The following is a 142,790-nucleotide window of genomic DNA, read 5'->3' as shown; positions in this document are numbered from 1 at the left end:
AGGTCTCAGTTTCCCTTTCTGAATTGTAGAACTTTAGGCTCTCTACTCACACACCCAGCTTTAATTAAGGTCTGTTTGGTGCTTTGAAGATGAAAAGTGCTAAGAATCATTACCACTCAATTAACGGGGTTCCTGTCACTTTTGCTTGCTTTTGATTAATTCCCTCCCACCCCACCCCACCCCAGCACCTGGTTGCTTTACACAATTTGGCTGGTCCTCTTCCTTCTTAGCTGGGACACTGATCTGGAAATCTGTAGCCAGATAGGACCCTGTGGTGGGAAAATAGCCGTAATTGATCCCTCTGGATGACATATATGATCATGGGTCAAGAAACGGAAGGGTCCTCAAAGAAAATCTAGTTCAATCCCCCTTATTTTTACAAAATTAAAAAAAAGAGGCCCAAAGAGGTTATGACTTTCCTGAGATCACACTGGGAATGGCTGTCAGAAACAGGATTTGAACTGAGGTTCTCTGATTCCAGAGGCTGTGGTCCTTCTACTACACCAAGGATTCCAGAGGAAGAAGGGCAGCTAGGTGGGTACAATGGTTAGAGCACCAGGCCTGGAGAAAGGAGGACCCGAGTTCAAATATGACCTCAGACTCTGACTAGCTATGTGACCCTGGGTAAGTCACTTTAATCCCATTTCCTTCCATTTCCTTACCTATGAAATGAACTGGAAAAAGAAAAGCAAACCACTCCAATATACTTGCCAAGAAAACCCCTGAGTCAGGCACAGTGAAATGACAAATGAAGAAATGTGAAAACTTAAAGGGAAGGGAATCCAGAAAGAAAATTATTCCTCCCTGCCCAGAATTGTGCCATATAGGATTCATCCCTCTTTTTCTGGAGAGAGAATTTCGACAAGACAGAAAGCATCTTCTTTTGGGGGGAAATGAGGAGAGGAAACAATATCCAGCCTCTTGTCTACCCAGTACCATGTCTCAGAAACAGCTGCCAGGGTCTATTTTCTACTCCATCATTAATGTGTTGGGTTATCTTGGTCCCTTGAGCAAGCTCTATCTGTTTTTCTCTGTCTCTCTACATGAATATTACATATATACATATATTAACATATTTGTTGTTGAGTCGTTTCAGTCGTGTCTGACTCTTCGTGACCCCATTTGGGGTTTTCTTGACAAAGATACTGTAATGGTTTGCCATTTCCTTCTCCAGCTCATTTTACAGATGAGGAAACTGAGGCAAACAGGGTCAATGGACTTGCTAGGGGTCACATAGCCACTGGTCTTCCTAACAGCAAGGCTGGCGTTCTATCCACTTCAACACTTAGCTACTCCATCTTATATCCGCACAGGATGTGCCAAAAGTCTTAGTGAAGGTTTAACCATACACATACACACGTTTATAGATGTGTAAGTGGATACAGGTATACATATATCTATAGAGAAAGATGGATAGGCCTTTATGGGTCTCTGTGTCTCCTTCTGTCCCTCCACCTCTTTCTCTCTCCCCACCACCCAGGGAAAATCAATCTTTCTCTCTCGTCCTCCCTCTCCTTGGGCTGCTCCTATAGAGAGGCAGGGGATCTAGTGATGAGTGAGTAAGGCATAGCCTGGCCCATTCTTCAGTTCCCAGATCTCTGACTTTGTTGATCCGCACCCAAGAAACCAAATGGACAGCCTTGGATGCCTCACCTAGTGAGAGAAAGGGTCAGAGATTTTTCTCAGTCAGGGGAGGGCCCTGTAACTGGAAGCTGATAAGAGTGCAAGGTTTACAGAAGGCTGCAATCCCCAGGTTTCCCAATTGTTTTCCCTACGGGGTGGGGAGGAGACTGATCAACCAGTAATGTGGAATTCAGGCACCTGTCCCATGGGTGGGGCCAGAGCAGCTCCTCCTCACACCTAGGAGAGGAAACTTTGCTACCAGAATGATGAGAATGAGTAGCTGAGCTCTCTGACTGTCTTATTGCCTTTTATCTCTGTGTTTCTCCAGCTTCCTCTGTATCTGTCTTCCTCTCTAGCCCCTTCTATTTTCTGTCTCCCCTCTCGGTATCTGTCTGTTTCTCACCTTTTTCTGTCTCTCTCCCCTTCCTCTTTCTGTCTCCTTTCTATCTCTGTTTCTCAGCTCCTTCTGTCTCTGCCTCCCCTTCCTCTTTCTGTCTCCTCTCTGTTTCTCCATCTCTCTCCTTTCTTTCTCTATCTCTTCTATCTCTCTTTCTCCAGTTCCCACTCTGTCTCTGGCTCTCTCTCCCCTTCCTCTGTCTCCTCTATCTCTTTCCCAACTCCTTCTCTTTCTCTCTCCCCTTCCTTTCTGTCTCCTATTTCTCCAGCTCCTTCTCTCTCTTCCTCTCTCTCTCTCTCTCTCTCTCTCTCTCTCTCTCTCTCTCTCTCTCTCTCTCTCTCTCTCTGTCTTGTCTCTCTCCCCCTTCCTTTCTCTATCTCTTCTCTATCTCTCTCCAGCTCCCTCTCTCTGCCTCTATCTCCCCCTTCCTCTTTCTCTGTCTCCTCTCTATCTCTCTGTATATCACTGACTGTCTATTTGTGTCTGCATCTCTCCTCTCTTCTCCCCACTTCCCTCCCTCCAAACTAAACACTTGGTTTAGAATCTGCAGTGCCTTTTGGCATTGAGCTTTTTTGCTGTTTTCCTCTTTGGGTCCTTGCCCCCTCTCCTCCTTTTTCTCTTTCCAATGTTCTCTGTTTCTCTGTCTCCTTTCTCAGTGTCTGCATGTGTCACACTTGTTCACTTTTCTCTTTTCTGCTTGACTTACAACCACAAAGTTCCTCTTTCCAAAAGTCCCATCCCCTGGAGGTCCCATTCACATAGATGTCTATCCCTCTTTACACTGAAGAGGGGCTTCCCCACCTTGACCCCCCCAGGGAGGATGACACCCACCTGAACACATGACTCAATATAATATTTCCATGCACCCTCTGCACTAATACAGCAAGTCCTCAGGTCATGAGATGTGATCCCCTGAGCCTTCACTTCCCCACCTGAGTACCCTAGAAGTCAGGCACGACTTTAGATTTGCACTGGAAAACCACACTTCTATCATCCCTCAGCTTTCAGCCTTCTATTGAACATACAATAACGCCAGCCCTGCCCTCCTATTGATCCTTTCCTAGTTCCTTCCTCTTCCTCTTCCAACATTAGCCTTCAAGTCAGAAGATCTGGGTTGAGTCCTGGCTCTGTACCTTACTAGCCCTGTGACTTCCGATGAGTCATTTAACTTTTCTCTGGGCCTCCGTATTCTTGTTTGTAAAGTCAGGGGACCATTTGCTGATCTGTAAGGTCCTTCCTGCTCTGAAGTGGTATGCAGCTGCACCACCTGGACCCTCCTCTGATGATCTAAATCCTGCCCATCCATCAGCACCCATCTTCATTGCAGCTTTCTCTGACTAGCCCACGCCCATCAAAGACCCCCCTTTTTCTCCTCTGAGCTCCTGCAACATGTATTTCTTTGCCATTCCTTTGGTGCTGGGCATAGACACTGAACAAACATTATCGAGTATTTGCTAAGTTCTGAGTGCCCCATGGGGTACTTGGAGGTATACAAGTAAATAAGATAGTCTCAGCCAGTCCTCAGGGAACAAATAGAATAATTATGCCCATAGACTTTACCTTACAGTTTGAAGTTCACAACAACTCAATGAAGTAGGTGAAAAAACAAACCCAAGGCTCAGAAAATGATTGACCCCAAGTCACCCAACTAAATGGCAGAACCCAGAAGGTCTTCTCGGTCTTACTCAAGTGGTCAGTGCCCTATTCTTGACGGACTATTCAATTCAATTTAAAAAATATTAATTGAAGGGTACCTACATGGCACAGTGGATAGAACGTCAGGCCTGGAGTCCGGACAACCTGGGTTTGAATCTAGCCACAGACACTTCCTAGCTGTGTGACCCTTGGTGAGTCATTTAACCCCATTTGCCCAGCCCTTGCCCTTCTGTCTTAGAGTTGTTAATAAGGGAGAAATTAAGTTTTTTTTAATGAAAAAAAAAACCATTAACTGAACACATAATATGTGCAAGGCACTGTGTTCAACACTGGATATAAAGAGATGAAAAATGGCCTATTCCCTTCCCCCAAGGAGCTTACACCCTAGTGGGGAGGGTGATGGGGAAAGTAGTAGAAGATCAGACATACAAACAGATATTTATCTTGCAAGATTAGAAAATGATGAAGTGCAGAGAAGGGGGTCAGTAGAATGGCCAGAGAGATTAAAAGAAGGGTTGCTTCTGGCCCTCGGGGATCAGGGAGGGCCCCAAGGAAGAGGTGGTTGGGAAGCTGGACCCTAAAAAGGGACTTCAATAAGTGAAGAAAAGGAGGGAGCCCATTCTAAGAAGGAGGGACAGTGCATGAAGGCAGGAGAAGGCTAGGAGAGACAGAGAAGCAGCCAGTGAGTGGCAGCAGGCAAAGGAAGTAGATAGCACATCCTGCCTTGAAGAGTTACACATTTTTATTTGTGTGTCCTTTGGGTCAGAGGCCATGGCATGGGTCCTTCTATTCTCAGTAAGCAACAGAGCATCTTCCACATGGCAAATACCAGATGATGGTGGTGATGGAGGTGGGGCAGAAGTGGACATTCATCCTGGGGTCAGAAGACCCAAGTGTGAAAATCTGAGATTCAAGAGTTCAGTTTCTTCATCTGTAAAATGGGGAAAATGACACTTAGACTACCTACCTCAGTATTACCATAAGGAAAACTCTGTGGCTTCAAATTTTTATTGTGATTGCTTTAATGGCGGAGTTGATGGGTGAGCATGAGCATGGGTCAGCTAACACCTCTTCTGAAGGATTATTGTGAGGCTCAAATGAGCCCACAGACATGTAAGATGCTTTGCAAGCCTGAAAGTGTCATTTAAGCGGCAGTTATTATGATTGTTGTGATCTGAGCAAGAATGAGAATGTGAATTCTCTTACCCCTTTTCTTTAATTTTCTTTCACTATCTTTTCCTCCTTTCTTAGACCTGGGTGTCCACCTGGCCCTCTGAGGGAGGCAGGAATTGCTTCAATCTCTGGCCAACTCACCAAGATAAGCAGACTGCTTGTAGCCAATAAATATTAGCCACAGGAATCACCTACCTTGTAAGACCACATAGTTAGAGCTGGAAAAGACCTTAAAGGTCATCTAGTCCAACACCTACCTTCATTTCATTATTTTTTCAATATCTTCATTTTTACAGATGAAGAAACAAACAGGAGGGAGCTTGATTAGCTCTAAGTTCACATAACTAGTAAAGGTCAGAATTTGAATCAAGGTCCACAGACTCCAAATCCAGTGTTCTGTTGCACCAAGCTCTCTCCCTCTTTTTTTTTAAGCCCTTACTTTCTGTTTTAGTAATAATTAGAAGACAGAAAGGCAAAAGGTTAGGCGAACATGATTAAGTGACCTCCCAGGGTCACTCAACCATCTAAGGTCATATTTTAACCCCCCCCCCCAACTCCAGCTCTGGTTCTCTATCCACTGTGCCACCTAATTATTCCAACCCTCTTTAAAAAAAAAAAAAAGGCGTCCATAGGGGTAGCTGGGTGGCTCAGTGGATGGACAGCCAGGCCTAGAGACAGGAGGTTCTAGGTTCAAATCTGATCTCAGATACTTCCTAGCTGTGTGACCCTGGGCAAGTCACTTAACCCCCATTGCCTAGCCCTTACAGCTCTTCTCCCTTAGAACCACTACACAGTATTTGATTCGAAGACAGAAGGTAAGAGTTTTTTTTAAAAAAAGGAAAAAGAATCAGGTCTGGAGTCAGGAGGACTTGGGTTCAAATTTAACATCACTTAACCCCCATTGCCCTTCTTCTTGGAACCAATACACAGTATTGATGCTGAGACAGAAGGTAAGGGTTTAAAAAAAAAAAAAAAGCATCCAGATAAGAGGCCATCTACCAAAGGACTTCTTTTCTTTTTTTTTTTTTAAACCCTTACCTTCCGTCTTGGAGTCAATACTGTGTATTGGCTCCAAGGCAGAAGAGTGGTAAGGGCTAGGCAATGGGGGTCAAGTGACTTGCCCAGGGTCACACAGCTGGGAAGTGTCTGGGACCAGATTTGAACCTAGGACCTCCCATCTCTAGGCCTGGCTCTCAATCCACTGAGCTACCCAGCTGCCCCCCAAAGGACTTCTTTTCTAAAGGTCTGCAAAAAATTATTTTAGCTTGTTATAGATAGCACCCTGTGTGACCCTGAGCAAGTCACAACCCCCATTGCCTAGCCTTTACCACTTTTCTACCTTGGAATCAATACACAGTATTGATTCTAAGATGGAAGGTAAGGGTTTGTTAATAAATATTTTTAAATTAAATAATGTAATAATAAAATAAATTTAATAAAATTTATTAAATACCACCAAGAATTAGTATCGAGTAGAGGCCTACTGGGGAACTTTCAATCCTCCTTAGAGCTCTGGGGATACTCTGAGAGGCTGAGGGAGCAGAAGGGAAAATGAAAACATGGCAGGAGCCCACCAGTTGGGGTCTTTAGGGGTAGTATCTCAACCATGAGACCCTCCCATACAAGAGCCATCTTCCCCATTGGGGACTGTAAGGTAAGGAGCTTGGAAAGTTCCCTTCCCCAATCTTCTGCCCAAAATATCCTGCAGGCCTCAGATGCTACCATACCAAGCCTCTCCTTTCTGGTGAAGTAACCAGGCTCTCTTCTCACTGGTGCTCTTTTAAAATGCAAATCCCACTGAAAAACCAACACATTGTCTACACTCTTCAGTGTGAATAAATGTATCTGAACACTTCTGGGAGAGAGGAGGGACCCCCTGAACGCCACCCCAAAACCTTGAGGAAAAGAAAAGGTGGTGAGTGAAAAGGAGATTCTGAAGGGAGATAACTGTCACACCTTCTTCGTGGAGCTCTTATTCCACTAGAACACTGAAAGGCCGAAGGAAGCTGCTTTCTTTGCATTTGGCCGCTGGGGCACTGCTCCCCCTAGCCCTTATCCAAGGGTCTTTGTTGGATTCAGCACGAGCTCCTGGGTGCCCAGAGCCTACAGCCATCCAGGCCACCTCCAAGGTACACCAGCTAGTGGGGCTGGCTGTTATCCTGGAAGAGGCAGAGGAGCCAGGGGTTGGGTTCTCTTGGCACCTGGTGCCAAAGGGGCAGGGCTTGCCTTTCACCATCTTCCAGGGTGAGGACACTCTAAGCCAGTGCCTACTTGCTCTGCTACACGTTTCAGGACTTCAAGCTCAGGTAATTAGGCCCTTAGCAATCTCACCTGGGCCTGCCAATGAAACCAAGACAAACATCCTTGGCCCCTCCGCCGGGAGAGAGGGGATGAGCAGCTTTTTTCCATGAGGAATTCAGGACTTGGCACCAGAGGAAACTGAGTTGCCAGGGTCCACAGGAGCAGCCACTATCACCCCTACTGGGGGGAGCGGGGCTGGGAATGGCCTTCTCAGCAGACCACCCCTAGAAGTGGCATCGGTGACGAGTCCTGGCTCTGAAGACTTGGACAAAGTGAATTATGGCAGCTCTGTAGCCGCCTAGGAGGGAACGTGCAGCTGGTGAATTTACAATCATTGACTCAAAGGATCCTAAAATTGGATGGTCATCTAATCCAGGGGTTCTTGAACTTTTATGTCATGGACTCCTGACAGTCCCTTGCAGCCTAAGTATACATTCTCAAAATCGCTTTTTAAAGTAATTGATGGAAATGCTAAGTTTCCATTAGAGCTAGGGAAAATAAAAATGTAATTCATTTTGGCCATCCAGGTCCACTTGACCTCATGAAATCTATCCAGGAGGGTCCATGACTCCTCATGGAACCTAGACTCTTTATGAAAAAGAAAAGTACAGCCCTGAATTGTGAATCTTTAAGTTAAAAGAGAAGGGCTGTGTGACCCTGGGCAAGTCACTTAACCCCCATGGCCTAGCCCTTACCACTCTTCTGCCTTGGAACCAATACATAGTATTGATTCCAAGATGGAAAGTAAGGGTTTAAAAACAAAAATGAAGGGGAGGGGGTCAGCTAGGTGGCTAGATTAGCTAAGCCAGTCGAAGGGAAGTCCTGGGTCCAAATCTAGCCTCAAACACTTTCTAGCTGTGACCCTGAGTGAGTCTTTTAACCCCCCATTGCCTAACACTTATCTCCTCTGCCTTAGAACTAATAAACAGTATAGATTCAAGACAAAAGGTAAAGGTTTGGTTGGTCGGTTGTTTTTTTAGTGAACTGCATAAAATCCAGGACATTTAACTCCGAGGATATGGCCATTTCCACAGTACTGAAAGGCCCGGAAAGCAGGACCCCTCCCTCTTTTCGGATCCATCTCCCCGGTTCCAAAGGCTTATTCAAGAAGGATCCACAGGGGGTGCTGAGTAGATAAATTCCATTTCTGCTCCCCCTTAAAAGCCCCACTGTCCCCTCCTCCAGCATTCTTCTCCCGGCCCGTTGGCCCTTAGAGAACCCTTGGCCCTTTCGATGGAAGAGCCCTTTCCGCTAGTTATTTTGTTACTTTAGTCATGGCCCGGGAAGGAGGGAAATTGTATCTTATACCCGAACTAGACTAAGCTCGAGGTCAAAAGTAGAGCGTTTTACCCAACTTTGTATCTTCGCCCTTCCCCCGGCTGTCTCCAAAGGGGCCTGAAAGGGCGACTTCTGGGTTGGTGGTTTAATGTCGAAGTGTTTTTAAACGGCATCTTACTCCCCCCTCTCCCCGCCCTCACCCCTGCCCGCAAAAAATAAATAAATAAATACAATTTTAAAAAGCATTTCAGAAGCTCCTGAAGGAGGTCTCAGCCTTCTTCCAGATACCCACACAGTAGGCACTCCACAGGTGCATCTATGGAATTTACCCGAAGATTCCCCCAGGAGCCAGTCGGAGCTAATGGGAGGAGAATGGCTCTCCCCCTCCCCAGCCCACCCCCCGCCCCTCGTTTGACCCCATCCCTTTCCCACTCCCTCCAAAATTCAGTGTGTCGGGGAGCAAACCTAGACTAGCCCGGCTCTCCAGATACTTTCTGAAGGGGGCAAGGGCATTCTCTAAGGGAGGAAGTAGCAGCTGGCCCTCGCCAGCCAATCTGACTTGCTCGTCGCTTTGTAGTCCCTGGGTACTGGGTCCTGGGACAGGAAAGTGGGAGTGTAGAGGACGCGGGGGGGAGGGGGGGAGGGGTCGGACTGCAGACTCCTCTCATCCCGGTTCGGGGCGGCCGGAGCCCTCCCACTTCCTCTCTCCCTCCCCCGGGGGTTGGGGGGAGAGGGGACATCCCTGTGCGCCGTCCGGTCGAGACCGTGCCCCTCGTGGGAGGCTCAGCTTCCGAAGATACAGAGACTCAATACCAAGACCCCAAGGGCTGGTTAGGGTGCAGAGGGAAGGCGCAGCTGGCGGCTGCCATTCCTCCTCCTCCTCTTCTTCCTCCCCAACCCTCCCCCAGCCCCAGCCCCCAGTCCTGGCCCTCTTCTCCACCCCGAGGCTAAGAGCCAGGGCTAATTCTTCCCTCCCTTCAGACCGCCTCCTTGGGTGACGCGACCGGCTATGCGGTTCCTTTAAAGGCTGCGGGTTCCGCTCTCTTCCCTTTTCCACTTGTAGCCAAAATATGCAAATCAAGAGACCGGAATTGGCAGCCAAATCGAGCCCGAGAAGGGGCGCGACCGCCGCGTCACCGGATCCTTTCCTTCTATGGAGCTTCCCCGTTTGGCCCGCCGCCCCGCGACCCTCCTTGCAGCCGCCCGGGCCTCCTCCCCCGTCCCCACGCGCGCCGCGCACACACACACACATTTACACACCCCACACGCCCACGGCCAGGGGCTCAGCTGGGAGAGCGCAAGCCCTCGGGGGCGAAGTTGCTGCGGGAAGGCCCTTTTCGGGCCTGCGCCCTGGGCTGCTGCGTCCCGCTCTCTCGGGGGTGGAAAGGGGGAGCCTCGGATAGTCTGCTTTTTTTGGAAGGGGTATTTGAAGCCTGGGGTTGGTGAGGTGGGAATCCCTGCTCCTCCCCAGGACACCAGAGGGTATGGGGAGAGAAGGGCTGGCTCTGCCAACCCTAGTCTGTCCCCATAGCGGAGGAGGGAGAAGAGGCTGCTGGCATCCATCCGCCCTCTCAAAATGTGAGGCTTGGGAGTTCCTCCCACTCACTTGTCCCCGACTTCAGGCCCTGCGCAGAGGGGACCCGGGGATTCTCTCTTGTTTTCCCACCCCCACGGCGGGGATTAAGCCTGTGCGTCCTTCTCCGAGCATGCCCCTGCGCCCTCGGGGGTTATGGGACTCTCCCATCCCCCAAAACTGCCTTGGAAGGAATCCTCCCATGGAAAACCGGTAGAAAACCACGGTCGTCCCCGAGCTCAGCTCACGCCAAGCGGCCCCAAGGGGAGCGTGTCGGCAGAGCAGGCCCCGGGGAGGTATCTGCCGCCCCAGAGACCCACCGTAACGCAACTAAAGGCCGATGTTTGAGATTTCATTTGGCATCCACAAGCCCGACCCCCTGCTGTGTGGCTTCGGGAAATAACGGGAACCCCAACCTTGATGAAGGCCCCTGGAGGCCAAAGCAATCGTCCCTTCTCCCACATTTCCGCAGACTACCAGGCTGGTGGGGCTCGGGCTCGAGAGAGGAGGGTGGTTTTTGAGAGGGGATGAATTTAGGTGGTGGTCCCCTCAGAAGCACCCCCTGCCTACCTGTCCAGGGGCTTTCATTGGCTTTCTGAATTAGAGGCGGTCGCTGGGGGATGGGATTTAGGAAGTGAGGGGAGGATATCTATAACTAAATAGCAATTTGATGCCCCGAGGCTCAACTCTAACCCTACTATGCCTTTCTACCCTTCCTGACCCTTGCACCCACCAGGGGCCGGTCCGATTCCCAGGCAGAGCGCGGCTTCCCTCTAGGAGCCCAGAGAGCCCGGGAGTACATAAATTGGAGGCTCAGGGGGGCGTGTTGAGGTTATAGGACGGTCATTAGGAAGACCCTGGAATGCTGGAAAGAAGATCCTCGTCGGGCTCTGTCGCTGCAAATGGACGCCCCCACCCACAAGTTGCTTCTGCAGAGACAGGGGACACACCAAGGGGGCGGGGGTTGGGGCTCAGAAGCGGTTTTCACTAGTCACGAGGGATACAAAAAATCAGCATGTTTACTTTAGGGTTTCTTCCTCCTCGTGCAATTTAAGGAACCTCTTCGGACAAACTTTACCTCCTTCCTGAGCCCCAATCCCATTAAACCGACCCTCCCCTCACCGACCTGAAATAACACCGCGCGGTGGGAGCGCCTGCGCGGCACATAACACACACACATACACACACACACACACACACACACGTGGCCCCAGCTTTTTCAAACATGCAGCGCCTTTGCATCTCCCCTCCTTTCTCCTTCCCCTTCTCCCTTTCTCTCCTGGTCCCATCCTACAAACTCAACCCGGACTCTTGAGAGAAAAGGTTTCGTGCACCCTGGGACATATCCCAGGTTTGGGGCAACTGCAAAGGCCTACTGTCTTCTTTCTTTCCACTTCTGGCTTCTCCACACCTCTTTTCTCCTCTCCCCTCTCTCCTAACCCCACTCTTCTTCTTCCTTGCCCCTCCCCACTTCCCCTCCTTTCTGTCTTCCTTTCCTTTCTCCTCTCCTTATTCCTTCATTTTCCCTCTTACTCCGCTCCTTTGCATTCAATTAAATTCAGCACATTTAGTGAGCACCTACTATGTGCAAGGCACTACGTAGTTACAAAAGCAAAACATGGTACTTGCTTTCCTTTCCCCTAAAATTCTCCTCTTCTTATACTTATCTACCCTTCTCTCTAATACCCTCCTTTTCCCGCCGCCTTCTCTGCCTCCCCCCTCTCCTCCTCTCCATTCTCTCTTTCTCTTTCTTTTTTCTTTTCTTTTCTTTTTCTAGCTAACTGGAACCGCGAGCGATGCGAGCGCTGCAACACTGGCTGCAGCGGCTTCCTGCTTTCTAATGTTCCATTGTGAGGAGCTTCCATTGTGACGTCGCGCCCCTTCGGCTGGGCTTTGTCTGTCCATATATGGGCAGCTACGTCACGGAGCTTTCCCGGGGCTCGGATAAATAGGCTGGTGGAGTTCCCTGGCTGGGAGCATTTGGGCAGCAGTGAGCTTGCTAAGAAGCGGTGTGGCTGCTGGTGCTGGTGGCGGCGGCGGCTGTGGCGGCGGTGGCGGCGGCGCTGGTGGAGTGTGGGGGGGGTCCCAGGAAAGCAGGCACGCGTGTGTGTGTGTGAGATCAGTAAAGGGGCAGCCTCCAACACCTGCAAGCCAGGGCCCCCCTTCCCGCCCCCCCCCACGGCACACACCCCCACCCCCACCCCACACAAGAGCCTAGCCTCATACAACAGCGCCCAAGGGCGCGCAGAGGGCTGCACCCCCTTCCCCCCTCCCCCCTCTTCCACCCACACCCCCCAAAAAGGGTTCTCCTCCCTCAGCCCGCCCCCCTCCCCCTTTCCCTCCCCCCCCTTCCGAACTTTCCCTCTCGCATGCTTTTCCCCCGCACCACGGATCGCCTCTCTGATGCCGCTTCCCGGGGAGCTGTGCTAAGAGCGATCAGCGGCGGTGGCGGTGGCGGCGGCAGCTCGGGAGTGCTATGACCGGCAAACTCGCCGAGAAGCTGCCGGTGACCATGAGCAGTTTGCTAAACCAACTGCCTGACAATCTGTACCCCGAGGAGATCCCCAGCTCTCTCAACCTCTTCTCCGGCAGCAGCGACGCGGTGGCTCATTACAACCAGATGGCTACAGGTAAGGAGGAAGGAAGAAGGGGAGAGGAGAGGAGGGAGGGAGGGAGGGAGGGGGGCGCGCTGGGAATTTTCCGAGGGGCGAGTTGCTTTTCCCACCCATCCCTCCCGCCTCCCGGGCTGCGGGGAGGCTCCCTTGGAGACGCCGCGGTAAAGGCTCCGGTTATCCCGGGTGGGTGCAGCCGCTGATGGGAGGTAGGTGCTAGTGGCTCCAGAGCTCTTTCCCCGTGCAGGTGGACAGATCTTCAGGCTCAACATTAGGCGTGGCGATCTCCCCCTTCCTCTTTCCTCGGGTGCAAGTGGGAGGGGGTCTTGCTTTTTTCTGTGTAAGATCGGTCCTTCCGCCCTCCCCCCGGGAATGGAGCCATGTGCGATGAGTCCCCGCGGTAGGGAGAGGCACTGCGACGCTGCCTTTCCTGGGCATTTACCGGAGAGAAACTGGGTGTGGGTACGGCCGGGGGTGGGGGTTGGGGTGGGGGGGTTAGGGATCGACCGATCCCGTGCTCGGGGACCCTGAAAGGGACAAGGAAGGTAAAGGAGAGATGACTGCAGCCAAAGGGGGAATGCTGGCCAAGTTGCCCTTATCCTTTCTCCCCAGCTCGTTCTCGTTTCCCACCCCACCCCCTCCACTGAGAGCCCGGAGCCTCTCCAGGCCCCAAGGAGGAGTGGGGGCGGGGGAGAAGGAACAGTAAGGGGAGCTAGCTCTCGGTACTCAATGTCCCTCTATACCCACGGTGCCCCCCCCCCTTTGCTTTAGGGACAAAGCATCTGATAGTACTGGCGTTTGCTTCTTGCCTCTTTCCATCGATCCTAGGGCATTAAGGGAGGGGTCTCGCAGGGGTAAGGGCTTGGGAGAATCGGCTGAGTTTGTTGGGGTTGAGGCAGAGAGACCACTGCGCTCCGCTTCTGAATCTACCTGTAGCTACTGCCTAGCTACCTGCCTGCCCCTCCTCGGGGGAAACAATAAACCTGTATGTGTGTGTGCGCGTTATGCGCGAGTGTGCGCGCGCGTGTTATACGCGGGTGTGTGTGTGTGTGTGTGTGTTGCATATACTCCACACCCCGAGCCATAGTACGTATTTTGCTGTATCCCAGGTTGCGCCCGATAGATCGGCACCGCCCGGTTCGCGCCGGGGCGCGCGTTGCTTCTTGCCCTATTAGCTTGCTCGCTCACTCGCTCGCTCTCCTTGGCACCCCACCCTTGCTCGGCACCTGGGCACGGGTCTGGGCCCCTGGGCCCGCTTAGCGCGGCTCTGGCGCTCGGGTTCACTCACCCCTCCCCTCTCTCCCTCCCCCCTCTCCACAGAGAATGTGATGGACATCGGTCTGGCGAACGAGAAGCCCAACCAGGAACTCTCTTACTCCGGCTCCTTCCAGCCCGCTCCGGGCAACAAGACGGTGACCTACTTGGGGAAGTTCGCCTTCGACTCCCCCTCCAACTGGTGTCAGGACAACATCATCAGCCTCATGAGCGCCGGCATCCTGGGGGTGCCCCCGGCCTCCGGGGCGCTCAGTACACAGACCTCTACCGCCAGCATGGTGCAGCCGCAGGGAGAGGTGGAACCTATGTACCCGGCGTTGCCCCCTTACTCCAATTGCAGCGACCTCTATTCTGAGCCCGTGTCTTTCCATGACCCTCAGGGCAACCCCGGGCTCGCCTATTCCCCCCAGGATTACCAGTCGGCCAAGCCCAGTTTGGACAGTAACCTTTTCCCCATGATCCCCGACTACAACCTGTACCACCACCCAAATGAGATGGGATCTGTCACGGAGCACAAGCCTTTCCAGAGCATGGATCCCATCCGGGTCAACCCACCCCCCATCACTCCCCTGGAGACCATCAAGGCTTTCAAGGACAAACAGATCCACCCCGGCTTCGGCAGCTTGCCCCAGCCGCCGCTCACTCTCAAGCCCATCCGGCCCCGCAAGTACCCCAACCGCCCCAGCAAGACCCCGCTCCACGAACGACCCCACGCGTGTCCGGCCGAAGGCTGCGACCGCCGCTTCAGCCGCTCCGACGAGCTGACCCGGCACCTGCGTATCCACACTGGCCACAAGCCCTTCCAGTGCCGGATCTGCATGCGCAGTTTCAGCCGCAGCGACCACCTCACCACCCACATCCGCACTCACACGGGCGAGAAGCCTTTCGCCTGCGAGTTCTGCGGGCGCAAGTTCGCGCGCAGCGACGAGCGCAAGCGCCACGCCAAAATCCACCTCAAACAGAAGGAGAAGAAGGCAGAGAAGGGGGGAGCGGCCTCCGCCTCCTCGGCGCCCCCTGTATCTCTGGCTCCCGTGGTCACCACCTGCGCCTGAGGACCTGGCTCCGGCTCCAGACCCCACTTTTCCCCTCCAGTGCCTCCCCGTTGCTGTCTTGAAAGCAATGGGGCACCCCGCCGCGGAGGCGCAGGGGCCGCGCCCTGGCCTCTCCCTGGACGCACGGCTCCCAACTCCCCTGTGATGCTTCTTACCCACCCCCTCGGCACTAGCCTAGGAGTCGGGGTCCAGATGGGGGAACCTTCCCCCTCGCCGCCGCCCTTCACTGGGTAGGGGGGGTGTGGAAAGGTGGCGTCTAGCCCGCTTTGTTCAACTCGGATCGCCTTGATCCACAGGGGGCAGGTGGGACTCACCAGGGACCTTACGAAGACTTGTGGGTGGGGTGAGGAGCTTAGTCCGACCCTTGCACACCCCACTGCCCTCCGTCTCCACCTCCCCTGCCCCCCATCTTGGAGACGGGGGGTGGGAGGGGGGGAGACGAGGAGCGCACCAAAGCGCAGTGCTTGCTGCCCGCCGTGTGCGCGCCTGCGTGCGCGTGTATGTATGTGTGTGTATGTGTGCGCGTTTGTGTGTGTATGTATGTATGTTTGTGACTGAGCTCTCAACTGGGCTGTTTTACCACCCTCACCCCAAAAAAACTCCCCTTCCCACACCCAGTCCCCTGGCCTCTTGGAGGAGAATCTGAGCGAATAGATGGCTTTGGGGGTCGGTCCGCAGGGCGGGACGAGGTGGTCTTTCGTCTGATGAGAAATCTTCTCTCTTAGAGAAACATCTCGGATGCTGCCGCCTCGGGGTCCCTTTTGGCCCCTGGGTCCTCTAACCTCTTCCCTCCATGACCCTCGGGGCGCTTATTCCCACCTGCCTGGAGAAGGGTGGGCGGCCATGACTGAGCCTGCTTTTTTCCCCTTTCTTCTTGTATCTTTTATTTAAGCTTTCCGAGTATTTTCCCCTCCTTCCTTTTCTTCCTTTTTTTTTTTGAAACTGACTCTTCATCAGACTCTGCTTCCCTTCCTTTTTTCCTCAGCCCTCTCACCGTTTACCCCCCCCCCCTTTCCTCTTCCCGAACCACCTTTCTCCAGAAAAAGCAAGGCCCATCCAACTTCCAATTTAGTTGGCCTAGCGACCTTCTCCCTGCCCCAGTGCGGTTGTGTTTTTGTTTCTCACATACAGAGAAAAGTCACATATTCCACCTCTCCCCAAGAAAGAGAGAGATGGCCCTTTTTTTTGTCCTAGTCATCACACACACAAAAAAATGGTACAACAAATTGAACTTAAATATCTGTGTGTATGTGTGAAAACACACACAAATAGAGTATTCCCTTAGCCGGATAATATCACTACGGTACTTGGTTATCTGGTGCAGTGCACATAGATAATCTTTAAATATACAGCTTTAAATGTTTTATTTTTGGAAGAAATGCTAACTGTGGAGGAGAATTATATATACATATATATAATATATATATACATAACTAGTATGTATATGTGTGTGTTTATATCCAAACTTTCCTCAAAGGAAGATGGGGATTTTTGCATTGACCTCTATTGCTGGATGATCTTCCCATACCCAAACCTTAATCTCTATCCCCCCCCCCAACTCTTTCTTCTTGCCCTAATTTAACCCCAACCCCAAAGCAGCTCTGAATGTGTTATGGTGGCTCATTTGAAGTGGAAATAGAGGGGAAGTTGCTCTCCCCAGCAGCTTTCAGCACAGGTCTGATTGAATGTACCTATTAGATTTATTTCTCCTGTGGTTAGGAAGCTGCTGAGAGAGGGTGTATAGGTCTGGAGTTTACAGCGTGGGTCTGCTTTTAAAGTCACTTTAACATTTCCCACCTCTTTTTTTTCTTTAAGAAGAAAAAAGCACCTTTTCGGTGGTGGATAAAATAATACTAAAGGACTTGAGACAGAAGGAATTGGAAAGGCAAAGGGTTGTGAAATTTCAGGGGAGTTTTTAACCTTTTCCTAGCTCCTGAGAGAAGGGGAAAAGGTCTGGGAAAGGCCCACATTTTTTTTTCAGCTGAAGGGTAAAATCTTTCTTTGCAGAGACAGTATTTTGCTGAATACTTTTTATAATGTGATAATTATTAAAAAACAAAAACCAAAATTTTTGGTCACTTCAAAGCTGGAAGGAGGAATCAGATATCTCTTAATATTTTTTTCTTGCTCCTTCTGGTATATGCATGTCACTGCATGACAGCTCTGAGTTTTCTTTTGTTTTAATAAAACTGTGCTCAGACATTTAAGCTAAACTAAGAGGAAAAAAAAAACTTTGTTGCCAAAAGGTTGTGCTATCCAGGTTTTTATGTCTGCATGTAAAAACAAAACAAAACTAGAAAATGCACTCTTAACTTATGTGAACTGAGAGGAACAAAACAAAATCAGGTTTTAAACAGGAAAACCTAAGGGGAATGATATTTTTTGAAAGACTTTTGTATAAAGTTGAGTACTTAGAAAAAGACAAACCAGATGTAATATATTTTGTGGATGTTTTTATTTCTTGGATTTATAGTACCTTATACTAAGGTAACCAAAAGTATGCTTGATATTGTGAAAAGGTGAAATTCTTCACCAGCATTTCATTTGCTCATTTGTCACATTGTAATGCCAATATGATATAGTTAATGCAAACAGCATTTTTAAAAACCGGAATATTGAAATGGTGTAATGTCGTACCATTTGCACTGTGAGCAAATGCTAATACAGTAAATATATTGTGTTTGCTGACAATCAACTGGGCTATAAATTTCATTTCGTGTTTGGGTCTTTTAATTTTGTATGAAGCATGCTTATTTTTGTTTCTTGGTCTGTTTCGGTTGGTTTGGTTTCTGGTCTTACTTCTCATGTTCAAAAAACCTTCAGAGGGAAAACGTGGAGTGGGAAGAGGGCAAATTAAGTCTGGGTTCTGGGGCCATTTGGAATCTGAGTTTAGGAGGTTTTGGTGGTTCTTTGTTTTATTGGTTGGCTGATTGGTTGGTTTTGGCTTTAGTTGCTTTGGGTGCTTCTCTGCCAGGACCCCTCAGTCTGTCCAGAGGTGGTCATCACAAAGAAACAATCATGGATACATTCATGGGAAAGAGTTGACATCTGGGGCCTTGGGATATACCAGGAATTTGTACTGCCCTCATCCCTGCTGCTGCCCGGCTGGGCTTCTAACTAATCAGTTACCCTGGTGAAAACCCCTCTTGGTTTCTGAAATCTTGCTGAGATGACTAGGGGAGATGGAGAAAAGAGAACAGAACCTTGAAGGTTTTCTGCAGCCATGTTGAGACTCTTTCCTTTTGCTGGAAGCTTTGTGAATACAGAAAATGGGGAAAGGATTGCATTGCCTACAGCTTGGCTGAAGACTTGGGAGAGCTTGGTGCCCAAGGCTGTCAAGTGTGCTGCTGGATAGTTTGGAAACCCGCTTTGGCAGTTCCAAAAGGTGAGGGTGGGTACGGGTGGGAAGAAGAGGTCTAAATGCTGCGGCCCTAATCCTATTGGGACAGGATTTCAGGAGCTTTGTTTCATTCTCATTTTGGAGCTGACTGCCTGGTTTGAAGGTGGCTTTGGCTTTTGGAAAAATTTCATATGGACGAACCAAGGAAGTAGGACACAGAAGGGGTTCTTTTTTTATGTTTGGCCTTTGCTTTCCACTGAAATACAAGTCCGACATCTTTTTTCCCCCGTGGGAAAGTAAGGATGGTGGGGTTGCAGGGAGGCAGGGGAGAAGAGGGGAAGACAGACTAAGGGGGTTGACTTCAGGTCTGTCTTTGCATATCGCTTCCCTTGTTTCCTCACTTTTGTCTTCCCCACAATACACACACACACACTTCTCTCACTTAAAGAAATCTCTTTACCAAGTGCCCCCACCTGCTTCTTAATCAGCATATTTGCTAGGTTGGATGATTTTCCCTTACCTACAGCTGAGCCAATCCAGAAATATGCTCCCCACACGCACCCACCCAACTCCTCTCCCCACATTAGCTGTCTTCATATCTCCCATTCTTTTCTTTATCCTTTTTTGCACTTGCAGTAATCTGAGGATTATTGCTAGAGGGTCCTATTGGGGTTCTAGATGATAACCAGTCCTCTCCCCTCCTCTCTCTCTAGTGGACGGGAAAAAAATTCTGAGCACCTTTGCCGAGAGCCGTCCATAGCTTCCACCTCACTGAGGGCAATATGTTAGCATGGTGTTATCAGGGCCAAACAACAGACAAGACTAGTAGGGGGAATGGTGGGGTGGGCAAAGGGGTCTCAGCCACTAAGACCAAAATCAGATGAAAATAATCAGCAGGGAAAATATCGGATAGCCTCTCTTTAAAGGGACAATTCTTCTCACTGTCTCCCTCCCCCCACTTCCCCACTCAATGAGGAGGTGGTGGGTGGTATTTTTTGTTGGCAAGCCACCAAGAAGCTCCGTCCAGGCCTGGGTGGAGCAGGTGCATTAGGGCCTTGGAGCAGAATGACTTTGAAGTGAGAGACACACAAGGAGAATGAAGTATGGAATCTTGTAAAGTTTCCCACCCACACAATTCTAGGTCAGTATTGGCCGCCATCTTGAATTTCTTCCCTCACCTTAGGAAACTCTTAAAAATCTCAACTCTAGTTTTCTATACTGCCAAGTGGGCAAAGAGGTTAGCTTCTTATTATTAGTACCCATGGCTGGCAGAGCCCATGAACAAACCATATAAACTCCCCAAATAGAGTATTTATCTCGAAGGCTTGATTTCAGCCCTATTGTCTTGTTTTCCTACAGGCTAGATTCCTGCTTAGTACTCAGTGCCCACAGACTTCATTAAGACCTACTCTTTGCTAATCATTATTTTCTACACTATTACAGGCAAATGTTTGCCCTTAGCATACTGCCTTAGGGTAGCTATCATTTCCAATCAAATTGGGTTTTCAAATTTGAATTTTTGTTTAGGACTATACTATATGATATATGTTCTATAGCTTCCCATTATACATATTACTCAACATCATTTGACCAATGGGTTACTTGGCAATATGGCAGCCTGCTTGACTGGCACCAGCCCTGTGTGGTGTAATCACTGATTCACACTTTGTAAACAGATAAAGTTGCCCTAGATAGGATCACACCTGCATCCCAACCTGCCAAGTTTGGGGTAGAAATGAGATAGGAGTGAAGGTTCAACACTGAAAATTGGGACTTAAGTAAGTGGATTGAAGATTAGCTTAAATAGAAGCCCTTTGAGAATGTAATTATGGACACCTAAATGTCTTTTCCTTGCTTGTGATTGATTTTCCCCTATTTTAAAATGATAATTTTACATTCAAGTAGGAGGTTTCCATGTATCTTGAAGATTAGAAACTATATTGCAAATATCTTAAAAACTAAAAGGAAATAGTTCTCTAAAAGGTAACATGAGGTTTAAAAATAAGTTTATAATCCCTCATCCAAAGGATCCTCTTTTGGAAATTCATCACTAGGGGTTGAGGAAAAAGAAATGGAGTCAGAGAAGGAAGGAGGAAGAGGCCTTTCCAAAACCCTTGAGCTAATGCCAGAAGCATGTGAGTTGATTGGTCACTGGAGGCAGTTCAAAGATACCTCTAAACCGCTTCAATTAAAAGCCATTCATTTCCACCATCCAGCCCTCATTTGTAGAGCAAGAACTTATTCGACATAGGGTCAGGTTCAACAAAATCAGGCCATTTTTAAAAAAGATGTTTTTTTTTTTTTTTTACTGTAACAGGACATAAAAATCTAAGGGGGAAAATAAAAAATAAAGGAAGGGGGGGAGCATAAGGTGTTAAGTCTGAGTCTAGAAAAGAGAAAGAAAAAAACTGGAAGGTATATTTCTGTACAAAACATTCTAAGGGCAGCTTCTGTTTACATTAGGGCTGGAGTAGGAATCTAACTATGGATCCAATTCATATAAATAAGCAATAGTCTAGGTTCAGATGGACACTGACTACTGCATAGCAATCTTTTCTTTCCTGACTAATTATCACAAGTCTCCTACACCATTTCCCCCCTTCCCTACTTTCTTGGCAGAAAGAATTTTCTATTTACTGACAACACAGAGACCATCTAGTGTGAGTTGCCTCTTCCCCCTCCTGGTACTTACCTGTACTTCAAAATCCCTCAGTATCATTCCTCACCTTTTCCTACCCTTCCTCCAGTATCTGACAAAGAGGGCATCCTCCTCCTGGCCAAAGCTGGTCCCTGTCCTTATGCCCTGGTCTTTCCTTCGCTGGGAATTTGTGCCATCACATACACTCTTTTTAATCACTCCCTCCTTTCTGGCTCTTTCTCTACTGCCTAAAACTGGGCCCAAATGCCCCATTCTTGGAAAAACCTTCACATGACTTCCATTTCTTCTAGCTATCCTCTTAGATATCTCCATTGTTTCACAACCAAGCTTTTAGAAACTGCCATCCATACTCCTTTATCCCTACTTCCTCTCCTCCCACTCACTTCTCAACCCTTTGCAATCTGGCTTCTGACCTCACCACTCAACTGAAACTACTCAAAATTAACATGGAACTCTTAATTGCCAAATAAGCCTTCTCAGTCTCTCCGAAGCCTTTGCCATTGTTGACTATACTCTCCTCTGCATTTTCATGAAATTGCTTTTTTTGGTTCTCCTCCTACCTGTTCGACCTCTCCTCAGTCTCTTTTACTGAGGAGTCCCTGTCATGGTCTCTAACTGTGGTTGTATCTACCCCAACGTATTGTCCTATTCCCTCTTCTCTATATTCCCTCCTTTGGCTACCCGATTAGTTCCTAGGCTTTTCAGTTACCTTCTCCCAAATCTCTATAATACCTGCCTAATCTCTCTCCTAAAATCTAGTCTTTTTTTCCAACAACCTGTTGGATATTTCCAATTCAAAATGTCAGAAACAAAACTCATTAACTTCTCTTTCCCTCTACTCTTCAAATCCACACTTCCTTCTGACTTTCTTATTTTCATTAAGGGCACAACTATACTTCCAACTGCCTACGCCCGCCATCTTGGATTCTTCCCTCTCCCTTATACCCTCTATTTATTCAGTTGCCAAGTCTTGACAATCCTACCTTCAGAATTTATCTCACATATGTGTATATGTGTATGGTTCTATGCCTAGCACCCTAATTCGGGCCCTTCTCACCTGTTCCCTAGACTAACTACTATAGTAGCATCCTAATTGGATTCCCTGGCTCAAGTTTCTTGGCTCCCCAACCCAATCTCCAAGCAACGGCCAAAATAACATCCCTGAAGAACATATAGCCTTGTCACTCCTTTGCTAAAGAACTTTATTGACTTTTGGGCGAAATACAAACTTTTCAGATTGGTATTTATAGCCTTTCCTAATCTGGTCCCCTCTTTCCCTTCCATACTTCTTTTTCATCATTCCCTTTCATGTATTCTATGCTTTGGCTAATTGGTTTACTTGCTGTTCTCCAGACTGAACATTCCATCTCTCCTGCCTTTGTACCTTTCGTAACCTGACCCCCTAACCCAGAATACACCAAGATTCACCACTACCTCTTAGAATTCCTTTCCTTGAGAAATCAGTCCATTGCAGGCACAGGGAGCAGCCAGAGAAAATGCATTAGAGTTGAATGAGGAGATGACATGTCATGTGTGAGGAACAACCTATAGGCTAGTGTCCTGGTTTATAGAGTTTGTGTAAGTGGTGAAGGTAAAGTATAAGAAGCCTGGGATGAGTTGTTCCATTATTACAGCCAAATAGCATTACTTGGAGAATACCCATATTAAAAAAGATGGGTTTGAGCAACAGCGAGCAGCTTGAGGTCACTGGAAGAACTTTGCAATTACCAAATGCAATCTAGCCCAGTCTTCTTCCTGTTCAATTCTGGACCTAGTTCTTTATCCACCTACAGTTCAAGATGTAAGTACTGATTGGCTAATTTAGTAAATTACCTATCCAATTGCATTGCATAATCAGGCCTTCTGTATTGGCTTAGTTGTTTTCTTTCTTGTGTGATTTGCTAGCCCCGCCTCCTTTGAATAACTGGAGTTTGCCATGAGGGGACCCTGTAGTTTTCCAGGACCCAATAGAGTCATCAAAAAGAAACATTTAAAGAAATCCATCATCTTTAAGGATTCCCTCTTTCACTTAAGCTTTGCTTAAGAGTCTCCATGGTCAAGAGTCTTACGCGAGAGGTGTCGAACCCAGATCCATAGGCTTTAGTTGGTCTGCAAAAACTACTGAATGCAGCCAACCAGATAAAATGTGATTGAAAAATGTTTAATGTAATAAATAAAAATACAACATAGAAAATGTTAATTTGTGGTTTTCTAAGTCAATATACACCAGCAGGGATCAACTTCTATTTGAGTTTGACACCACTGATTTATACTTCCGGTGAATGTTTATTCCTGAATAATATTGGTACTCAAATACCATTGAAGGTAGCTCTATGGTTACATCTATCATCGAATCTTGTTTTTCCCCCTTAAACCCTTACCTTCCATTTTAGAATCAGTACTGTATATTGGCTCCAAGGCAGAAGAGCAGTAAGAGTCAGGCAGTGAGGGTTAAGTGACTTGCCCAGGGTCACACAGCTAGGAAGTATCTGAGGTCTGGTCTGGTGCTCTGTCCACTGAACCATCTAGCTGCCTCCCATAGAATCTTATTACATAGGAGACATCTTGATGGTCACTGCTCCGAGGAAAGTGTAGTCAAAAAGCACGATGGAATCTTATATTCACTATACTTCTCAAGCAAATATGTAACTGGGAAAATCTGGCCTGCCGTGGAAAATTGCCTTCAAAAGCTTACCTATACCCTCACGATGCTTTCATTGTAGATATATGTGTTGTAAGAGCTTAGACCATTTGTGTAAAGATTTTATAGAGATAAGAGAGTAGATTCAAGCAAGGACTTGCTCATATCTCCGATGCCTTCTGTTGGTGTGTGTACATATATATATATATATATATATATATATATATATATATATATATATATATATATATATATATATATATATATAATTATATAAATAACATATACACAATATTATATATACATTGATATATTATATACTACATATAATTAATATCATATATCATATATACACATAACTATAACATACAATATATATAAACATATTAGAATATATACAAAATATATTCTCTATGCACATAAATATACACATATAAACATATATTACATACATTAATATATTATCTATATGTATATGTTATATATACATTAATATATTCTATCATACATATATAGAAATATATGCTATACATGTAAATATAATTTATTATATACTATATTATATATCATATGTAACATGATATTATATGTGCATAAACATGTGCACATAAACATATCTATATATGTTATATTATATATGTACATAAATATAAAACATATCCACATAAATGTTTTCTATATTATACACATTAATATAGTATATATTGTTGATACATTTATATATTATCTGTATTGTTACTATATTGTTGTATTAATTGTGATATACTATACATACACATACACATATGCACTATATATGTATATATCTCTCTTGCATGATTTCTCATTTCTTTTGCATGTTTGCTGGAGACAGCTTAAAAATCAGTCTCTAGTTGCCTTTAAAATTGTGTCAATTCTGGCATATATATGTTGTCCCACAAATCTTAGCTCAATTTTGAACTACCGCTTAAAATTGCATCAAGCCTGTACAGATTGGGGGGAGGGAGGGAGGGACACCATATATTTCTTCTGTGTGCAGCCAGTCTTGCAGACAGCTTCAGATTCAGCCCTTTCTCTCTCCTTGTGGAAGAGTCAAAAAGAGAAATACAATTTCTGCAAAGGGTTAATGAAGCCATTAGGACTAAAGAAACTGTCCTCTCCCCTGAATGTGCCTTTTCCCCAATTTGGAATCCAATTGGCATGCCCAAGCAGGTGTGGGAATCTTGTTAGCTCCAGGAGGCTGGTACCTTTGCCTGTGCACTGGGCTCTCTTTCTTTACCTCACCATAAACCCTAGAGAGCCCACCCCAAGTTGGTGGCAGCCTGGACCAAGGTGTAAGGGGGCCTGGATGGCAGTTCGGTGCAGCTGCATCTCTCCACACCAGGCTGGAGAAGGGACACCTTGAAAAGGCAGTCAGGCAGGTGCACACCTCTTGTATCCTTTTTGTGTGCATGTTATGCTCACAGTTCTATTCATTAGATCAACTAATGATATCAACAATAGATCTACTGTGCATTAGATCCACCTGAAGTGAGATTTTTTTGTCTCTATGTTGCTTGAAATTCCAGTCCTGCCTAGCACAGCGAGACCCAGACACTCTTCCTGATTTCATCTTCTTCAGATCATTTCTGTGCCCTCCCAGGCTCTATCAGGGACTGAGGTGCTAAAGCCCAAATGTGGCGGTTCCAGAGTCAGCAATGGCAAGACTAGATCATGACAGCCGTGGGCAGACCTATTCTATTTCACCTGTTTGTCCTGTTCCCTTCATTTCATCGACACATATTCTCAAGATGATCTATCGGGCTTAATTCTCCATCAGTCACTGCCATTGATGATAGGATAGCTTGCTAAAAATGCAGGCAGACCTTTTCCATTTTATATCTATTTGTTCTTCTTCTAGTTTCATCAGTGGTCCGGCTTAGAGAGGTTAATACCAAGGGTTTGTTTGTTTTTTCATATTGTTTTCCCCTCTATTGGCTTAGGGTTTTGTTATTTGTTTTACGACTTCACCCCCCCCCCTTACCCAGACAGAAACGTACCAGCCACTCATGGTTCCCAGTGCCAATCCTGGTTGGCATAGAAGTTGGAACCTGCTCTCTTTTTCCAGTGCGGTCAATGAACCCTTATGTTGGCAACCCGGTGACTCTGCACCTGGAGATATTGTCATTGAAGGTGGTAGCGTCTTGTCTTTTTTTTTCTTCTGATTATGTGTTGATTTTTGAAATTTGATAGAATGAGTAGATGAGCTAACTCTACAATCCGTGGATTCCAAAACAACGAACACGTTGGAAACGAGGAATTCCCTCTCTGTAAGATGTATTCAATTTCCTTTTTTTGAGATGTTCAATTCTTGCCATATTGATTCTGAAAAAAGTAATCATGATATGAAAATTTTTCTGTATTCTGTATTTGTAAGCCTTTGGCCACTTCTCATTTTCAAACATCTTTTCCTCTTTCTCACCTGTTCCTATCTTTACATGGAAGTCACCAAGTATTAGATATGCATACACACATACACATATACACTGACTTCATGGATAGAACTTGACAAGTTTTCTGTGACATTCCTTTATCTCTTCATCCTCAGCCATAGATACTGGTACATAAACGGTTCCAGTCTTCGTGGTGGTTAGTTTGCCTAAACTCATCACGAGCACTGTAAACTGAGATGGACCAGGTATCCTATGAAAGGATTTTTTGTTATTGTTGTTGCCTTTGAATAGATAATGAAAGCTACTCCTCCAAGTTTATTATTTTTCTTTGAGGAGAGCCCTTGAGCCCACCTTCCACTTAACCACAAATTTCTTCTTATTTATAGCCAAGAAAGTCAAGTCAACAGTGATTCCATTCCTCTAGTTACATATATATATATATATATATATATATATATATATATATATATATATATATATATATATATATATATATATATATATATATATATATATATATATATAGAGAGAGAGAGAGAGAGAGAGAGAGAGAGAGAGAGAGAGAGAGAGTCATTGGACTGAGACTTCACATCTAAAGAAGAAAGAGTTGAATTCATGTTTAAGGAAGATCCAAAAACTTATTCTTAGAACCTTCCAGTCCCTGCTCTGCAATTCTGGTATTTGTTTTTTATTTTTATTTCTTTCATGGGCCACCAAAACCTACAAATAAAACACCTCATGATGAGCTTCACCATCCTAGGCTAGGCTGGTTCTTAGATCACCAATACATCTATCTCCAAGATTGTACTTGGAACTTTTGGTAGAATCTACCAGTTTGAACTTTGCTGACCCAGTTTTCAGTAACTTAGGGTTATCTCCATGTCAGAATGAGGAAATGGAGTAGGACATTTGTGGAGGATCTACAACAAAGGAAAAATTCTAACAGTGTAGAGGATCAGTAATTTGTAGCAGGGTGATATTAAAGAAGATATATAGCAATAAAATAAATGAGTACAGATGGCTAAAAAAAAGACAGAATGAGTAATTAATAGGGTAAACTCAAGCTCTTAATGAAAGAAGACATAATTGACCTGATGTTTTATTGAAGTTTAGTAGCATGTAACTCAACTGGAACATGGCTAAGGCCAGTGAAGGTGATTGGACTAGATGATTCCTGAGGTATCTTTCTATGGTCCTATGACCTTCCCTAATCCAAATAGAGCAGACTAAAGGGAGTAACAAAGTACCATTGCCTAGTAAGAACATATATTAATGTGGGGACCAGAAGCACAGTTGAAGATGGTTTGGGGGGGATCAATAGAGAAAGGAGAAAGAGTGTGGTAGGAGGAGAATGTAGACCATCAAGAAGAAAAAAACAAATGGATGGTAAGTTTGGGAAACTGACTACAAATCTAGCCTGGAAGCATGATACAGAAATGATGGTGGTTTTCCACTATCAAAACATTTGCTCATATTCTGTCTTGATCAAAAGCAGAACAACTAACATGTTCTTGATTTGAGTTAATTTTTATTCTTCATATTTATTCTTCATAAGGCAGAGATATTGATAAAGGGAATTTCTATTTCTGGATGTGATCCAAACCAACGTGAAAAAAATGTGGAATGGAATAGAAAGAATAGAAAACTTAGGAAGGAATTATAACACCATCTTAGAGTTGATGAGACATTGAGTATGAAAGAGACAGTTTGACAAACATCCTAGACATTGGAAGGTAAGATTTCAAGAAGTTGAGGAAAAGGCTCAAAGATTCTTGTGAATTAAAATTATAAAAGAAAGTTAGTGCAAGAGAAGCAGAAAATTCTCAAGAATAAAATTCTGATGACACAAACACAAATGATTCTGAGAAGGAAGAAAAGAAGTGGCTCTCTAAAAGGGCTGGTGTATCTATGCACAGGAAATTCATCAACCAATTTAGATATTTAAGATGCTAAAATCAAGAAGCAGGTAAACTGATATTGAATACAAAAGAGGATACTATCAGAAACAGAAATGCTTAGAACAAATTGAGACTGGTGATATATGCTAACAACAAAAAAGGGCTTTTAAAAGCTATATTGGAAGCAAAAGAAGTGATACCTGCTACATGGAATGAATCAGTCAGTATAATAATAGATGACAGAGAAAAATGGAACTATTGAACTCTTGCTTTACATTTGTCTTCTGTGACAAGGAGAGCAATCTACCCTGGAAATGAATAAAATTAGTTAACAGAGAATTAAAACAGAAGATGTTAGAAATGAGAAGATGATAAAAGATTATTGACCACCTTCAAAGAGTTGCAGTCACCGGATTTGAATGAACTGTATCCCTTGATATTGAGAATGCGATTATTGGTGATATTTGAAAAATCTTATCTTGGGGAATAGGATTGTGGCTGCAGTACTAGAGAGAGAGAAATGTCTTGATTTTCAACAAGAGGAAGAAAATGTGTTCTTTGGATTTTGTATCACTGAGCTTTACTTAGAATACTAAAAATATGCAATATCCAATTATTTATATTATAATTTGTAAGCATTTAGAAAGAGTAATAATCACTCTGAGATACCACAGGTTCACCAAAAACAAGCTGTGCCATACTTAGCTTAATTTACAGGATCCCTAGACTAATAGATCATGAAAATATTGTCGAAATAGTAGATCTGGATTCTTTGATGTATTGTATACACTTCTCATAGTGTCTTTGGGGACAAGATGGAGAGATGTGACCCAGAGCATTCTGAACCAGATGAATGACTGCCCCCTAAAGGGTAATGATTACTGGATCAATATCAGCCTAGAGGAAATCTCTAGGACAGTGTCTCAGGGATCTGTCCTTGGTCTTGCTCTCTTCGGCGTTTTAAACACTGATTTGGGTGAAAGCACAGATGGTAAGCTTATCAAATGTGTAGATGACACAAAGCTGAGAGAGATAGACAATACACATTGTAGGACAGTGAGAAAGCAAAAAGATCTCAAAATGCTAGAATAATGGTTTGACCTATTAAGAAGAAATATAATAGGGATTAATGTAAAAAGTCCTACACTTGGGCTATAAATGTTCATTTTGCTTGAATTGGGTTCAGAAAAATCAACCTCATGCATATGAGATGAGGAAGAGAGGGCCAGACAGATAGTTCATGTTAAAATGATCTAGAATTTTCAATGAACTGCCAACTCAATGTGAGTCAACAGTGTGACACGTCTGTCAAAAAGAAAACAAAAACCTAACAATCTTGGGCTGAATTTAATCACATATAATGCCTGCAAGGAATGGAGCAGAAATCCTGCTGTCCTTTACTCTGGTCAGACCACATCTAAAATGTTGTATTCAGCTCCCAGCATAACATTTTAGGGAAAACACTGACAAAGTAGAGCATGTGCAGAAAAAAAGCAAATGGGATTGTGAAAGAACTGAAAACCATGCCAACATGAGGATTGGTTGAAGGATTTAAAAAAAATAATATTTTGTTGTATACCAATTATATGTAAAAACAATTTTAACATTCCTTTTCTAAAATTTCAAGTTCCTACTTCTCTTCCTCCTTACTTTCCTTCTCCCCTCCCTGAGATAGTAAACAATTTGATAGAGGTTATACATGTGCAATCATGCAAAACATATTTCCATATTAGTCATGTTGTAAAGATACATCAATTTCAAAAAAGATAGAAAATAAAATAAAAACAGTATGATTGGACCTTCATTCAGATTCCATCCTTTCTTTCTTTGAAGATGAATAACATTTTTCGTCATGAGTCCTTTGAAGTCATTTTAGATCATTGTATTATTGAAAACAGAGAAGTCATTCACAGCTGATCATTGTACAATATTGCAGTCATTGTGTACGATGTTCTCCTGATTCTGCTAATTTCACTTTGCATCAATTCATGCAAGTCTTTCCAAGTTTTTCTGAAATCGTCCTACTTTTCATTTCATATAGCACAATAGTATTCCATTACAATCATATACCACAACTTGTTCAGCCATTCCCCAGTTGATGGACAACCCCTCAATTTCTGATTCTTTGCCATCACAAAAAGAGATGCTATAAATATTTTTGTCCTTTTCCCTTTTCTGATCTCTTTAGGATACAGACTTAGTAGTGGGTCAAAGGGAATGCATAGTTTTATGGCCCTTTGGGCATAATCCCAAATTGCTCTCTCAAATGATTGGATGAGGTCACAACCTCACCAACAGAGCATCAGTATTTCAATTTTCCCACAACCCTTCCAACAATTATCATTTTCTTTTTCTGTCAGGTTAATCATTCTGAGAGGTAGTACCTCTGAGTAATTTTAATTTGACTTTCTCTAATTAATAGTGATCTAGAGTATTTTTTCATGTGACTGATTTCTTTGTCTGAAAACTGTCTCTTTGATCATTTATCAGTTGGGGAATGTCTTGTATTTTTATAAATTTGACTGTTATTTTTTATCAGAGATGCTTGCTATAAAATCCCCCCACGCCAGTTTTCTGCTTTCCTTCTAATCATGATTGTATTGGTTTTGTTTATGCAAAACCTCTTAAATTTAATATAATCAGAATTCTCCATTTTGCATCTCATAATGCTCTCTATTTCTCATTTGGTCATAAATTCTTCCCTTATCCATAAATCTGATAGGTAAACTATTCTCTGGTCCCCTAAGGTGCTTATGGTAATGCCCTTTATTGTCTAAGACACATGTAAGAAGTTGGTCTATGCCTAGTTTCTGCCATTCTGCCAGTTAGGAATTGAGAGCTGTGACCCGAGGATGCAAAGACTTGCAGAGAATGAGAGCCCAAACACCTGAAAGACTGTCATGTAGAAGAGGGATTAAAATTGTTCTATATGGCCCTACAGGTCAGAATTAGGAGCAATAGATAGAAAGTACAGGAGACATTTTTAGGCTTAATTTAAGGAAACCGTTCCATAACAACTAAAGCTGTCCAAAGGTGGAATGATGTATTTATTACCAGAGAAGTGGATTTCTCTAACTGAAGGTCTTTGAGGGAAGGCTAGACGTCTGCCAGGGATATAATAGAGGAGATTCCTATTTCCGACATGAGCCAGACTAGGTGACATCTGAGGTCCCTCACAACTTGAGATTCTATAATTCCATGATCTATCCAAGTCTTATTTTATGTTTGTCACTTTTCAGCTTTGGAGTTCACCTCTTAGGGAGGGAAAGATTCTTATTAATTAGCAAAAACAACTTTTGTTTATTTGAGCTAAAATATTTTAAAATCATTATTTTTCAGCAGAAAGGTATAGAGAGACTTTTTAGACAACTAAAGAGAAAGAAAATTTAGACCTTGCTTCATTAACCTACAATGTAAATCCGAAAGGGCTGGTGTCCCCTGCTGGCACAGGTTCTGCCCTCACTCTCTGTCCCTCCTTCTAATGACTCTCCCCAGGGTTTGGAGCGGAGATGATGACTGCCATCATCACACTTGGACACCAGGAGAGTACTCCTACCCTTTCTATGTAGACCTTATGGAGAAACACCAGCTGCTTTCCCTTCATAAAACTCGCAAGTGGCTTGAATCTGGAACAATTAATTTTATAAAGGATCTTACTTCAAATGCTTTTTTTTAAAGACACAATTTTATTGTTGCAGATGATCATTACACCAGCAAAGATTGCAAATCCCCCTCCCCACCATGCCTTAAGTAGACAGTTTCATGAGTGGCTCTGGCCAAAAAATATTCATCATCTGATGGCCGACCTTCTGGTGAGGAGCCTCTCTGAACTCAGCTAAGCTGGTTCTTGGATAACAGACAGAAAGTCTGTTGCCAGCCCATATTTAAAGCCTTTCCAACTTGCTAGGACCTGCCAGAGCTTGCTATCCATTGGCATCGTCTTCAAGAACCCAGGGTCACAAGATCATAGATTTAGAGCTATGAGGGATGTTTAACACAATGCCTCCACTTTCTATAGGGGAAGCCCTGAGAAGGCCCCGGCACACAGGTAGCAAGCGAGAAAGATGGGATTGGAAACTGAGTTCTTTGGCTCCACATCCAAATCCACAGCCCCAAACTGAATTCTTGATACTGAAACAAGGCAATCGAGGACAAGCTTAGCAGAGATACCAAGGAATGAAAACACCCAACTCCTCGGGGAAGTTGGATTCCAAGGGTCTCATTTGGTCTGGATGCTAAATAAAGATAGCCCGAGTCTAGCCTGAGACGCAATTGGGTTGTCAAGGCTTCCAGAAATGAATGGGATCCTTGGTTTTTCTCAAGACCTTCTTCCTCATAGTCATTTTGGGTCAGGTCCTTGATCACGCTTTTGGTTCTGGGCTGGACAACTCTTACATACCTCAGGAGCCCATGTTCCTGGGAGATCCCAGAATCCAGTCATTACATTTTGACAAAGTCAGGACAGCGTAAACATCATTTAAAAATTGCACAAGGGGGCAGCTAGGTGGTTCAGTGGATAGAGAGACAAGCTTAGAGAAGGGAAGTCTTGGGTTCAAATCTGGCCTCAGACACTTCCCAGCTGTGTGACACCAGGCAAGTCACTTAACCCCCATTGCCTAGCCCTTACTGTTCTTCTGCTTCTAAGGTGGAAGGTAAAGGGAGGGTTTTTTGTTTGTTTTTATGTAGCACAAAAATCCTTTTTGCCCAGTGAGGAGGAGATTCTGGTTCATCACACAAAATCAATGCTAATGGTTATCTCCCTTCTCCTCTTCACCTCCTGGAAGCTGCCTTCCCTCTTCCTATTTTCTAGACAGTTTCTTGTTTAGCCTCATCCCATTTGCCCTGATATATATTTTACTTAGAAACATCACTGAATCTAAGCTTAGGAAACCTCAGATTTTCATGGGGCCAATTTGACTCCTGGGTTCCATTCTGATACCGCTCTTCTTCTGAACATTTGTTACTCCAGCTGGTCTCCTGGTGCCTATCTCCCTCCTATCAGAAACAGCAACAATAAATAGAAGGCAGGCAAGCATTTATTAATCACTTACTAGGTTCCAAGCCCTGTGATAAATAGTATAGATAATAGTTTCCATTTATGTTGCCCTTTCCAATGCTATGAGATAGAGAGCACAAGTATAGCCCCATTTTATCAATAAATTAATTAATTTTTTGAACCCCTTACTTTCCAGCTTAGAATCCAAACTGTGTATCGGTTCTAAGGCAGAAGAGTGGTAGGGGCTAGGCCATGGGGGTTAAGTGACTTGACCAGGGTCACATAGCTAAGAAGGGTCTGAAATCAGATTTGAACCCAGGATCTCACATCTCCAGGTTGGCTGCCCCTCCCAAAACCCCATTTTAGGAGACATAAACAAAAGGCTAACAGAAGTAACAGAACTTGCTCTATCACACAATAGGAGGGCCCAGATGACCCCAGGCCAAGTCTAGTGCACAGTGTGCTCTTCTTGGTCATTTTACAGTATCTTTCTCAGGACCCAAGGTTTTGAGCAATCTGTGCCTTAGGGGAGAAAAGGAACATGTAGGAGACGCAAGGCTAATTCCATTGATATTCAGAATTTGACTCAATTCTTATGAAACATCAATCCATGTCCCACCAGTCCCAGTGGGCTCCTCTTTTTACCCATCACCTGGAAAAAAAAAAAGAGTCCTGTTCCAAATCGGATTGAGTTGGGTCCAAATCTGGCCAGTACTCCTTTATACCCAGAACTTCCCATTGACTCATTCTAGATTGAAATTAACACCTCCATCACTATCAGCATCACTGCACACACACACACACACACACACACGCACACGCACACGCACATGCATGCATGCATCAAGAACATGAATCTCCATCCATAATACCATTGTGTTGACCATGTGTCTATGAGTGTCCATGGAGAGTGTGTCGTTAGCCAGCCCATCTACAAAGTTAAAAATATATGGGCAACTGGGTGGCTCAGGGGATTGAGAGCCAGGCCTAGAGTTGGGAGGTCCTGGGTTCAAATGTGACCGCAGACACTTCCTAGCTGTGTGGCCCTGGGCAAGTTATAACCCCCATTGCCTAGCCCTTACTGCTTTTCTGCCTTGGAAACAATGCTTATTATTGATTCTAAGATGGAAAGGTATGGGTTTAATATATATTTTAATTTAATATATTTATACATGATTATTAATTTAAATTATAATTTAATATATTAATTTAATTATATATATATTAAACCCATATCATGTATATGTATGTGTATGTATATATATATATATATATATATATATATATATATATATATATATATATATATATATATCCTGAGACTATTTCTGGTGCCATAGAAACAGTCCTAGATTGGTGGGGAGGCAGGTGAGACCTGGAATAAAATCCTGCCTCTGGCATTCAGTAGTTTTGTAATCTCTGGTTAAACCCTTTATCCCCTAGGAACCTCAGTCTCCTCATTTGTAAAATGGGGGTAGTAATAACACTGATCTCAGAGTGACTCAGACTGATGATCATTGAAATAATGTATTTAAAGCACTCTGTGAATTTTAAAGTCTTCTGTGAATGCCAGTCATTATTACTAATCACTAATTACTTGGTACTTAGTGCTAATCACTAAGTACTTAGAGGTAAGGATTAAGTCATTGCACATCCTGATATCTGCCCCAGAACTCAGCATAGTGTCCTACCCAGAGTAGGTAATTACAATTTATTCAGTTGAATTAAAGTGCATTATCTCCGTGCTTAGGCCTCATGCTCTCCTGTGTCTAAAAGGTATTCCTTCTTCATCTCTGCCTCAGACAATCTTTTTTTTTAAACTCTTATCTGTCTTAACAACAAGTCTAAGACAGAAATGCACTGCCTTTCTAGGCAGAAAGGGTTAAGTGATTTATCCAGGGTCACATAGGCTAGGAAGTATCTGAGGTCAAATTTGAACCCAGAACCTCTCATCTCTAGGTCAGGCTTTATCTACTGGGCTGCTTAGCTGCCCCTAGCCCTCTTTCTTGCTTCCTTCCTTCTTTTCTCATTCTTCCTGTCTTCCTTTCATTCATCCATCCTTTCTTTCTCTGTCTTTCTTTCTCTTCCTTCCTTCTTTTTACCTTCCTTCCTTTCATTCTTCCTTTTATTTCCTCCTTCCTTTCCTCCTATGATTCTAAAATCCTGTCTCTGCAATCTCAGATCAATCTTCCCTAGTTCTTTGAACTATAGGACTTCTCCTATTTCATATATATATAATAGTGGTTTGAGTTGTCTGTGCATTTGGTGGGTGTCCCAGGTGGCACTTAAGGTGTTCCCGTAGCAATAGCAGCCCACAAACCTGACTTGTCCTCTGCTTTCCACAAGCCTACAGAAATCAAATTGTCATTTTTAATTGAGTGATTAGGCACTAAAGGCATGGAGTTTATAATTGGGGCGTTGTGGGTTTATCAGGAGGTATCCAGTGTTTATGTGCTTGTTTTCCTAAAGGCTGTAATAGTTTCTTTGCTCAAAAGAGGGAAGAAGCTTATGAACTCTTAGAAAAGTCCCCCTTCCCCCACCAGGGCCTCTCATGGCTCTTGGTGCAAGCAGCAGGAAATACTGGCACTGGCCCCATTTGGCCCAGATCTAGGGGCCCAGATAAAGTAAGTGGACTGAGAAACAGGAGCATTGTGGACATCTCTATTTGGTTCTAATGTCCATTCCTGTTTGCCTCAGAAATTTCCTTCAAAGCAACTAAGGCTTTCTAAAATATACAAGCAGGGGGCAGCTAGGTAACTCAGTGGACTGAGAGCCAGGTGTAGAGATGGGAGATCCTGGATTCAAATGCAGCTTTGGACACTTCCTGGCTCTGTGACTCTGGGCTAGTCATCAACTCACTTGACCCCCATTGCCTCGCCCTTACTACTCTTCTGCCTTAGAGCCTATACCCAGTATTGATCCTAAAAGAGAAGGTAAGGTTTTTTTAAAAAATAAAATACACTATCAATCCACCCTGGGTCCTTATACATTTCAGCATCCAAGAAAATCTGTAAGATGCTTGTTAAGAATGCTCTGAGACAGCAGAGATAATTGTCTCCTGCCGTTGGGGGAATGGACTGTCTAAGACTTTTCCTTCTCCCAATTGGGTCCTTAAGAAACCAAAGAAAGCACAAAGAGTGCCAGCCAGATCTCGGCAGCTACTGAGTTGTAATTGCCCCAAGCAGGCCATCTTGACCTCTTTTGCAGTCCCAGTGCCCCAACTCTTCCTGCTTCGTTTATCCTTACTACCTATGACCTTGGGCAAGTTCCTTAAGCTCCTCTGGACCTCAGTTTTGTCCTCGGTGAAATGAGAAAGTTGGGCTAAGACCTCTAAGGGCTTTTGAAGCGCTACATCCTGCTTTTGTGTTCTAGAGGATAAATGTGCTCTTTCAGGGAAAAAGGGGTGATATTCTTCCAGGAGGAGGAGAAACAGCAAACCTAGAACCTGTCATCATATGAGTTTGTCCAGCTTCCTTTTTTAAATTTAAATTTTGTAGAAATTTAATGTAGAAACAATTTTTAACAATTATTTTTTGACATTTTGAAATCTGATTTTCTCCCTCCCTTCCTTCTTTCCCTTCTCCCTGTCCCTCCAATCCCTTGAGGTGGTGAATCATCTGATTTAGGTGATACCCATACTTTCATGTAATACATATTTCCGGATGGCTCATGTCGTGATAGAAGACATATGTCACACACATACAATAGAAATCTCACGAAGGCAGCATAGTGGAAGATGGCATGCTTTGATCAGTTCCTCTTCAACTGGGATTAGCATTTTCTTCATGAGTCTCTTGTGGTTATCTTGGAGCCTTGCTTTGTGGATAATGGTTTAGTCCTTACCATTGATCATTGCATAGCGTTTCTGTTACTGTATACAGTGTCCTCCTGGTTCTGCTCACTTCTCTGCACATCAGTTCATAGAAGTCTTTTCAGGTTTTTCCAAACGCATCCTGTTCATCATCCCTTATGATACAATAATATTCCATTACAACCATACACCACAACTTGTTCATACAGTCCCCAAGGGATGGATAACCCCTCACTTTCCAATTATTTGCCACTATTTTAAAAAGCTGCTAAAATATTTTGATGCAGGAAGGCTCTTTTCCCTTATGTCTGATCTCTTTGGGATACAGACTCAGCCGTGGTATTGCTGGCCAAAGGGGAGGCATAGTTTTGTGGCCCTTGGAGCCTGGTTCCATATTGCTCTCCAGAATGGTTGGATCAGTTCAGTTTCACCAGCAGGGTATTGGTGTCCCCATTGTCCCACACACCCTCCAACATTTATCTTGTCCAGCTTTCATTTTTTAAAGTTAAGAATATTTAACAGTCTATATTCAAATTCAGCCGTCATACCAATCAAACAGCATCATTTTGAAATAGATTGACAAGGGTTTGTGAAGTCATCAGTACTCAGTATTTTCCAATAAATGTATGTTACATCTCCATTGAGAAAGCAGGGTGAACAGTGAACTGGTCTAGAGTGATAACAGTAGGAGGGGATATGAAGGGATGAATGCAAAAGAGACTGATGGAGTAGAATTAACCAAACTTGGATGAAGTTGGTGAGGAACAGCAGAGACTGAAAAAGAACTCAAGTTTTCAAAGTAACTGGGAGAATGGTGATGCCATAAACAGAAATGGGAATGCCAATGGGAGGTCTGAGTATCCCTGGTCAGTGCTGATTCTCTGCCATATTGCCACCTCCTCAATGATGCCTTCCCTGATCACTCAGCTAGAAATAATCCTTTCTTCTTTTAATCATAGTATTATCTGATCTCTTCTGTACATTTTTTTAAACCCTTACCTTCCATCTTAGAATCAATACTGTGTATTGGTTCTAAGGCAGAAGAGTGGTAAAGGCTGGGCAATGGGGGTCAAGTGACTTGCCCAGGGTCACACAGCTGGGAAGTGTCTGAGGTCAGATTTGGATGTACATTTATTTTCTACTGGCTTTGAATTATATTGGTTATTCCTTTACTCATTCAATTGCAGTCGTTCCTTATTGCCTCTAGAATGAAATATAAACCCTTCTGTTTAGTTTTTAAAGACCATCACAACTTGGCTCCAATCTATCTTTCTACCTTATTATATATTGCCCTTCTTACTGAATTCTGCAGTCCAGCCAAATTGGCCCTTTCTCTTTTCTCCCTTGCCTGATATAAACTCCTTTCTCACTTCTGCCTAATAGACTCCTCCACTTCCTCCAAGATACAGTTTAAGCACCATCTTCAGCATAATTCTTTTCCTTTCCCGCCTTCCAACTATTATTTATTCTGGAAATATTTATTCTTATTCTGAATGTAATTACATATATAGGTTTTGTCCCCCTGATAGAACAGATGCTCCTCAAGAGACATCATTTCTTTTTTTTCTTTCTCTTTGAATCCTGGATGCTTCACACTGCCTGATCTACAGTAGGTACTTAATAAATGCTTATTGGCTGATTGATTCTCCCTGCTAGACTGTAAGCCTCAGAGTTGGCAACGCATTCTACACAGTAGATGCTTAGGAGCTTTGAGGCTTGGGCAGATTTAACAGGAAACGCCATGAGTCTGGTTTACCCACTGAGTTCAAAATGCCTGTGATGGATCCAGGTCGAGACATCGTCTGAGTAGCTGGAGACTCAAGCCAAGAGCTCTGGAGGCACGAAGACCAAAATGATGACGAGGTGGACGTTGAAGCAGTAGAGTGAATGAGACCAGCAAGGGGCTAAGGGAGAGAGGAGGAGGAAACTAAGGACAGAACTTTGGGGAACTGACTACTTTTAAGAAAATGAGGATCCAGGGAAAGAGACAAAAAATCAGGTAAGAGCAAATCAGGTGTCACGAGAAGCCACAAAGTCGGAGTTTTGAGAATGAAAAGAACATTCATGGTCTTTAGCTTTATGTATAGGTTCAGCAGGCTGGAAGCCATTAGAAGGTAGCTGGTCGCTTTGGAGAAAGTTTATTCAAGTGGCGAGTCTAGAAATCAGATTTTGAGGGCTAAGGAAAATAACTGGGAAGTTAAAGCATCGAGTAGTGACTTTCTGAGAAAGAAAAGCTATATAGTGTGAACACCAGAGGGAAGAACAGTGTCAGATGGAGAGCCTTTTTAAGGCTAGAGGAGAGCTGAGAACATGTGTGAGCACAGGAAGAGAAGCCAGGGGACAGGGAGAGATTAAAGATGTGACAGAGAGGGATGTGCGGAGGAGCAAGGTCCTGGAAAGACGCACGGCATCCGAGGCACAAGTCTAGTGGCTCACCTGGGCGAGGAGGGGGAAAGGGGATGATGAATCAAGCTACCGAGACGTTGTGATGTGAAAAGAAGAGAAGGTGACGGAGTTCATGCGTGTCTCGGAGAATGAGAAGGCTGGGAATGAGTTTTGATGAGAGCGGACATTTGCAGTGATTGCTATAGGGAATGTGATGGGGGTCCGTAAGAGATGAGTTAAAGGAACTGTTTGACCTGCCTTGAGAGTTCTGCTGACATTCGATGGCCTGAATTTGTAGTGGAGCCAATGTGTGATTTTTCTTTATCAATGGTAGAGAGGAGAGACTAAACACAAGGAGAATGGTCTCAGATCTAGGCGAGTGGGTGATCGCGGGTGCCAGCCGTAGCATCATAAAGGCCAACCATTCGGTCCAGGTTGGATAGGGGGACCAATGAAACCTATATAATGAGGAATAGCATTTGAGCAGTTGTAATTTGGTTCCTCTTTATTCAAAGCACATAGAAAACCTCTGCAGGGTCCAACTTTCAATCCTTTCTTCTTCTCCTTGCTCTCAAAAAGCCAAACCAATCCTGGGAGTGAGAAGCACTACTATTCAGGTTCCTTTATTGCCTACATAAAAATAATCTCATTAGGGGCAGCTAGGTGGCACAGTGGTTAGAATGCCAGGCCTGGAGCTGGGAGACCTGGGTTCAAATGTGGCCTCAGACACTTCCTAGTTTTGTGATCCTGGGCAAGTCACTTAACTCCAATTGCCTAGCCCTTGCTGCCCTTCTGTCTTAGAACTGATAATAAGGTAAAATATGAATTGCTCATGAGTAGGCTGAGGTTAATATAATAAAAATGACAATTCCACCTAAATTGATTTACTTATTCAGTGCCATACCAATCAGACTTCCAAATAATTATTTTATAGAACTGGAAAAATAATAACAAAATTCATCTTGAAGAACAAAAGGTTAAATATCAAGGGAATTAATGAAGAAAAGTGTGAAGGAAGGTGGCCTAACAGTACCAGATCTCAAACTGTACTATAAAGCAGTAACCATTAAAGCAGTCTAATACTGGCTAAGAAATAGAATGGTGCATCAATGGAATAGATTGGATACATAGTGTACAGGGGGTAAATGACCTTAGCAATCTAATGTCTGATAAACCTAAAGACCTCAGCTTTTGGGATAAGAACTCCCTATTTATCAAAAACTGCTGGAAAAATTGGAAAACAGTATGGCAAAAACTAGGAATAGAACAATATCTCACACCCTATGCCAAGATAAGGTCAAAATGGGTATATGATTTAGATATAAAGAGTGATGCCATAACTAAATTAGGGGAACACGGAAGAAATAGTTTACCTGTCAGATCTATGGAGAAGGGAAGAGTTTAAGACCAAACAAGGAATAGAAAGTATTATAAGATGTAAAATGAATATTTTTGATTCTATTAAATTAAAAAGCCCTTGTATAAACAAAGCCAATATAACCAAGATTAGAAGGGAAGTAACAAACTGGGAAAAAATTTTTATAAGAAACTTATCTGATAAAAGTCTCATTACTCAAATCAAATTTATAAGAATACAAGTCATTCTCCAATTCACAAATGGGCAAAGGATATGAATAAGCAATTTTCAGAAGAAATCAAAGCTACCAGAATTCATATGAAAAAAATGTTCTAAATCCCCTTTGATTAGAGAAATGCAAATTAAAACAATGCTGACGTACCACTACATACCTATCAGATTGGCCAATATGAAAGGAAAGGAAAGTGATAAATGTTGGAGGGGATTTGGCAAAATTGGGACACTAATTCATTGTTGGTCAAGTTGTGAACTCATCCAACCATTCTGGAGGGCAATTTGGAACTATGTCCAAAGGACCATAAAATTGTGCATGCCCTTTGATCCTATAATACTACTACTGGGTCTATATCCCAAAAATATCATAAAAAAAGGAAAGGACCTACTTGTACAAAAATATTTACAGCAGCTCTTTTTGTGGTGGCGAAGAATTGGAAACTGAGGAATCCATCCATTGGGGAATGGCTGAACAAATTATATATGCTGGTGATGGAATACTATTGTGCTTTAAGAAATAATAAGCAGGATGATTTCAGAAAAAGCTGGAAAGACTTTGATGAACTGAAGCAGAACAAAATAAGCAGAATCAGGAGAACATTGTACACAGGAACAACAATATTATGGGGTGGTCAATTGTGATAGATTTCGCTACTATCAGCAATGCAATGATCTGAGACAGTTCTGAAGGATTTATGAAAAAGAATACTACCCACTTCTAGAGAAAGAACTATTGAAGTCAGATGAAGATCAAAGTGCACTATCTTTCACATCAGTTTATTTAGGGTTTTATTTTAGGGTTTCGATTTTGTATGAGTGACCTCTTACAACCATGACCAATATGGAAGCATGTTTTGCATGATAATACATGTACCGCCCAGATCAAATTGCTTACCATCTCTGAGTGGGGGGAAGAGAAGGGAGGGAGAGAGATGGTTTGGATCTTATAATTTTGGAAAACGTGTTAAAAATTATTGTTATGTGTAATTGGGAAAATCAAATATCTTTGAACAAAAAAAATTTTAAGAATGATACTTAGACAGAAGGTAAGGGTTAAAAAAAAACATATCATGCATGATAATCGTGCCTCAGTTCTTCTGGAAAGGGCATTGGAAAGAAGCCATGATTTCTGAGCAATATCATCTCCAAATTAAATTATTAGACTTGATCACAAAGAACATTTAGGGTACACCTTGCCCATTGTAGGTACCTAGTTCATGTTTGCAGAAATGTAGAATTTGTTGATTCCAGTGGATTTGAGACTAACAAGATCCAAGATAATCAATCCCAATCAGGCCCTGCAATCTATCCATCTGAAGGCACATCCCATTGGCTGGTCCTGGGGAGAATTCACATTGTCCCAAAACCTCTATCCACAGTCCGGACCATCATGTACTACATACAATGAGAATCATTTGTACTAATTCATAGATAGTAGAACTGTAGCCCCAAACTGGGAGAGTAGAATTGGGAAGAGGACCTGGGGTTTTGACTCTTGGGGAGGGGAGGAAATTTATTCATTCTAACCTAGCAATGATCATCAAATATCACATTCAAATAAAAAAAACGCATTATAATGGGTATACATAAAACTCCAAACTCCAAATTATTTATAATTATAATTCCTTAAAATAATAATCATAGCTGACATTCCTTCACACAGTAAACTGAAAGGTACACAGAATACAAAGTCTCATTGTGCTCATTGTTTATTGACTTAAAAAAAATTACTTCAATAGAGTAAAATGCGATCTTAAAGGTTTTCCTCCAACATGATGTCTCCCATGCATTTGTCAGAATCATACCTATTTGTGAAAGATGTTTTGAAAGACGTAACAACGGAGCTAACTTTGGCCACTGACCCTCTCATTATCAATGTCAAATAAGTCATAAAAAAGTGCCATCCAAAGGTGCATACGATGCCACTGTTTGTGAAGACTGTCCAGCACAGAGTCCAAATGGAAGAAGAATTCTCTGTAGATGGTAAGGTCCACTAGATGTTCTTATTTGTGGATGACATTTGACTGACTGTGCCAGGTCCCAGAATATTGCAGAGTCTCCTGAATTTCTAAGCAAGATGACATTTACATAATTCTTTAAGCTTTATAAAGGTCTTAATTTTTTTTATCTATTTGATTCTCCATTCCCTTCTGATCACTTTTTCTTCCATGTGTATTTTTTTAGATTTCATTGCTCATATCATTATTATTTTGTGTAGTCATAGTGTATATATTATTGAAATCCTTCTTTCTTCACTCTACATCACTTTATATATGTCTTCCCATATTTCTCTACATTCCTATTTGTCATTTTTATGAGGAAATAATATCCCATTGTGTTAATATATCACAGTTTGTTCAGCCATTCTCCAATTGTTGGACATATGGGAAGCTTTTTGCTATTAAAAATAAAGCTGCTATGAATATTTTTGTACAGATAAATAAGTCCTTTTTTCTTTTATATTATATTTAGGGCATTGGTCCAGTAGTAGGACCTCTGGGAAGCAATCATTTTGTAGCTTTTTTTAAATTGCCATATTGCTTTCTAATCAGTCTAATTTACCGTCCTCCCTGCAGTGTGGTAATGTGTCTATTCTTCCATAACCACTCCCACATTGAATTTTGTAAGTTTTAACTATCTTTGCCAGTTTAATGGGTTTATGAGATGGTATCTCAGAGTTAGGATTTGGTGAATTTATAGGGGAGGGATTGCATTCTTTCATTGTTCTTTCTAAATAAATTTTTTCAAGTGGCTCTTAATCATTTGTTTCTTCCTCTGAGAACTGCCTGTTCATATCCTTTGACCATTTATTCATTGAGGAATGGAGCTTACTCTTAAGAATTTGTGTTTTGATTCCTTTTGCTGAAACTCAAGATAATGTTTCCTCTCAGCTGTGCTGAGATAGAAGACTTCCTCCTTCTCCCTCCTTGTTTATTGCTTAAAACTCCCTTGACTTTTTTTGGGTTAGTGTTTCCCAGACTTTACATTACGTGAATGAATAAAGGTCAATGATGAAATGTAAATAGGGATATCTTCTTCTTTGAAGTATTAAATACTAATTTATGAATACATCAAAAATATGTGTGTTGTTCTCTGTAAAAAAAAAAAATTGGCTTAATTTCCATCTACTTTTTTCAAAATGTCCTTGAACTTGGGAGCAGCTGGGTAGCTCAGTAGATTGAAAGCCAGGCCTAGAGATGGGAGGTCCTAGGTTCAAATCTGGCCTCAGACACTTCCCAGCTGTGTAACCCTGGGCAAGTCACTTGACCCCCATTGCCTAGCCCTTACCACTCTTCTGTCTTGGAACCAATACACAGTATTGAGTCCAAGATGGAAGGTAAGAGTTTAAAATTTTTTTTCCTTGAATGTTATCATCTTTATTATTTATCTATTTACTTCCTTTATCTCTAGGAAATTCCAGACTCTTGCACCCCCTGACTAGCATTTATGGAGCTCACCAATATAATTCAAGTCTTGTTTGGAAAGTACAATGCTATGCTATGAACCTTTGTGGGCTCTTTTTGTCTGATCCCCTAATTGTTTAATGATGAAAAAATAAGAACAGAATTCTATTCTCCTCCATAATAGTAGAAGACGAGTTGCTCAGGCAATTAGTATGTATACCCTCCAAACTATCCAGGGTCTAAGTTCTATGAGATTCCCTCTAGATTTCAATATAGTTCATCTTCTCAAACATTCCTTTTCTCTTTTGCTGACTGTTTCCCAGTTCCAGTGCCAACTAACATCACTGGAATAGCTAAGAACAGCCCCATTTCCCTTTAGATTTCAGGCAGAAGTCATTAGGTTATTCCAGAAGACACCCAAGCAATTACTCCCAGTGATGGGTAAGTCATGGTGGTTCTACCTAATGGCCTGGCAGCCCAGAAATTTGTCCTGCCTATTCTGCGGAGAGTTAATCCAGAGGAGACCTCTGCAGCCTGAGTCAAGGTGTCTCCCGAGAGCTGGATCTTAACTCCACTGGCCAACCCACCATTTTCTTTTGTGTCTTCCCCTCCTTTATGTCAAAGTCTGGATTCATCTTGGAAAATGACTTTCTCCTTCTTCTGAGCCCCTGCTCAGAGATAAAAAATATCCTTCTCACCACTTACTTACCCTCCCTTCCCTTCACCCAAGGCCAAGGTCCTGGGAACAAATTCTCCACCCCCTTTCTCCCTTGTCTTTTAGATCACCCATTTATTCCATCCCTCATTCAACTCCAGCTTCAAATTACCCAATCTATCCTCTGTGAGGGTGTGGCTCCCCCTCCCTCCTTGAGGACCTGCTTGATATGTTGAGTCATCAGCTCCATCTCCTTCCCATACCCTCCCAGATCTCCAGGGCTTGGCCAGGTTTAACAGGAAAAGAGGACTTCCCTCACTTCATTTTTGGATAATGGAAGGGGGAATGTGGGTTCACTCTGCCCCATGGCCCTCATCAGTATCAGAATTTTCCTGGCTTCAGCCCAATTTTTTTTTCTCACTTAAATTGTCTGTTCTCCCCAACCCTACTACAGACTCCCAGATTCCTTATTTTTATTTTCCCTTGGGGAGAACTACAGTAAGAAACAAAAATCTGCATTCTAGGACACCCCACAGCCACCACCATCATCACTTAGTAGCTGTGTGACCCTGAGCAAGTCACACAGCTAGTAACGGGGGTGGTTTGTGTGGAAAAAAAAAAACTTGAAGGTTTTAGTGGACTGAAATCTCAAGATGAGTCAGAAGTGTGATGTGCAGCCAAAAAAAGTTTATGTGATCTTGGGTTGCATTAATAAAAGCAATAGTGTCCAGAGGAAAGGAGGCGATAGTCTATCTGTGCTGGGTAGCCCATTTCTAGAGTATTGAGTCCATTTCTGGGTAAAATATGTTAGAAAAGGCCTTGATGAACTGTGCCCAAGAAGGGGATGAAGATGGAGAGAAGAGTGGAAACGAAGAAATGCTCCTTTGAAATAATTGTGGATACTTAGCTAGGTAAGTTGGTATTGGCCTAGATAAGAAAACTTGGGAGGTTATGATAGGCATCTTGAAATATTTAAAGTGTTACCATGGGGAAGAGGAATTTGATTTGTTCTTTTTGGTCCCAAAATGCGGGACTAAGAACAATGGGTGGAGGTTACAGGGATGAAAATTTCAGCTCAATAAAAAAATTAGAACTGTGCAAAGAGGAAACGAGTCCTGTAGAGGTTGAGTGGAGGCAGTTAATTCCTGTCACTGGAAGCCTTTAACTGAAAGGTTAAGGTAGCAGAACAAGGCATCTTTTGAAAGAAGCTATAGAAGCGATTCTTGCTTTGGAAGAATTTGGAATGGATGACTCCAATTTGGATATTCTGATTCTCTAGGATTCATTCGTTCTGCCCTTAAAATGGATGTGATATTGGAGACTAAATACAGTGACCTTTTGAGGATCCTCCAACTACCAGAACTATGATTCTATCAGCTGTGACATAAAGGAGGTTCCCAAAAGAGAATGAGCTTTCACAGACTTGGGTTAATTCTGAGGGCCCCGGCCCCAGGGGAACATCTGATTCTCTCTGGAACTCTGCCCTCCACCTGAACTAAAACTCTAGATAAATCTCCAAAATGCAGTTTAGGTCTGAGTTGTGTCCGCCTCTTCCCAAAAGTAAGCAACAGGGTTCCCTCCTACAAAAGTGCTCAGGTATGGAAGGACATTTTTATTTCTTCCACCACAAAATGTATATAAAATACAAAGAACTCAAAGGTTCACATGAAGAAATAAAATTTTGTTCTCATAAAATACTCAACTGGTCCATTATGTCCTACCCCCCACCCCCTGGAAAGGTAGAGATAATTTTGTGGGACCAATGAATAGATATTTTGCATTCACCCTGGGCCTGCACTGCCTGAGCAACCCAAGGTTGAACTCTCCTGGATGGCATGGCTTTCCTTGGTCTTTCAGATGCAGAATGATCCTGGCAGTGATCCTGGCACTTCTAGATGCACGTTCTTATAGAAATCTCATCTGGTTGGCCTGAATCCACAACTCGGGAACTCTTGACTCGTGAGATAGTTGCCAAGGTTAAAAAAAATCCATTTCTTTCAGGAGTTCCAGCCAATACCATGTGTTTCTGCTGAAATCCACCATTGCAGTTAGAGGAGAAAAGAGAAGTCCTCGCTCATCCCATTAGAACTACAAGGCTAGAAAGTAGCAGAAAAGAGTCCCAAGGGCAAAGCCAGTCTTTTATAATCCAGTCCATCTTCCTGCGCCTTAGTTATCAATTCTCTCTGACACAGCTCCAGTCTCTGGGAACCAACAGGAGTTCAGTGTGTCCTTCCAGCAAGGGACCCACATGCCCGCCTCCATGGGAGATTCCTCTTTCTGGCAAAGGTCTGTGCTCTGAAATCTCATCAGATGAATTGGAGGGATTCATCAAATCGAGGTCCTCCTTGTCGCCCTGGTCACAATTCTCATTCCCTTCTCTTTCTTTCTTCTTCATCTTTCTTTTACTTGAAACCACTTACTACCCAACTGTTCTAAAAGTGACAAGTAAGACAAGGAAAGTGACCCAGATCTTTTCCAGCTCTCGTCCTTCTCTCTTGAGTCCTGCCCACCACAGCTTCTTTCTCCTTTCCTCATCCCGGCTCTCCTCCCTTCCTCCCTCCGCATCCCACCCCCACCCCGATTCCTCTTCATACCTTCTCAGTTAGGAAGATCTAAGCAAATCCTGCGGATCTCAGCAGCCTATTCCATCATATCCCCAAGCAGGGCTAAAGGTCATTGCCACTGTCTTCTTCCATGGAAATACAAAATATTCTAGGAGTCCCAGAAGTTACCTAACCAATGCCGTCCTAGGAAGGGGAGCCTGGATCTGTGTAGTAGGGAAGGGAGCTGGATTTTTGGTAGAGGACTTTGGGTCCATCCTGCCTCTGCTGGTTGCTCTTGGGCCCGTGGTTTCCTGTCTCTGGGCCTCAGACTCCTCATCCAGAAAATGAGAGGGTGCAGAGTCTCAGGGATGGTCATTAAGGTCCCTTTCAGCTGTAAATCAATGAGCCTGTAGTCTGATTTCCTAGAATTGCAGAGAGAATCCACTTTAGCTATCTCTTCAAAACATAGCCCTGGTTACTCATATACTCATCTTTCCACACAATCATATTTAGCAACCCTACACATTTCTCCTACAAGCAGGCGCACACACACGAACATTCTCTCTCCTTCTCTCCTTCCCTCCCCCTCTCCTCTCTAGCTGTGTTCCTCTCCTTGCACACACCCTCCCATCCTGCCAATCCTACACAGGCTATGCATGAAAGCAACAACTCAAGAATTCCATGGTTTTCCCACTCAATTCCTCTGCCCCATCTCCTCTGACCCCTCCACACCGCCAAAGGGAGGAACCAGCAAGCAAAGACATCACAGATTTTCCAGACCTGGGTGCAGCTGCCTTTTGTGGGAAGGGTCCTGGAAGGTTTTCCAGCTTTCTTTCTAACCCCCTCCTGCCACTGAGGAGCAAAGAAACCACCGCCTCCACTAGGGGGGTCAGTCCCTTAGTGGTGTCTGATAAGGAGGGGAGGAAAGGGAAAGATTTCAGGTGCTTTTCCTCAAACTTCCCAGATTTTGTACCAAAACACAGGACAGTCACCCTTTAAAAAAATTTTCTGTTTCCTTTCTGAAAATAACTCTGAAACTATCATTTCCTCCCACTGCCTTTTCTCTATAAGCAAACTTACTGGGTAGGGTGGCAGGGAGCCACCGTACCACTGACTGGAGGAGTCATTCTCTGTCCCTGTACTGGCTGACTAATAGGGGGCCTGGAACCATCTGTTGCCAGCTTGGAAGGGGGGAGAAGGGGGAGGGAGAGAAGGGGGGGAAGAAGGAGTAGAGAAGGAGAAGAGAGAGTGAGAAAGAGAAAGTGAGAGAGAAAGAGAAAGAGAAAAAGAGAAAGTGAGAGAAAGAGAAAGAGAGAAAAAGAGAAAGTGAGAGAGAGAAAGAGAAAGAGAGAAAAAGAGAAAGTGAGAGAGAGAAAGAGAAAAAGAGAAAGTGAGAAAGAGAGAGAGAAAGAGAGAGAGAGAGAGAGAGAGAGAGAGAGAGAGAGAGAGAGATAAAATAGAGAAGGAGAGAGAAGAGGGGAGAGACAGAGAGAGAGAGAGGGAGAGCTCAACACTCCTTTGTCCAGCTTCTTGCTCATCAATGACTTCTCATTTCAGGGAGAAGGCCAATGGCACTCCTTCCCTTAGCGCTTATTCAGAAATATTCCCCTGCTTTCTGACATATAGGGGAAATTACAGTAACAAACTAGAAGGGGAGAAATATAGACGCATTTTTGCTTGTAGAAATGGGTTAAGGGAGAAATGTTTCCCCCTGGTTTTAAAACCCAATGACGCCTTCTGTTCCATATAATTTCTCAGATATTCCTCCAAAGAGCAAGTTTCTAAGGGAATCTAATGGCGATCAAGAAGCAGAAGAATTGGAAAATTACCAGGAAAGGAAGAAACCCTTCCTTCTGCTACCCTAACTGGGACCTTATGCCAACCTCAGATGTGACTCCTCAATCCCACCCTGATCTCACCTTGCAGAGTCTGAAATGCTGAGCTGGAAGGACCTAAAAGATCATCTAGTCCATGGACCTTCTTGTGGGTGGGTATCTGATAAATTTCAGGAAAGTTCATGAATTTGGACTTTTTTGGGGTAAAAAATGTAGTCTATAACTATAAGTTTCCTTGTAGTCTCATGTATTTTGTACATTTAAAAACATAAATGAAACCATGGGCTTCACCAAGACTGTCAAAGGAATCTACACCACCAAAAAAGTTAAGGACCCCTGTTCTATTCTAAGCCCCTTCTTTTATAAATGGAGAAACCAAGGCTGGGTGTGATCATACAGCAGGTTAGGTGAAGGGCTGGGATTCTAAATTAGGGGTTTCTCCTTATAACCCAGGACAATTCCTACTACATCATATTTAGATAATTACTCTTACTCTTCCATTTTCCCACTTCGGTTTTTTTCTACCTGCACCTCTCCCTCCCTCCCTTTCTCCATCTTTCTCTTTCTATTTCTGTATCTACATCCCTCCTCTACGGTAACATACAAAGGGCTGCCCTGCCTAATCTGGGGTCCCCAGAAAGTATGATGAATAGAGTAAAAAGTAACTAAAGAATAGCTCCATTTTAAAAAATTCTCCTGCCCTTGCTTTATCCGATCCTTGGATCATACACTTAGAGTTACATGGGACCTCACAAGGGCCATGGAGGCCATCCCCTCATTTTTCAGATGAAGAAACTGAGGCCCATGGAGGCTGAGACTTGCCCAGATTCACACAAATAGTAAACATTCAGGGATGAGATCTGAACACAGAACTTCAGACTCTAGTACTCTTTTCATCTAGTTACTTGGCCTCCTCCCAGAGTCCCACCCAGTAATCCTTGGGCAGGGCAAACCAGCCTGGGGTGGAGGAGAGGGGCAGCTTCTTTGAGTGCAGGAAATGTATCATTTTAAAATCTTTGTTTACACAGTGCATTTTACTTTATAAATAGATACTTAATAATTTTTTTGTTTAATTGATCCCTATATTTATTGATTCCGGTCCAGGCAGCCTCCAGTTTCCAATGCCACCTGGAAAAATGAGTTTGAGTTTCATCATCCAGTCACCAGAGGAATTGGGGTGTCGTTTGGAATCTCCAGCAGAGAACCAACCTCCTCCTTTTTCCACTTCCTATCTCCTTTCTCACTGATCCTCTAGAGCTGGACTATTTGAGGCCACCCTGCTCAACCCTATGGTATAATCAGAGCTCAGAGATAATTACCTGATCCAGTAGGGTACCACAGCCTAGTGTCTGGGGCTGTCTCCTCTATAGCAGGGTAGGGACGGACTGTCACCCTAGGAAAGCCAGTCTCCAAGCTCATCCCTCCACACGCATACACATAAGCCAAGGAAGGGAGGTTGTAAGTTGGAAATTATAAGACTTTTCCTGACGGAAACTATTCCCTTCAAGTCAAAAAAGGTTTGCCTGCTGTGTGTAGAGAACTGTGTTAACCACTTGGGAAAACTCTTAAGCTATGTCCTCTGGCCTCATGGAGCTAACAGAGTGATAAGATACATACCCAAACAGTTACATGGCATCATAATGTTCAAACTTTTGTTGTTTTTTTTTTTTGTGGAGGACCAATGACATCATGAGGATGATGTCTTGATTTGTGAGTGAAATGGATTTAAGTAAGGTAGAATTCACACGCTCTCTTCCAGAATCATCAAAGTCCAGTAGCAAAACAAAAGTCAGGATAACCATCGATGGATGCTCCAGGATGCAGGGGACGACATTGGCATCTTTGACGTCTGAGCTCCATAGTGCCCCCTTCAGCCACTTTCATGGCCGCTAGGATGAATATTCTCTGCCCATTCTGCAAGGGGAAGTCTTCACAGGCGTAGGGCAGGCATCCCCCAATTCACTAAGGGGTTTGAGGCCTCTCAGTTACCCTCAACCTGGTTTATCTCATCTGCTGAGAAGTTTATCATGGCTTGGCCACTGTACACGCTACGGCTTCTTGGAGCCATAGATAAGAGCTAGGTGCCAAGGGGATACCAACGGCAAATGAGCAGCCCTGAAATGGGTTCAGCAAGCCCTCACCAGAGGTGCTAGTCATCCCTGAACACTCTGCATCAGAGAGGTACAAAATTGGTGCTATATGAGGTCATGGGATAAGGATTGGGGGTAAGGAAGGACTTAGAACTAGAACAGACCTCCTTGAAGAAGATGGCACTTGAATTGGGCTTTAAATGATGGGTAGGAATTTAACTGGTAAAAAAAGAGGGAGGGCATTCCATGCAGGGACTAAACTCTTTCATCTTTGTAAGTTCTATTGAAGGCATGAAGCCTACTATGGATTTAATTACAGCAAAAGTGAAGACGTAGAGGTAGAAATTCCAAATCCTGATTCAGACAAAGCATTACCCATTTTGATTGGCTAAAGTATACAATACCTTGAAAAAGTAGGTATGGTAGCACCAGATTGTAGTAGTCTTTGAATGTCTGGCAAGGGGAGCTTGAGGTAATACAAACACACTGAAGACTTTTTGAGAAGAAAGACCTAAAACAACCCTTTGAGGGTGGGACATTTAAAGGTGGAGGAGACAAAAGGAAAACAGGGCTGAGAGATGCAGAGATCCGGACTGAAAGTTTTTCATACTCTCCTGGACTGATTCATTGGCTTCAGTCTATTTCTTAAAAGAGCCTATATCCTTCTACCTCCAGAAATACAGACCAGGGTTCCAGATTAGATATAGCCATTTAAATCCCTCCCCTCTACTGATTGGCAAAGCAACTCAAATCACTAGACAGCAGGTCAATATCAGCAGCATCTTTGAATATGGACCCATCATTGGGTTCTTCAAGGATGGGATAACTGGGACATTATAAAAGCAACATGGTCTGGATAAAAATTGGGAATCAGGGATCAGAGTAGAGCTCAGAACCTTCCCCTAAGCCTCAGGCTATGGGCACCAGATCAAAACAACAGATCCCCACTTTGGGGACCCAGCCACCAAGACCATAGTCATCTGGCCACTTCACATTCGTTAGCTTATCAACACCCCCTTCTCCAATGGATAATGGAGATGTAGCATCCTTTAAGGGTCATTCTCATTTCTCTTCTACCTCATGCAGTCTAGCAGTGACCAAATACTTTTCCCGAGGTTTACTCAATGACTGAATGATGTAAAGAACTTTGGAGAAGGGAGCATCACCCTTTATAAACTGTTCATGGTCTAGAATCCAAAAAAAAAAAAAAGGACTCCAAAAGGGCTCCATCAACTTTCCTAGGATCCCTCCCCCAAGAATCCCTAAGCAACAGGAAAATTCTGCAATGACCCTCTCAGGGCAACTTTAAAAATGCCAATTCATGGGAACCTCCCCCCAACTCCAACCTGGGCCCTCTTTCTCTTTCCTTTCTCTCCCCCTCTCTTTTGCTGCCTTCTCCCTGGGAGCTGCAAGCAAGTCAGGGAGGAGGAGGGGGATTGCTGCAAGCTCTACCCGTTATCTGCAGCAATCCACAGTGACTAATGCTCCCAGTTGGTAAAAAGGCAGTGTAATCAAAACACTTTTTTTTTAGTCCTTAAAGTTAGTCATTCTCCAGAGGAAAAAAACACACACACAGAGCAAGCAGTATGAGATGGAAGCTAGGAGTCCTGCATGAAGCAGCCAAAGCTCAGGCTGCATCAGGAGTCTCCAGGACGCAGCAGCAGAGAGCATCGTGGTCAGTCTGTTCCTCCAACCCTCTCTACCACCTGTGACTTTTAAACCTCCTCTCTACTCCATTCTGAAAACCAAGACAGGGGCTCTCCCTGAAAGTTGTCTGTGGGGATCTAGTCCTTCTTCCTGACCTATCCTTCCCCCTCTCCAATTCCTTGACCTGTGTCCAACATCGTATCCTAAGAGAGCCATGCTTAGAATTTGGATCCCATCCTAACAGAAAAAAAGAAGCCAGGATAAAACTGTCCAGGCTGAGGCAGAGTTCAGCTCTTGTGGGCTGGTAGTCTGCAATAGTAACTTTATTTGCTGAAGCTTTGGGCCTCTTGCCTCTTGTGACTCTTTCTAGGTGTAGAGCCAGAAAGATTCTCAGAGGTCACTGCTCTCATTGAACAGATGAAGAATGGGAGTCCCAGAAAGGTTAAATGACCTAGCCAAAGTCACACACATATTACATATCAGAAGTAGGATTCGAACTCGGCCCGTTAAGTCAACAAGCATCTCTTAAAGCCTCATTAGGTGCAAGGCACTAGGGAGACAGAAAAAGATCAAAACAATCCCTGCCCTCAAGGAGCTCACATTCTACCATTAAATAACTAGGTAATGGGGGGCAGCTGGGTAGCTCAGTGGATGGAGAGTCAGGCCTAGAGATGGGAGGTCCTGGGTTCAAATCCGGCCTCAGCCACTTCCTAGCTGTGTGACCCTGGGCAAGTCACTTGACCCCCATTGCCTAGCCCTTACCACTCTTCTGCCTTGGAGCCAATACACAGTATTGACTCCAAGACAGAAGGTAAGGGTTTTAAATTTAAAAAAATAATGATAACTAGGTTATGCAAGCTATACAAAATAGAAGGGAAGTGATCCCATAAACAGCTGGGGGCACCCAGAAAGGCCTCCTGCAGATGGTAGGACTTTATCTCAGTCTAGAAACCAGGGAAGCTGCCAAGTTGGTACCAAGAGTCAGGATTCACATCCTGTGACCTCCCACCTCCCCACAACCATACTGCATCCTTCGGTTCTCTTCAGGCAGCAGTTTCCAACGCCAGTTGCCCTTGGCCTTTGACCCAGCATGGTAGTGGATATGCCCTGTGCAGGCCGGCAAGCCTGGCATACTCTTGGTTTTTTTATCTTTCTGCCTTACCTACCTTCCTCAGCTATTCCCAGCCATTCATAGTCTGATGCCCCTTAATGCCAAGGCACAAAGCGGGGGTGAGAAGGAGGGAGTAAAACCCAACTGAAATCGTTCCCCTCTTCCAAGCATCAAAGACAGTCATTGTGGAGAATCCTCTCTGAGCCATTCCTTTTGCCTCAGGATGGATGTTCCTCCGCTTCCAGCTTCTATTTAGGGATTCCATTTGTCCTTACAGCTTCTTTAGTATCCAGTATCTAACATTAACGGGCTGACATCCTGGCTCAAAAGGAGTTGGGAGAGGGAATATTTTAGAGAACCTACTAGGTGCCAGGCACTGTGCGTGCTCAGTGCTTTACAAACATGCTCTCCTGGGATCCTGGCATTCTTGCTATTGATACTATCAAGAGAGCCTTCTCACGAGTCAGGAAGAACTCCCCTGATGCAGCCCCTCTCTTTCTGGCCCAATTCTTCTTGCAGCCAGTGTAGGAGAGTCAAATGGGCTCCAAAAAGCAGTTGCTCTACTTGGAACAGGGTGGAAAACAGTGGAATCCATGGAGGTAATCATGGCGGGTAACAACTCACAGGTTGGTGAAGGAATGCAGACCACAGTCGATCCTTTGCAACCCTAAGGAATGTGGATTTAAATTTGATTCCTAAGGCGTAGCTTCTCTGTTTTTTCATTCCCAAAGTACCCATATCTTGGGGTGCATCCCCTCTTTCCCACGGTGGTTATCAGGGTTCCTCCACTTCTGACCTACTGGGGTTCTATGCCACCCACTAGACATATAGGGAAGAGCTATTAGAAAATATTGGCAAGGACACAAGGGGTTAGTGATCTTATGACAGACACAAAGCCATCCTCACACAGTCCTTCACTGTCCTTTGTGCCCAGGCAATAGATATTAAACACTTACCATACACCAGGCACCTACTAACGTCGGGACCCTCAATGAATAGCCCAGCACAGAAAACACAACTCTGGGGAATGTGGAGACACAAAAGGAAAGGCAGGAAGGAACCCCTGAGCCCTGGCATTGCTGGGCTTCAAAGACCTAGGTTTCACCTGGCTGGCTGGTTGGTTGATGCTGGATTTCCATCTCTTTCTTCCCCTGAGGATAATAGTTATACAACCACATTATGGTACTAACCTACATGCTCCAAGGTTCTGGGTAGCCTTATTTTCTTATCTATTACTGGTTGTCAGTTTCAAAGTGATTGATGGAGAGATTGGTATCTTTATTAGGTCTATTGATCACAGATGTGCCCCCCAGTTCAGTACCCTAACACCCTGATTGTAATGGCACTGGCCCCTTCCCCTAACTTTTCAGAGATACCTTGGAGGCAGCAGCCTGCTTCTGCTGTACTTACCCTACGACTCCAAGGTTCTAAAGGATATGCTTCTTGAGGCAGTCCTAGGAGAATAACCACCATATGATAAGGGTTTTCTGTGGCAAGCTCTACTTTAAAAAGTGATGCTTGAGGCAGTTGGGTGGCTCAGTGGATTGAGAGCTCCTAGATTCAAATCTGGCCTCAGATACTTCCTAGTTGCAGGACCCTGGGCAAGTCACTTAACCCCCATTGCCTAGCCCTTACCACTCTTCTGCCTTAGAACCACTACATAATATTGATTCTAAGATGGAAGGCAAGGGTTTTTTTAAAAAAATAATAATAAATAAAAAGAGATTTTGCTTTGAATGAGGCTTGGGTTGTGAAACACTGTTGTATAGTGGGAAAACTACTAGATCTATAATCAGAGAACCATGGGATATTGGGCAAATCTTTGTGCCTCAATTTCCTCATCCATAAAAAGGAGGGGGGGCAGAGTCAAGATGGCAGCTTAGCAAGCTTCAAAAGTTCAGACCTCATGGAAGACCCTTCCTTAACCGATACAGACTGAATGCTCCTAGGGCACCGAAATTCAATCTGAACAACAGGACAGAAGCGGGGAACCCTCCTTCTGGACTCAAATCAAAAGGTATGCCCCCCAAAAGCCGGAATCCGAGAATACTCAGGGCTAAGGGGAAGGCAGATGGTAGGTCCCAGGATCCCTCCCCCACAACCCAGAGGTCTGAGCCCGCGGCAGCAGCGGGAACCTCTGAGTGGGCAAAGGTGCTGGTTTGCAGGGTCTACCTTGTGAGCAGCAGGGTGCCGGGCTCGGAGCATCCAGCTTGGACAGTGGGGAGGAAGCCAGGGAGAAATGGGCTGTGGCTGGGTCCCTCCATCAGGCTCTAGTCTCACCATTGCCTCGGGGCACATCCAGACCAATCCAGTTAAATCTAATCCCATCAGAACTCCTCAGAGTTTAGGGAGGCGGGCAAAGGCACTTGCAGACAATGGAGAAGCAGCTGGAGAGAACTGGAGAGAGCCTGGGCTGCCCAGCCTTCCAGGAGTCTTCAGAGCCTCAGAGCTTCATACCACATACAGCCCAGCCCAGTTGAACTCAATCCAATCAAAAGCCTCCAGAGGACAGGGAAGCTAACATTCCTCCCTTAGAGACTGTACCAAGAGATCTGACAAAGCTCCAAGAGGGGAGACTGACAGCCCCAAAACTAAAACAAAATGAGAGGAGCAAGAGCACAGCCAAATACGGGAAGCAAAGAAGGGGTAAACTCGAGCAAACAACAGAAAAAGAAGAAAGAAATTACAATAGACAGCTTCTGCCCAGGTAATGAGCAAAGAGCGAATGAAACAGAGGGGGAGGACCCAGCAAAGGAAAAATCAGAAATCCCAGCGAATTGGATACAGGCTTTGGAAGAACTCAAAATGCAATTCAAAACACAATTAAGAGAGGCTGAAGACAATTGGGAAAAGAACGTAAAAACTAAGATAAGTCATCTGTAAACAGAAAATAGTGTCTTGAAAGCCAAAATCAACCAGCTGGAAAATGAGGCAAAGGAGATGAAAGATAAGGCAAAGCAGATGAAAGATGAGGTGAAGAAGATGAAAGATGACCTCCAAAGAAAATCCAACCAAAAGGAAAAGGACGACCAAAAAACTAAGGATGAAATCCAGTCTTTCAGAACCAGAATACAACAATTAGAATCGAGCGACCTCACAAGGCAGCAGGACACTATAAAACAAAACCAAAAGAATGAAAAAATTGAGGAAAATATAAAGTATCTCATTCACAAAACAGAGGATTTAGAAAATCGTTCAAGGAGAGACAATTTAAGAATTATTGGCCTACCAGAAGACCATGACAAAAGAAAAAGCCTGGACATTATATTACAGGAAATTATTAAAGAAAACTGCCCCGAAATCCTTGAACAAGAGGGAAAAGTGGAGATTGATAGAATCCACAGTTCACCTCCTGTACTTAATCCCCAACTGACAACACCCAGGAATGTTATAGCCAAATTCAAGAACTATCAGACCAAAGAAAAGATATTACAAGCTGCCAAGAAGAAGTCATTCAGATACCAAGGAACCACAGTGAGGATAACTCAGGATCTGTCTGCATCCACACTGAAAAAAAGAAAGGAATGGAATACGATATTCCGGAAAGCAAGGAAACTAGGTCTACAACCAAGAATCAACTACCCAGCAAAACTGACTATATTCTTACAGGGGAAAGTATGGTCATTTAACAAAATAGAAGAATTTCAAGAATTCGTAAAGTCCAGACCTGAACAGAAAATTTGATGTCCAAGCACAGAACTCAAGAGAATCATCAAAAGGTAATTAAAAAAGAGGGGAAAAAAGAAAAACAAAAACATAAAAAGGAGGGAATTGGATTAAATGATCTCCAAGGTCCTTTCCAGTCTTAACCTGTGATGACATGACATTATGATTAGTTAATTTTTAGAGTCTCTTGCAGTGATGGATCTTTTAGATCATGTGTATAGATTTTAGGTGAAGGAAATAAAGATTATCGCAGGTATGATAAAATGGCAGAAATTGCTCCAGCATGCTATGGATGCCAAGTAGTTGGGCAATGACTGGAATTGTAGACAGTAGTGGCTCGGATGGTTTTCAAAAAGCCCTGAGTAGCATATACATGAACAATATTTTTTTCTAACATTTTTTTCTTCCTTCACTGAGGCATAGCCAGAGGATCTATCTATGTGACACAACACTGAGGTTGCTTCCAGACTACTGTGGCTTTTTGTGATGACCCTTCCCTTTTTTTTCTTTTGCAGATGCTGGGATTTTACTTGAATGAATTCATGGAAGAGATATATACACAAGGGCATGATTGACTGGTAACGATTCATCTAAAGAGGGTCCTGTCAAACACAGCTCCCGTGGGACTGATGCCCAGGAATGGAACAAGACAGATACTTCCCAGACTATTCTGAACAGAGTCCCTCTCCCTACCTTGTCCAAGCCCTGAGGAAGCTTTTACCATATACCCAATACATCTTTTACTTATTCCCTAGAGCACCTATTGCTCTGAGGATTCATGAATGGAGGGAGCAGGGAATAAAAGATGATACAGCCCAGGGAAACTGAGGGTAAAGTTCAGACTCTTTATTTCCCCTGTGACTGAGCATGGTGCTTTATACATAATCAAGGGGCTTCTAGCCTCACACCTAACACAAATTCATTGTATGACCTCTCAGAAAGGGACCCATTTTCTTCATCTTTAAAATGGAGATTTTACTTGTACTACCTACTTTACTGGATTATTGTAAGGATAAATGTTATATAAAGGAGTTGAATTAGATGACCACTTGGAACTCTGCCAGTTATGAATACCATGAAGATATCAAATGAGAATAAATGTATAGAAAATTTTCATGACTCTGAAGTATCCTGTAAATGTCACCTATTATGATAATGGCAGGTACAGGTTTATATAAATATAATCAACAAATAAATTCAACCCTTTCAGCCCTCACTAAGGCACAACCAGTGGAGCTGACACTCCCAACAAACACAGAATACTGCGGGGTCATAATAACCACTATTTACTGTTGGAGCCATAGTGATCAGTTGTCTGTAATACAATAAGACTATCTGCCCATGTTAGAGCAAAAGTCATGCTGAATCCATCATGAAATCCACAGTTATCCAAAAGAGTAACAATCCATGCAGGAAAAACTAGGTGGATGGAAAAAAAAAGCCTACTGAATAGATTATGACAAAAGATGGGAAGTCCAGTCAGTTTATCAGCACTTACATCTGGGTCAGGTGGTAAAAATGGGCAACCTGTTGGGCCCCCAGTTGAATAGGAGGAAGAGAACAGGCTGGATTGCACTTGAGAAACAGGGCAAAGCCTTCAATGATCTCAAGCAAATTCCCTGTACATCCTGTTAACATAAATGTTTTCCCGACATTTTTAGCTGTGAATCTTGGAAGACTACAATCTACATAGAATCAAAGTTGCAGGTATGCATGGAGGTTATAAGCAGCCTCCAAAGTATTTCTAAGGATAGGCTATAGAAAAGAAATAGTAACATATATGCATATGTGTGCATATATGTACATAGTACACACAGACATGTATATATATAATGTGTTCAAAAAGAGGAAAGTATGCCAATTATGTGATAAGATAGAAATATTAATCAAGCATTGAGTTAGCTCTCACTATGTACTTAGCCCTTTGCCAGGCTAGGGATACAAGTACATAGAAAAGAACAATCTCTACTATCAAGGGACTGACATTCTAAGGGGAGAAACAAGTATTTTTAACAATACATATTATTTATATAAAAATATATGTTTAACAATATATTATGTTTATATAATAATAAATATCTAACAATATATTTATATATATTAAAATATATAATATATAAGGAGCAGCTAGGTGGTTCAGTGGATTGAGAACCAGGCCTACAGATAGGAGATCCTAGGTTCAAATCTGACCTCAAATACTTCTAAATTGTGACCTAGGCAAGTCACTTAACCTCCATTGCCTAGTCCTTACTGTTCTTTTGCCTTGGAACCAAAACATAGTATTGATTTTAAGATGGAAGGTAAGGGCTTTAAAAAATTATATATATATGTATATATATATATATATACATATATATATAAAACATATATATTATATATTAAAATATCTAAAAATATAAAGTTAAAGATACAAATACTAATATAATTATATTATTATATGTAATATAAATTATTATTACAAATATAAAAATACAGAAATTTTTTAATAGAAGCATTAAAATACAAGGTTTTTGGAAAACACTAGCACTTGGAGGATCAGGAAAGGTTTCGTTAAGAGAAGGGTGTCTAAGCTTCATCTTGGAGAGAGGATCTGTGATGCTGAGGCTATATATTCCAGGTCTGAGGTTAGGGAGTTAGAAAGGTAGCATGATATGAGAGAAGCAGAGGAAAGGCCTGTTTGACTGGACTGAAGAGGGAAAGGGGGAAAGAGATGTCCGGTGAAGCTGGGGTCAGGTTGTGCAGGGCTTTCCAAGCTGAACAGAGCAGTTTCTATGTCCTCCTCAAGGCAGTAGGAAGCCGCTGGAGTAGACTGAGTAGGAGAGTCACATGGTCCCATCTGCGCTTAAGGAGAATTACTTCAGCAGCTGTGTGTAGGAAGGCCTGAAGTGGTGAGTCTTAAGGCAAGGAGACCGACTAGGAGGCTGTTGTTGCCATAATGCAGGCGAGATGTAATGAGGGGCTCCACTAAAGTGGGAGCTGCATGAGTGAAGAGAAAGGGTTAGATGCAAGAGGAACCTTGGAAGCAGACACAAAAAGATTTGGCAAATAATCAGTTATGTGGGGTGAGGAAGAGTGAGGCGCTCTCATGAAGCTGTCCTATGGGGCTTCCTCTTCCCCTCTGCCTCTGAAAAGCTATAATGTGTGCTTCAAGGCTCAGCTCTTTCCCTCCCAAACATCCAGCCTTTCCTTATCTACTGGTTCCTTCCCATCTACTTACAAACATCTTTGCAACCTATATCCAAACCTCCTTAAATACTTAAAAACCCTCAGGAGGCCCTACCATTGGTTTAAATATTGTTCTCTCCTCCCTTTGAGGAACTATCTCCTAGGAAAAGCTATCTACATTCATTGCACCCTCTTCCCCTCAGCCCCTTACATCTGGCTTCAATGTTCACTCTTCAATGGAAACTGTACTCTTTAATGTTACCAAGGATCCTTTAATTGCCAAATACAATTGTCCTTTCTCAATTTCCCATCAGCATTTGACATTGGGCTACCCTTTCCTCCTGGATACTCTCTCCTCTCTGGGTTTTTGTGATACCATTTTCTCTTGATTCTCCTTCTACCTGCCTTGTTACTCCTTACCAGTCTCCTTTGCTGAGTCCGCCTCTATATCATACCCCTTAACTGTGGGTATGGTCCTGTCCTTTCTCTTTTTTTTCCTGTACATTTTTTTTCTCTTGGTGACTTCATTCATTCCCATTGGTTCAAGGATCAATCATCTCTCTGCAGATGTTTCTCACAGCTAGACATCTAGCTCTGGTCCTTCTTTTGAGCTCCAGTTCTGAATCTCCATCTTATAAGAAATGTCTAATTAGATGTCTCATGAGTATCTCAAACTCAGTATGTCCAAAACAGAACTACCTTTTCACCAAGACCCATCCTTTTCCAAAACTTCCCTATTTCTATAAAGGGGTATTACCATCTTTCCAGGCACCCAGGTTCCTAAGACGAGTCATTCTTGATTCCTTACATTCATTAACCTCCAGAACTGTTAAATCTTGTTACCTCTATAATTTCTCTAAAATTTGACCTCTTTTCAGCTAAATAGCACAGTCAATAGAGTGCTAAGTCTTGAGTCAGGAGGACCTGGGTTGAAATCTTGCCTCAGATGCTTTATAAGCTTTGTAACTCTAGGTAAGTCACAGCTTCCAATTGCCTAGTCCTTGCCATTTTCCTGCCTTAGAACTGATACTAAGGCAGAAAGTAAGGATTAAAAAAAAATTGGCCCTTCTCTATCCCAATTATCTATATATGTCTGTGTATCTACCTGGTATACTATGTGCCAGGATATATATATGTTCACACATGACATTGCATCCCATCTCATGATCAGGCTCTTCTGCACACACCTGGACCGTTCTTCTTCCTCATCCCCACATCTTAAAATCCTTAGTTTATTTATGTACAGATCAAATGCTACCTCCTGCAGGTGCCCTTTCCTATTCCTCCCAGCTGTTATTTCATATAAAGTTTCTATTGACATATATATCCTGATAGAATAGAAACTCCTGTAGGGCAGGGACCGTATCAGGTTTGTCTTTGTCTCCCCTATAGTACACTGCTTGGCACATAGTAGGCCCTTAATAACTCCTTATTAAGACTGAAATACCACTTCCTACAGGAAGCCTCATTATTCATCTGAAACTGCTCTCTTCATTTTTTTTTCACTTTAAACATTATTTTATTTGGTCATTTCCAAACATTATTCATTGGAAACAAAGATCATTTTCTTCCCCCCCCCCCCACCTTCCCACCACCTCTCCCATAGCCGACGCACGATTCCACTTGGTATCACATGTGTTCTTGGTTCGAACCCATTTCCATGTTGTTGGTATTTGCATTAGAGTGTTCATTTAGAGTCTCTCCTCAGTCGTATCCCCTTCCCCCCTTTAGTAAAGCAGTTGCTTTTCATCGGTGTTTTTACTCCCATAGTTTATCCTCTGCTTGTGGATAGTGAAACTGCTCTCTTCAAAGATCTCTTCACTTCCAGAAATGATAGCCTTTTCTCAATCCTCAGCCTTTCCTACCAGCCTTCCTCATCTCCACTGATCAGCATTCCTCCTCTACCAAATTAATCTTTACTTTTACTTATGTTTCCATGTTGCCTTTTCCCTCACACTCAAAAGAACAGAAGCCCCTTTCAGGCAGCTGTCTAGTTCCTTTATGGTTGTTTCCTTTATGTCTCCCTGTTTTAAGAGCACCTTGGCACTTAATAAATGTTTGAAGAATGGATGAATAGAATAAAGTGGCAAAGGATAATTATGTGCAATCCAATGCTTCCAGGCTCCAACTTCTATAATTCCTTCTTCCTCCTCTCACCCTCTAAACCCCTGCTTTCCAATGCACCCCTTTCAACTTCATCAATGAACAATTTGGAAAATGACCCTGAATCCCAGTATGAAGAATAACAGTGATAACGACTAGCTTTTGGCTCAATGGCAGGAAAAAGCATTTTACACGTTATTTCCTTTAATCCTCACAATAATCTTGTGGAGGATGGGCTATTATTATCCTCATTTGACAGATGATAAGTCTAGAAACTTGCTTAGGATCACACGGCTGGCCAGAATTTGAACTCAGGGTTTTCTTTGACACTAAGACCAGCCTTCACCATCCTTGCTGTCCTCCTCATTATTCTCTGCTCTCCTCCAATTCAGGCTCAGCTTCAGCCTCCGAGGCTCTACAAAGGCCGAAGCTGTCTTCCTCTTCCTCCTCCTCCCTTTTTTGCACCGCACACAGTAGGCGTTTAACATGATCGATGTGCTTTTAATGAATTGTTGCATTCATTTCAACAGCTGGAAAAATTGAGGGAAGGAAGAGGGAAGCCCGCGGGCCGAGGTTGGGAAAAGCTTAAGGCAGCCAGCTAGCGCCCGCGCGAGGACTGAGAAGGCTCAAGCACAGCCAGTGCAGGCTCCGAGTAGTTCTGATATTCGCCGTAGCGAAAGGGTTACTAGGTAACTGCGCTAGGCTTCGCCCCTTACGTGCTCCGGGTACTGGTCCCACCCCGCGCCACGGGGCACCGCCTCTCTTCCGGGAGGGTCTCTTCGTCACTTCCTGGAGACGGCCCGAATCCGGAAGTGGCCGAAGCAAAGTGGGCTGAGGCCTGAGCCGGGACTACTACGCGCGGCTCAGATACCGGGGCCGCCGCCATGAGCTGGTGAGTGAGACCCAGCGGATCCCGCCTCAGGCTTCCTTAGGTTCCCCCTCGTCCCTCACGCCGGACTCCGTTTCCGAGTCCCTGAGCCCCCCTCCTCCTTTCTCCTGACTGGGATGCCCCGCCCCCCTCTTGGGGTCAGCGAATTGAGCCTCTCGCCCCGCTGGTCCTGGCCAGGACAGACCTCTGGCCCTTCTGCGAAGTTTTCCAAGAAATGCAGGGAAAGGATGTGATTAGAAGAGCTGCCCCATCCCCGGAGGCTGAATGGCCACGAGTCAGCGACCTTTTTGTAAAGGGAGTTTCTCCGGGATCGTTTAACTGACCTCAGAGGTCCCTTCCATTTCTGTGGTCTTGTGATCTATGAGTCGTTCGGCCTGAGGATCCAGGGGGAAGGATAGGGCTGAGGTGGACTTTGTCTCTTGGGTCTCAAACCGTACTTTGCCCAGCCCTCAAAAATAATTTCAATAACCTTTTCCGAAGTCCATCATGAGATCATGGAGCTAGAGCCAACAGGGACCTCAGAAGCCATCTAATCCAACCCTGTCGTTTTAGAGGAGGAACCTGAGGCCAAGGATGATTAAGTGACTTGCCCCCAGGCCACACAAGTATTTATTAATTAATCAAACTGTCATCCTAGTCCGAAGTCAGTGCTATCTCCATTATACTTTGCTGGCTTTTGTGTGGAGACAGACCTGTGAAATACATGGGATCAGTGTTGATATCCCCATTTTCCAAATGAGGAAACTGAGGCCTCAGGGAAGTAACTTGTCCAAAGACATGCTATTGGTAAGTGCCATAGCCAGGACTGAGGCTATCATTTCTTGACTCCAGGTCCTAGACCCTTTTTCATTTAGATATGCCTCCAAAATTTACCTTTACTCAGCAAACTAATCATTTAGGAAAGGAGTTTAAAGAGAACCTGACTACCCTAGAGCTTTACAGCAGTGGTCTCAAGTTTATAGCACTCATATCCTGGTACTCTACTATCTAAATATTTGTTTTTCCTCTCAAAGTCATATTAATCCATATAAACATATATATATATATATATATGTATATATATATATATACATATGAACAAAATGTTTCAAGTCTGAATAATTACTATCAACATCTCTGTAATGCAATAAATACTTCAAGCCCTTATTTGCTACTTAAACTTGAAAATATTTTACCCATAGTAATAATTTCATGAATGTTTGGTGATTGATTGAAACTCCATTTGACTGAAAATAGGTTGTTCTTTATATACTGAATTCTTGTTCTTAAAAGAGAGATCCTTTTCCTTACTTATCCTCCTCTATTTTGTTGAGCTTTTCAGGAACCTACCTTCCCAGTTGTCAGCCTTGCTGACCAGCACCTTTGGCTAAGACAGTCATGTCTAGAGTATAAGACTAGGACAATTGTTCATAAAGCCGATAGGTCCATTGACCACAGAGAGGTTTGAATGTACTTTCTTTTAAGAACTATTTGTAAATTATTTTTCTGCTGAGGCATTTGAGACTGAATTCTGTCTAGAAACAGCTGATATGCCAATAAACATCAGGAACAGATTTGTAGTATGGAATCCATACCACTTCTGATTCTCTTTTTCTTCACTGTGGTAGGATTCATGTGCAAATATTGAACTGACAGGCCCAGCAGATTAGGTAGAGCCCCAAGCAATGACCTAATAAGCCCCTCCAGTACTTGCTCCTTTTTTTTAATGTCCTTCCTGCTAGAGGCCAATTGTAGGCCTTTACCTGGAAAAGTTAATGTTCCATCCTGTTAGAACCAAATCACAGTCTCTTCTGCCTGCCATTCAGAGGCATAGTGATAACACAGGGATATTCTTCCTCAGAGGAATTAGTTTCTTAGAGTATATCCTGGAACTCTTCCTGCTATGGCTAAATTCATCCCTACCTAGCACATCATGAATTTCCAGAATTTTCAAGGTTAGAACCAGAAAGTACAGTTGCCTTGTAGTGCTCAGAATATGTTACAAATCAAACAGAACTCATTGTTATTTCTTAAACTGGGAAAAGATTACTGAGTGAGAGTTTCTCTGGGGAAATTCTTGAAGTTATTTTTATCTTTCTCACTGAGAATATTATGGAAAAGTGAGACTGTAGCCCCAGGTTTCTAAGGTCTTTAAGAAAGAGAGGATAGACCATAAGAAAGTACTGCTTAGACTGAAGAGAATGCACTACCAATAATGCACATTTTCAAGTCATTTCTTGTACTCTCAAGATAAGACAGAATGCCACTGCTAAAGAGCACAGCTTTGTCTCTCAAAGCTGAGATTTGTCCCTCCTCCCTTTCAACATCCCACGTCATGTTTTGCGTGGACCTTGACCCTCTACCCCTGAAAGGGGAACAGCCCTGGTGACCAGGCACACAATCACATTCAGTTCCTGGCTCAATGGCTGGCACAGGCAACCAGGGTTTGGTCTATCTGATTCATGTATGAGGCTGTTTTCCTGCTTCTGAAATCAATCTCTTCATTCACCAAAGCCTGGAATTCCAGGGGTGGGAAAAATGGCCAGAGTGACGTACAGCCACCATGGGAGGCATTAGCCCAAGGTCAAGTTCACCAAGCTCAGGGGGTGTGCCAGCCATTGGTGAATGAGACACAGGGCATTCTGAGCATGGCTCCCTGAGGGAAGCCATTGTTCTGCGCCAGGCTGTGCTTTCAAAATGTCATGGTGAAAAATGTCCAACATTAGTGCCCTTTGCACACTGGGTTTTGCATAAAGATGGAGTGGCTTTTGTTTTCAACTTCCTCTGTGAAGGCGGCCTGTCCACCTCCCTGTTTGTTTAGTTGGTGTGTGCCTTCTTTGGAGGACCATACATTTCTAATCAAGATGCCCCAGGAATCTGAGCAACCATCTAAGAGGGAAATATTGGGGACTCAGATCTCCACTTCCTTCCTCACCATGTGGCCCCAAAACAGATTCTCCATCTCACCATTTTCTTGTCTCTAGTATAGAGTAAGTCTCTTTTGCCCTAAGGAGGGGGTTAAAATGGATTAGAATTAAATTTTGTTACTGAGTTTACCCATCTCTGAAACCTTAAAGATAGATCATAGATAAGATCCAGAGAAAGAAACCTTGAAGGAGTGACTATCAGATTTGTCCTATACAGAGGGTTTATGTATGCCCTGGCAGGTTAACTCAGAAGAAAGTATTAGTGTAATGTGAGTACAGTACTACCCTGGGAATTGGGGTGCATGGGTTCAAGCCCTGTTTTAGTTGCTAATTATGTAATCAACCTGACTCTAGACTGAGCTCTTAAAAGCAGGGACTGTGTTTTGCTTTTCTGCCAGCACTTGCCACATAGTAAACACTTAATAAATGTTTATTGATTGACTCTGCCACAGGTGCAGTTTATGAGACTCAACAAGATCAAAACTACTTATAGTTCCTTAGAGAAATATCACAATTAAACTAATCCTAATCTTAATAACCATTAATGGCTTTTTTCAAATCTGCCTCTTTAAAATGACCCATTAATTTTTAAAAGGGGCAGGTTAGGAACCTGAATACTAAACATTCATGTTTAAGGGCTAAGGCCCTGTCACAATGGGCAGCTAGGTGGCACAATTGATATAGGGTGCTGGACTTGGAGTTATGAAGACCTGAATTCAAATTCTGGTTCAGACATTTATCTGTGTTGACCTTGATCGAGGCACTTAACCTCTGTTTTCTCATCTGTAAAATAGAAATAATAGCACTAAACCTCACGGGACCATCGTGAAGACCAAATGAAATAATATATGTGGATCGATTAGCAAACTTTAAAATCCTGTATAATTGCTAACTATTATTGATATTCTTTCACCGTTGCTCTCCCTTAGGTCTGGAGAAAGTTATGAGTTTAGAAGGCAAGAGGCTGCTAGGTTTCCCAGTGGTTAGAGAGAGCCAGTCCTAGAGTTGGGAGGTCCCAGATTCAAATCTGGCCTCAGATACTTCCTAGCTATGTGACCCCGGGCAAATTCACTTACTCCCAATTGCCTAGCCCATATCATTCTTATGTCTGATACTTAGAATTGATTCTAAGATAGAAGGTAAGGGTTTAAAAAAAAAAGTAAAGGAGCCACCCTTGCTCCCTAGCTTGGGTTGAAAAGGAAGAGGCTATATAGATGCTTTGGGTTTACCAAGTGGAACTGCTTGTTACCTCATCCTATGATAAAGATTCAAATGGTAACTGCATCGTGAAGCTTTTCCCTTTTTCTCCCCTCCTCTCATTCAATGTGATCTCTCCCTCCTCTGAACTCCTTTGGCAATTATTCCATTTCTTATGGCATTTATCACATTCTGCTTTTTACTATAGTGATCTGAATCAGACCAACTTTATTTCTTTCTTGACAGGACTGCTAGACAGATAGATGAATGGAATGCTGTAAACATAAATATACTTGGATTTCAGCAAGGCATTTGGCAAGTTTCCCTTGATATCCTTGTAGACCATGTGGAAAACTGGTCTGAGTGATAATATAGTTAGGTGGATGCAAACTTAAGTGAACTACTTGACCCAAAGAATAATAATTAATGGTTTAGTGTCAGCCTGGAGGGAGAGTTCTAGAAGAGTAACTTGAGAGTTCTCTTCTTGGCCTTTGTTATGTTCAGTGTTTTTGTCAATGGCTAGAATGAAGACAGAGATGGCATACTTAGCAAATTTTAAGGTGACACAAAAGTGAAAGGGATGATTAATGTTAGATGACAGAAGCAGGATCCAGAAAGATTACAACAAGGTAGACAAATGAATTAATGCAATTTAGTAGGAATAAATATGAAGTGCCATGCTTGGGTAAAACTCGAATGAACAAGTTCAAGGTGGAAGGGATGGAAGGGATGACTAGCCAAGTTTGTATAAAAAAGATCCGTAGTTTTTTGTTGTCTTGCATGTTCAGTGTGATGTGCCTGCCAGCAAAGCTAATGTGATCTTAGGCCAAGTTAACTGAAGCATGGGATCCAGGACAAGAAAAGTTATCCTACTGTTTTCTTGATTCTCAGAACACATCTAAATTATCATATTGGGTTCTGAGTACTGCATTTTAGAAAGGGCATTGATGATCTAGAGAGCTTCCAGAAAAGAGTGACTAGAACATTGAAGACTCAGGACTGTACCATATAAATTAGATAAATTGGAGATAGTTAACCTGGAGAAGCTATAGAGGGAATGTGATAGTGGTCTTTATGTGTTGGAAGTCTGTCTTGTGGAGAATGTTAGACTTGTTTTATTTGGCACCAGAGAATAGAAGTAGAATCAGTGGATTGGAGTTGGAGAGATGAATTTCACCTCAATGTGGATTCTCTCAGAAAGCAGTGATTTTTCTAAGCGGAGGTTGGATAGCCTACTGGGAATGTTATAGAGTTTTGTTTTTGTTTTTCACTTTATTTATTTTTTATTATTTTTCTATGTTTCCATGATTCATTTTCTTTCCCTCCCCCTCCCAGAGCCAACAAGCAATCCCAATGGGTTGTATAAATGTTGTCACTTGATACTTATTTCTATATTATTCATTTTTGCTATAGAGAGATTTTTTTAAGGCCTAAACCCCAAATCACATACCCATATATACATGTGATAAGTGATGTCATATGTTTTGCTTTTGCATTTCTACCCCTATAGTTATAGAGACAGCTCTTGTTCAGGTATGGATTGGATTAAGTGAATTCTGAGCTCCCTCCCAACTTTTATATTCTTTGGTTCCATGCATTGATTCTACAGTGATTTATGAGAGATAAAATGGGCTAGATAATCTGAAGTCCTTTCATAAGACTACTCTGAATCTACCTTCTGCAGTGGCATGGACCCAGCTGCTACACAATAAATGTTAATAAATTATGAATAGTGTTGCCTATTTGGGAAGTTTAAGTAGGGAAGCTTTGTCCTGCACATCTCCAGAAACTTTGTAACAATTTCTCTGGCTTTTGGGGCCTCCCCACCTATGGATCCCAACATAATATGGTCTTTTCTGCCTCATTAATTTATAATCAGAAGTGAAAGGACATTTCTTAGGTTATGTTCCTGGGGTAAAGAGGGGAAAGGAAGTATTTTAATTCTACTGTTAATCAATAGTCAATCAATAAATGTTTTATTTAAATACCTACTGTGTGCCAAACGTGCTATGCATTTTACAAATATTATCTCATTTGATCCTCACAACAACCATGCAAGGCCAGTACAGTTGTTATCCTCATTTTACAATTGAGGAAATCAAGGCAAACAGCAGTCAAGTGACTTGCCCTGTGTCACAAACTAGTGTCTGAGGCTAAATTCAAATTCAAGTCTTCCTGATTGTTTGACCTCCTTGGTGGAAGGAGCTAGCTATTGCTTTCTTTGTAACGCCACCTACTTAGCATGGTACTTGGCATATTTGTAAGCCCTTAATGTTTATTAATTGATTCCAGACTGAGCACTCCCTCCCCTATAACACTTAGCTCCCTTCTCTGGGCTTCCATTCTTCATCTGTAAATGGGAAGTTCAGACTAGTTGGTTTCTGGTAACCCTTCCAGATCTAAATGTATTATCCTATAAATAGAAGATACCCCCTGCATCCAAACCTAGTACTTCCCATTGTACCATGACACTTCTCCAGCCAGTTTCTCTAATCAGTCAACTTCAAACAATCAAACAACACCTAAGCATGTTATATTTTTGTTGAACAGATGAGCTTTGAGCACCTACTCCCCTATGGGCAAGGTAGTGTTTGTGCTACAAAAAGGGATAAGACAATCATAGGCCTCAGGGAACTTCCCTTAGGAAGCCAAGGGATATACATATTAAAAAATCATTGACCACACTAGGAAGTGTTGCCAAATACCAATTTTAATAGTGATTGGAGGTGTATTGGTTTGAAATGACAGGTAGTATTTATGTAAGCAGAGAGGTGAGGGAAGGACTTTCTGGGAGAGCAGATCAAGAATATGAAAAGAATATCAAGGAAGAATGAGGAATTAAATGTAGAATTGTACAGGATTTGAGATTGTTTGTTCCTATCGCTTCACTTTATTGATAAGAAATGTTGGTAAAGAACTTTTCACACCTTAAAGCATTATATTATTTATATATATATATATATTATATATATATTATATATACATACATGTAATTATATAACTTAATTCCCCTGATTTCAAATCCAGTAGCATTTCTATTCTACCACAGAGCCTTTCCAGTCCACCTTGAGCATAGAACAATTTGGAGTAATGGGAGATAATATTGGAAAACTACATTGGAGTCAGATTACCAAGGGTCTCAAACAGGAGTATTCTTGGGACTTCATTCAATAGGTGTTGGAATACCATTGATGGTTTTTTGGTTTGGGACTGATGTGATACAAACCTGATTAAGCACATAACAAGTTCATAATAAATAACTTTTCATTCATTTGTAATCTGGAAGTATGTGTAAAATGGATTGGGATTGCAGTGAATGAGTGGAAACAGGCAGACCCCTTAGAAGCCTAGTCTAGACTATAAACAGTTTCCTTTGACATCAATTAAACAAATGATTGGCAGCAAGGGGATTGTTTTTTTATTTTTTAAACATGTAATAATTGTAAGAGGAAAGAACCAGGCAACCAAAAGGTTATATCCATGCTGTTTATGGAAACCTGTACTCTGGGTTTGGAAACTGGTCAAGCACAGCCTTGGCAACACCATCCTTGATGACTGTCTTCTAGTTTCACTGAAGCACCTTTCTTGGTCAGAATGCAAATGAGCAGTCACCTTGAAAAGATCTGCAGCCTTCCATAGCTGGTATAGATTTGATTCTTCTAATGCCCCGAGTTGACTTGTGGTCCCACAGATCATCCCTATTGAGCAAAACGTGATTTCCAGGATCAGATTTATGATGATGGTTTTGTATCTATGACATGTCATAAGCATGCTTCCAGAACTGGCTCTGTAATATAAGTCCATCCTTTGTTTTTACCTGTACTCCCCCATGGCTACTGGGGGCATCACCTAGCTGGGAGAAATAAGCATAGATCATGGTACCAGGTCTGAAAGCTGCATGGTTCTTTCTTCAGTTTTCAGAATGTAGAAGGAAACAGGCCAATTGGGTCTGATCCCTTGCTCAACTAATGATTTGCCAAATGAACTGTTTTATTTCTACTTTAGTTTCCCTTTTTCTAGAATAAATTTCTCTATAAAAGATAATTTTACATACATATTCTATCTCAGAGTTATGAGAATGAATGTAATCATATCCATAAAACCATAGGATCATAGATTTAGGGCTGGCTGGAAGGAGCCTAAAAGGTCATGATTCAAATCCCTTCCCTTTATAGATGAGGAAACTGAGGTCCAGAGAGGTTAAGGGACTTGCCCAAGGTTACACAGCTAGTGTGTGTCTGAGGCAATATTTAACTCAGGTCTTCCCGATTCTAAAATCAAGGACTCTGTCCACAATACTAGTGGTATCAAATTCATATAGAAGAGGGGGCCACCAAAGTGTGCATAAGGAACCTTGGGGGGCTATATATTTACTTAATTCTAAGAATATAAAATGATCTGTGTTTTATTATATTTTTATTTATTTTGTTATGTATTTCCTAAGTATATATTTTGATCTGGTTCAGCTATACTCAGGAGTTTTGCAGGCTTCATGTTTGATCCTTCTGCAATGCAGGACAATACCTTTTTTTTTTCTCAAGAAAACCACAACAAAACAAACATAATTACCTTTCTGGGGGTGGTGGGGTAGGGATCCACCTTTTTCATCTTCCTTAATTCTTCACTGCTTCACTCTTTCACTTAGTAATTCCAGCAGCAGAAGTTTTGTTATTGGCCATTTTCTTTCTCTATAGTGTCTGTCTTGACAAACTCATGTATTCTGGTGGCTTCAATGGCCCACTCTATGAAGATGACTCAGAAAGTTCTAGCTTCACCTCTGACCTTTTCTTTGAGTTCCAAACTCTTATTTCCAATTTCCTGTTGAATTGAATGCCCTTAGCTGAATGTTTCATAAATACCCCATACTCAGCCTGCCCAAAACTGAATTTGTCATTGTCCATCCACTCTGTACCCCAGATCTGCCCTTTCTTCCAGCTTCTCTGTTTCATTCAGCATGTCACTATTATCCTCCGAGTTACACAGACTCAAAATCTCAGTCATTTCCGAGTGCTCCCTCACTCCTAACATAGTTGCCAAATCCTGTTGTTTCTCTACAATCTCTCTCCAGCATTTCCTACTGGCACCAGTTTAGTTCAGGCCCTCATTACCCCTTGCTTTAGTCTATTTTAGTAGCCACCCCTTTGAATAGTCTTCATAGTCTGATGTCAATCTACCTTTCCATTCTGATTTCACACTACTGCATCTCACATACTCTGTGACCAAACTGAGCTTCTTAGAGTCCTCTTGGCCTTTATACTCACTGTTCCACAGTCTGATTTAACATCTTTCTTTTCAGGAACCAATATGTATATGTACTTTTTTTCCACCTACTAAACTATGACCTCCATGAGAGTAAGGACTATGTTACTCATCTTTGTATCTCTCCTCTCTCCTATGTGTTCCACAACAATGCCTTGCTATAATGTGAATTAAGCTGACCTGACTACCCAGGACAGTGATGGTGAACTTTTTAGATGTGTGGTGATGTGAGAAATGTCCTCAAGCACTCATGGAGAGGGGGAGGGGAGCAGCCTAACCCCCTGACCCTCTGGCTTTCTAGTAATGAACTCTGGTAAACTCTGTGCTGGGGTGACAGCAGGTGTGCCCACAAAGAGGTCTCTGATGCCCCCCCCTCCGGCACATGTGCCATAGGTTCACCATGACAGCCTTAGCAAGAGTAGTCCCATTCTGTTTCAAACCTGTTAGGTTGGCCCAAGAAATTGTGAATTCTGGGAAAAGGGTTATCCCTGAAACAAAATATCCTGCACCATTTAAGCCATTTGGACCTTCATTCTAGCCTCCTCGAAGAATGAGAAAGTGAGGACTAAAGTTGGATTAGATCAAGAGCCCTTAACTTGGTGCTTTTTTTTCCCCTTTAAACATTTTGATAGCTATATGTCTATATAATTTATTTCCTTTGTTATTATCTGTGTTTGATTTTATGCTTTTAAAAACACTGCTTTTAGAAAGTGTCCAAGGATTTCATCAAATTTCCAAAGGAGATTAGAACACAAAAAAGATTAAGATATACATGATATAGTGAAAAAAGTTGGGTAATCATGAAAGTCTCAAGTTTCTTCATCTATAAAATGGAACTAATATCTGTAGTGTTCACTTGATGGGATTGTTGTGAGGATCAAATTGGGTGCTTTGCAATCCCAGAAGTGCTTTGTAGATATCAACTGTGATCATGGAAATGATTTTGATTCTCCTAATGATTTCTACTCTGGTCAGCCTAGAGAAGAAAGGCTGAGAGCTGAGCAGAATAATTCTTATATTAAATCACAAAGAGACTAGTCACAAAAGACCATGTGCCTTATTTTTAAAGGTGTGCATTTTCTACCTCCATTTGGTGAATACTGTTAATGTTCCCTTTTGCAATGGGCATAGATCAAGCTGGTGGTTGTTTGGGGGGAAGGGAGCTGAGGTGGGGCTGTAGTTACTGTTGCCATGGACATTGGCACAGAATATAATACTGTCTAATTCCAGTCAAAGCTTTTCTGACCCAAGAGGTGGCTGGACTTTTCTTGTTCCTTTGACAGTCTGGCCAGCAAGTACTTTTTACACAGGGAAGCTGGGATCCCATAGATAGCTTTTACCCTGGTTCCAGATGTCTACTCTTTTAAGTAACCCTAAGGCTTCCAAATAAGTTGATTTTCCCCCTTATTTACATACCAATGGGAAGGTATCTCTGGTAGAGTTAAGTTATGAACCAGAACTAGAGAGTAAGTCCAAAGATAGAGTAATTCTATTTTTTGGGGGGGGGAGGAGATTGATGGAGATGGGGAGAGGAAGAGGTAGAAAGTCCTATCTAGATAGCAGAAACCTAGTTTTTTAACTTATTTCTTATCCACTTTTCTGCTACTGTTGATACAGTGAAAAAACAAAAATCACTCCCCTGGAATGACCAGTCTTCAGTCACTGTGGACTGCCTCATGCTACTTGTTTAGCTCTAACCCCCTACTGATTAAGGATTAAATTGAATTACTTGGTCCAGTCAAAGACAGCAAAAGTTCATGGGATGAGATAGACCAAATCAAATAATTCTCCAAAAAACAATTTTAGGGTACTCCCCACCCCCAGACCAAACTTATAGACATGTCATGCTTAGTGGCAACAAAAGCCAGTGGAAGCCAATAGAAGATGGTTAGGATTTAACTAACTTAGTTAATACATTTGATAAAGAGAAAGGAGACATTTTAACTGAACTGTCTTCAGCATCTCTCTTGCTCTTGCCTCTGCAGTAAAGAGGAAAGAGGTGGGGACAAGCAGAAAGATTGAGAAACCCCGCAAGTTGAAAATGCAAAAGAGCTGTTTTTGTAAATAGACATTACACAAGAGCAGTTTTTTTGGAAAGGTTTTACTGAGACAGACAAAATTAGCCAACTGGCATCATGCTGCTAATAAAGATATTTACTGTTTGAAAAAAGTATATTTGTAGCTTTGGAGAACATCCTGTTGACTTTTCTTTGTTTTGAAAGAAAATAGAATCTCTTTTTTCCTTTTCCCTCTTTGTACACATAGAAGTTGGGTATTTTTGTTTTGTTTTAGGTAAGGGGGTGGGGATGTAAGGAATGGTTGTAAAAAATGTTTTTCCCTGTTGGGTAGCTGCTCCTGCCCTCTGGAAACCATATTTGTAAACTGGAGTACAAGATAGGGTAGGGATTCTCACTCACTTCAGACTCATCTGGAACTCTTGAGTTCTCTCAGTGCAGAGTTCTCTAGATAATGATAAGCCTTGTCTTCTTCCTGAGCCTGTTTTGTCTTCTGTAACCTGGAGAGGAAAATCTAAATTGGGCGTAAACCTCTTAAAGATAGGAACTTAAAAAATACAATCCCCAATGCTTGCACATGTTGAGAAATTAATAAAAATTTGTTGAATTAAATTTAATTGAATCCATGTGGCTTTTCTGCTTTCCTTGAATGCTGTGAGGATGAATAAATATGTCCCTTTGAATTACTATGAGCTTTTCTGTTCCCTGGAGTGAGTATTCCTTCAAGGTTTGAGTTCTAGCTGTGTCAAGCATGGTCAATCTTCCCCAGAATCCTGAGGTTTTGTCACCCCAGCCACACTTTTTCCAGAGCAACTGTTTTTCATTGGGAAGAACCTTCATTCTCACAGGGAAGCAGAGTCAGAACTTCACTTTTAATACCATGGAAACCAGGGAGACAGATTAAGGAAATTAAAGAAGGTCTATGTTCTTTCTTCTTTCCTTTTGACATACCACCACTACTCTAGTGAAGTCTTTATCTCAATTTCTCTAACAAAAGACTTCCAATTTCTCTACAGCAAGGCATGTATTCCCATTTTCAAGGCAGTCCTGTAACAGTATATATTCTGTTTGGCAGCTTCTGAATGAACTGAGAATGTTCCCCTTATTTTTTATTTCCTCTCTTGGATCTCTTTATTTGTTTTCCTTTGTCCTACTCTGATGATTTCACCAGCTTTCATTTCTTAAACTGAAAGCTAGCCCCCTGCCCTTTGTAGCAGCTAAGTGTTTGGTCCTTAGATCCCAGGAGAGCCATCATCCTTCCTTAGTTATTTGTTGCCTCTCTTTCCCTTTTGTTTGAATAAAAACCCCAAACGCAGTGATGTCACATCATTTTGACCTTAGCTGGGGGCAGTAGTTATTCACTAGCACTGAATTACTTATGGTGTATGTAAGGTCCTATGAAGAAGCTCATTCATTCAACAAACTTTTTTTTTTAATGACTACTCAACATGCTCCCAACCTTATTTGAGACTCTAGAAAACAAAAACAAATATAATACCTGATTTCTGCCATTGGAATGTTTATAGTCTCATATTAAGGAGATGGGATAGGTACAGGTATACATCAAAAACCAAGCAAATCATGTGGTAAATGCCAAGTGAGTAGTAGAGGCAATTCTTAGGAGTAAAAGGAGGGAGGGATCACCAAAGTGATAAGAGAGAGATGTGACTGTGAAATGTACAGAATTGATTTGGGGCAGATAGAAAAGGAATGGAAAGGCCTCTTGGTAGAGTAGGAAGTTCCTGTGAATAACTGGGTCAGCATGGCTATAATAGAAGATTTTCACTGAAGAACAGTGAGAACTAGGCTAGAAATTAGAATCAAAGAATTTCAGTGCTGGACAGGACCATACAGGGGATTTAGTGCTACCCACTTTTACAGATTTCCAAAGTGAGGCAAGTAGCAAAGCTAGGTCTCAAACCTAGGTCTCTTGACTCCTGAGCCTGAGCTTTTTCTGTAACGCCTCAATTGTTATCTTAAATCTAATACCTGCTTGACCTCTATGTAGTAGCCAGAGATTAAACTTCAGGTTATAAACCCTAGCCAGACTATTGAAAACCTAAATGACTTCATCCTGCATGCAGTGGGGGATCATTGAATTTTCTGAGTAGGGAAGTAGCATGACAGGTAGTTTTTTAAAGATGCTTAGTATGTAGCAATAGAACAGGATGAATAGGAAGGAAAAAAAGAACAATCAGGCTGTTGCAGTTAATGCAGGTATGATATAAAGGTCTGAAATTCAGGAGTGAGCAAGAAGAGATGGATATTTTGTCATCCCACTCTGCTAACAGAGATTTCCCTTTAGGTTGATGATAGCTTTCAGCAGGGTCTTCTACCTATGGTAACATTAACCCCCCCTTTAAATTGTGTGTTAAGCATTTGACTAGGTGACTTCCTATGGGTTGTTTTTTAAGCAACAATTACATTTTAAGTCAGAATCCAAATCATCTCTGCTTTCCTGTCTAAGAAACTGGATGTGCCTTGAATGAATCACTTAGCCTTTCTAGGCTTCAAATTTCTCACTTCTGAAATAAAACAATTAGACTAGTTGATCTTCAGATGTCCTTCTTAACTCTTAACACTTTTAGGATTACAATTCTAAGTTAAGGTTCAGTACTATAGATGATAGTATAGTTAAAAAATAGAACCTAGATCCCTAACTTAACAATTCCTTGTTGGGATCTCAACATCTCTTAAGTATAAATCCATTTGAAAACCATATTGAAATTGGGTGGTTCAACTTTTCTTTCTTTCTCACTCCCTTGCTGAGTTCCCAAATTAAAATTATATTGATTATAACAAAATTTTATAAAATGTTTTTGTTTTATAAAATTTTTCATTCAATTCCTGCCCCACTTTTTGTTTTAAATGGATGAGGAAATTATTTTTAAAAGATGAAAAGATGTACCAGTTATTAGTCTCAAGAATTAGGGGCTAGAACCCCTGTGTCTATTCTGATTGCTAGCTAGCCTGGTGTTCTTTGTTCTATACTATATGTGTTTAGGAAAGTGGCTGATCTCATAATAATGCCATTGTCACAGAGGGGTCCTTGAAGGTACTTGCCAACTGTCCAAAATCAGTTTGTGGACTTTAATCTTTACCCTTTAGGAAGAGTAGTTGAGAATTGGGGTTTTTTCTCACCTAGATATGGTCTCATATATAGCAGGCTTGAGAAAGTGAAGCAACGGTTCTAATTCTCTTCCCTTCTCTATCCCTCAGCCTGATCTTTCCTCATTAATTATATAGTTGAGGATTATTTGTTTATAGAATCCACGTGAATTTTGACTCTGCCAGAGCCAGCCAGTTCCTAAAGGGTTAACCCTCCCAAATTACTGGGCTATGTTAACAATAAACAGGATGTCCTCCAGAAATTAAATTTAACCACTGTGACTCAGGCTGGCCCAACCTCTCCACCGGATCGACGTCTGGGGTTATTATCGGTAGTTAATTACACTTTTGAGTTTAGAAACAGTGTTGGTCAGTTTGGACCAAATAGAACTAGGTACAAGAGAAAAGAAGTATGAAAAGGGTGGTAGGAGCAGAGTGAACAGATAACTTGCAACATTCAAAGCAATAGGTTTCGTTAAAAGAAGTGTACATATACCCAGTAAAACAAAGTAGAACTGAGAGTGCTAAGAAGTCATTAGTTCAGTCTCGTGCCTTCAGGGTGAGATGAATTTGCTCATCTGGTAGGGCTGATCCCAGTGACTCCCCATCCTATCTGATGTTAAGACATATCTACAGTTTCAACAATTACACCAGGAAGTGTCTTTTGCCTCCTAATCTGAGTCTATGTTATAACACAAGTTTTGTTTTTAAAACCCTTACCTTCCAACTTAGAATTAATACTTTGTATTGGTTCCAAGGCAAAAGAGTGGTAAGGGCTAGGCAATGGGGGTGACTTGTGCAGGGTCACACAGTTAGGAAGTATCTGAGGCCAGATTTGAACCTAGGACTGCCCCCCTCTAGGCCTGGCTCTCAATCTACTGAGCCACCCAGCTGCCCCCTAACAAGTTTTTGAACTGATTCTCTTGTCAATCTTTGTGTCTTTGTGTAAATATATGTGTAAAATATGTATAGAATAACAATAATTGCCTTCCATTTATCTAGCACTTTACAGTTTTCAAAGTACTTTCATGCACTGTCTGGTTTGTTCCAACGTCTCTGATATAGACAAGACAGATATTGGAGCCCCCATTTTACACATGAGGCCTTGGAAAGGCAAGGTGACTCATGATCTAATTAGTTCTTCCAACCACACCATGTCACTTCTCAGTAGGAATATTCTCTGTTTTCAGATAGAGAACTTGGGACAGATTTCATAGTATGTTCAAAACAGGTCCCTAGAACATTTCTCCTCTCCTGTAGTCCCTTTCTCTCATTGGTGAGTTCCTCCCAGAACCATCCTGTTGAAGAAGGACACAGGACCATCCATCTTTTACTCCTCTCCTAGCTCTGCCTGTGACCTTTTAGACTTCACAATCAGACTCCCAAGTGAATACCTCCCTTTTACTCTGCTTTTCAGCTCCCTTTTATCCGTTGTGTGTCAGCTTCTCCCATTAGTACCGAAGCTTCTTGAGAACAGTGACTGTCTTTTCTTTTGCTTTTATTTCTGTCTGTAGTGCTGGGCACATGATTTGAAGACAGATTTGAGATTGAATTTTACATTCCATTTTGACCTTCATTTGGAACTTATCAGTTTCTAGTGGGGACTGAGCTGAACCTGTCCCTAGGTGTACCTGAAAACTATCACCTCTATCCAGTCAGGAAAAAGAACACTTCAGATCCACAGACATCTAGCAGAGAAGTGTATCAATATGGATTTGTTTCTTTGTTTTAATAATAAAATGGTACTTTAATATGATAAATATTTAAATATAAACTATTGTCTTTGAAAATTCTAAAAGCTCTGGGGACTCTTAATGGTTTAATTCTGAATGAGAGTTCCCTTTCTCCATCCCCTTAACATTTAATATCACAGTGACTATCAACAAAGATCTTTGGGAGAGTAGAATATTCTCAAGAATATAGATTTGATCAAAACAACTCTGAGGTATCACCTCACACCTAGCAGATTGGCTAACATAACAGCAAAGGAAAGTAATGAATGCTGGAGGGGATGTGGCAAAATAGGGACATTAATTCATTGCTGGTGGAGCTGTGAACTGATCCAACCATTCTGGAGGGCAATTTGGAACTATGCCCAAAGGGTGCTAAAAGAATATCTACCCTTTGACCCAGCCATAGCACTGCTGGGTCTGTACCCCAAAGAGATAATGGACACAAAGACTTGTACAAAAATATTCATAGCTGCGCTCTTTGTGGTGGCCCAAAACTGGAAAATGAGGGGATGCCCATCAATTGGGGAATGGCTGAACAAACTGTGGTATATGTTGGTGATGGAGTACTATTGTGCTAAAAGGAATAATAAAGTGGAGAAGTTCCATGGAGACTGGAACAACCTCCAGGAAGTGATGCAGAGCGAGAGGAGCAGAACCAGGAGAACATTGTACACAGAGACAAACACACTGTGGTATCATCGAACGTAATGGACTTCTCCATTAGTGGTGGTGTAATGTCCCTGAACAACTTGCAGGGACCCAGGAGAAAAAAACACCATTCATAAGCAAAGGATAAACTATGGGAGTGGAAACACCGAGAAAAAGCAACTGCCTGAATACAGAGGTTGAGGGGACATGACAGAGGAGAAACTCTAAATGAACACTCTAATGCAAATACTATCAACAAAGCAATGGGTTCAAATCAAGAAAACATCTAATGCCCAGTGGACTTACGCGTCGGCTATGGGGGGTGGGGGGGGGGAGGAAAAGAAAATGATCTATGTCTTTAACGAATAATGCTTGGAAATGATCAAATAAAATATATTAAAAAAAAAAAAGAATATAGATTTGAAAAAAAACAACACTGTTGATTAAAAGATGATTGCTCTGAAACTAAACCTAGATGTAAATAGGCACAAGGATCTGAGTTGGGAATAGCATTTCAGGTAGAAATCTATTTGTCCTCCTGAAATAGTGTTAGAGCATTTAGAGCTAGAAGAGATTTTAAATACATCTCAACCCTATCATTTTATGGATAAGGAAACTGAAGTCCCCAGAAGTAAGTGTTTTGTTTGTGGTCAGATCACACAGCTAGTGATGGGTAGAGTTTATATTCAGAACCAGGTCCTGTGACCCTAAATCCAGGGCTCCTCTACTCACTATAAAAAAGAACTATATAGGGGGCAGCTGGGTGGCTCAGCAGATTGAAAGCCAGGCCTAGAGATGGGAGGTCCTAGGTTCAAATATGACCTCAGACACTTCCCAGCTGTGTGACCCTGGGCAAATCACTTAACCCCCATTGCCTAGCCTTTACCCCTCTTCTGCCTTGGAACCAATGCACAGTATTGATTCTAAGGTGGAAGGTAAGGGTTTAAAAAAACAACTATCTAGATTTCAACACTCTACTTTATTCCCATCCATACAATAATAGTACTTTCTTCCCTGGTTCCTATAACTTTTCTCATTATCTCTTGCAGGATTCCATTCAAGATCGGGCAGCCCAAGAAGCAGATTGTTCCCAAGACAGTGAGTAACTTAATTTCTTCTCAGAGAGCCAGGCCTACTTCACATGGCTTTCTAGTGAAGCCTTGATTTTGACTCAGCAATCTTGGGGGTGGAAAGGGAAAGTAATCTTGACTCTGTTCCCACTTTTGTAGATGTTGAGAGTGGCTCAGGTTCAGGCACCTTGTATCAGCCTTTTCAGACCTCCTGAGAGCAGATGAATAGGGAGAATTGCAAAGGACCTGGAAAAATTACTAGGTCTAAACAAGCCCATCTCCAGAAATAGAGTTAAATTTAATGAACTAAACCTAATTTGATGCAGAAAACCATATAATCTTTCCAGAGTAGCATATTTACCACCATTCTTTATTATCGCTGAACAACTTTCCTTCTAGCTTCTATTGATTTTCCTAGAGAAAGAGTTAACATGCCAACAACCTGTTTGGAAGACCAATACAGAGTTTGTATTCCCCTAGAGATTTTCTGTATTAAGTGAAAGCCAACTGTTTAGACCTTTACCACTCCTTTTGTTCAGTAGCCTCAGCAAGCTGTGTATCAACTAAGAAGTTGTGATTGTCTACAAAAATGGTTCCCTATTGTCTTGACTTGGGACCCTGCTTTTCCCCACCTGTTCCTATCCCAGTGAGACTCTCCTCCTTCCATTTCCCCTACCAGCTACATATGCAAGTGTGTCCTTTATTTTGGATGAGGCCCTAAACCAATTTAACATCTAGGAAATAGGGCAACTCCAGAGAAGCAAGCTTCAAACTTTATGCTCCTGCCAGAGGTTTGTTCCCTGATTGTCCTATACAATCTCTTAGCCTCTGATTGATTGTAAAGATACTTTTAGCAGTAGTTAAACCCTACTGCTATTTTCAGACCTCGATTTCTCACTCCCATTTTGCCCCTAGAATTGGAGAGAAAGAGGTTATACGCACTTAGCAGGATTTTTGGAAGCCCCATAAGAAATGGGCCATTCTGACTTCCCCATCTGAGTAAGTCTTTTGAATTTCACTTGAGAGATGGAAGTTTGAACGCCATGAAGAATCTTTCAGGTATGAATTGGACTAGAAAGCAACTAAGGGCACTTCCAACTCTCAAATTCTGTCATTCTGGAAATCCAAGCCTCTCAAGTATGATTGCATCCTAAAGCCCTTCCTGGTCCTTTCATCCCCTTCCTGCCCTCTTTGCCTAATAGGTACTGCTCTCTTTAGAGGAGGTAACTTGAAAAATCAAAAGCAAAACATCTTCATCAATCAGCATGAAGTTCAGAGCAAACATTTCAATAGCTCTATCAGTAGGAAATCCAAAGCCTGGTCACTTATAAAAGGAGGACTTGTGGGGGGAAGAGGCCCAGGGGTACATACCACTCCCAAATCCTAAAAAGAGTCTTCCCACTTTATTGTTAAGAGTCAGGATGCTGGAGACCTCAAGACTTAAATGAGGCCATCCATCTGTACAGGTTGACTTTCAGCCAGAGCTCAAAGAATCTGGGTGTGCAGATGGGCTCTGGCTGGCTACAGGAAGCAGGAAGGTGTGGTCTCAGGTTTCCAGGGCTTCATCCAGAGCAGATCAGAAAGAGAAGTGGTTTTGGGAAGGATCTTATATTCCTGTCACTGATACTAAAAAACAAAACTACTCCCTCCTTTACTGAAATAGAACTTTGTTCCTTCCGAAGCATGCTGCTCCTTGGAAAGCTATGGCTCAGATCAGACTTGTTTGTAGAAATCTTGGATGGAAAGACCCGTTGGGCCTGACAGATTATGTGGAGTGGCAAAATGGCTTCCCAGATAACCAAGATTTTAGGGGGAAGGAAAGGTACAAAGAACTTAGAAAACTCCCTGAACCACACCAGCCTGAATTGATTCCCTCTCATTTTGTCTTTAAATCTTCCTTGGGCCTGCTTTTATTTGGGACAGATATATTTTTCCTCTTAATCTTCAACAATCAACTGCTATAGAGAGCCTTGCTTTCCCTGAAGTAGAAAGGAGACCAGAAGATAGGTGGTGTCTCCCTAAGAATTTCCAGGAAGTAAGGCCATACCAAGCAGCTGGAACCTCAGCTTAGTGAGATTATGATCAGTCTTTGATTCCTAATGAGGGAGTCCAAACAGTCATCAGCTTGGATTAAGAAACATCTTAGGTTTACTTCCTTGATATCCATATTCTCTTACCCCCCTGAACTTTACAGGAGGTTGGTATTTACCAACTTTTCATCTCTACCACCCCTCTACCCCACCACCAACTGAGAGTTGGTGAACCCCAACTCTCCAAACAGGCCCAGGCTATACAGTTGTCTCAGCATCTCTGGCAGCTGCCACCTGAACACCAGTGACGCACTCTGTTTTTCTTGCTTAAACGCTTTCTGGGAGGGGAGCAGATGTGGATGGCTAGGTTATTGGAAGTCACAGAGGCGCTGTCATGGGAATAAATACTCATGTTATCTTCAGGGAGTTTCAGGAGATTTTTGGCTCAAGGCACACAACCATCAGACACAAAGAGGGCATTGTGTCTTTGCCCTCATTGTTCTCCTGCACCCAGGTTATTCATAAAAGTTCTGGGACTTTTGCTGGAATGGCATGTTCTCTATGAGAGCTAACAACTGAAACTGAAATTTAAGGGGAAAAATCCTCATCAAATTCTATCATTTTATTAGGTACCCCCATAAACCCAAGAATCTCACAAAGTGGCTAGAGTATCCCCCTGAGAAAAGAATGGAGAGCCCTCATATTTAAAGGAAGATAAAAGGAATCTTAGTCCAAAGCTTCTTTCTTCCATGACTCACCCATTCCCCCAGATAAGTGAAGGGCTCACTTGAGTCTATGAGTTAAAGGGGTTCCCCTTCCATGGTCAAGGCAAAAGAAAACACCATGTAAGGTTCTTATATGCAAAATAGATGGTGCCTGCTCTGCATTCCTTCTGAGTGTTTACCCAATTCTGTAATGTAACCCTGTAATATCAAGCTCAGGGGAATACCCTATTTGGACCCTACCTTCCTGGGAGGAGAGCAAGTCAATAGCCTGTTCTAACACTCTTGCCTTTTTGTTTCAGCATGAGCCCCAGTTCTCCTTGTGCCCTCTTATCATTCTTCTTTCTCATAGCATCCTAGAGCTGGAAGGGGCCTCTCATCAGCCATCTACTCCAACTTCCTACCCTTGCCAGAGTACTTCGATTAATGTCTCTTTGACAAGAGGTCACACTTCATATGGGCACTAGCCCCAAACCTTGAGAATGCCGGGAGCAGCCAAGTAATAGTGGTCAGTGACCTCTAGCTCAACAGTCTGTGAGCTCCCTTTATCAGCCTGACCTAATCCTTTCAGACCCCCTACTGTACATGCACGCCTGTTTACTCTAGCATTGTTGACTGAGATCCAGTCTCCCTTTTGGCAGAGGGAGCAAACATTCAAATGAATTCTCATCTTTCCTGGTCAATCTTTCCCTCAGAATAGGGAAATAAAATGCCTTTTTGTGCCCTCTGTCTGAAGGCCTGAAATTCCCCAGGAACTCTGAGAGTTTTCCCTCATGGTGGTTGGAGAACCCTTTTTTAAGCTGATGAGGCATGGAAATGACCCAGAATTTGATTACTAGAGGCCCAGGGATAGCATAGTTTCTTCCAGGATTTCATAGGCTTTAGGGCAGCCTTTTTTGGTATTCAATGTAGGTATCAATTCCCTCCCCCGACCACCCTTCTCAGCTTCCAGCCCCTATGCAAGCCTAGGATCATGTACATCCTAGGATGAACCGACCTAGTTGGAAGCTTAGAGTCCTGCTCCATACAAGTCCGAGCAATCTCAATCCAGAGAAGCCAGGTGTTCTTTGACATCCCACACACCAGCACACTTGGTGGGATTGCAAAAGAGAAGAGTGGAAGCCAAAGGTCACAGCTCTAGGAGTTCAACACACTCTTTCGCCTCCTCTTCAGAAAACCACCTGCACTCTACTCTCACCCTCTCCTAGGGATTGTTCTGGCAGAGTTAAAATGCTCAGATTTATCTCTTAAACCTAACATAACGTCATACTGCTCACCTGCCACCTCCTGGCGGCCTCAATTGAAGCAAGGCACTAGACTCCAAGTGTAACCTAGCTACCAGTTTACCGTATAATTTGGAGCATGCCACTCACCCTCAAAGTTTTTATTCCCCCTTTTTAAAAATTGTGTTGTTATTGTGCAAAAACCCTTAACAGTATCTCACTAAAAGTCTAAGATTGTTCTAGGCAGGGCCAGCCTTGTTCCAAAGTCACTGAAATAATCCTCATAGTTGGCATTTGTATGGAGCTTGGGAATTTGTAGAGTACTTTAACTACATAATATCATTGGTCAGGAAATTAATGGGAATTTTTTATCCCCGGCTTAAAAATGAGGCAACTACGAGCAGTTAGTTAGGTGGCACAATAGATAGGGCACCAGACCTGGAGTGGGGAGGACCTGCGTTCAAATGTGGCCTCAGACACTTTCCAGCTGTGTGACCCTGGGCAAGTCACTTAACCCCCATTGCCTAGCCCCTTACCACCCTTCTGCCTTGGAGCCAATACATAGTATTGACTCCAAGATGGAAGGTAAGGGTTTAAAAAAAAAAAGAATGTGATCTTGGGTAAGTCATATAACCTCATTTGCCTAGCCCTTGCCCTTCTCTCTTAGAGTTGTTACTAAGATAGAAAGTAAGGGTTTAGAAAAAAAATAAGGAAACTAAGGCTTTAAGTAGATAAGGGAGTTGCCCATGGTCACAAACCAGTCAAGTAGAGACCATTCTGTGTGGAGATCACTGGGCCTGCAGTCAAGAAACCCTGAACTCAAATCCTGTTTCAGACATCTACTAGCTGGGTGACGCTGAACAAGATACTTCACTGTGTCTCAGTTTCTTCATCAGTAAAATGGAGATATTTACAGAAACTACCCCCCCCCTTGTGAGAATCAAGTGAAATAATGTATATAAAGCCCTTTGCAAACCTTAAAGCATTTCTATAAATGCTGACTATTATGATGTTGTTGTTATTATTATAATATTAAGTGATAGTAGGCTGATTTTTAAACCCAAGTATCTTTGAAAGCTATCATGGTACCTTTCTAAGTAACTATGTGGTATGATTTCAGAAGCATAGGTAAGACCTCATTGCCTCCCTTTCTCCCTCCCCCTTCCCCCCCCCTTCAGATATCTTCCCCATTGACTCACAGAAATTCCATCACAGGAGCATTATTATTTTAGATTAAGATTTCAAACTAAAACACATATTTCACAAAACACTCTGTAGTTTTTTAGATTTTTAGCATTTTACATTCATTATCACATTTGATCCAGGTTTTTTTTAAATGCAGAGCAGGACAATACTATTTAAGCTTTTATCAGCTATGTAAATCTTAACAAATATCAGTTTATTCCCCTAAGAACAAATTTTCTTTGAGGGGAGAAACAAAAATAAAAAGAAGAGAGCATGAGGACATTTATTGGGCACTTAATAGAGGAAGGTGAGGGACTTCACTGCAGAGGGCATTGGAAGGCCTGGAAGGCTAGGGGCACCAAAAAGTTTTGCCTACTTCACAATTTTGCCATAGTCTGATACAGTTCTAGTTGCCAGTTTATAAAAAGAGGAAACCAAGTCTCTGCCTTCTAAACTAATCAACACAGAAGAGATAAGGTAAACTGACAGGAAAAGTATAAGGAAATAGAAAAGAGCTCTGAAGACCTTAGTTCTAGGCCTGGCTTTGACACTGACTGACTCTATGACCTTAGGTAAGTTTCTTCTCTCCCTGGGCCCTAGTTTCCCCATCTGTAAGTGAAGGATTTGACCAGAAAGCCCTGATGCTCTATGGTCAAATAGTTTATATTGAGCTTTATTTACCTTGAATCCCCATCAAGATATAACTCAATCTGTGTAGTAAGATTAGTGTTGCTTTAGGATAATACTTAATCAGGCTGATCTTCTATGAAAGGGATGAGTTTTAAGGAGGTGCGCAAAAGAGATTCTTCTAAATTATGTGTTTTAAAGGTCCCTGTCAGTTTGGCAGCTACATGCCATCTTTCCATTACTGACCCCTTGACATCCCCGTAGTTTTCTGCTCAGTAACTATCAAATGGCCTTTGGAAGTCAAGCAAGGTTGAGAGTCCAGATTAAGGATTTCTACCTTGAGGCAGATAATGGCAATTTCATTAAAACCAAACAAAATCTTGAATCCATCAGTGAGCACATCCTCCCAGAGAGCACCCCAAGCTATGAATGCTAGGTGAGTAAGTTGGAGTTAGAGAGAAATAGGCGTGTATTCTCTTATTCTAGAGAATGTGTTCAAAAGTTCACAGAGTCATACCTCTGACAATTACTTTTCTGATCAGGCATATCCATTTATCTCCTCCATGTGAAAGTGGTTAGAGTTAATATATATGCTTCTAGCCTCTTTCTTATAGTACATCCTGGAATCTTTCAGACATTATTTGTTTGATGTAACAACCCAGATAAGTCAAGTATTGCCTTGTCAAAAGTTCACAGGCTATTGTTTCCATGTTTTTGATGAGGAAACTGACTCACAAGAAAACAGAAAAGGACCTTTAACTTCATCTTCTATATAGAGGTAGCTGAACCACCAGTATCCAAATAGATCCAATTCTCCCTGGTTTTTAAAAAATGTGCTAACCAGTCAAAAGTTTGACTTTATTTCTTCAGCTAGTCATTTTCCTCTTTCACCGCAATGGGAGCAGAAGGGAAAGAATTTGTGCCTCTGCCCCTTTGGTGGGGGAATAAAGTCACAATCCGCTGGTACTTGCCTGGAAGGCCCATATAAGAAGGGAGTCTCATCCCTGAATCAAGCAATTAATTAATTGAAGAACACAAAGAGAACTTGTCATTGGAGAATTGTTAGTACTTGTATGAACTGAACAGTGTTGCTTCCTGGAAGCTCAGTTGGGGATGATTATCTTACATTGTTTGAAGTAAGGGGTGATTTTTTTCCATTGTCATTTCTTTGATGAGTGAGTTGTCTTTCATTACAGGTGGAGAGAGACTTTGAAAGAGAATACGGAAAACTCCAGCAGTAAGTGATCAACTCCAGGAGATGGAGGTGGAAGGGCTCCAAAGGGAAGAGAGAGCACTATTTTGTTTAATTTCTGTAGTTGAAACATTTGTTTGATGCTCTGTTAGTGACTTGGAGACCACCCCCATTAGTATATTGTCAGGGCAACTCAGTTCATTAAACTGTCAGATCCCTATGTTCCTCAGTCTTCACATCATCTAGGGAAGCTTTGTAGAATGAGTGATTGTTTAGTTTAGGTTGAAAAATCTCAATAGCAAGTACACCTCTATTCTCCAGCAACATCCTAGAGAAGGTTAGATTTAGGAACCAAAAGAAACTCATGGGAACTTGTTCTTTTTGTCTCCTTTGCAGGCTGGAGGATCAGACCAAGAAGCTACAGAAAGACCTGAAGAAGAGCACCGATGCTGACCTAGGTAGGTAGTACCACTCCACATTGCTAGAGGCCAAGAGGTAGAGGGTAGTGAATGTAGCAGAGAATAAAAGGTTTCTCTCCCATGGTACCCCCAGTCTACCCAGTAAATGCTGACTGACATTTGGCCCCAGGTTAACCATTCCTTATCAGTAAAAAGTTACTACTCTCACCCAAACTCTCCAACTTCCAGAACTTCTCAGGGGGGCCTCTTTGAACTTCTGTGCATTGTTGGGCTTGACACTGGGTTTGATGAACTCAAAGCAAAGATTTTTTGCTTTAAAGTAGATAGGAATATCCACATTGGATTTTCGGCTAATAATGTCTCTAACATCTTGGAATTTAACCTACTTTCCTCTCTCCTTTCCATAGGAAAAATGTGGCCCTCTTTTGGGTCCTTGCAGATTTGAACTTTGACAAAAGCTACATACAATAGGTCCCCTGGGAAGTAGGTGATTTATTTTTCAGGAGCAAAGAGATATCTCAGAAAGTAGATTTGAGAAGGACAGAGGAAAAGGAGTGGCATTTGGACTAAAATATGTAGTTCTATGACAGGCTGAAGACTGGCTTAACATTGCCCTGTATTTAATTCATTTACTAAAGATTCCAAAAGGTCTGAGAGGGTCTCATTTGTGCGCAAATTAACAGGGGTCCTAGAGAGGAGGATCTCTTACTGAATCTTTTTTTTTTTTAAACCTCTTACCTTCTGTCTTGAAATCAATACTAAGTATTGGTTCCAAGGCAGAAAAGTAATAAGGGCTAGTCAGTTAGGGTTAAGTGATTTGTCAAGAGTTCCTAGCCAGGAAGTGTCCAAAGTCAGATTTGAACCCAGGACCTCCCATCTCCAGGCCTGACTCTCTTCCACTGAGCCTAATTACCTAACTGCCCCCAAGAGTCACTCTTGAAAGAAGAGAAATTCTGTACTAGAGTTCTTGCATTTAAAAACAAACAACTTATAGATAATTAGCATTGTCATGAGACTGTTCTTCATTGAACAGAGGAACATGCCAGAAGTCTGTATCTACTCATTGAGGCTCCTCTCCCAGAGAGCCCCATCCAACTCATACATACAGTTTTTTCCTCCATAAATGGCAGGAGAAACACTAAGGAGACTAGTTTCCTAATCAATAAATTGATAGACTTGGTCTAGATGATCTCCCAGATGCTTTCTCACTCTTACATTCTTTGACCCTATCATTTTGTGACCAGAAGATTTCAGGGAAAGGGAGAGTTGATAAGTAGTAAGTTTTAGTAAGTCTTTTTTTTGTGAGCCAGGCTGACTCCTGTGGCTTGTTGGCAGCATTTTCTGAAACAGCACCCAGGCTTCCCAGTTGTATGGCCCTTGTTAGCCATTCATCTCTCTGATGAAACTGAATGAGTATTCCAACTTGGATTGCCCCTATTGTACCTCTGTCCATATCATGAGACACAAGAGAGGAAGTAGTTCATATCAGGTCCTACGGAGAGCCAAGAGAATTAGAAATCCAGGCCTGTCTTACTCCTCAGGCTTCACTTACTAAAGAATTCATTAGTATTATGAGACCATTTTTCATGGAACGGAGAAGAGCATGCTGGGAGTCTGTAGGGAGTGGTCAGTGGCAGCTGCTCATTGGGGCTCACTCCACCCTTGTAAGATATGTCCTTCAGAGTTTTAGGCAGCTCTCCAGGCATTCCCATCAGGGTCCCTTGGATTTAGGGTGCCTTCTACAGCCTGCCAACTCCAGGCATTCCTGAGAAAGGCAGACCAAATCCAACCTTGTGTGAGCAGAGTCCGTCATTTTCCTCCTCTTCAAGGGCAATGTGGACTACTGGTACCACTCTGTAGAGCTCACCCTCTCCTCCCCAGAAGGATAGTATTTATGTATTATGCAATTCAGTTCTACAGTATCAGATACCTTCAATATGACCTTGGTAGACTTTGATCTTTTGGTGGGGTTCTGAGTGGAACACAGAATATATTTTAATCACTTAAAACTGCATTAAAGGGTCAGCTGGGTAGCTCAATGGATTGAGAGTCAGTCCTAGAGACGGGAGGTCCTAGGTTCAAATATGGCCTTAGACACTTCCTAGCTGTGTGACCCTGGGCAAGTTACTTGACCCCCCATTGCCTAGCCCTTGCCACTCTTCTGCCTTGGAACCAATACACAGTATTGATTCCAAGATGGAAGGGAAGGGTTTAAAAAAAAAAAAACATTGCATTAACACTTTTGGAATATTTTTCTTGTCACAGGCTTTTTAGCATACATCATAAGAGCTAAAAAACAATTACTTATGCATAGGGATTCCACATCCTATTAAGGATAATAATAACAACCACAATAATAATCAATACTACCTAACATTTATAGAGTATTTTAAGGTTTACAGAGTGCTTTACATATATCATCTTATTTCATCCTAATAATGAGCTGCAAAAAACAAGATACTACTTCCTCCAAAACAATAGCAGAAACAGAAGTGCTGATATAAACTGACTTTGTCTGTTGGTAGATCTCTTGATTTATGCCAGGAAAATTCACACTGTGTTAATCCAAACTATTTGGATTAGTCCATACTCAATTCATAACTCATTCCTAGCCTCTATTTTGGTTTCAGCCAAGGAAAAGTTGACATAGAAAATGCTGGATCTTAAAAATAAGTCAACTTAGTTGAAATTAGCTTTTTCCTTTTCTCACTTCATTTCCTTTTTTCTTTGCCTTTTTCAGCATCAAAGGTTAGGACAGAGGACAGGTGAGGATTAGAGGTGAAGGGAAGATCTGGAGAATTATACATTATAGAGGCTTCCTGGTACAGTAGAAATAATATGGAACTGTTTCTAAGTGACTCTCCTACTCATTTACCCTGTGATTTGGGAGAATAATGTCACCTCTCTGTGCCTCAATTTTCTTATCTATAAAATGGAGATAATAATACTTTTCCTGTCTCCCTCAAACTATTGTAAGAAAGCATTTTGTGAACATTAGAGAACTAAATAAATATGAATTCTTTTTTTTGTTTGGGAAATTTCTTTGTAAATCATTTGTGGAACATCATACAAATGCCAAGCTGTATTATAATCTTGTAGGGGATTGGCTGAGATTGGATGAAATGCCCGAAATACATGTACTTCTTTCACTGGATCTGTGATTCAAGGTTTCCATTCTTTCCTGGATGTTAGCCTTAGTGAATTTTCATCACTGAAATAAAGACTCTTTATTCCTCAAGTAAAGAACTTTAAAAATGGAGTGGTATTCAAGTTTACAGGTGCTGATCAACATTCCTTTTGACTATGTAGCCAATAAATCCAACAGTGTTGTTGGTGTATTTGTGTTAGCCACAGTGATAGCAGGCTCATACAGATAACCTCAGAATCCCAGAAGTAAATCATTGGCCTTATAGATTTAGCCCTCTGATTTAAAGGCAATAAAGGTAAAGAAAGCTACTAGCTATCCCCTAGTCCTGAAGTGATGGTCCCCTAATTAACTCCAAAGCCTAAACTTTGTTGGATCCCTCACAATCCTGAATTCTCTTCACCTCAGTTGAGAAAAACCTGAAAACTTGATCTCTCTTCTCACACAAAGATTATTATATACAGTTATCAATCAAGACTGGACCTTTGCCAGCCTTTAGAATTGAGAGCTACACTATATAGTCATCAAGACCCCACATCTCAGGTGACCTGACCCTGGGCTCTGTGAAGAATGAACCTTCACTTCCCCTTTCTAAGCAGTGGAAAGACAGTATATGTTAAGTCCTCGTCTTAAAGGGTTCATGATCTTTCTCAATAATGGTATGAGCTTTGTGCACCTTTTTCCTTACCTCTTATCTTCCTTTCCCCAGCCTAGAGCTGAGTGAGGAATTTTTTTTATCAAAAAAGCCAGGTTCAATTAAAAGGAATTCCAGTGTATCATCCATTGTATATGAAGGTGACCCACTGGCAAAAAGGAATTATTTCTAAAGAATTTTTCAAACAATATTAATACATTTGCCCTGATCAGCCATACACCATCAACCATCCTGTGCCCCCTCCTATTAACACCACATCTTTGAAAGTTAAAAGAGGTAGTCTGTGGCCTTTGGAGTGTGGCTAATTGGCCCATATGGAAATGTAATCTGACCTTGGCTTGGTTGGCATCCTGTTCTAACCAGCCTAACTAGTTGGCCTCAGATCCCACCAAGGAAAGCTTTATATGTAAAGTGGTGACATTATGAGCAGATGCCTCACTCAACTTTTCCCAGTGGCTAATTGCCTAAGCAAAACTATTTGACTCCAAAGACTTAGCCACACAATAGCCTATAATTGTGGCGAAGAAGAGATTTTTCTCCCCCCTTAGAGATGTGGAAAAGTAGGAGTCAGAGAGTAGAGAAAAAATGGAAGAAAAATCTTGATGAGGACTATTTTGTTCTTAATGAAATAGTTCCTTTCAGGTCTTTTCTTATCTCTGTTTTGAACAGGAGTATTTTTGATTATATATCAATCAATCAGAAAGCATTTATTATGTGCTTAACTAATGTGCCAGGAACTGTGCTAAATGATATAAGATTGCAAAAGGTACTAAAAAATGCATATTATGTATCCTTCCCCAAATAAATTATGTTTTTATACATACATATATTTTTATATATTTCTCCCACAATTTCCCTTTAAAAATTTTTTTTTCCTCCATAGCTTTAACATTTCTTGGAATTTTACATCCCTGTTTTCCACCATACGTTGTATTGTTTTGTGTCCAAATAGCCCCCTTATGTAGATATCTCCAGTTCCAGGAACAAGAGAAATACAAAGTGGCCGTAGGCTTAGATTTATAGTCAACTCATAGATTCCATTTTTTACTTGACCATAGACTTGTGATAAGTGACTGCATTTTTTTTTAACCTTTGTTTCTCCCCTATCTACAAGATAGGGAGATGAACTCTGTACCTCTTAAAGAAAGCATATCTTAAAAGCACTTTGAATTCTCTATGACTTACTCTGAAGATATACTGTGGAATACTCTTGTTATTTTTTTCTGAGAAATACTTAGACCCTGTGCCAGGGAGTATGTAACAAACAGTAACTGAAAGTTTAATACCCATTCCCTATTGTCCATCCTGCCTGTCCCTTAGAGAATTTATTTTTTAAACCTGTATAGATTTAAAAATAGTAGGGGACGAAGACCTACAAGTGCTATTTTCACAGCCCTGTTCCTGGCAGCTTTTAATAAAGGATATGGACATTCTGTCCTTTCATAGAATTTCCTCATAGATTAATTGAACTGAAAGAACTTTCTGAATCCTTTGCCATTAGACCCAATCCATACTATATCATACCAAATGAGTATTCCATTCATTAAATTCCTCAAAGAAAGTTCTACAAATTTAAGACAGTGTTGTATGATAAAACTTAGTATGGTAACACATTTTCAGAGTTTATTCACATCAGTTATCTCTGTTCATACTATGAAGTGGGATAATGTGTTTTTATTTTATAGGTGAAGAAATAGCCCAACTGAGGTCAAGTGATTTCCCAAGGTCAAGAGAGGGACTAAAGACTATATCTCTTGATTCCTAATTCTATTCACTTTTGAATGGTGACCTGAAATAGTCACCATTTTAACAACTATTCACTTTCCCTGAGGAAGAGTGCATTTTGTTCTAGAAATGCATCAAGCTTTAGCTATAATTTACCTATAAGAGGGTGACTGGGATAGTGTAGTTCTGTGAAAGCCATGTCATAGAAGTAATTGAACTAAATGCGCTTAGCTTGGAGAACTAAATAACTGTATTTTAGTGTTAACACATGAAATGAATTACTTAGACTTCTCTTTTATGACTTCATATATTAGAACTGGGACTAATGAATCAATATAAGGGTTTATTTTATTTATTTATTTTGTGTATATAAATTACAGGGTCAATATAAGGAAGAATTTCCCCAAACAAAACTGTCCAAAATTGCTGTATGAAACAAACATTTCTCTATCACTGGAGGTGTCCAAATAGAAACTAGTGAACATTTATCAGACATGTTGTTTATTATCACTCAAGAGTCTTTGAGAATCTGTGGCCTTTACAAATGAAAACATTGGAGAAATAAGTGTTGGTTGGATTCTAGCCTATGCTGGGAGAATCCAAGTAACCTGTGTGATGCCAGCTTTCATCCAAGGCCATTGCAAATCATATGTAAGGATAATGAAAAGAACTCTGGATTTGGAGTCAGGAGATTTTGATTTGAGTTAGCTATATAATGTGAGGCAAGTCAGTTAACCTCTCTGATCCTGTTACTTCATCATTGCTATACTACTTGCTTTTTGAGGCATTGTCAGGATCCAAAGATGTAAGTTACTTTGTTATATGAAAAACAATATCTAGATCCTAGCCTATCTCTTCTTGCCCATCTCATTCCTGGCAAATTAGCCCCCCAGATATGTGGGCAGTAAGATTTGAAATGTTAATGTAAAAGTGGTCATTATCATCTGGACTGTAGAAAGATAAAGGCTTAAAATAACCTTGTTCTCTAGCCTTCCATTCAACCTCTAAGCTTTCCCTTCCCACAGCCATGTCCAAATCAGCTGTGAAGATCTCTTCTGATCTCCTCTCCAACCCACTTTGTGAGCAAGACCAGGAATTTTTAAATTTGGTGACCGCGCTAGATACAGCCATGAAACGGATGGATGCCTTTAACCAAGAAAAGGTGATAAGGACTTTTGCAGCCAAGAACATTGGTTCCTTTTCCTCTCTTCTCATGTCTTCTTTTAAACCACTGGGCAGTTCTTATGGAATCCATAGCAGACCCCATTTCTCATTTCTATTCACCCTGCCCTCTCACGATTCTCCCATATTGTATGATTGCCCTAAAATGTTTCTTATTATTTGTCAGGCTTGGCACTAAGGGGGTTCCTCCTGCAGTTCTCACAGCCTCAGAGACCACTGAACTGATGACCATTTGAGGTGCCAAATTAAATCAGTGTTCAGGCCAACATCAGTATCTGTAATGTCATGACTGATGCCATTTACAGTGCCACATTTGACCCTCAGAATGGTCTATCTAGTTTTATCCAATAATAGATAAGAAATAGTCCTTGTCTGAACCCAGTGGATTCTCTGTGGCTGCCCACACCAAGTTGCCATCTTCTGTCTCATATATGACTAGCATTCCTTTTTCATTCAATTCAGCCAGTACTTATTAAGCACCTATTATACATAAAGTACTGTGCTAGATCCTAGGCATAGACACAAACAAGGACCATCCATGTCCTCTTCATTGAGCATCATCAGAAGCCTTGGGGAGTGGCAGGCCAGTAGAAGGTATAGGAACATGGAGAATGTAAAGCATCTCCTCTCTCTGCAGACCTTCTGATCTCTTTGGCCATAGCTTCAGAGTTTGGTCACAGGAAGTAGAAACAGAAAACCTGTGCAGCCATGTTGCCACCCAGAATCTGACCCCATTGTGTTTTATTTTTGGCAGGTAAACCAGATCCAAAAGACAGTGATTGAGCCCTTAAAAAAGTGAGTAGCAGCCATCCTTGAAGACTGACAGTCTTAGAACTGTGCTGGGAATATATGCTTCAAAAGGGGAAAACTGAAGTGGGGTTGGCAGTGGGCAAGGAATGAGCTGAGCAGTCTAACAGAAGCTTGAGGACCAAATTGAGCTACTATGGGACAATCTGAGAAGGTTATAAGCCCTGTGATTCCCCCCAAAAGTTCTGGTCCTTCTTGTGCCACTTCTTGGCCTTGCAGAAACCCAAGGCAGCTAAGCCTCTACTTGCCATTATAAACTTGGTCATTCTGCTCTTTTCCTTTTGCTACTTGCCCAAGATCCAGTAGGGCCTGAACCTGCCAAATTAAGCTAGCAGAGATCTTGGCTGGCCCTCAGTGGAGGTGCAGGAGGCCTTTCATCTCTGGTCAGGAGTGGAAGAACAGCTGCCTAGAGTATTGTACTTTTGAAATAAGGGAGCGGCTGGGCAGAGGGGTTGGGGGAGGAGTAGCAGCATGATTGTTTGACTGGGAAGGCCCCGTAATTCATGACCCATCAGGCTCATAAATTCTGCAGTGGGATCCATCTGCTATGTTGGGAGTGTCTCCAGCTGATGATCAGAGAGACAGACTTGCTCTCTAGGTCCCTGAAGTTAAGGGGGGAAAAGTAGGTGTGGGGGTGGCAGGAGACAGGAAAGCTGCCTTGAAGCTCCCACCTCACTTCATCTTCTTCTCTGGCCTCTCCCAAACTGGCTTTGACCTAGAAAGGATCCAGGCTCCAGTTCAACAGCTGCACATTATTACTTCTTCTATGGTGGTCCCTTGCAGTTGACTCATCTGAGACCTGGATAAGCAGGATCTGCTCAATTATCATTAAGGTTGGATCAGGGACCCCAAAATTAGACAAGAGAAAACAGTTTTTGATCTTCTAACCCGTTGTATTTGGGAAATCATAAACCATCCATCCTTGCCTAGGCCCAGGAAATAGGTTTAAGAAGACATTCTTCTAAATCCTGGAAGGGGTTCTTTGTGACTTTTCCTGATCACCAGCTTTTCTAGGAAATGATTTAAATGTGTTTCAAAGCAGTGACTTATAATTCAGAGCAGTTTCTCTCCACTACCAAAAGTTAATCACTTTCCCTGCCTCGTAGTCTTCCCTTAGTCCAAAAATCCAGGATAAGATGAGGAAGCAAGATATATTGTTTGGGTCTATTATTGAGAGGCCCATGGAATGACAAGAATCAGACATCTGTACTGGTCAGGAAGCCAGTATCTTAATCAATCAGGCAGCTCTGTGGTTTGGCACCCCAGCCTCCTGAGATGAGACTTCACAGGAAGAAGGCGGGTGGGCAGCAGAGCAGTCCCTACCCTTGGGCAATCTTTTGGACATTAGGAGTCATATCCCCAGAGACCCTGCTCCACTAAGGATGAGATAGTTGAATTATGCACATGACATCTGAGCTGGCATGTAGCCAGTTCAGTAGGACATGGGGCCCGGCAAATCTAGGCAAGAAAAGCCAGCCTTGGGAGCTTTGACTCAATTTCACACGAACCAAGCAGCCTTGAAATCCAATCCCTGACCCTGGCTTTTGTAGCTGGTGCCCAGCTGAGAGAAATCCTGGCTGCTTCCCACCACCATGGCAGCCCACCACCTGCCAGGAAAGTGGGCGAGTGACGGGGTGGAAGCTGAGATCTCCCTGGGCAGATCCGTTGACCTCCCCATGAGCCTGTAGACTAGCTCCTCACCCCTCCCCAGGAGACATGAAATCTCCTTGACCACATCAAACTAGTACTGGCTGCACCCTCTCTCCACCCTCCCCTCCTGCTTCCGTCTTGGTAGTGGGGAGCCTTCTGGGGACCCCAGGACCGGAAGCAGGAAACAGCAGCTTTCCTGTCCTCCCCTAATGAAGAACATGGCCACATGGCTGCCCCCTCACAGCCTCCTTCCCACCTCCGGGGGGCTCGGCCTCTAATCTCCCATTCTCTGAGCTGGGTGTTCTGCTCCTCCGGGCTCCAGTCGGATTGGGATGCTTTTAATTTCCCTTTCCTGGTGGGTGGAAGATCCCGGTTGTGTGGGCACAGATTGAGGAATGGCAGGCATTCCCCACCAGGGCCGGCTGCTCCCAACCCACCTCCCAGCCGGCCTCTCCCTCCCTCCTTCCCTTCCTTTCCCACATCCAGGGGAGGAAGTTTGTTAGCCAGCTCTGGGACAGGCAAGAGATGGGCAAAATAAAGAATCAACTTCTTGATGAGTACCTACTATGTGCAGTGTTATCCAGTAGTTACACTCCAACGAGAAAATAAAATATTGTAAAGATGAAAAATTAACCACCCTGAGGTGCCTGTGAGGCAGTAGGGTGTAGGAGAGCCCTGGGTGTGGAAGTCAAAAGATTCAAATTCTATTCACAGGGCCCGATAGCTACTATGTCTTTCTGGGGAGAGATGCCAGCATGAATGTTCTCTTGGACTATTGCTGAGAGGATGCTCAGGTGTTTGGAACCAGCCTGGTCCCACCATAGGATCGTCACTTTGGAATTTGGAGGTCATCCATTCCAGTTCCCTTATTTTACAGATGAGGATGTACCCAGCCCACTCCCAAGGTGTTAAATTGCAGAGTCGAGATTCAAACCCAGGTTCTCTGTCTCCATATCCAGTGTGCTTTCCCTTGTATCCCACTGCCCTGCAAACCTGTGTTCTCACTAACTGCAGAAGACCAGTTTTGAGGTTTCCTGCTTTCAAACCAACTCCTTTTGCAACACCATGGTTATTTATATTGCCCACAACTTGGGAGTTGGTGAAGGCTGTTCCATCTCCTATAAATAGAGAGTAGAGAGGTGGGGGCTGAGTGGGCTAGTATTGAGAGCCAGGAATTTTTGATTCCTGGTCCCACCACTGACTTATCAGATGCCTTGGTTTAAGCTGTGCCCCCTCCCTAGCCCTTCCCCAGTTTCTACACTTCAAGGAAGGTGTGAAATCAACCCCCAAAGGGAACACCAAAGTTGAATGAATCCATATGAATGGAAATTTATTAGTGATTAGTCTATAGTGAGCCATGGAAAATCTCGGACAAAAGAAGAGTTGGGAAGAGTCTCAGAAGTATTGATCATTTCTTGTTGCCGAACAGTTAGTATCCCATCACATAGGTTCTTGATTCTCCAGGTCTACCATTGCTTGGCCACACTGGGAGCAAACTGTACATTCCCCACTCAGTTCATCTTAGATTCCCAGGATAAAGTCCTGGCTGCCATCTTGACTTTGTACCCACCTACCTCACCCATGGCATCCTGATTTGGCATGGAGACATCAATTTTAGGGGGCAAAATTAGCATCATGAAAAAGAAATGACTACCAGGTTAGTGGGTTGACTTATATGGAAATGGCTGAGATAATTCTTAAGATGAGAACTTCTGGGTTTATATGGGCACTTACACTCCCTTTCCCTGCTCTTAAAAATGGGTGTTGGGGGCAGCTGGGTAGCTCAGTAGATTGAGAGCCAGGCCTAGAGACAGGAGGTCCTAGGTTCAAACCTGGCCTCAGACACTTCCCAGCTGTGTGACCCTGGGCAAGTCACTTGACCCCCATTGCCTAGCCCTTACCACTCTTCTGCCTTGGAGCCAATACACAGTATTGACTCCAAGACAGAAGGTAAGGGTTAAAAAAAAATATGGGCGTTAATGCCCCTAGGCCACTGGAGTTGTGTGACCATAGCGTTGGAAAATGAGTGATGCTATAGGATAAATTTTAGAGGAGAGGTGGGATATACTGTTGGAGCAGGGAGCTAGTGCTCCCTAAGGCAGGGACTATTAACTGCTTCCTTACTAGACTGGCCTCTTCTACTCTCAGGATAAGAGCAACTCACATTCCTACAGGATTTTAAGGTTTTATAAATCTGGGAGGCAGCTAGTGTATGTGTTGTTGTTTTTTTTTTTAAACAAAGGTTCAGAAGGTGAAGTGATTGACTTACGCAGGATCACAAAGCAGAGTTTTGGTAGCTAGGTTTTAAAATAGATTTTCCCCTGAATCCAAATCCAACAAGTGCCCTTTCTATTATTGTACCATAACACCACTCCTGATCCTGAGACCACTGAGTGCCTACTTCTTTCAGAGTGTTTTCACATTGCATTATATCTTCCAAGGGATACCCTCACTTTTCTGAAGTAGTGGAATGGAAAATAGGCTTGCAAGGAGAGCACAAAAGGAGCCACTCAAGAGCTCACTTGCCTATGCCCCATTCTTATTCTGACTTCATTTATGTGATCACAACCACCAGAGAGTGTCAGAGAGCAGGAGCCCTGGAACTGAGGGAAGCTGTAGAACTAAAACCTTTCCAGTGGGGTGATTCTAATGACTTACTCTCCAGTGGGAACACCTCAGTAGATTTCACAGCTCTGCCCACACCTCCTTCTGCAAACCACGTGTTTAGTCACTTGTCTGTCATAGTCCTCTCAGAGAGAGGGAGAGAAGGGGTGGGAAGAAATCTTCCCCTAACACCGTTTCATAGTAACAACCTTAGGTGCCAGTTCAGAAGTAATAAGACGAGCCTCTTCTAGATTGCATCCCATGGTGGCTATAATTTGGTTTTTAGAATCACTGAGTCACACTAGGCTTTGATGGTGCAGACTGGCAGAGGCCAGTATGACTTTGGCATTCCTCATTTAGTAAGGAAAACTCATTAGGGGCTGTTGCTATTGATCTAAAGATAATGGAACTTTTAAGACCTTGCTTCTAGAATAAGCCCCAACCCTGGTTTACTTACTTCCATACTTAAACTATTTTTCATTTCATTGATGTGGATACTCCCTCCCCCAACACTGATTATGATCCATCTGTAACTTTAGAGGATGGTCTTCAAGGTTTGCTATGGCCACCCACAGGCCAAAGAGCCTCTCTCTATTTAACTAGATTGTCCCTTAGCTGCCCAATCTGCAGCTTCTTACTGTACCTTTCAGAAACCTCTCTAACTGGACAGGTCATGCCAGATCTTGGCCTCCTTTGCTGACATAATCAGGGTCACTTACACACACACACATACCCATGATGAAGCATCTGAGCAAGACTTTCAGGAGAGGAACATGGTTTATTCAGAAGAGTTTCTTTGTTTATGGAAGAGCCCCAGGTGAGCAAGTTGACCATTTTCATCTCTACCTCTGCTCAGCTTCAGTCTCTTCTTCCTTTGCCTGGATTTCAGACATCATTGGCTAGTTACTTTTTTTTTAACCCTTCTATCTTATATCAATACTTTGTATTGGTTCCAAGGCAGATTTGCACAGGGTCACCTAGCTAAGAAGTATCTGAGGCCAGATTTGAACCCAGCATCTCCCATTCTCCAGGCCTGGTTTTCTATCCACTGAGCCACCTGATTGTGTATTACTTAAACCCAAGTATGATGTTTTGTTAATTTTTTGTTTGCTTGAATGGTGATCATGTTCCCAAGTTTGGGGAAAACTTCAGCAACAAGTATAATTTGATCCTCATTATGTATTCAGTTGGATCCATATAGTTAACATGTTAGTGTTTGGGATCCAGAGCTGCTTATGAGGTCTGAGTGAAGAGCTGTGACCTCAAGAACTGCCTTTCTGGATTGCCCAAGGAAAGAAAACAATTTCTGCCCCCCTCTCTACTTAGCCTTTTAACATAAATATCCAAGGGGCATTTATTTAAAATGTTACAGGGGACTTTGGAGCAACAGCCCTGGGCTGCCAACTTTGAGATTTTCAGTTTAGAACAATCAGTAAATGGGTGTTTCCTTTACTATGACATGGCTAAAATTGACAGTTTATCCATGGTCCCAAAGCTCTGGGTTATGTCACCTATCTTAGTCACAGAGAAAATTCGTAGCCCTCAAAGTTGGTGTCTTTAAGGCAGGAGATAGGGGCAGCTGGGAGTCTCAATGATTCAAGAGCCAGGCCTAGAGACTGGAGGTCCAGGGTTCAAATGTGGCCTTAGACACTTACCAGCAGTGTGATCCTGGACAAGTCACTTAATACTCATTGCCTACTCCTTACCCCTTTTCTGCCTTAGAATCAATATATAGTATTGATTCTAAGGCAGAAGATAAGAGGTTTGGGTTTTTTTTTTTTAATAAATAATAAAACAAAAGATGGGAGATCCTGTAGACCTCTCTATAGGTGACTTCTCTAGAAAGTCATCTGAGTTAGGTTCATATTCTAGATTCTGGTCAGTCATGGATCTTGTTTTCCCCTAATTCTGTGTAGAGGAAAAGGCCTATAGAGCTTAAGTGATATGCTTACATTGTAGGGAAAAATAGGAATTCATACCCAGGCCCTCTCTGACCACAGCTCCAGAGCACTTTCTACCAGGCAACTACTGCTATGACCACTTCCTCTATCTGGGCTAAAGTTCCCCTTCTCTGAAATGAGGGGATTTGTCTTAGATCAGTGATGGCAAACCTATGGCACAGGTGCCAAAGATGGCACACAGAGCACTCTCTGTGGGCACATGGGCACCTTCTGCGTCCCAAGAGTTTGTTACTAAAAAGACAGAGGGACTCAGGTGGAGTTGCTCTCCTCCCCCCACTCCACTATACCTGATGGCATTTTTTACATCTCCCACCCCTCTGCCCAGCAGCCCAGTGAGAGTGCTTCCTCCTTCCTCTGTCTGGGGTGGGGGTGGGGGGACAGGGGGGCAGCATTTGGGGGGGGGCATGGCACTCTGTGTCTCTAAAAGATTCACCATCATTGTCTTAGATCATCCTCAAGGATCCTTACAATTCTGTGATCCTTTTCTACAGGCTAAAAGGTATATAAGAAAGCCTACCTAGCTAGATCATGAATGTAAAAGGCCTTGGAACAACACACCAACAGGCTTCTCAAGTACCACATTGGGGTTTATTCATTTTCTTGTAAGGGGCTGTTTTAGGGGTAATAAGTGCTAATGCCTTTAGCCCTTCCTTTTCCCATGAGGCTTTGTATAAGACATTTTAGTCTGAACTACTTGGGATCATGTGGGATTTTGAGTTAGAGAATCCACATTCTGTTTTCTTCTGCTTGGGGATGATCTTGGGCAAATCTCAGAACCTCCCTGACTCTCATCTGTCCCGTGGTGGGGTATAGTAAATGATCCCCAAGACCTTTTCTGAAGTTAGTGTCAACCTCTCTTCAAACTTCTACCTTCTTCCTGGCAGGTTTGGTAGCGTCTTTCCCAGCCTCAACATGGCTGTGAAGAGGCGGGAACAGGCCCTACAGGACTACAAGCGACTGCAATCCAAAGTGGAAAAGTATGAGGAAAAGGAAAAGACGGGGCCAGTCCTGGCAAAACTCCACCAGGTACCGAGTCTAGGATGGGAGACAGCCATAGGTTTGGGAAGTGGGCAGAACTCGGGGAGGTGGACTCTCTGAGAGGAGAATGGTGCAGAATGGTATGGATGGAGGTCTCTGCCCTGCCGGGGCCCTAACTGAGCCCACACTGGACAGGTACGGGAAGAGCTTCGGCCTGTAAAGGATGACTTTGAAGCCAAGAACAGACAGCTCTTGGAGGAGATGCCACGTTTCTACAACAGCCGGCTTGACTACTTCCAGCCAAGTTTTGAGTCACTGATCCGGGCCCAGGTAAACCTGAGCTTTCTTCTATTTTTAGAGACTGGGCTTCCTGGACTCATGGTGGAATGCCAACAGTCCCACCTTCCCCCCCCCCCCCCCCCCAGGATCCTCACTGAAAGACTAAATATGAGAGTGAGAACATGGGCACCCCCATGACCCTGAGTGAGGGAATTTGACTCTTGGCACTCTAGAACCATCTAAAAGAAGTCCTTACTGGCATGGGGATTTGGGGTGATTTCTGTTTAGATTTCAGTTTCACTTCATGGCTGGGGAGTAGAGGCCAGGCCTGGAAGGAATTACCCCATTCTCCAACCATGATGGAGCCAGTAGCATTCCCAGGTGTCTATCTGTTTTGTAGCATTCCCAAGCATATACTGTTATGTGTGTCCCTAAAGAAGCTGCTAAGGGGACTAAAACCTAGAGGCCTAGGTCTTGGGGGCTGTTCAGTGAAAGACCCACTATTTACTTCATTATTTACACACACTTCTAGGATAATGATGAAGGTATCATTTAAACCACCCTTGAAAACCTCTTCCCAGCTGTGAGCTAGATAGTGTATTTTCTTTTTGTCCAGGCTTATGATGTTATCAACATGTGGAACTCCCAGGAGGGAAACTCCCTCTAATGATTTAGATCAGCAATTCACTGTATGATTTCTAATTATTAAGTGACTTACCCATGGTTTTCTTGCCATACCCCACTCCCTCTTCAGTGTTATATCCATTTTACAGAGAGGAAACAGCCACTCAGAAAGTTCAGGTGGTGTGTGTGTGTGTGTGTGTGCACCTAGCAAGTAGTGGGGAGCTAGGGTCCGAACCTCAGTCGTTCCATGGCTGCATCAGCAAATATCAAGGACAACTCTGTGTGCAGCATGCACTAGACTGGAGATACGAAGGGAAAACCAAAATCAAGCCCTGTCTTTAAGTAGCTTCTATTCTACTGGGGAGCTCTTTCATATACCCAGATAAGTGAATATTTAGGAACGCCGAGTAATTTTCAGGGGAAAGAGGCAGCACTAATGCTTGGGGTTGGGGGCAATCCAGAAAGCCCTGTTTAGAAGGCAGCGCTGAGCAAAACCTGGAGGGAAATTAGGGATTCTAAAAGGCAGAAAGGAAGAAGAAATGCACTCCAAATATGGGGAATGGAAGCAAGGAATGGTGAGTTAAGTTTAGGGGAGAAATAGTAAGCCAATTTGGCTTGAACAACATGAAAGGGACTAATGTGAAATTAGGCTGGCAGGTAGGTAGGAGACAGATTGTAATGGTCTTTAAACATCAGTCTAGGGAGTTTTTGTTTCATCCCAGAGCCAATAGGCAGCAGTCACGATTTTTGAGAAGGGATCTAATAACATGAGACATGGTTTTCAGCAGTTGACTGAAGGATTGACTGGAAAGGGGAACAACTGGGAGCAGGGACACCACTTAGGAGGCTGTCGTACTAGTTGAGATGAGAACAGGGAAAGCAAAGAGGTGCAATGTTTGAAAAAATCAAACCTGATCGACTATAAACATATGGGTCCCTTACCATAAATAATAGATTTGAGAAAAGGACTTCTGTTTGAAATATATTGAATTTGAAGTGACCATTGACTATCCAGATGGAGATGTTCAGAGGACAGCTGGCAATGGAATTGGAGATCCAGGAAAAGAAGCCTTAATATGTAGCTTGAGAATCATCTGCAGAAAGTAAGCTAAAACACCCAAAAACTCAGTGTGCTAGCTACTTCATGGGACCTACATTACCTTGCCCCTCCATCCAGAACCTTTTTAAGGAAGAAGAGAGACAGACTCTAAGAAAGTCTCAGCACTTGCCAAAAAGAGGACTGAACCCAAGGGTTTCCCCACACCCCCCTGGCTTAATGAGATGACTATTGGATTGTTACTCTCAGGCCCCTCAGCCACAGCCCCTTCCTCTGCTTGATGAGGGAATAGAAAGGGGGCATTAAGGGGAAGGGAATTCATCAATTCCAGGCATCTGGAGGGACTTGGCCTCTTTCCTAACCTCAGAGTTGGGATCAAACCTGGACACCCTTTGTCTCTGTACACCCTTTAGGGAGTCCAGAAGGGAAAAGAAAGGCCACATTCACGTACATTTTTATTGTTCTGTTCTCCTCCCCTTGGACTTGCCCTAGCAAGTCTGGAAGCTGTTCTTTTCCTTGTCTGAGGGGAGAAGTCAGGCCCTAGGAGAATAGAGAGGAGCCCAAGGCAGGGGACATTTAGCCCAGCTTCCCTCCACCAGACCTCGCGCCATGCAGAAACTGTAGAAAATCTGATTCGGGGATGGGAACCAGATCTGGGGGTTAAACATCTTTCTATTCGTGAAGTTCTCCATCTATTTAGGGAGTTGCTTTCCTGGCCTGGACGTCTTTCACCCTCTAGTGGACAACCTGGTACATCACAGGTTCTATGTACAGTTGGGGACCTATAAGAAGGGCCTGGTAAAACCAAGTCTAGGAGATGGGAGAGCCAGGCAGTGAGTGTGGTGGGAGAAGCCCAGTATCTGCAGTCCTGGGCCCTGCTTGCTGCCTCCAGGTATAACTGTGGAAGGAATGGCTGGAGACCACCAGTGCCCTTGGACACATCCTGCCACTAAACACAGTTGCTGATCACAGTATCCTGGGCACACACTTGGGGACAGATCCAGAGGAACTTGAGTCTGCAATCTCCCAGAGTGCCATGAGGGTCTCTGAGCAGTCCAGCCTCCCCTAGCCTTGCCTGTCCCTATCCAGGGATGTGTCAGGACCTTCTGCTTCCTACAGTCATACTTCATATCCTCCATCATTCTCCCATCCACTTTCAAACTGTCTTCCCACTGCATCAGTGTTGTTGTCATAAGAGAAATCTATAGAGCTCTCAGACCTCCAAGAACCTTTGGCTGGAGTAGGCCTGGTGGTGGCCAGGGGGCTGTTTAACGCCTCCTTCACACTGGCTTCTACTAGCCCTCCCCCTGCCTGGATTCTGGTGCCATTAGTCACAGTAAAAGTGAGCATTCCTGGTGACTCACCCAGCGCATTGCGGCTTGTGGGGGGGTACCACCCCCACCCCCATCCACCCATCAGCCTGCTCAGGCTGCCCACAAGGTCCTCTGTTTCCCTGCAAGGCTGCGGCAAAGTTGCTAGAGATGTGATGAGCTGATAGTGGGAGTTGGAAACTTCCAGATTTGACTATTTTCTGGGCCCCTACAAGAAATAAAGGAACAGGATTTTCTTGGGATCTGATCTCAACTCCAGACCCGTCCAGGACAGGGTGCCAATTGGGCAGGGATACCATGATCAAAATCATGTGAGGAGACCCATGTTTGAGGCTTACTTATCTCTAGGAGTCTAAACTGGGGGGCAGGGGGTCCTACTTGCCATATGAGGGAAATGGGAGGAAAGGTAGGTAAGGAGGCCTGGACTAAATGCCCTCATTGAGGGCTATAAGAAGAGCCAATGTTGAGGTATGGGAATCTCTGTATGCATTCCAGTATTGGGCAAAGCCAACCTTCTCAAGGTCCTTCAGAATGATTTCAGGACTATTCCCATTAAACAGCTCTATGCTGTTTTTGCTAACAGCCCTATATGGTAAGGGTGGTAACCCATACTTCCCATTTCTGTCATATCCTTGTGTCCTGAACATTTTCTGCATCTTAGAGGACAAGTAGCAGGCTAGCTCCACACCCCTTTCCAGATTCCACAGCTAAGGTGTGGGGCAGATTTTAGCTTGGTTGTGACTCTCCTAGCTATTACTTCCCAGTTTTCTGGATTTTGTGGGGCTGACTTTCTTTCCAAAGTGATAGAGGTTCAAGTTTTCCTCTTGTGGAATTGGACTTCTTAAACTCTGTGATCCACCCCCTTCCCTACAGCTACCCAATCAGGAAGTAGAACCAGAACCTTTTTCCCCCATTTTGAACCTTACATGTAACCTCATGTCCCCCACCATAATATAGGGCCTGACACTTTTCATTGTTCATTCTATTTGGGGGTCTTCTTGGCAAAGATACTGGAGTTGTTCCCCAGATCATTTTACAGATGAGGAAGTGAAGTAAACAGCATTGTGACTTGTCTAATGTCATGAAGACGAGTCCTAACAACCAAGCCTGGCACTCTATCTGTCGTACCACCTCGCTGTACTCACCTGGCACAGTAAGCATTTAATCAATGCTTGTTGCCTGGCTTTGCCAGGACTACTGCACTGAGGGCCTTTTGATCCCTAGGGTTTGGGCTTCCTGCAGTGAATCCCAGATCCTGCTGACTTCACTCCTTCCTTTCCACACCTGACCCTAGGTCGTGTACTACACGGAGATGCACAAGATCTTCAGGGACTTAACCCAACAGCTTGACCAACCAGGTCATACAGATGAGCAGAGGGAGCAAGAGAACGAGACCAAGCTGAGCGAGCTCCGAGCCCTGTCCATCGTGGCTGATGACTGAAACCCCTGGGGCAGAGATCCTCGCCCCACACACCCTCAGACTCAGTAAAGCCAACTCCATGGTGAAGGGCAGCAGCTGCCACAATACTGTGCCATGACTGCACTGACAAGGGGAGCAAAGGCAGCCTCTGCTCCCTCTCACTAGCCCTTAGACCAAGTCTAATCCTCTTGCCGGAGAGCTCCTTCCCACTCCCACCCTCAGTGCCATGCCACAGAATGTTCTGCTCTAAGCAAGCTACTGCCTCCTCCAGAGAGGAGCATGGGGGGACAGTGAAACAGTTAGTATAAAAGCCCCAGGCATGAGGACTTTTATTTCCAAAACTGGGCCAGCATAGAACTGTCTCCTGCCTCCAGCCCCGAGCCATAGGTATCTGAACAAGTCAGCTCGGTCTGGGCCAGGACATCAAAGTCAGGCCTTTCCTCATTTTTAGGCTAGTATGCTGATTTGCTTTATTGTATTGCCTCAATGCCTTAGTCCTGCTTCTGGTGGTGAACCTTTCCCTTCAAAACCCCATCTGCCCGAGTTTAGAGTTAGGGCAGATAAACTGTTGTCTTCCATGTTCTGCCCAAGCATCCAAGTGTTAAGAAAAAGCTAGTCTGTCTAATCTTCCAATCTTCATCCTGTGCCTCAAATGAAGGGAAGAGTCCAAGGTTTTCCACTGGAGATTACCTTCTGAGGTCTGGGAATTAGTTTAAAATGTCAATTTAATGTTTTTCTATTCACCTGTCAACTCAGGAACCCCCTGGAAAGGGCAAAAAGTCTGGACTCTCCTCTTCCCCCTAACTTCAAAACTGGGGATTTTATTTTTTCAATGAAACTTAAAATAAACCCTATCTGTATTGCTGATACTTGAGAATAATGGGGTGGATCAGATTTAATCACATGCCTTGGCTTCCAAGAAGACCCAATGTAATTTTGAGCAAGGCGATGCTGCCCTCTAGAGGACTGAGTGTTTAACTGTGAGAGTGGCACCTTTTGTCTAATGCTTGGTTGGCCTCAACAAACTTCTTTTTTCCTTTGCTACCTAGGGCTTTATAGCTAAACTTCCAGGGTGACACTTCTGCAGGGAGAAACTGTGATGGCTCTATTACCTTGCCCAAATGAATACAGCCCAGCCTGGACTGAGGGTGAGAGATGGGCAGGAAAGTTCAGGCCCCATGACACAAGTAGCTCACACAGCACATTAACTCAGGGAAACAGCAGGGGAACAGGCCCTTCAGGGCTGCAGGAACACACTGTGGTTTTGATTTTGGTTTATTTAAAAAACAAAAAGCCAAAAAAAGGACAACTTTATATATACAAAGTCAAACTGGAACTGTGGGTTATGGAAAGAGGTGAGAATTACAAAGGTAACAGAAAGGCTCAGCCTACCAGGCCCAGCCATTACCACATTCTGAACAAAGAGCAGAAGGGAAAGGAACAGCTTTCACCTGGCAAGAGATTTCATCTAGGGTTGTCAGAGTGCAGGCCTACAAACAGCTGGCCCCTATCTTTTGGCAGGATCCCTGAGTTCTTCCCCCCCCAAGGATCTGCCTCTATAGCTCAGCAGGATGGGTGTCACTTGACTAGATCAAAGCTCCAATACCCATGACTGGACTCCCTGACTCTCTGTCCAGAAAGTCTGTTGGTGCTAGGCCTGATGACAGGCTGTCAGGCTATCACAATGCCTTCCCCTTCCCTCTTTTGTCTCATTCTAAAACTGGGAGTATATGAGGAAGCACAAGATTAAAAGGGCTCCAGAAGGAACCACAGTAGAGGAAGAAATGACACTCCAGGAGTGAGAAGGAAAGATGCTCTATTAGTGTAAATTGGGTCCCTCCCCTCTCTGATAGTCCTGTTCTTCCTCTCACTGCCCAGGCCCCTCCCCCCTCATTTGTTTTGGAGATACTGAGCACTGTCGGCCTCCCCTGCCTGCGGTTCCCAGGCTCTCCTCCAGCTGCTTTCTGGTGCTCAGAGGGTCTAATGTCATCAGCCTCCATCGCTGAGCTCACTGGGTGGCAGTTGCTGTGCAGTGCCCTTCAGCCTCAGCAGCCTCAGTTGCTAGGTGCTGGTTCCTCTTTCTCTCCCCAGCTGTCAGCCTGAAATACATGTGTATTAAGGATTAGGACCCTAGGATGGGGAGAGGGGCTGAGGTAAGGCAGGAAAGGAAAAATCACAGGTTCCTGAAATCTGGCAATAGAGAATGGGGAACAATAGATTACTTCTTTCAAGTAGTCTCAAACAAAAAGGCCCAGGGAATTAGTGAATGAGAAGAAAATGAGCTGTCCCTCTAGCCCTCCTCTCCCATCAGAACTTCATGTGGCCTTCCTCATTTTTCATAAGAACAGATCTTCCCCCTCCCCCCAGTACTCGATTCCCCCACCTTCTCTGCCATCCGCTGCATCTCCTGCTGTAAAGGAGTCAAACGCCTTCGAAATTCCTGTAGCAGACGCTGCAGCTGATTCTTCTGCCTCTCAGCTGTGCGAGCCATCTCTTCAGCCTCTGCCAGCCGTGTCCGAAGTTCCTGCATATCTGCTGACAGCGTCTTATTGGTAGCCTCAGTGGTGGAGAAGCGGCTATGGGTCTCCTCTGGAAAGAAAACCCCAGAAATCTTTGCTCTTTCAATTCCAGGATATCTTTGGAATGGGGAAAAAAACCACTGCTTGTGCAACACCAAGATGCACACAGCCCATGGGGTAATATAATAAACACAAGGCCCTTGGGGCTGATAAGGCTTCTCACCCAGCTTCAGTTCCAGTGTGTGAATCTTGTTCTCCAAGTAAAGCCGCCCGCTATCTTGCTGCTCTGCCCGCTGCAATAGGTTCCCCACATGAATCAGGCTGCCATTATGAGACACCAGGCCTCGATGCTCTGCATGAGGGGCAATTGGCTTTGTGTTTTCCCCAGAAGAAGGCGGCAGCAGATCCAAGTTTCCTTGAAAGGACCAAGAGAAGAGATTAGAAGATCTGAGAAGAAAGCTGAGCCTTCGACTTACAAAGTGAGGTAGAGTTGTACTTACCAAAGAGCGCCTCCTCAGGGAGCCCGCCATCCAGGCCATCTTGACGACTGTACTGAAGACTCCGGTACTGACAAATGTTCTGGCTCACCACCCGGCTAACCAGCTTTTTGGCCTACAGACAACATGCAATCCATCACTGCATTTTAGCCAATACAAGAATCAAGGACTAAGAAATACTTGGCTTGACGTTGGGGAGGGGGCAGGGAGAGAGTACACTGAAGAGAAAACAAGTCATCCAAGGGCAAGGTGGAAATAGAGAAAGAGAAAAGATACCTGCTCTGCAGTGAGCTGAAGTCCAAGAGTGAGGAGGACCCTCTCTAGGTCTCGTCGGTGAAGGTAGCCACACCAGTTGGCATCAAAGAACACAAAAGCAAGAAGACAGTCCAGGGGCAACACAGCTGAGGGGTCTAGCTCCTTGGGCTGAGAGAACCAGGGAAAATGAAGAAAAACTTCCCATTGGCTTAGTGTTTATAAATATAGCCTCTTATAGCTAAACTACATTGCTTGGGTTCTTACCAAATGTACAGGAGAGTAAATTAGAGAAGTCTGAAGTCTGTTGGGCCAATTTGAGTAAAGGAATTCCAGTTACCAAATTTCTGTGGATAGTTTTTTAGTTCTGAAACTAGTTCCATAAAATTCAAGTCTGATGATTATCAGAAGAACCCTTAGGAGGTTCTGATATACAGATGCTTTTCTGTGGAAGTTGAGGTTAAGTGTTTTTCTCAGACACTGAATTCTATTGGTCCTGGATGTCTATATACTGAAATTTTCTCCCTAAGTGTGTATTCTCCATCATGCAGAACAAGCAAGAAGCCAAGGGCCATTTGGTGTCCACCAAGATGTAAGGAATCCTAATGCTCAGATTACATGCCTCCCTGAACTGATAACATCCATCCTATTTAGTGAGGAAGAGGTGAGAAAGCAGTGATCCTCACCATGTCCTGGAGGGAGGAGAATTCCATCTCTGATTGGTTTGAGGCAACAGATCGTACCTCAGCATCTTCTAGCTTTGTCCCTGCTGAAGAGTCCCAGAATAATCAGGTGAAGGAAAAGCATCAGACTCCAATCACTGAATAATCTCGCCCATACCAAAGTCCTTCTCCCTCCTTTCTCAGGCTCCCAACATACCAAAGTCCTCCTCTACTTCTTCCCTCAGCAGCAGCAGTTCTGCATCCAAGCTCAGCTCACAGAGGTCCTCAGATGCTTCACCCCGGGCTTTCTCCTCTTCCTCTTCACCAGAAGCTGAAGGCTTGGGCAAAAGTCCATCCTCCTTCTGTGAGGAGCAGAGCAGTAGTAAAAACAATTAGTTCACATTTCTATATCATGTTCACATTTGCAAAACATTTAAATACATTAACTGAGGTTCAAGGTGCTTGTTCTAGAACTTGAATTTAGTCCCACAGAAAAGCCAGAGCTGATCATAGGGAAAACACAGAACATAAGGAGTTTTCACAGCCCAAAGAAACATTCTCCTCCAACTTCTCCCTAAACTAAGCTCTTAACAGATGAGGTAACTTACAAGAAAAACTGATTTTCAGTGTTGGTTTTTTTGTTTGTTTTAAGCAAATCTCACTTTGCTTTTTTGTCCTTGGGTTGGTGACATTTTCTTGCTTTAGAGCTAGAAAGGATCTCTGAAACCATCTTGTCCAGGCCCCTCATTTTATAGGTGAGAAAACTAAGCCCCAGGGAAATTGACTGATTTGTCCCAAGTAACATAGGGATTAAATTGTCAGGGTTGGGGTTTGAACCCAGGAGCCACTTCCTCTTTCTCCTAATAATTTTCTCCACCTTTCAGTTCCATACTTCAATAAGATTAGAAGGAAGAGAGAAAAATATTCTGGAAAATATGCTGAGCAAAAATAAAAATAAACATTAAAATCAGAAGGATAAAGATAAGAAAACTCAGCAAAATTTTAAATCATTCCAAAAGCACCTATTATTGACTGAAAAAAATAAAAACGTTGACTTCTCTGTGACTAGAGCCAGGCCTAGAGACAGAAGGTCTTAGGTTCAATCTGATCTCAGATACTTCTTAGCTGTGTGAACCTGAGCAAGTCACTTAACCTTCCTCTTGCCTAGCTCTTACTGCCTTGGAACTGATACTTGGATTCTGAGACAGAAAGTAAAGAGTTTGTTCGGTTTTTTTAGTTTAAAAAAAAAATTGACTCAGATTATCACCAATTGTTAAGAGAAGTTTATCCTATGAAATAACCACCACAACAAGGAAGGGAAGACCAAAAGGGGCCAGAAACCACTTCAACCAGCATATTCTTTCTCTACCTGCTAGGCATGACAGCCAAATACAATAATAGTTCAGGGTGTATGATCAGGGAAAGACAGGTTTGTCAAAGGTGGGCACTACTCTCATTTGCAGAAGGTAATAGTCAACACAGGACCGAAGAAGTCTACAGAAAGTTTGACAGGCATTCAACTAAGCTAAGAGCATTTGTATGAAACTGTTAAGGAGAGCAAATAGGTACAAAATGGAACAACCATCTATTAGTATTTTTGTTTTTTTGTTTTCTTAATAAACAATCTATTCTTTTTTTTTTTTAAACTCTTCCCTTCCGTCTTAAAATCAATATTATGTATTGATTCTAAGAGAGAAGAGTGGTAAGCTAGGCAATGGAGTTAAGTGACTGGCCTAGGGTCACATAGTTAAGGAAGTGTCTCAGGCCAGATTTGAACCCATGACCTCCTAACTCCAGGTCTGACTCTCAATCCACTGAGCCACCCAGCTGCCCCTAAACAATTTATTCTTATTGAAGAAGGTGGAACTACATCTGGATTCTAACACCTCAGAACCAAATGTGCAATTTGAGAAATTAAGTCACAAAATGATGACATCTCAGAAACTAGGTCAAATTGAGTACACACAGAAAAACTCCGTGCAGAAGGGAGCATGATTTGAAAGTACCAAGGGATCAGTTTTCAAGATATCTCAAGAATGAAGACTGGAGGTTCAAAAATCAGAGGTGATGTTGCCAAAAAAATGAAAATAAAAAGCTGCCTATGAAGTCTGATCAGTAACTTCCAACTCATCTGTCCAGTTTCTTGTCTGTAAAGGTGAAAACATGGGGAAGGAGTCAGGTTTTTGCAGACCCCTTCTTCAGAATCATAAAAATGACATATAGGAAATTAAATACTTCTGTTTGTTGATCACACACACACACAAAAAAGCATTTAACTCCAGAAATCAAAATGCAACCTAAAAAGGTTTCTCTCAAAAAGGTGACTCCTGCAAATATAAAATTCCTTGATAAAATGACACCACAGAGATCAATCTGTTTAAAAAAATCTTATTTAAATGCCAGAAAGTGTTCATTACTTTCATGAAAGCTGTTCTGTACAGAATCCAAATAGTAGAGGAACTCCCTATGGATGGTGAAATTCTCCAGATGACCCTGTTTGCAATTCATACTGTGGTAATTATAATTACATCAAGCACCAGAATCTTACAGGGCCTCCTCAGTGAATCTACACTCAAAAGAATTCCATTGAATGCTTTATTCACACAGTAAAAAAACCCCACTAAGGATTGTCTTGAAATCCTCAGCACCTACTTTGAGACTGAAACACTGTTTGTCATGTTGAAATGAAAAACTCCTGCTGCCTTCATTAGGCTGCTGTGGACGGGTGAGGAGCCCAGACCTATTCCATGAGTGCATGTACTGGACACAGACAGGCCACAAACTTGGCTCTGAATTGAATTAGGAGGAAAGTGATCTGTTTTACATTAGGAGGACAAGTGCACCATGATGCTATATAATAGTCATGTAGTTGGTGGGCCTAAGTGGGCTACAGCTTATTAAATGTTCATTAAAGATATGATTGAGGAAATGCACTGGTATCCACAAATTCAAGAAGACTTAAGAGCTTTTCAGAGCTGATACATAAGAAAGCATGAATGGGTTACAGTCTGCACCAGTGAAGAAAGTACCAGCAACAATGGAATTACAAATCCATCAGAAGGAGGAAAGGAGGGAGACAGGCTGGGAGGAAGGATGGATTTATCAAGTGCCTACTACGCACTGTGCTAAGGACCTTACAAATATCTCACAACCACCCTAGGAGATAAGAACGATTATATCGACTGGCCCAGGGTCACACAGCTATTAAATATCTGAGGCAGACCTGAGCTCAAGGCTTCCTGATTCCAGGTCCAGTACCACACAGCTCATCAATGCCTTTTGATGAGAAGTTCCTCAAATTCCAAAGAGAAGTGAAATCATGTTCACTAAAACCATACTTCAGCAGGAAAGTATGTTCACTAATCTTAGAAAAGCAAAAAGAGTTCTGGCTAACCTACATACCCCACTGACATTTTTCTGGCCTCTCTGACTTGTCAACTATGTTTCCTTCAGTGCTTATATTGGGTCTTGGTCTGCCTCTTCTCAAGCTACTCATCCATGTCCTGCTCCCTAGACTCTTGGTGTCCCCAGGGCCTTGCTCTAGGTCCTCTTCTCCTTGTATATTCTTTCAGTAAATAACCTCTGGGCTTGATCATCACCTAATGCAGATGCCTGTCCACCTCGATAGCCAGCCCGTTTCTTCTCCCAGCTGCAGTCCCACATCAACACTTGCCGAGTGGCCGTTTCAAGCTGGATGTCCCAGAGGCATCTTTAACTCACCTAAAGCAGAACTCATTATCTCTCCCCCTAAGCCCTCCCCTCCTCTACACTTCCCCTATTTTCAGTGGAAGCCACCAGCACCCTTCCATTGTTGGTCCCCAATCTCAGCATTATCCTGGGCTCTTCAAACACCCTCACCCCACATACTGAGCCAACTGCCAAACTGGTGACACTTCCACCTCCACAGTCTCTCACGTGGCCCTTTTCTCCCTTCACACAGTTAACACTTTAAATCAGGATCTCATCACCTTTTACCTAGTTTTCTGCAACAATCTCCTAACCAGCCTCCCTGCCTTGGGTCTCTCCACACTTCAGTCCATCCTACACACAGCTGCCAACATGATTTTCCTCAAACACAGATATATTTTATGAAATTTCCCCACTCCACCAACTCCACTGGCATCCTGTTGCCTTTGGGATAAAATAAAACTCCTTCATTTAGCCCCTAAAGCCTTACCCAAACTACCTTTCCAATCTCATAGTCCATTACTCCATTTCTTTTCTGTTTCTCATAAACAATATGCCATCTCCAGGCTCCATTCCTTTGCACTGGTCACCCCCACACCTGAAATGTGCTTATTACTCTTTAACGTCTAGCCTCAGAGTTCTATTGATTGCCATATAGGTGTTATGTCCTTGTGGTCATCCTGTCAACTCACCATAAATACATAATTTTCTTTTTTTTGCACTTAGGAGACCCAGTACCTAGCCCAGGGCCAGTGCACATAACAGCCTCCTGGTGTCCAGGTTCTCACTGAATGAAACTCTTACTACTCTCTGGCCTCAGCACTCACCAACAAGTTGTCTGGCTCAGTAGACGTCCCCTCATTCTGTGCTTCATCCTTGGATTCTTTGGCCACTTCCTCCTTGGCTACCTCATCCTTGACCACTTCCTCCTTTTCTGGCTCTGGTGGGGGCACCTCTTTTTCAGGCAGGCTCAGCAACATCTTATAGATTTTGTATCCAAAGTCTCGTTGCAGCATCTCCTGAAACAGTGCTGCCAACACCATTACCTGTTAATGCAGAGTTGAGGGTGCATGAATACCAAGTGGAAGTAGTTCATCTAAGTTCCACTAGCCCAACATATTCCCCAGACCTTCCACATCTACCTCAAATGAGATCTTTTCTCTTGGCCTCCGATCCTCCAATAAAGCATGGAGGGAAAAGTTAGTACAGCCAGGCTGGGCTATTATAACAGGCTCCAGAGGAGGAGGAGGGGCCTCTGGGAGAGAAGGATCCATTTCCTGCTGCAGACTAAGCTCAGGATTCTCTGGGTCTTGTTCGGAAGCCTCTGCTGCTGCTCCAAGTTCAGATGAGTTCGTTTCCTCTACAGAAGCCTCTGCTTCCTAGGAAGCAAAAAAAACAAGTCATCACCTGTTAGTCCAAATACTTTGGACTCTCTCTCTCCCAGGGTCAGACTTACCATCACAGTATCCTGGAGTGGGGCCACTGTCTCAGCAACTTTCTGCTGACACAGGGCCTCCCACTCCTCCAGGGATGGCATAAGAGTCCAGATGTCTGGTAGATACACCACTACTGTCCGCTGCCGCCGAGGGGGTCCCAGTTGTATGTACCGGAATTCAGCAATGCGCCACCTGCTCCCAGAAAAAGGAGGCACTGAGACACTCGCCTCTGATGAACTCTGCAGTCCCCCCCATATAGAAGTCACAAGTTAAAAACCATGACCCTTCCCTTTACCAAATACACACTGCTGTGGAGCCAGAAAGGGTGATAGACAGGCACTAAACCACACACAAACACGGTCACTGAGCCCCCTTTGTGGTCAATTGCCACCTACTAATATAGGCTGGGGTCACAGAATGGTGGGAAATTAGCAAATCTAAATGGAGCCTTAACCTGTTACCTTGGTTTAAACACAATACTCTCACCAACTACACTAAATGATTGCCCCAAACAAAAACTGCAGAAAGGATACTCACCACTTTGTACAATTGCTCAAGTCAATGCCTGTCTGAGCTCGGGCACAGCGGATAGCAGTTCGAACCAATACCTGGGGATCAGCCTTTGGGTCTGGACCATCTAGAGAAGGTGACCACTCACCCCCTACCATCACAGCCTCATCCTCTTTCCTCCTCAGCAAAAACTGTGAACAAGGAATTTTTTAAAGTTTGATTAAGGGGGCAGCTGGGTAACTCAGTGGATTGAGAACCAGGCCCAGAGATGGGAGGTCCTGGATTCAAATCTGGCCTCAGACTCTTCCTAGCTATGTGACCCTGGGCAAGTCACTTAGACCCCTTACCACTCTTCTGCCTTGGAACCAATATCCAGTATTGATTCCAAGACAGAAGATAAGGGTTTAAAAAGAAAAAAGTTTTAAGTGGGTCCTCCCTCATGTCCCTTGCCCCCTCAACAAACCTCCACATTCTATTACCAGGAAGGAGTGGATAAAGTCAAGGGTTCTAGTCCCAACTTTACCAGGAATTATTAGCTGTGTAATCTGGCAAACTTGTGGGCTTTTCAGGCCTCAGTTTTCTCATCTGTAAAATCACAAAATCATCTCAAAAGAGAAAAAATTGGGGATGGACCTGTTTTTACAAAAATATTTATAGCTGGGTTTTTTGTGGTGACAAAAAGTTGGAAACTGAGAAGACATCCCTCAACTGGGGAATGGCTGAACAAATTGTGGAATACTATTGTGCTGTAAGGAATGATGAACAGAATGATTTCAGAAAGAGCTGGAAAGATCTACATGCACTGATTCAGAGTGAAAATAAGCAGCACCAGGAGAACATTGTACACAGTAACTGAAACATTGTGGCACAATCAAATGTAACAGACTTTGCTAGTAACAGCAATACAGTGATCCAGGATGAGTCTGAGGGACTTATGAAAAGATTGTTATCCACCTCCAAAGAACTATTGTAATAGAAATGTGGAAGAAAACATATGATTCATCACTTGTTTATATAGTCTAAGATTTGGGGCTTTGGTTTTAAAAGATTACTCTATTACAAAAATGAACAATATAGAAATAGGTTTGGGGTGATAATACATGTAAAACCCAATGGAATTGCTTGTCAACTCCAGGAGGAGGGGAGGGAGACAGCATGAATCATGTAACCTTGGAAAACTTATGTGTAAATTTGTTACTGGAATAAAGAAAAATTTTTTAAAGAGCTGCTAAAATAAGAAAATAAATACTTGCTGCAAAGGGAAATTCAGTGAAATTGTAGCCAGTACTTTGGTAGGAGCTGGACAGTACCAGTGAACAGGTACCAGAGTAAGGAAAAGAATAGGATTTAAAGATTTTGCTTCACAAATCCCAGACCACTCCAACTCTAACCTTTATCTGCTTCAAAGGATGTTCTGGACTCTCCCTTGGCTCAGCCATGTCTTCCACAAATAGCAGGCAGCAACGATATAATTCTTCTAGCCCCGGGGAGGAAAGCAAAAGTACCTGAGAAGAGGCAGCAAGGAAAGTTAATAACAATCAGATAACAGGAAGGTTCTCCTAAACCATGAGAAAAGCAACAAGATCCTGCCAACTCACCTTAGCACTGTAAGTCATGTCAGAATCTGGTGGAGTGGACTCAGAGTTAGCACTTGGGCCTTGTTCCTTCTCTGAAGATACCTGAATTCGGCTTGGATGATGTAGGGAGAAAGGCTGGCTTAAGGGGAAGGCTGACAGCCAACTCAGATGCACAACCAAAAAGTCTGAGGGTACCAAGAGACTTCGATAACGGCGCTGTAGTTCTAAGAAGTCACAGGAGGGGCTGCAGGCCAAGAGAAGAGAAAGTGGGGTCATAGGGAATCCCATCATCAAACTCTCCCACTCACACACTTTTCAGCCCCCATAAAGTTCCTTTGTACCAAATAGATCTGAATGCTCACCTGTCCACAGTGTAGGGAGTAAGATGGACCCGATAAGGGGGTAATTCATGTCTTGGCTTCTTAGCACCCCAAGGCTCCCCACCTGCCCTCTGTTTGCGTTTCTTGGAATCATAGTCATCACTGAAGGTTGAAACATCATCATCAGAGTGTTAAATACCCATATATATTTGATGCTATTATTAAGTGAGTTAAAGAGAGATAATCCCTATCTTCTATTAACTCATTCCCAGATTGTCCCAGATAGGAAAGTCCCACCTCTTCAAATAAACATAATCAGCTCTCAATTATTCAGGGGTAAATTACTCACTGCAGAATAACCAAGCATCCCCATGTTTGTACCAGACCTGTTTCCTTCTCTTCTCATTGACCTTCAATATCAGAGATTCAAGTGCTAATTCTTGAATGATTTGAGGGTCACTTAACTCAAGGCAAAAAGAATGCCTCCTCTCAGTTGTGTCTACAAGAATTTCGATATTTCTGTGATCCAGCTTTGAAATCATTTGGACAACTGTACACAGCCAGACTAGTAGTTTAAGTGATTTTTAGTAAATATCATACTTTCTTGGTACAATGCATAGTTTATTAAATCCCTATGGTTTGGAATAATCCAAGACAGGTTTTCCTAATACTGTAAGCAACCAGGACCTGGTTATAATTCATTAGCAATAAAAAAGCAAACCTCAACATAGGAAATAGTCAGAAGAAACATACCCAGCCTCAAAGCCCTAGGAGAAATAAAACAAAAAGTCCAGTGGGATACTCTAGATCCCCAAATGAGTAGCTGTCTTCATCAAATCACAGAATTTCAGGATTGCAAGAGAGGTAAGTGGCTATCTAGTCTAACCCATAACCAAAAGTGGCCATCCAGCCTTTGATTGAAAGAGAGGGGACCCATTACCTCATGATACAGCTCATTTATTTGTGGACAGCTCTAATTGTGTTTTTTGACATCAAGTCTAAATTTGTCTCTCTGTACCTTCCACCTATTGCTAATGGTCTATAATCCAGAGTCAAACAGAACAAGTCTATCTCCCATACAACATCCTTTCAAATAGGTTGTAGCGCCAACCAAAATGTCACTCAAGTTTTCTCTTCCCCAGACTAAACATCCCCAGTTCTTTCAATGATAGATTATATCCCCATGTGACATGAACTCAAGACTTCACCATCCAAGCTGCCCTCCTCTGGACATTCACCAGTTTATTCATGTCCTTTCTAAATGTGGAATCAGAGAAACATACCTTCCAGCATAGTTAATGATGTTAATGACGCCTCTTAAAACTGAACATCTAAGGGGAAAGGATCCACTTGTACAAAAATATTTATAGCTGCTCTTTTTTGTAGTGGCAAAGAATTGAAAATTGAGGGATGTCCCATCAATTGGGGAATGGCTGAACAACTTGTGGTACACGTTGGTAATGGAATACTATTGTGCTACAAGAAATGATAAACAGGATGATTTCAGTAAAAGCTGGAAAGATCTGTGGGAACTGATACAGAGTGAAATAAGCAGAACTGGGAGAACATTGTATACAGTATAAGCTATGAAAACCTGACTACTCTCAGCAATGCAATGACCTGGGACAATCCTGAAAGACTTATGATGGGGAATGCTATCCACCTCTAGTGAAAGAACTGTTGGAGTCATCTTTCACATAAGTGTATTTTTTGGTTTTATTTTGGGAATTTGGTTATGTATGACTTTGCTCTTACAACAGTGACCAATATGGAAAGTTCTGGATGACAAAAAACAAAAAGCTAAACCATCCTCTGAAAGCATCTAATTTCTACCACTTTCTTTCCTACCCCCACATATTTTTTTTCCCAAAATAATAAAACAATCATCCTCAAATGCAATTATTCCTTTCCAATCCAAACTGGATTCCTCTTGAAATTGAACATCTCTGAAAGCACCTAATTTCTACTATCTCCTTTCTTATCTTACATATATTTTTTTACCAACCAGTAAAACAATCTTCCTCTATGCAATTATTTCCATCTACTACAAACTCAATCACTGTAAAGCTAAGACCAAAGTTACACATAGGCATCATTAATGTCTGGCATGCAAAGGAGAGTCAATTGGTGACTCCATAACTGATTTACATTTTAGTCTGAAACAAAAAAACTTAATATGTTTTTCACCTGATTTAGATTATCTTTTAACAGTTCAAGAATAAAACCACTGCACAGAATATCAAAGTTGGAAGGAACCTTTAGTGGTCATCCTAGTTAATCCCTTCATTTAATAAAGATAATGAAGCCCATAAAGTAATGAATAAAAGATTTGCATATGTGACGTCTCCTTAAAGATATATTCCAACACCATGAGAATTAGAAAAATCAAGAGAAGCATAAATAGAAGCCTCAAGATAAGCAATCTTGAAGGCTCTAGGCTTATCTCTGAGTTGGGAATTCAAGACAGACTTATTTATAAGCAAATAAGAACTAACTGCAGCCTGGCCACATCACTGTAAAACTTTGCCCTAAGTTTTGCAGGGTTCCTTTTCAAGATTCTGACTGGCTTCCTTATTTTTTATAGCCCCTACTAATATTTAGGATATGAGGGTTTTATCCCTCTTTGAATTTCATTTCAAAGGAGAATCTGACCAAAGCTAAAAACACACCCGCACACACATACAAAACCCTAGTCTGTTTGTGATACAGCAGGCACAAAAGCTAATTTGATCTGAGACTGCATTAACAGAAACAGTGTCCAGAACAAAGGAGAATTTGTCCCACTATCCTCTGCCTAGTCAGACTACTGAGTTCAGTTGGGGGCACTATATTTTAGAAAGAACATTTAAAGGATGGAGATTAGATAGGAGAGAGAAAACAAGATGAATGACCTCAAGATCATACTAACAGGGGCTAGTTGAAGGAATGGGGAAAGGAACTAGAGGGGAATCTTGATAACTGTTTCCAAATATCTGAAGTTATCATGTGGAAGAGGTATTATAACTTGGCCTTCAAGGGCAAAAGTAGATGGAAGTTTCCAAGAGATAAATTTTAGTGAGATGAAAAAGAAAAGAGCTTTCCAACAATGGAATGAATTGCCTTGAGAGGTAGTAGGTATCCAGTTACATCCAGTTAACAGCTAGAAGTCTACTTGTCAGGAATATGCAAAAGTATTCTTGCTCATTTGGGGTTGTATCAAATGGCTTCTGAGATGCCTTCCAACTGAGATTATGATTCCAAGGTAAAAGTAAGTTAGCTCTCAGGGAAAAAAGTGAAAACCTTTAGGAAGAGGTCAAAGCAGTACTGGATGTCAAGAACTAATATCACATTCTTGGCAAAACATATTCTTATATCTTATAAGACATATTAAAAATATCCCAAAGGTCCAATTCAATACACCTGCTCCAAACTCAAACCTCAGGCCTTTGCTTTCCTTTATTTTAAAATACTATATAAATCTAAAGACTTCTATTACACATTTATGAGTATGCACAATTTAAATCAGTAACTTTTTAAAAACATAGGTGGCAGTGTCATTTTAACGAACACTGAAATGTTCAGTTTTATTTGATCATTTTAACTGTGACCAGCTGCAGAGACTATCAAAGAAAGAGGGTCAATACTATGAAAAAGAAGAATGTTCTAGAAGCATACAAACAACAATTTTCTTTGTTCTGTCTTCTTACCTTCGACCCTGATCCAATCGGCCATGAGGACCCCGAGCGGGAAACCTGCTCAGATGGCTCAGATGCAATGTAGGGGATGTTTGGAAGAGACTCAAAGCTAAAGGAAAGAAAATACATTTTAACTAAAAAGTTCGAGAAATCTCTCTGGCTTTAGATCCACAGTTCTGAATAGAACTGGAAGCCTGTTAGTTCAAATCATAACCAGTATGTCTCACCCTCCATATCAATTATACTCACGCTTCTGAGGGAAGAGTGGGGGAATCCGATGAGGCTGGAAGATCAGCTGGGGCTGGGCCCCCAGAATGCCTTGCTTCTGACCCAGTGCTGCCACATGTAGAAGGGGAGGTGCTGGGGACTTCAGCAAGGGCTGAGGAGTGAAAATGAGGAACTCAGGAGCCTCTTAATAACAAGCTCACACACCCTAAGACATGATACTCCCCCTCCCAAAAAGTATGACTCCTTCTTGGCTTTCAGGTCATATGGGTTTCTCTCCTTCCCTTCCCCAATGCACATTCTGACAAGGACTGAGTACCTGATTGGAGAGTGTCTGAACCTTGACAGCATTCCAGGGCACTGCCTGGCCAGGATTGTATGCAGCCTTTACCAGCACCTTCTCCCCCAATTGGGGCAGCCTGCCTTTCACCACACTGCCAGCACAAAAGCCAAGAGTGCCCATTGAGGAGAGGGGCCTGACTAGGCCCCCTGCTCACCTCAAAAAGACCAGTCCCTCCCCTTCCCCTGAAGACCTTCCGGTATAAAAGGTCTTCTACCCAGGTATTTCCTGCCTGTCACCAATAAGATCCCCTGGGGCCCAATGCAAATGGAAGCCTCGGAAATTTCTCAACCATCATGGTGATGAACCTTAACCCAATCAACTTTTTTCTGCCAAAGCATCCTCACTCTGTGTAATAACATCAGAGCCTTCAGCCTACCTCAACTGAAAAAAGACCTCTTCATCAACTACCCCAAAGTAGTCGTGCAAGCTGGTGACAATACCAGTAAAGACACGCTGCTTCTCTCCACTCTGTAAAGTAAAAGGGGAGTGAGTAAGAAGAAAAATGGCTGGAAGCAAATGAGTGTCTCTCATAACCCCATCAACATGAGACCTACTTTCCAACTACCTTTGCCCTCATACACCCTCAACAGTCTGAGTCATCAAGATATACAGTAAAAGAGAGGGATGAAAAAATATAACAAAAATCTCCTTTACCAGAAAATCTCAATCCATAGGAGACTAAAGAATAAAAATAAACATAATCCAGTCATGGATGAAAATCAGACTGGCTTCTGAGCCATCAAGCTCTGAGGCCTTTTGCTCTGGGATACAGAGGAGCTAAATAATCCTCAAGCCCAAGGTATAGTCAAAGGGTTGTCTACTCATTCCCCTTAGAAGAAAAAAAGTAAAAGAGGGGAATGACCCATAATATAAAGATCAAAGAACCATCAGAATTCATATACCAAGACAAGAACTCCCTGGAGAAAGTATATCTAAATGAATGCCTACCTGAAGGTGCCTGGCGTTCTGAGACAACTCTGTAGCTACAGGGGGGGTGAGCAAACCAGGTGGTGGACCCAGAAGAGAGGTGGATGCAGAGCCTATGAGAATAAAACAAAAGGAGAGTTGGCCTTCATCTACTTGGTCCACTCTAAATTCCATATTAGGAAGAGATTTTGTAAGGTATCTTGGTAAAGTGGAAAGTGAACTGATTTTGGAGTCAAAAGAACTTAACACCTCCCTCCTCTTTCAAACTGCAAGGAAATTGTCTACATATGTACTGCACTTATCTTCAGATAGTATCTTGTGTGTATTTTTAATTTGACCACATTACCTGTATTTCTGAGACCCTCAGCTTCCTAATCTGTAAAAGGAGGGGTTGGAGGTAATGACCACTAAACTACCTTGTAGTTCTAAATCAATGACCCACAGATAATATAACCTCTAAATACCTCTAGCAGGCACTGCTAATCAGCACCACACAGCAGGTCGCACTCTCAGGTGGATTTCTAAGCAAGTGCTTCTCCTCCCACTGCTTATACAGGCTCCATTAGAAATTTCTATAACCTCAGGGAAAATGAGTAGGAGCAGGGGCTTAAGTTTGTTACTTTAAGTACCACAAGAAATATGTCACTACCTGCTAGAGAAATCTCAAGAGGGAAAACTGGGAGGAGCTTAGCTCTAGTGGGGACAAAGCAGGCATTTCCCAATACAGTACCAGTTCAGGGCATAGGGCCTAACCTGAGAAGTTTCGTCCTCCTGGGAGTGGGTTGACCCGCTGGCGCTTGAACTGAGACATTGAGAATGCTGGTGTCTTTTATTGAGTCTTGGGAAAAACCTTTGATGAAAAGTGAAACGTTATAGACTTCATAAGGAAACAAGAGATCTAATCTCCTGGTAGAGGGGAAATAGGAAGAAAGGAAAAGAGAGACGAAGGACAGAAAAAGGGTGGAGAGAAGGGCAAAGACAGTGAAAGAATAATGCTGCAACAAGGGAGTAAGGGCAAGGGACGAAGACAAGGGGAAGAGGGAAAAGGAAATTGTGTGGACGGAGGGCATGCTGAGAAACGGAGTGATATAAAAGATGCTGATGGGGAGGAGAGGGAACAGTAGGAAGGTAAGGGTGAAGATGAAATAAAAGAAACTGGTGATGGGGAGGGGGGGCTGGGTACCATTAGAGTGGAGAGGGGATGAAGGGATGGGAGAGCGGCGGGGGTGAGGATGGAGGAGGGCGGTGCTGCCAGACTGCCCGGGCTCCCCGAACAGACGAACCCAAAGCACCACACTCGGGCTTTCCCGCCTCCGCCTGCCCAGGCCGAAGAGGCAGTCCAGAGACCACTGGGGGAGGGGCGGAGGGCAAAGAAAAGGGGGAGGGGCGCAGCTTCCATTTCGCCCCCTCCTCGGAGCTCAAGCTGGTTGCCACGGAAACGGGGAGGGAGGGTTTACGAGCTGCGGCCCGGGTGCGGGAAGCCCTGTCCCGGGGTCCGAAGCTCTTCGCCGCCGGCGGAAGGCAGGGAGGAGAAGGGCCCAGAACCCACCTGTGGGCCCGGGGTCGCGACACCGGGGGACAAAGGCACCCGGAACCACCGCTGCCGCCACCACCGCTACCGGAAGCGCCTCGCCGGAAGCGCGACCGCTGCTCAGGAGCCGCTTCCCTGCCGGATATTGTCCCCTTAGCCCGCCCGCTAGCCCTCAACAGCCTAGAAACGGAAGTGCGCCTCCCCCTACTGGGGTCGGCGGGGGTGTCTTGCCACGGTGCACACATTATAAGCGTCCGGAGAGAACGCGGAGACTCCAAAAAATTAGTTCCTACGTAAAAGAACCCCCACCCCACCCCCAACCCAGAACTAGGCCCATCATTTTCCTCCTACTATCCCAGAAAGCATTGCTGGGCCCCCACCGTATGACTTCCAGGAGCTACACATCCCAAAGCTCCCCTAAAGTCAGCCTCCAGTTATCCTAGGGTAACCTGAAGTTACCCTAACTCCTGCCCGTTTCTCAATCATGCCCTACAATAAGATATCTTCACAATATCCCTATGCAGTGAGTATTGTCATGCCCATCCTCCAGATGGGAAAAATGAGGCTGGCAGAGATTTGCCTAGGTGACATTGCTTAGGAAGTGTCCAGTCTTTGGACTTAACAATTCCAACCTCAATGACCTTTCCCTACCAGGGGCTGCCCCAACACCTGAACGTCTGACCTCCCTTCAACCAGTTCTATCTGTACTTTACCACCCCCTCCCCAGGACACATAGCTGTACAAAACACAATTATCCTTCTTCCATCCCAGGAAGTCACATCCCTCATCCCTCAAGTCACACCTTCCTGTCTCTCTCTTCCAGAGTTCACATGCACAATGCACCTCTCCCTTTATTAGGATTATAAATCTAAAGATGAAAGGGACCTTTAAAACCACTTAGTTCAATCCCCCTCATGTTAAAAAGAAAATGAGGCCAGAGAGGATCTTGTTTAAGTGATTTGTCCAAGTTCAAAATGGTAGTAAATGTCAGAAGTGAGAACTGAACCCAGGTCCTTTTCCTCCAGATCCAATTGTACCACACTGCTTCTATTACTGTCCCTTTCATCCACTTTTCCTCCCCACCTTAAAGCAAACCTGAGAAAGTCATTCAACAAACAGGGGATCCAAAGACAACTGTGATGCATTGACTTGAAGGGTCCCCACCCTGGAGGTATGAGAGCCAGACCAATGGGAAAGGTCAAGAATTCAAAGTATTGTTTGAGTTCCATAGAATGAGCACTTAATAAATGTATGTTGAGTTGAATGGAGCTATGGTCTCTCCAGAATAGTGAATTAGAAGCTCCCTTTCTTTTCCCACTTCAAAGAACTAAAATCTAGTCAGCCCCCAAGAGTTGTACCCAGGCTGGTACAATAGCCAGCTCACATTGACACCTTTATACATAAACACATCTACATATAATTACACATAAATACACATCTGTAACAGGAAGCATAGGGCCTGTGGTATCATATACCACAAAATGCTTCACATAAAGGCACAACAAATAAGTTCACATTGTACAATCGGAGGGATTTCTGACAATGGGACAAGAGCTAGGACAGAAAGCACTTGAGCAGGGGACACTTCAGTCCATAGAACCCCACCTCCAATACAGTCCTCTTTCATTCTGACCTGGTGACCCTTGATTCTTGAAGACTGAAAGTGGACCCCAAACTCTGGTCAGTCTTATAGAACTAGAAAGGCTTCAAAGCTGGGCTTGGGGATGGATTGTGTGTCTTTTAACCAAGGACCAGCCCAAGGCCAAAAAGACTCATCACCAACTTGGCAATACAATGGAACTTTTGACTGCAGCAATTCAAGGAAGAGGGTATATCAAGTTATAGGATTTCAATGAGTAGAGGGACTGAAGGAATCAATTTCCTGAAATGTGCAGAAGCCCCATCTTCCAGCAATCTTGAAGGAGAGAGATTCTACTGGTCATGGTAACCAGTTAAAGGCTATTGCATTGAGGAGGTGTTGCCCCACCCATGATTTGCCAGAAAGAGAAAGGAAAGGACTTTGGCTTCAACAGACAGAGAAGTTCTTGGCTCGATGTTTCTTTGATACCAAACTTGGCAAAAAGGTCCTCCTTGAGGAGCAAGGCAGAGGGCCTTCCGGTAGTTCCTTTGAATCTCTCCTGTAGAGAAAGGAGATTAGTGTCAGGTGAGAAAGAAACAACTGTAATAACTTTATCCAGGAATATTAGTTCAGCACATCACTGTTTAATGATAGAGAAAAGGAACTTCCAAATATATTCACTTTCATTCCTTTGCCTACTCCCTATCCTTATTGTTAAGAAGGGGAAACTGTGGCACAGATTGGTTAAATCAAGGGTCATTTTGAGTGACAGCAGTTTATAGTGGAACAAATCCAGGTCAAGAGACCTGGATTCTAGTCCTTGACTAGTCCAAAAGACTCAGGAGACTCATAGAAAGAGTTGGTTTTAGGGTCAGAAAGAAATGGATTCAAAGCCTTTCTCTGGCATCAGCTATGTGACTATAATTCTTGGTGAACTTGTTTTCTCATCTGTAAAAGGAGGATCATATTACCTTTACTTTAAAACCCATTTCACAGTGCTGTTTTGAGCCCTAAATTTGATGATGTACATAAGGCACTTTATGAACTTTAAAATGCTGCCCAAGTGTCTGTTATCATCATCATCATCATCATAGATGATATTTCTATAAAGTTTACTTGTGCCAGATACTGTGCCAAGCACTTTTTAAAAAAAACTTTACTTTCTTAGAATCAATCCTGTGTATTGGTTCCAAGGCAGAAGGCGGTAGGGTTAAGTAACTTGCCCAGGGTCATATAGGTAGGAAATATCTAAGTCAGATTTGAACAAAGAACTTCCCATCTCCAGGCCTGGCTTTCAGTCCACTGAGCCACCTAGCTGCCTCCCTAAGCACTTTTTACAATTAATTATCTCATTTTATCCTCACAGCAACCCTGGGATGCAGGTGCTAATATCATCTACATTTACAGATGAGGAACCTGAGGCAGAAAAGAGAAGTGACTTGCCCAGGGACCCAAATGTCTGAGGCTGGATTTTAATTACTGATTCCAAGCTCATAACTCTATCCACTATACCATTATCATTATTATTACTCTCACACCTTATCTTCTATTTAATACAGTTCAGACAAATGGCCTAAAGATAAATTGATACCCTACTATTATTCTTTAGGTTTACTATTCAGATTATCATCATCATAGGGAAACTAGGTGGAGCAGTGGACAGAGCACACTGGGACTAGAGTCAGGAAGATTCATCATTCAAATGGTCACATGTATACTATGTGTTTGAAGCCAGTGGCTAGCCAAGTGACCCTGGGCAAGTCATTTAACCCTGTTTACCTCATTTTCCTCATCTGTAAAATAAGCTGAAGAAGGAAATGGCAAACTATTATAGCATCTTTGCTTAAAAAACAAACAAACAAAAAAAAAACAAATGGGTTACAGAAGAGTGAGACATAACTGAACAACCACCACAAATCGTCATCATTATTATCATTTTCTGAGTCTATGTCCTCAATCTGTAAGATGAACTAATAATAATCACTCATATTTGATCTTCAGTAGGGTTTACTATTATCCTCATTCTAAGGAAAATGAGGCTCACAGAGTTGTCCAGTTACATACCCAATCATTCATCCTAACTCCAAGTCCAGGGCAAAGGTTACTGGGCTAGACTGACCCTAGACAATCCTATAAGGTTCCCTCTAGCTGTGAGCCACTCTACAAAGAGTAGCAATCAGGTATAGACTCCAGCTGATCGCCACCAACTTCCAATTTATCCCTATCTCCATCTCAAGACTTACCTGGGAGCAGGGGGGTCTTGAGCAAAAGAGGGTTCAGAGGCACGAGGGCTCCTCCATCTGATTCTGTTGAGTAAAGCTTTGACTTTGTCCCAGTGGGAGAGATTATTCTAAATGGGAGGTAAGGCGAGTCATCATGAAGACCCACCCAAATGATGACCCTTCATCCTACCCATCCTTTTCAAGCCTAGAACCATATCAACATCCCATCTCCTCACAAGTCCTTTGCCCCACAGGATCACCCCCATACACACACTTCTGATATTCCCATTACAAGGGTATGATAGCTGAGCTTCCTATATTCTTCCCTTAGACCCTCCACTCAACATTGGTTTACTCCTAACAATATGTACCACCTACCCTGTGGCCTTGGTAGGATGGGATTGTGTGGGCAGCTCCTGCTGGTCCCTCTAGCAAACTTGGTGTGCTGACACTGTGCATCTGTGCCTGTCGAGGCAAAACTGATTCTTCCACTGTGAAGAAAGGGGCTTGGGTTAACCTGAGCAAGGAAGAGGAAGCCACTGGATTAATCAAGGAACCTGAGTGTAGGGTTATGGGTGTTTGAAGGCAAAAAGACCTGCCATAGAATAGATGAATGGCAAATGAAATTTCAGAGGACCAAAAAGAAAACAACATTCAGAAGCAAGTTACCTTTACCTGTCTTCTCCACTAGTCTCTGAAATTCCTGAGGCCCCAAGACAGAGGAGACTCGAGGGCGAAAAGGGGCAAGAATTGAGCTCTCATTCGTGCCTTCCGTGCCCTACACCAGGGAGAGACAGAGACCTGTGACTTTGTTGATGAAGGAATCCAATCCATCATTGCAAAGCCAGAAAATTTCTGCCTCCCCAGCCAATAAAGAATTAGCATTTATATAGCAAATGATGATTTGTGAATACATGAACTCATCTGACCCTCTTAGCAAGCCTATTAGTGTTCAGTGTGGCCCTGTGGGCCATATCACATCAATACTGCCCATGAGCTTTTCTTGGTAAAGGCGCCAGATTAATACCAGAGTAATCTGTCATTTCCTTCTCCAATTCATTTTACAGATGAGGAGAGTAAGGCAAACAGAGTTAAATGACTTGCCCAGGGTCACACAGCTAGAAAGTCACATTTGAACCCAGGACCTCCCATCTCTAGTCCTGGTCCTCAATCCACTATGCTACTTAACTTCCCCCTACTATTCTTTCCAATACAGTGTGGGTTCCTACTCAGAGTTGGATACATCTCTGACATTCTTTTCAACCTCCCTCCCTGAACTGTGCCACACCAAGTCCAGGTGTTCCCAATCCTCCTCCTTCATCCTCCTCACTCACAGTTGGCATCTGCTGGTGCTGCTGCTGGAGCTGCTGCTGAAGCTGTTGGAGCATGGCCATTCGCTCCAGCATCAAACACAGATGTTCCAAGTATCGCAGCCCCTGCCCTGGGAGGCAAGCCCAGGCATCAGCCTCAGAACCCAATGCCTATGGGACATAGCAACATACAGTGATTATATCTGCTTTCTTCCCCTTGTGCCCCCAGGAGTTAGCAAGTCCCAGCTTCAGGGAAAGGGAGATTGAGGGTGTGGAGAGCCAAGGTAAGAAAGACCCCTACCAAATAGCATTCCCCTACCCCAGCACATGATGAACATATGCCCCTGCCCATCACTCTGTGGGGGAGGCTGCTGCAACTCCAGCTACAAGTCACACCAACCCCAGCTACCTGTCGAGTCATGAAGCTTTGCAAACACCCACCAATTAGGAGCAGGAAATGCCTGAGAGTAGGCTCCACCTCAAGAAAGTTTCAGGGAGAAGGAGGTGGGAGTCAAGAATATTATAGGGAGAGGGGGGTCTTCCCCTCCCCAACGGGCAATTCTCCCCTGACATCTCCCTCTTCTGGTCTGATGGCCAGCACTCACCAGAGATTCTGCTGGGCCAGCCTGTGAGCCAGGTTCTGCCTTGGTGCCATTCTGATCTCTAGTTACTTCTGAGGATACTTCAGATCCCTGCTCCCTCTGCTGCCAACACTTGGGTAACGTCGCTGGGGAAGACCGGGGCCAACAGGACCTTGCCACCACCTGCTCTAGTTTTCGGCTGGCCAGAAACCGGTCCAGGTCTGGAGGGGGCTCCATGGTGACAGAGGCCATCTTGGGCCTCCCTCCCAGCGCCAAGTTTGAAGAGTCCAAAGCCAAACTGGAGGGAGCAGTGGAAGGGCTTTCTCCTCCCCCCATTTCTAACCAAGAGTCCCTTGAAGCCTGTTCCCCGGAGCTTCTCATGGAGCCTTCACCATCCTGGGACTCAGGAGAAGGTACCCTGGGCATGTCATGAACACGAAGATAGATGCTCTTAGCACCAAGCACCACACAGCCACCCAGAAGTGCTTCACAGCCACCACCATCTGCCAAGGAAAGCCAGCATCAAAAACCATACAGACTCCCGCCCCCAAGTTCCTGGACCAAGCAACATTCCCATGGGAAGGTGTGTCCCTAGAGGAGTGGGCGAAGGGAGGAGACAAGCAGAGGCAAATACTAGGAAGAACTCCTTGTGAGATCATAGGATGTCAGAACTGGAGAGGACCTAAGAGGTCACCCACTTAGATATGTGAACATCAAATACCTAGAACATTTCCACCAGGTGACTGACCAGACTCCACCAGAAGACCTCCAGTAAGGGGGAACTCACTACTTTCAGAGGCAGTACATTTTCATTTTAGACAGCTCTAATTTTTAGGAAGTTCCTTCTCTCATTGAAACGGAATTTTCCTTCATTGTTCCTAGTTCCAATCAAAACCTGCACAAATATAAGCTAAGGTGTTCCCATTGTTGTCTCCAATAGAATAGAAGCTCCTAGAGGGCAGGATCTTTTTATTTTGTCTATATTTACTGTTCTTAATCATAATCCTTAATAAATGCTTGTTGGATTACATTGGATTAAATCAATCAATACAAAGGATTTACTATCTCCAGGGCAGCTAGGTGGCACAGTGGATGGTGTTGGCCCAGAGTCAAGAAGATTAGTGTTCTGGAGTTCAAATCTGACCTCAGATATGTACTAGCTGTGTGATCCTGGGCAAGACACTTAATCCTGTCTGCCTCATTTTTCTTTATCTACAAAATGAGCTGTCAGAAGAAAATAGTAAACCTCACTAGTATCTTTGCCCCCCCCCCAAAAAAAAAATCCCAAAAGCTCTCAAATTCAGTCAAGAAGATTTGGATACAACTAAACAACATTCTTCAAGGAATGTGATAAATTCTGCAGATGCAAAGACAAAAAATGAAACTACCTGCCCTCAATGAACATATACTATTGGGGACACCAATATGTATATATGCCAAACAGCTCCTAAATTGACAGCTTGGTGACACAGTGGATAGAGCACTGGACCTGGAATTAGGAAGACTCATCTTCCTGCCTCTTACACTTAGTAGCTGTGTGATTCTGGGCAAGTCATTTAACCTGCTTGCCTCAGTTTCTTCCTCAGTAAAATGAGTTGGAAAAGGTAAAGGCACACTATTCCAGTATCTTTGCCAGGAAAATTCCAAATGGGGTCGCTAAGAGTTGTAATAGCAGCAACAAAAATTAATCCACACTTCAGAAATGTACGAGTTCACCAGCACTCTCTTGGACAGAAACAAATTGAATGCCTAGTGAAACTCCCTCATTTTACAAAAGAGAAAACAAGTCTTTAGTGGCAAATGGTGCAAGGTCACACAAGTAGGAAGGGGCAGAGCCAAGGTTTGAACCCAGGACCTATGATTCCAAAGCCAGCACTGATTCTACTACACCACACTGGACATCAGGAGAGGTCTGCAATAAATTCATGCATTCCAGAAACAAAACTATAGCCAAAATCCCATTACAAGTGTCAACTCTGGGTAAGACCAAAGCATGAATTACTACTAGCCATCTCTCCCCCTAACCCCTGCCCCAATCTCTAGTATGCATACTGATAGTTACCCTTAAAGTCCAGTCACTTCTAAAATGGGTATTAATTTTTCTTTGGAATGCTGGGTGGATTTGGGGGCCAGGAGGGCAGAGGAGGGGGTTGGGATGCCCAGGTTGGCAGGTCTAGGCTGCCAGGATGGCATAAGAGGATAGCTAAAGAGGCTTTCAGCCCTAAACTGTGAGGTCGGTGGCAGAGGAGAGGGGAAGAAAAGCTCCGGCAAACTCTCCAGCGCGGTAATGAATGAGAGCTACCGAGACAACAGAAAAACCCAGGAGCTCCCATCCAGCCCACTTGGTCCCAAGGTCAAGGACGAGAGCCAAACAGAAGAGGGATGATGAAGCGGGAGAAAGTAGCTCAGATCAGAAAGCAAGCATAAATTCCCAGCCCTGCACAGTAAATAAAGAAGGCCCTCAAAGCGGGGGATGAGGGGTACGCCATGGGGGTGGGGTGTTCGTTTGCTGCAAGCAGAATTGTTTATTTCTCAAATTAGCACAGGGCTTAGGTGGAGTCGGGGGAAATTAGGTTCGGAAATGTTATCTTGGGGCAGGTGAGCAGAATTTAAACTTCCAGTGGGGTGGGGGGTGTCTCAAGGTGGGATGTAAAGAAAATGCGGGAGAGGGGCTAGCTCCAGAAATGGTCCAATATGAAACCTGGGTCCACAACACCAGGTAGTCCCGAGGCCCGGGAGCCCTGGGGCGTGGCATTCCTCAGTACTGCATCCTGGGCGAAGGAGAGAAGCGCGTAGCCAGGGTCCCGGACCCGGAGACACGATCCCAGACGTGCCCCGGGCGAAAGCCCCATCCGAAAGGAAAAGAGGACCAGAACAGAGGCGATCATTACATTAAATCGGGAGAAGGGGCCGCCTCCGCCCCCCAGCCCTCCCCGGCACGTGAATATCTCCGGGAGAATCCTAACGCCCGCTCAGGCTCCGAGTGCTGGGGCAGAAGTAGGGACAGGGACAGGGATGGAGGCAGGAGCAGGGATTGGGGCTGGGATTGGGGCAAGGGAAGGGAGGGGCAGGTTGGTGACTCACTCTGGCTGCCGAGCGGCTGTAGGGTGAAGACCCGCCGCTTCCCCAGCATGGCGCGGCTCCGAGGGTCGGAAAGCGCAGCGGCAACCCAGGAGGATAGACTGCCCAGCCCAGGCCGTCAGCCCCCACTCCCCTCCCCTCCCAGCCCCGCAGCCCGGACAGGGCGCGGTCTGGGACACTCCCAGGCTAGGAGGGCTGGGGCTGGGGGGGTGGGGATGGAGGTAGGGGTGGAGGTGGGGGAGGAGTAGGCGAATGTGAACGTGCAGTGCTCAGCCCGCGCTGGGATAGCAGAGGTCCCCACTGGCTTAAGGGGAGGATTGGGGACAGGTGGGAGAAATGTGAGCCCGAGGCAGCTGGGATGGGGGTGCGAGAGCCTCAGAATGGATGAACCGGGAGAGAGGAGAGGAGTCAGGCGGTCGCTGAACTAAACCTTCCCATTCTCCCCTCCATCCCTCTTTCCTAATCCTGACTTCGAGGAGATAAAGGCGATCAGACAGTTTAGCGTTGTCTCTCGCTCGGCTAGTCAGAACTGCCACCCTTACAAAGATGAAAGCGGGGCTGAAACTGGAACCCAGAAAAGAGCTAAAGCGGGAGGCGGGAGGGGTCGCACTAAGAGGAGATCCCTCGCTTCCCTATCCTCGGTCCTCTCCCTCAGTTTCCTTAGCTGTTAAAAAGAGATGGCTGGGCTACTTAAAATCTGCCAGCTTCTAAATTCTAGGAGTATTAACCACCCTCTCCCAAGGTAGAGTTAACCGAGGGAAGAGACGGTTATAAAGAGGAGGAAGCCTCGGTTTCCTTGTAGTTGTAGAGGAAAGGCTGGGACCTCCGGGAGGGAAGATTGTGGTCATTACACTTACTTCCTCCAGCTCCGGCCCCGGACTTTGCACAAAGTAGGCACTCGGTGAATGACCTAAAGAAGAACGTTCTTCCCTTCGCTGGTTCTGGGTCTTATCTGTAAAATGGAGATTACTATAACTCGTACCCCCCCATTCCCCTCCCCTTACAGGAATGTGGCGAGGAGCTATGGAGATGGAGACATATGCAAATGAAAAGTTTGGAGGCTCTGTGGATTGTGTGCTGGCCTCTCCATCTGGAAGCCAGAGTTCAAACGCTAAAAACCTAGGCAAAACCTTTTGCCTCAGTTTCACCATCTGGAAAATGAGCTGAAGAAGGAAAAGGCAGCCCACTCCAGTATGTTTGCCTAGAAAACCCCAAATAGGGGTCACAAAGAGTTGATGGTGACTAAACAAAAACATTTGTGCAAAGTATTATTCTTCATTTTAGGCTGGGTCAAAACTCTACTCAACCCTTTTCCTCAGAGACTAAATAAATAGATCCTACTGGGAAGAGAGAAGAAATATCTTTTCCAAGCAGGGCTGCCAGAAGGCCAACTGAAACTCCAATTTGTAGCTATAAATTTGGGAAGAAGCTACAGAGACTTCCTAAGCCCCACTTGCATTTCCTCTCCACCCCATTCTCCTCCAACTCAAAGAAGCTGGAGGGGGTGAGGGAGAGGAGATACCTGAGTCAAGATCAAAGTTCACTCTATTCTTCCCCCTAGAAAGGGACAGAAGAAAAGAAAATCCCTCCAAGGTAGATAAGGGGAAGAATGGGAGTGAAAGAACCCTGCCCTGCATCTGGGGAATGTGAGGTTGGATTCCTCGAGGGGCCCAGCTATCTCCGTGGTGACTTTGGGTCAGGAATGTGGCTGGCCCAGAACAGGAAGCTCCGGGCCCGCAGGAATGCAGGCAGTCTCAGGCACAGGCTTTGTGTGTGGCTCACTCCGGCTTCCTCTAACCTGCCCAACCCCCCTTCCAACTTCCCCAGAAGTGAGGGAAAAAAAGACCAGACATTCCCTTACCCTCCATACAGCCATGGCTCCCTGCCAACCTAAGGGAAGAGAGACAACTTCTTTGGACTGCTTGGGAGTCATCTTGGTTGACCTTTCCCCTTCATTCACTTTCTTCTTCCAAACTAGAGCCCAAACCCCAGCCCTTTAACCTTCTCAACCTATGAATGACTTCTAGCCATGCCCAAATCAGAAACTTCAAGGCAACCCAGTCTTGGTTCCTTAAAGGTCAAACCCTTGAACATTGCAGGGATGTGCCTAGATTTCCCCATGCCACGCTTCCCTTCGGATCCAGCTACCCACCAGCAAAGCAGGACCCAACCCTGCTCCATCGGAGAACAGAAACAAAATCCATCCTCCTTGACTGGGGGAAAGGGAATAGCAGTCGACCTTCCCGTGGCTCCATTCACAAGTCAAAAGAATTCCCAATCCAAAATTCTTACATAGCCTGAGGGCAACAACTATCTAGTTTTTGTCTTTCTGTCCTCCATGCCTGGCACCTAGTAAATATGTCCATGCTTTCTCATTTATTCTTTCCTGTTCTGATAAGCAATGTGGTACAAAAGAAGGCTTGCCAAGGCGTTTGGCCCCTAAATCATTTCCTCTCCCAGGTTTGTCATTGATAAAACCAAGAAGAACCATCTCTTCCCTAGGAAGGAAGGGGAGGCCACGGAAAGCCCGTGGGTCTTCGGAGCGGAATAAAGCACCTATTATGGACCCTCCATTGGGCTATGGGCTAGAGACACAAATACCAAGTAAAGGAGATGGTACCTGCCTTCAAAGGGTCTGCATTCCAATGGGAGAAGATGATACAGAAAGGTGAGCTGGAAAGGGGAGGGAAGGTGGTAGCAAAGGATGGTATGGAACAATGAATGGTAGATCAATGGCAGGAAGAGGCCTGGAGACCTAGATTCAAATCCTGCCCCAAATACCTGAGAGCTTAGTGACTGGCCAAGTCAATAAAATTATATGAGGCTCAATTTCCTCATTTGTGAAATGGGAATGTAGATAGCATCAATAAGAGAATGTATAAAAGGCATGTTGTAAACCCTAATTTCAGTTGTTTTTCAGGCCAACCCCTTTTAGGGTTTTCTTGTCAAAGATACTAGAGGGGCATCAATGTGGAATCTAGAGGTCCTGGGACTTGTAGCTTGGAGGGATTTGGCGATCTCCAGTTTGTTTAGTTTGGAGGTGGAAACCCCAGTTTGGCCTTGTCACATGAGGGTTCCTCCTGGAGAGAAAGTCCTACTTCAGGGATCTCAGACTAACAATAGGCTTTAAGATTTGGTGCAGCAGGTAGGGCATCTCTGCCCCAAGGATGGTGTGATATAGTGGGAGAGGCTTCTGGAGACCAGGAGAGTCCTTTGACAAGATCTTTAAGAGAGATTAAATGTCTTGCCCTTGCCCACACAGCCAATCTGTATGGGGGGGGGGGGGTTGACTCTTAAAATGGAAGTTCTCTTTAAGACCATCAGTGGCAGCATTGCTAGAAGTTTCTTACCTGGAACCCCTTAAACTAAGTAGCAGGTCCCTTTTTTTTAATACCTCAGGCTTATGTAACACTTCTTTCCCCACAATGCTGTGGAGCAGGGATGCCAACCAGCTTTCATCTCATCTTTCAGACTAGAACAGAGGTTTCAGTTCTAGAAGTGAGGTGAATCCCCTTTGTTGTGTGTGGAGGGAGACATTAGGGTATTATTCTCAAGTTATTAAGAGTTATTAATATGTCCAAACTGATCCTGTTCCCCCAGCCCCCATCCTTTCTCTTACAGGGTTACCCCCACCCCCTCCTTTAAGCAGGACAGTTTAGGATTGGGTCTAATCTGATTAAAATTTAAGTACCCTTTTTGTCTTGGAAGTCTCTCCTATTGTATAGGAGGAGGTCAAGCCCTATGGCTGGACTGCCCCTCCCAGATAATCCAGTCCAGAACTCCTCCTCTCTTTGTATAAAAATGTTCATTTGCAATGACTTACATTTTATTTGAAAGTCTGTAGACTAGAAGTCCTAGGTTCAAATTTGACCTCAGATTCTTCCTAGTTGTGAGACCCTGGGCAAGTCACTTAACCCTCCTTGCCTAGCTACTCTTCTGCCTTGGAACCCATACTCAGTATTGATTCTAAGACAGAAGATAAGGATTTTACTTAAAAAAGAAGACGATGGAACCAGAATACCTGGCAAGTAGACTTGTCGAGTAGTAATGTTTAGTGCTGATGGCAATAGAGAACTTTGGAGAAACAGATTGAAAATGTGAAATAAGAAGAGAGAAAGAGTCACCGACAAGAGCAAGATGTCAAACCTGGGAGAATGAGTGAAAAGGGACATCAGTTTAGAAGAAAGAGCAGAGGGGAAGAAAGAAGGGAGAGAGACAACACGAATCCCATAACCTGGAAAAACACATGTAGAAATTTGTTATTAAAATAAAATAAAGGCAAAACATAAAGAAGAAAGAGTAATAAGTTTGATTCTGAACATCATGGGGGAGGGGGGGTTACTCTTTGTGACAGTATTTGGCATTTTCCTGACAAAGATATTGGTTTGTCATTTTCTTCAGATGAGGAAACTGAGGCAAAAAGGGTTAGGTGACTTGCCCAGGGTCACACAGTGTCTGAGGCCAGTTTTGAACTCAGGAAGCTGACTCCAGGCCTAGCTGCCCCAGGACAGCACAGTAGAGATACCCTAAAGGATTTGAAGTTCAGACTTAGAGCTTCAAATCCCTCATTTTAACAGAAGAAAGCCTGGGGAGGTAAAGTCAGTCAGTCAGTCATTCAATCATGGAGCATTTATTAATAAATGCTGGGGAAAGCAAGAAAGGCCCCTCAAAAACTCCTAAACCCCACAGTTCCCACTCTTAATGAGCTCACATTCTGATAGCAGAGACAATGGGCAAACAACTACATACAAACTCTACACTGGATAAATTGGGAGTGATCTAAAGTGGTCTCAGAGGAGGTATCGAGGTGGCTCAGTAGATAGAGTCAAGTCTAGTCTCGGGACCTAGATTCAAATCTAACCTTAGACACTTCCTAGCTGTGTGACCCTAGGCAAGTCCCATTGCCTAGCCCTTACCACTCTTCTGACTTAGAATTGATACAAACACAGAAGGTAAGGGTTTTTTTTTTAATTAAATAAATAAAATTACATTATTAGATATATTTTATTATTATATAAATACATTAAAAAAATAAAGCAGTCTCAGAGGGAAGGCACTAAGATTATGGAGGGCTGGGAAAGGCTTCCTGTGAAACAAAACTCAAAGGAAGCCAGAGAAGCCAGGAGGCCCAGGTGAGGAAGCAGAGAAGTCCAGCCTTATGGACGGCCTGGGAAAATACAGTGTCATGGCCAAGGTCACAAGTGGGATTGGAACCTAAGTTCCTCTGACTCCAGAGCCATGTCAGTGCTCTAGATCTTAAATATATACCTACATGTATGCATATAGGAAAGCTTATATGTATACTCCCAAACATGTAGGGAAGAGGCAGTCCTATGTAATGGAGAACTCCTCTAGATTTGGGGAGGCTTGAGTTCAAGTCCCACGTCTATGATGCATGTTGGTTGTGTGACCCTGGGCAAGTCACTCCCTCTGAGTATCCATTTTTAGAGATATACATTGTTGCATATTATATTTTTATAGGTTTATATATGTTTATATAATTTTATATAATTTATATAAATTTACATATTTATAAATATATTTAAATATATCTAAATATATTTTCTATAATCATATAAATCTATTATGTGCATAATGTAGTTATATATAATGCCTATTATATTCTTTTGTTTGCTGGAGAAATTAAAGGTGAGTTCATCCTGAAGCAAAAGGGGAAAATGACCAATCCAGAAACATTTATTAAAAGACTTTTTAAGCTATATACCACTCATTGGATAAAAAAGCCAAAAATGAAACCATTCTTGCTCTCATGGAGCTTAAATTTCATCTGAAGAAACAGCCTATTCAGATTTAGGGTATCCCCAAAGTCTTAGTGTAGTTTTAAGCTATTAAAGCTTAAGACTTTGGGGATACCTTGTATAAGTATAAACAAAACATATACAAAGTGGGTTCCGGGGTGATTTCAGATGACAGGCCATAGCAGTTCAGGGAAATCAGGAAAATCATTATGAAAGTGGCTCTTCCTTGGGATGAATTTCGGAGGAAGAGAGGAATCCTAAGAGATGGACAAGAGGAAGGTGTGCATTTTAGGAATGGAGGACACAGTCTATGTAAAGACAGGCTAGAAGTAGAATATTCCCTTGAGAAATCAAAATGGCCCCTAGCACCTTAGGTCCTCCATTGGGACCCCCAATGCAGATTTTTAAAAACTCTTTACCTTCCATCTTAGAATCAATACCATGTATTGGTTCCAAGGCAGAAGAGCAGTAAGGGCTAGGCAATGGAGGTCAAGTGACTTGCCCAGGGTCACACAGCTGGGAAGTGTCTGAATTAAAATTTGAACCGAGGACCAGCTCTCAATCCATTGAGCTACCCAGCTGCCCCTCCCAATGCAGATCTTATGGGAGAACCCAGAAGAGAACTGCAGGGGATGGAGAGGCAAGAGTGAACTCTGGTAATGTCCATATCAATGAGATCACAAGTTCATTGGATGGAATTTCTATTTCATTATCTTTTCTCCTCAAAAAAATTACAAACTCCTTAAGGCAAGAGATCCTATCATGTATTTGTCTGTATTGCCTAAAAGGTATAGATCTGGGTGATCAATAAATGCTCAGTGAATTGGAATTGGGCCTCCAACAACAGATGTATTAGTCATGACCTGATGCCATACATCCAGTCTTTTAAAGAGAAAATTTAGAAGAGGGCGGCCTCTTTCAAGAAAGGATAACTTGTTCGATCTTCACTAAAATTGCTGTTTCATCAGCTTCTATGATCATTTGGTGGCCCCACTAGTTTGCCAAATGGCTTCTGTCCATAGATGCATTAAAAAAAAAAGCCAACCTTAATGCTTTTGGCATCTTTTAGAGAGATTATTACTCAAATTCCTTTCTGGCTCATCTAATTTTAATTGAAAAGAAGAAGAGTCAGCTGACCTTAGAATCAGAATGACTTATGATGAAGTCCTGCCAAGCTAGAGAGAAATGACTTCAAAAAAGATGCCTGAGGGGACAGCTGGGTGGCTCAGTGGACTGAGAGTCAAGCCTAGAGACAGTCCTGGGTTCAAATGTGGCCTCAGATACTTCCCAGCTGTGTGACCCTGGGCAAGTCACTTAACCCACATTGCCTATCCCTTACCACTCTTCTGCCTTAGAACCAATGCACAGTATTGATTCTAAGATGGAGGGTAAGGGTTTAAAAAAAAAAAAGAAGTTGTGGGTAAAATCTTGAGCCTTAATCCAGGAAGATCCAGGTTCAAATTCTACCTCTGACAGCTGGACAAAATCATTTAGCCTCTACATAGAGACTTATCGGTAGAGAACCCGCAAACACATCCTTCCTTCATAGAAGCTGACACAACTTCT

The 142,790-nt window shown here is 43.3% G+C and overlaps 4 protein-coding genes and 1 long non-coding RNA gene across 14 annotated transcripts; 3 read left to right on the top strand and 2 right to left on the bottom strand.

The window, feature by feature from the left end:
* Positions 1–11,826: 11,826 nt before the first annotated feature.
* EGR3 (early growth response 3) lies at positions 11,827–17,635 on the top strand. Its single transcript, XM_056813703.1, has 2 exons — positions 11,827–12,631; positions 13,934–17,635. The coding sequence occupies exons 1-2, from the start codon at positions 12,478–12,480 to the stop codon at positions 14,938–14,940; spliced, it is 1,161 nt and encodes a 386-aa protein (XP_056669681.1). The 5' UTR covers positions 11,827–12,477; the 3' UTR covers positions 14,941–17,635.
* Positions 17,636–46,625: 28,990 nt separating this feature from the next.
* Positions 46,626–58,736, top strand: LOC103098381 (uncharacterized). Its single transcript, XR_458999.3, has 3 exons — positions 46,626–47,017; positions 49,033–49,261; positions 58,139–58,736. It is a non-coding gene; the product is annotated as an uncharacterized LOC103098381 (long non-coding RNA).
* A 4,892-nt stretch (positions 58,737–63,628) lies between these two features.
* BIN3 (bridging integrator 3) lies at positions 63,629–109,401 on the top strand. 5 transcript variants are annotated; one of them, XM_007476485.3, is made up of 10 exons: positions 63,629–63,783; positions 81,696–81,744; positions 88,700–88,740; positions 89,092–89,153; positions 95,665–95,801; positions 96,576–96,616; positions 103,728–103,869; positions 104,017–104,151; positions 105,740–105,827; positions 108,407–108,544. In XM_007476485.3, the coding sequence occupies exons 1-9, from the start codon at positions 63,776–63,778 to the stop codon at positions 105,797–105,799; spliced, it is 675 nt and encodes a 224-aa protein (XP_007476547.1). In that variant the 5' UTR covers positions 63,629–63,775; the 3' UTR covers positions 105,800–105,827; positions 108,407–108,544. The 5 variants fall into 5 exon arrangements, with proteins under 5 accessions (XP_007476547.1, XP_007476546.1, XP_056669678.1 ...); XM_007476484.3 differs by lacking the exon at positions 105,740–105,827 and having other exon boundaries at positions 63,630–63,783; positions 108,407–109,401; XM_056813699.1 differs by lacking the exons at positions 63,629–63,783; positions 105,740–105,827 and adding an exon at positions 63,842–64,566 and having other exon boundaries at positions 108,407–109,401.
* Positions 109,402–109,791: 390 nt separating this feature from the next.
* Positions 109,792–126,896, bottom strand: CCAR2 (cell cycle and apoptosis regulator 2). 2 transcript variants are annotated; one of them, XM_056813696.1, is made up of 21 exons: positions 126,711–126,896; positions 125,915–126,011; positions 125,183–125,274; positions 124,611–124,702; positions 124,211–124,325; positions 123,916–124,045; positions 123,679–123,775; positions 120,035–120,154; positions 119,694–119,916; positions 119,487–119,600; positions 118,123–118,286; positions 117,606–117,777; positions 117,292–117,528; positions 116,977–117,195; positions 112,680–112,824; positions 112,487–112,569; positions 111,825–111,971; positions 111,552–111,663; positions 111,275–111,466; positions 110,916–111,121; positions 109,792–110,631 (listed from the first exon to the last, which is right to left on the bottom strand). In XM_056813696.1, exons 2-21 carry the CDS (start codon positions 125,970–125,972, stop codon positions 110,587–110,589), a joined length of 2,763 nt encoding a protein of 920 aa, XP_056669674.1. In that variant the 5' UTR covers positions 125,973–126,011; positions 126,711–126,896; the 3' UTR covers positions 109,792–110,586. The 2 variants fall into 2 exon arrangements, with proteins under 2 accessions (XP_056669674.1, XP_056669675.1); XM_056813697.1 differs by having other exon boundaries at positions 126,345–126,730.
* A 1,176-nt stretch (positions 126,897–128,072) lies between these two features.
* Positions 128,073–138,666, bottom strand: C1H8orf58 (chromosome 1 C8orf58 homolog). 5 transcript variants are annotated; one of them, XM_007476481.3, is made up of 7 exons: positions 136,323–138,666; positions 132,409–132,887; positions 131,828–131,974; positions 131,163–131,271; positions 130,872–130,984; positions 130,515–130,621; positions 128,073–128,830 (listed from the first exon to the last, which is right to left on the bottom strand). In XM_007476481.3, exons 2-7 carry the CDS (start codon positions 132,808–132,810, stop codon positions 128,719–128,721), a joined length of 990 nt encoding a protein of 329 aa, XP_007476543.2. In that variant the 5' UTR covers positions 132,811–132,887; positions 136,323–138,666; the 3' UTR covers positions 128,073–128,718. The 5 variants fall into 5 exon arrangements, with proteins under 5 accessions (XP_007476543.2, XP_007476541.2, XP_007476542.2 ...); XM_007476479.3 differs by lacking the exon at positions 136,323–138,666 and adding an exon at positions 135,469–136,274; XM_007476480.3 differs by lacking the exon at positions 136,323–138,666 and adding an exon at positions 135,469–136,274 and having other exon boundaries at positions 131,169–131,271.
* Between the last annotated feature and the right edge of the window lie 4,124 nt (positions 138,667–142,790).

This window comes from Monodelphis domestica, chromosome 1, assembly GCF_027887165.1.
Source record: "Monodelphis domestica isolate mMonDom1 chromosome 1, mMonDom1.pri, whole genome shotgun sequence".
Taxonomy (NCBI): Eukaryota; Metazoa; Chordata; class Mammalia; order Didelphimorphia; family Didelphidae; genus Monodelphis; species Monodelphis domestica.
The sequence above is the reverse complement of the archived record's forward strand: the minus strand, read 5'-3'. Positions and strand labels throughout refer to the sequence as shown.

What these genes read in the sequence shown, in the direction of transcription:
- BIN3 (XM_007476484.3), top strand. An exon ending in AGCAGATTGTTCCCAAGACA is followed by an intron (nt 81,745 to 88,699) that starts GTGAGTAACTTA and finishes CTTTCATTACAG; the next exon opens with GTGGAGAGAGACTTTGAAAG. An exon ending in AGTCACTGATCCGGGCCCAG is followed by an intron (nt 104,152 to 108,406) that starts GTAAACCTGAGC and finishes ACCTGACCCTAG; the next exon opens with GTCGTGTACTACACGGAGAT.
- EGR3 (XM_056813703.1), top strand. Translation starts at nt 12,478, where the DNA reads ATGACCGGCAAACTCGCCGAGAAGCTGCCGGTGACCATGAGCAGTTTG. An exon ending in TTACAACCAGATGGCTACAG is followed by an intron (nt 12,632 to 13,933) that starts GTAAGGAGGAAG and finishes CCCTCTCCACAG; the next exon opens with AGAATGTGATGGACATCGGT.
- CCAR2 (XM_056813696.1), bottom strand. Translation starts at nt 125,972, where the DNA reads ATGTCTCAGTTCAAGCGCCAGCGGGTCAACCCACTCCCAGGAGGACGA. An exon ending in ATCCTTTGAAGCAGATAAAG is followed by an intron (nt 118,287 to 119,486) that starts GTTAGAGTTGGA and finishes CCTTGTTCACAG; the next exon opens with TTTTTGCTGAGGAGGAAAGA. An exon ending in TCTCCTCCCTCCAGGACATG is followed by an intron (nt 111,972 to 112,486) that starts GTGAGGATCACT and finishes TGGTTCTCTCAG; the next exon opens with CCCAAGGAGCTAGACCCCTC.
- C1H8orf58 (XM_007476479.3), bottom strand. Translation starts at nt 135,517, where the DNA reads ATGCTGGGGAAGCGGCGGGTCTTCACCCTACAGCCGCTCGGCAGCCAG. An exon ending in AGCACCAGCAGATGCCAACT is followed by an intron (nt 131,272 to 131,827) that starts GTGAGTGAGGAG and finishes TCCCTGGTGTAG; the next exon opens with GGCACGGAAGGCACGAATGA. An exon ending in CAAGACCCCCCTGCTCCCAG is followed by an intron (nt 128,831 to 130,514) that starts GTAAGTCTTGAG and finishes CTTTCTCTACAG; the next exon opens with GAGAGATTCAAAGGAACTAC.